This window comes from Coturnix japonica, chromosome 3, assembly GCF_001577835.2.
Source record: "Coturnix japonica isolate 7356 chromosome 3, Coturnix japonica 2.1, whole genome shotgun sequence".
Taxonomy (NCBI): Eukaryota; Metazoa; Chordata; class Aves; order Galliformes; family Phasianidae; genus Coturnix; species Coturnix japonica.
In genome coordinates this window covers 1,599,591-1,743,366 of record NC_029518.1, presented here as the reverse complement: position 1 = coordinate 1,743,366, position 143,776 = coordinate 1,599,591, and the positions used below count along the sequence as shown (strand labels likewise).

At 44.7% G+C, this 143,776-nt stretch overlaps 2 protein-coding genes and 1 long non-coding RNA gene across 8 annotated transcripts in view; 1 reads left to right on the top strand and 2 right to left on the bottom strand.

Moving 5' to 3' along the window:
- LOC107310674 overlaps window positions 1–1,674 on the bottom strand; it is a 21,800-nt gene extending 20,126 nt beyond the window's left edge. Inside the window, exons 1-2 of one of the 2 annotated variants that reach the window (XR_001553675.2) lie at window positions 1,096–1,674; window positions 716–786 (exon numbers count right to left, since the gene is read on the bottom strand). This is a non-coding gene — a long non-coding RNA (uncharacterized LOC107310674). The remainder of the gene's footprint in view (window positions 1–715; window positions 787–1,095) is intronic. The other variant, XR_001553674.2, reaches the window with a different exon arrangement.
- Window positions 1,675–1,777: 103 nt separating this feature from the next.
- On the top strand, window positions 1,778–47,246 carry AFTPH (aftiphilin). 4 transcript variants are annotated; one of them, XM_015856518.2, is made up of 10 exons: window positions 1,779–1,922; window positions 12,334–14,137; window positions 26,932–27,083; window positions 27,604–27,730; window positions 28,048–28,104; window positions 30,252–30,374; window positions 35,146–35,206; window positions 36,805–36,888; window positions 40,703–40,826; window positions 46,034–47,246. In XM_015856518.2, the coding sequence occupies exons 2-10, from the start codon at window positions 12,365–12,367 to the stop codon at window positions 46,176–46,178; spliced, it is 2,646 nt and encodes an 881-aa protein (XP_015712004.1). In that variant the 5' UTR covers window positions 1,779–1,922; window positions 12,334–12,364; the 3' UTR covers window positions 46,179–47,246. The 4 variants fall into 4 exon arrangements, with proteins under 4 accessions (XP_015712008.1, XP_015712004.1, XP_015712007.1 ...); XM_015856520.2 differs by lacking the exon at window positions 1,779–1,922 and adding an exon at window positions 8,832–8,851; XM_015856521.2 differs by lacking the exon at window positions 36,805–36,888.
- Window positions 47,247–55,068: 7,822 nt separating this feature from the next.
- On the bottom strand, window positions 55,069–127,257 carry SERTAD2 (SERTA domain containing 2). 2 transcript variants are annotated; one of them, XM_015856524.2, is made up of 2 exons: window positions 126,910–127,257; window positions 55,069–59,720 (listed from the first exon to the last, which is right to left on the bottom strand). In XM_015856524.2, the coding sequence occupies exons 1-2, from the start codon at window positions 127,197–127,199 to the stop codon at window positions 58,766–58,768; spliced, it is 1,245 nt and encodes a 414-aa protein (XP_015712010.1). In that variant the 5' UTR covers window positions 127,200–127,257; the 3' UTR covers window positions 55,069–58,765. The 2 variants fall into 2 exon arrangements, with proteins under 2 accessions (XP_015712010.1, XP_015712011.1); XM_015856525.2 differs by lacking the exon at window positions 126,910–127,257 and adding an exon at window positions 73,491–73,739.
- Window positions 127,258–143,776: the final 16,519 nt, after the last annotated feature.

Below are 143,776 nucleotides of genomic sequence, written 5' to 3'. Positions count from 1 at the left end.
TCACTTAGAACGCTTACCTCTCATCTGATCCTGCATTCAAGTTAAATGAACTGTACAGATGCAAAACTACATACCTGTTAAAGCTTCTGATCCTAGGAACTACTAAATACCACCAAGAAACAGAAGGAAGTATCCCTCTGGTCAAACTGGCAAAGAGCATTTGGACAGAATTTCTGCCTTAGGATATGACTCACTTCCTCAAATCATCTGGGAATTTTACTTGTCCATTTTCCTTCTATTCTAGGACCTCATTTACTGACACTGCCAATCTTTCTAGCTCTCTTCCTGTCACATACAATAAGGCCTGTGGGTTTGGATTTTTCCACAAAAGGCTTTTACATTTGTTTTAGGGTGCTGGGGCTTAGTTTGCTGCTTGGGATTTTACAAGGCATGGTGTTTATCCACTATATTCATTCACAACGGTTGTAGAAGATAAGTTAATTTTATAATTAACTCCTCTTAATTATGTTATTTACAATGTTGCTGTAAAGGTAATGAACACTCTCAGGCAACGGCCATTAACCAAACACAACTGGCACGGGAAGCTGAAATATATTTTGGGTCCTTGCAGCTTAAAGCCTGTTACCAGATATGGGAAGAACTGACAGTCCAGCTGGTGCTTAACAAGCATTCTTCTTTTACAGATCCTTCTCTGTAAACCACAGTGCTATACACTGGGTGAAGGTCAAAGTTCTTTGACTGCTAAACCGCTCACCTTCCAGCTCCCTTGTTGCTTCTCCTGTCCCGCCAGGTCAGCACAGACGTCACACTGTTTTGGATGCTAAGCTGAAAAAGCAGCCACCAGGTGGCAAAATATAAGTCATACAGCCTCATTAATAGTCACCTATGATTGTTTCCAGCTACTGTACCAAGATTCCTATCTTATATAGGAATATAATACTCTATATAATACTTATATAATACTCTATTAACTCTATTAACAATATAGTTCTCCTATGCTTCCTACAGGACTCATGTGGCTTATTAGAGAAAGCCAGTTCAGCTAAAACCCCATTTGGCTGATGTTGCACATACCCCAACCACGAGATGGACGCGCTTCAGAATCTCATTTTCCAGTAACAAACTTGTACCAACCTCCTCTTTGAAGGAGGGAGCTCTGGCAGATCCTGGTGCTTAAAGCCGAGGTTCCAGCTGGATGCAGACAGGCCCTGGGGGCTGCCAGGTTTGCAGCCTCTGAAGCTGGAGACGCTCACCCTGTGGCCACACAGATGTGAAAGGTGGAACGGAGATTGCCCCGTCTGCTCCAGGGATGGATTTGAAAACAGGATTGTGGGATTATAGATACAGGATCAGGCCGCTACCCTGCAAACTTCAAAAGCGCAAAAACTCACAATAAACAATTTCTTATGCAAGGAAATGTCCCTCGAGCCCCCAGGAATTAGAACGTAAACCACCTCACGAGGCAGCGCCGCCAAGATCTCATTGCGCTGCCCTCACTCAACGTGGCGGCCACGGCGTCACCTCGCAGCCAGCCGCCTCGTCCAAGATGGCCGACCCACAATGAGTGAGGCAGTTTGCCAGCACTCAAGATGGCGGCGGCGCAGCGGTCCGGCCGCTTCCTGTAACGGGGCGGCCATTCCCACAGCGGCGCTCCTCGCTTATTAATTCCTTCACGTTCTCGCGGCCGTTGCTGGGAGTGACGCCGGTTCCAAGGGCGGCGGCAGCGCTGGGGCCGACGGGAGGAGCGGGGCCAAGTGGGCGGTGGCGGCGGGGCAGGAGGCGGTGGCCGCCGGGAGGGGGCCGGGCCGGGCCGCCGCGACGCGGTTTCTGTGGCCGTGACATGGGTTCCCCCTCGATGGCGGCTGCCGCGGGAGGCCTCAGGTAACCGGCCAAGTCCCCGCGCCTCTTCCTCGCCGCCGCCATGCCCACCCGGGCCCCGCCGCCCGCTGCGCAGCCCTCAGGTAGGACGGAAGGCCGCCACCGCGCTTTGCGAATCGCCGCGCTGGAGCGGCTCGCTTCCTCCGGGCCTGGCCGGGGAAGGTTCCCCCTGCCCCGCGGAAGCGAACGGGGTTTTTCCTGGAGCCGAGCGCGCTGGGCGCGGGCCCCGTGAGGACATCGCCGCTCCGACCTTCTGTCCCGCGACCGGGAGGGAGACGAGGAGAAAATCTCCCCGTCCTTCGCTCCCCTCAGGGGACGGGACCGCTTCGGAGCAGGCGGCCGGCTCAGGGCTGTGCCCTTCGGTGAGCCCAGCGGGCCGGGCCCGGCGTGAGGTGGCTCCCAGCCGTGTGGGGCAGGTATCTGGGGGCCGGGGACCTGCCTTCAGCCACTAAGGTCGCTTTTCAGAGTGTCAGTCGCTGAAGATGATGTGTTGGAGAAAAGTTATCTCATAAGATTTGGGGTTTTTTTGTGTTTTTTTTTTTTTAATTTTTCTTAGTGGTGGTGTACTGAAATGGGGACAAAATTGGTAAAGTGCCAGTGCTGGTGCTTCAGTTTGCTGCTGTAAGTGGCTGCCTGACGGACCACAGCATTCTTCTGATAGGAGATGATTCCTTAAATCAGGGATTACACCTTAAGTGTTCCTTCAGGATGTCACCGAGTTGGTGTCCCGATGGTTGCAGCCCTCAGCACTCTGTGTAGGAACTGAAACTTTGGCAAGTTTAATGCTCCTTGTGAAGTGAACCTCTGCTCATAAGGTAGTAGGAGGTGCTTCAACAACAAGAGCTGTGCTGTGGTGGTCGTGTAAGTTCTGCTTTCATGCATGGCTTACAGCCTCATCAGAGCAGATTTCTTCAGCTGTTTGTGGCAAAGTGAGTGTGGTGGATGTTGCTTTGTTAACTGGGATGGTCCTTAGAGGTTGAGCATAATTAAAAATATTTCCATCTTGGTTTGTTCTCTGGACGTATCAACCAGACTCGGAAAGCCAATTAGCCTACTTTAAGCCTGAAAACATTGTGTTGTCAGTGCACCCGGCAGTCTGTGTGCACAGTCCTATGCCAAACACTGTTGGAGGCATATCTGGAGGAATGTAAAGCTAGATGGGAGAGCTGGGAGAAGGAATGAAGTACCTTTGGCTGCTAAGCACAAATTTGAGAGTAGGGGAACTTAAACATAAATTTACTATGTAAAAAATAGACTTCAGAAAACGTAATGTGCTACCTTGGTTCCATTTCATGATGTTTTTATTAAGTAGGTGCTACGTGACCTTCTAAGGTCATGTGAAAGTATGACCCCTTCTCTCGACTTCATTTAGGAATTCCATTCATATAAGGAAGCAGCTAAAGGACCTCAGCCTGCAGGTTCATGCTGTCCAGTTCTTTTCTTTTGATTTTATTGTTGCTGTGATTGTGGTTTCATTTAGCAAAGGATTCTGCAAACCTATAAGACTTCAAATAATTCACAGGGAATTGATATTTGTGGTATGTGTTTCTGTTGATTAAAGCAGGGTATGATTTTATGTTTGTTAAGTAGAAGTCAAAAATTGCTTCACTAGCTTAAGTTAATGTCAGCATTTTGCGCCTTAGTTACATCAAAATAACTCTTTCTGAAGCTCTTAGGTACTTTCAAAAGACTTGTCTTTCAGAGCAGAAATAACAAACCAGCTTCGACAGACTTCAGTCAACTCTTTGCCCTTTCCTTTTGAAATATTCATAGAGCTGTCCTTGCAGAAAGGTAGAGGTATCAGCTGGAAAACCTGTGGTAAAGAAACCGATGCTAGGTCTGGTTTTCTCTATGCTCTGCAGCATAATCATCTTTCAGATACTTATTATCTTTTCCTATGAAATGCTCATTTCTTTCTGTGCTATTGTATTATCTGACAACTTAAACTATGTCTTTGCGAATGTTTCACTGTGATGGCGTGCTAACCTTTTCACAGGGATCCAAAATACTCATTTATGACTTCTCTGGATAGTCCTCTTTGGAGAAATGCCTTTTCTCAGATTCTACTTATCAGGTTTCTTGCTACTTTGTCCGTCCATTTTATTTTTCCTTCTTATAGAAAACACAATGCAAGCTGCTCCTTATGCACAAATATCAATAAATAAAATCTTGAAATGTGCCTTGTGTGAAAATTGATGGTCTTGTTTGCAGTAGACTTTTTCCAGTAGTCTCTCTTCTATGCTTATGTCTTCAGCAATGAAAGCTTTGGATTCACTTCCAAACATCTCTGTGATGTCACTGGTTGCAAGGTCACTTCTGTATGGCAAATAATTTATTTATTTTTTCTAAGTCCAAGAGTCCTGTTCTGGAAGAACCACATGACAAATCCTCTTTTCTCTTTGTTATGGTACAAGCTTATGGGGAAAGGAAACGTGAAACCTTAAGTTCATTTATCTGTTGAAAGATGATGGAAAATAGACCTTATACTTTTGGAGTATTAGATATCCTACATGTGTTGTGCTTATAGTGTGCCATAATATCTGTGGGTGAAATGAATGGCCAATGATGTCCTTCATAAGTGTGTTTAACTTTTTTTGCCTTGTTCTTCTCACCTACTTGTTCCTTCAGTGTCAAAGGAAACAAGCAAAAGTTTGCAGTGATGGAGGGCAGAACTGTGGCTGATCTGCTTGTGCTGACATGTTTCCACTACTGAGCTTTCTGAGACCCCTTTCTAAGAGTGCACTTCTGGGCTGCAGCAATCTGCTCTTTATTGTAGTATCAATGAAGTGTGAAGGTTTTAGATGTACCGGAGAACATACTGCTCTGTAAATAAATCTCTAGGAAGAGTTGAGCTTAGGTAATTTACTTTTAATACTTCTTAATCCAGAATCTTTTGATCTTGATTTGGAACAGGTTCCTAAATAACACGTTGCAGAGTAACATCCAGAAACACATTTTCTCACAGAGTTGAACGCTGTTGTTAAATGTATTTGAGAAATGATAAGAATGAAAACATCCCAGTTATGTGTGACTTAAGCAATCTGTCTCACTTTACACATTGTATGGATGTGTACAGTACACTGTGCACAAGTGCAATGTTCCCATGGCACCGGATCTTAAACCTGATTGACTTTCCCAGCCAGGCATGTTTGCTTACATGAGTTGAAAATATGCCTGTTCTTAGAACATCTTCCCCAACGTGTGTTTGCAGATTTAGATTTTGACAGTGTCTGTATCTGCAGCTGTTGAAGCAAAATCATTTGATCCATCAGTTGATTTTGAGTGGTAACATTACATGGTTTTCTTGTGTGTTGTAACTTTGTAATTAGTAACCTGGTCTCTTTGTTTTGGAGAAACAATGCTCTTCATGGTTAAGAGAAGCATCGTGGACCAACTCAGTGTCCATACTTAAGTCTAGATGGAATAAGGAGAAGTGAAACAGCACAGCTAGTGAAATCTAGTTTTTCATCACTTCTTAATAAGGAAGATATTGCAGACTTCATATTTGTATCATCTTCCCTGCTCTTATCATTTGTAATGGGGAAGAGGAGCAGTGGCAAAGAGGTTTGATTCTGAAATAGGTTGAACTGTCTGAGGATGCCTTGTTTTCACTGCCTGCTTGGGGAAGGCAAGAGGTCAGGAAGATTGAGATAAGTGCCTGGATCCTGATGGAAGTCTCCTGAGTTTTGCTGCTTCGCTGTTTTTCTTACAGTGCTTTCTAATAGAAGGTGTCTGGCATATTCAGTGTTTGTTGAAACCGCAGTAATGCTCAGTGGTATTGATTAATTCCAAATGTTGGGTGATGAGAAATAAGGCTTATATTTAGATACCACGGATGTATTGGAGTTAGAGAACGTTGTTTTCCTCAACTTATAAATGTCCAAGCAAAAACAGTGTCCTGAAACTCCTGTGCTGGATAATGGACCTTCTGGCTGTAACAACATCAGATTCAAAATCGAAAGCATTGATTTCTGGAGGCTTTATGAAGTAAACATTTTCCTTCTGTATGTTATTTGCTGGGAAGTTATTCCAAAAAGAAAAGTGAACTTAATAAACCAATTTAGGACCATATTGACTGCTGCTTGGAGAATGACTCTTTCTAGATTGGATTGTGTTTGTAGGAATGTTAGTTTAACAGATTTCCCTCATTTACAGCTGCCCTTCTAGAAATGAGCTCTCAGGTGCAGTACAGAAAGACTGGAAATCCATTTCCCATTGTTAATAAGGCAATGAAAAGGCAAAGGTAGAAAAGTAGACATCTTTTCCTCCTGCAGAGCAACGTTTTGCAAAGTCTAAATCTTTACCGAGATAGTTTTGATGTTTGTTTGAGGAATTCCCTTGCAGAGAAGAGCTGAATGTACTTGGAAAGAACGGATTCTAGCAGCTGATGACTTGAACCCACCTCCTTGGCACTGCAAGCTTTTTACTGCCAGGCATTTCAGGGACGTTGTTTCGGTCATGGGGATCTTGCTCATGTCATCCCTCTTTATTTTATGTTTCTTTATGGGTTTTGATGGGTTGCTTAACTCAGCTTTGCTTTCAGACTAAACCACAATTGAGTGGTTATTCATTGTGTTGCTAATGTTCCCCTTAAGTTCAGGGAAACATTCTAATCCATGATGAGTTTACTTAAGTTTTACGAATCTCGGTTATTTCTTTACTTAGCAATATTCTTAGTAGCCTCCCTTTTAAATTTAACTTGATTTCTTTTTAGGTTTTATATAAGAACAAAACATGTCTTAGAAAGTACACAGACAATGAGCTATTTAAACCTGCTTTGGTGTATTGTATTTACGTTGTGCTTTTTGCTGCTGTGTCTTTGTTAGACTCTCCTTTACCCTGCAAAAAGGTAATGAACAGTGATGTGGTTCAGTGTGAGGAAAGCAGATATTGTTCCCTATTTCCTACAAGAAAATAATGGGACACCTTGGCTTGATAGCATTTGGAAAACAGAATTAATGACTTGAGGTAAAAGTAGCGTGTGAATTTGGTTCTTATAAATCCTTGCATTATCAAAGCTTAAATCATCTACTGCTGTAATCTTTTCCAGCTTCACAGTGTTCTCTTTTCTCCCTTCTATTGGCTTGTTTTAAGTTAAGTCAAATTACGTGCTGAAATGCTCGTGTACTTAAGAAAAACAGATTTAATTCAAGAGCTGCTAAAACAGAATTTAATCTGACCAAGTTGATGAGCATTGTGGTTTTTTTTTTAAAGAAAATGTTGATATGTAATTATAAGTATATTGATAAATGACACTGACAGCACAACTTTAACAGTGAAATACTGAAATGTGTGAAATTCCTTCATCATGAATAATCAAGATATGAAGAAACACATGTTTCAAACAGTAGAAATATAGCTGCTGTGGTCTGTGCAGGTGAAGGCTGTTACAGTTTCCCTCAAGGAAGTATCGTTACTATGTAGTATGTTGGAAACATTGGTGTATCCATTCAGGTAAATGCTAAAGTGCACTTGAACTTCTTAACTGACTTTTAAGTTTCAGAAATAGGGGGAAAATAACTAATGTGTCACAGTCGTGATATATATATCTATATATATCTATATATATATCTATATATAGATATATATCTATATATATCTATATATATCTATATATATATTGCCATTGTTGTTTCAAGTTCTGCTTCTTGAGTAAAACACACTTTGCAAGTGAAAGGGTTTATCACTTGAAATACTGGTTTTGCAAAATGCTACAGCCCAACAGCATGACTGATAGAATATGTCTGAGTTGGGTGTAGAGTTCTGTGCTATAAAAGATGAAGCCACAGTTCCATCTCTTAGCCCTCATTTGAGATGCCAGTCAAAGCAGGGATTAACTAAGAGAATTAAGGAATAAAATCATTGTTCTATCAGACCTGTGGTTTATCACTAAGTTGACGTTTGCGTGAATGGTAATTTATTGTGTTCAACATTTTGTGGTTGGCAGGTGGAACACTTCAGTCTAGTCGAGAAAGGGGATCATAATTAAATGCTTTCTGAAGGAAACAACATCAAGTCTAAAAATGCCTATGCTGCTTTTTATGTTGTGTCGAGATTTGGGAATATACCCCATTTAAAAAACATCATCAGTAATTAGTCAGCCTGAGGGTGGGGGAAGGCTGGTATGACGCTCCTTCCTTCTGATAAGCACTTAGTTTGATAGTAGGTTGGGTGCTGTAAATAACAATTAAATTGTAGTAACGTAACCTTATGCTCGTGTATAGTGCAGATTCACACAAACTCTTGATCATGAACTTTTAGAATGCATCCGTAGCATCTTGGGAAATAGTTGGCTTTCAAAAAGAATTTGATAAGCCCATAGAAGTGATTATGCATTTGGCTCATATGGGTTAAACCGATGGAACTAAGAGAAAATGTAGATTTGAAAATCCGATCAGAGCTTTGATGGTTAACTAGCATTAACACTCCTTGCAGATCCTGTTTTGGCAACTGTTCCTGAAATGTGTGGAGCAGAGTACTGTGCAGTGAGACTGCTGCTGTGTAAATGATGCCTGGGATGTTTTCAAAGTGCTTTAAAATGAAAAATTGAAGGAAGTGTCTTCTGTGTGGCAGAAGGGAAAATGTTTGGGTGATCGGAAGTCTTCCTTCAAGTTTAATTGGGCTCTGGCAGTTTGCTTCAGCCCTGGGTGACCTCAGCTGCGCTTTCTCTTCTTTGTCATTTTAACTTCTGAACTTTCTATGTCTTGTAGGTAAATTCCTGTCAGTGATGGTATTTGTTGCCCCCATGTCACTCATTTTGTTTTCTGAATGTTGACTAGTTGTTTTTTGTTTGTTTTTTCTTCTTAAAGATTATCCTCTTCCCTTTGAATTTTCTGACCTCTTTTATTGTTTATTTCCAGGTGAGGTGAAGAGAATAGTAAAGTAAACCATCAACAAAAGAACACGGGTAGAGCTGTTACAATAGATAATGTATGGAATTAGTTCCAGAGCTTGTGATGTCAGGTGGTGGAGCACTAAGTAAGGCAGGGTTGACCATGATATTTTGAATAACGTAAGTGACAAACAACTTGTATGTGCCTATATTTATAAAAAGGCTTCAAGAGACATGCTTACATTGATGCAAATTCTGATACCTTCTCTTTTTAATGGGGAAGCTCCAAAGTAGTTTTTCAAGGTCTCTGACTCACTGTGTTATGGTATAACTTTAAGCTTCAGTTGTGCAAGCTTCATCCTTTACACCCCTAAGTCTTGAGTTATGATTAGTGCAGTTTAAAAAGAAATACATGGGCCAATATTTAGATGCATAATTTAGGAGGTTTCTCAGCATCTTGCCCATCTAATTCGTATACATCAAGCTGCAGTAATCTGAGTGAGCCACTGAGCTACTGACATCTCTTAGCTGAGCAGATGAGCTGTAGCTGAACCAGCTCCCTTCCAAGATTTTTGAAATCTTTAAGCCATAACAATACAATGTGAATTTATTTTATTACTGAACCAACACAACTGTCCATTGACGTCACTGTCTACGTGCAGAGCTGTAAATGCATGTATGTGCTAGCTGGAAGCAAATTCCTTTTTCTATTGCATGCTTTCTCCTGCCCTTCTTGTGACCTCTCATCAGTAAAAATAAGAGCTCTGGCACTGGGGAAGCTGGCCTGCCTGGGTTTATGTCCTTTTAACTTAAATATAACTGCTCACGTGACTTAATTATTCTAAAACTGCTTCAGAAGAAGGAAAGTCTGAGATTGTATCCATTTGGAGTTTTCTTGATGTGTATGATGGTTTGGTTACACTTCGTCTTTATTGCTCCTACCACACTGAGAACTTCAAGATTGGGTCTTGCAGACTTCAGAAATCTGGTTTCTAAATCAAGTGAGTTATCTTTCAGACTTTAGCTCGTGTTAACATGCGCATTTGGCTTCTTAAAACACATTATGTTTTATGGACTACCTGTCTGAGAGTACTTGAGACATCTAGGGATTTTGTTTGGGTTTCTGCTTGAATTCCTATGGACTTAGTTGCATACATAAATTTTTATTTCCAGTATAAATCAGTGATCCGTAGAACGCTCATCTTCTGCTTTAAAATCTGTTCTCTCTTAAAAATGACTTTCTAGAGATGTCTTTTGGAGGGCTTGTGAATCTCTGCCTAATAAAGAATAAAACATGTAATGATGTGATAAAATTTAATGTTGGGATTGCATTGACTTCAGTGACACTAATTGGCCTTGGACATTGAGCAGGGATTGACTGCTTGGATATTTGCCAAGAATAAATGCTGTTATGGTATTTAGTGGATGGAAAACCCAGAAGCTTTGAAAGTAAGAGGGTTGGAGCAATCTCAATCTGAACTCAAACACACTCCATGGACATCTTGGATGAATCTTTATGCTCACATGTGACACTGAGCAGGAACTGCTAAACCTTTATGTAAAGCAAAGAGTGCTTTTGGCTGCTGAAGTCTCTGAGATGTGAGAGTGAAGTTCCTCACAAATACCTTGTTGAGCAGCTGGTGCTGAGTAAGCCTGTGTGGGAGCTGGTTGACAACTTTAGCTTTATTCTAAACAACGCTTCTCTGCAGTCTTCAGTTTCCATGTTATGTTACAAATCACTTCTTGGTTTCATTTTGATAAGCAGGCTATTTTGTAACTGCAGAATACCCCTTAAAATAGAAAAACAGAACACAAAGAGAGGTTAGTTCCCTTAAAGTTATCAGGCTTCCTTGGCAAATGCACAGAATTGTTGGACTGAAGTGCTGTGGTTTGTGGTACTTTAAAAGAGCTACAGAGCTTTGTTTGTTGTTGTTATGCCCTTGGTGTGCTGTTGTTTAGGTTCTGTGCTAAGTATGGAAAGTAACCAGTTGCAGATCTCCCTCTATGGGCACTATGTTATAAACCAATGAAATGGTATGTACAGTTGTGAGTGTGTAGATTCATGAATCACTAAGTAGCACTATCATATGCAGTAGTGAAATATGTCTAGCCCTATTTTGGGGGAAAACAGTTCATACCTTGACTGTGTCTGCAGTAGGACACAGGAATGCTTTCATGCTACTTTTACTTTTGTGTTTAAATATTTTGTGGGTAATCTTGCTCCATTCTGCTTTTGAGAATAAGCTTTGTTGGAGAAGTTAGCTTTGCTCTAGGCTTGGAAGGTGCTTATTGTGGTGTTTCCCAACTGGCGGTTAGTAGGGCAAAAGCAGGCAGGCAACAGTAGTTGGGGGGCAGCATGCTTTGGCTTGGAGTTATGAAATCCAAAGAACCTGATAGAAACCCATGAGCAGGTAGAGACTTAAACATTCAGACAGCAGATCACAGCTACAATATATACACATATATACACATATATACATATATATATATATACACACACATATATATGTATACACAATATATACCACAGTTATAATGGTAGCTTCTCTCAGCGTTCCTAAATGAGGAGGCTCAGGGGAGACCTTATAGCTCTCTATAACTTCCTGAAGGGGGGTTGTAGTGAGCTGGGGGTTGGCCTCTTCTCTCGTGTAATCAGTGACAGAACTAGAGGGAATGGTTTTAAGCTGCGTCAGGGGAGATTCAGGCTGGACATCAGGAAGTATTACTTTTCAGAAAGAGTAGTCAGGCATTGGAATGCACTGCCCAGGGAGGTGGTGGAGTCACCGACCATGGGAGTGTTTGAGAAACGCTTGGATGTGGTGCTGAGGAATATGATTTAGCCTGGAAGTATTGGTAATGGTTGGACTAGATGATCTTCTAGGTCTTTTCCAACCTTGATAATTCTGTGATTCCGTGAATGGTTTCGAAGCTTGTGGAAGCAGCTTCAGGAATCTTTGAAGCTACTGTCTGAAGGTATCTTAAGTATGTGACTGTTGGCTGTCCATCAAGTAGTTTAATTATTGTCACACAGTCAACTGAGGGCACAACTGCGTGTGGGAGAAGGCAGACCAGGGTAAGTGGCTATTTCATGAATTGCTGGTGACAGCAAGTTGGCAACTGGTGGATTAAAACTCAATTTAGTTGCGTTATTATGCTGCACAACAGCTGAAGATATATTTTATGTTATTTTATTTTTAATATATTTTATGTTATGGTGTTTCAGTGCTGTCTGCTGAGAAATGTAATCATGTAGTTGTTTACAAGAGTCTTGAAACATCTTTAGTAGTTTCCTTGTGACTTCTAAAACAGGAAAATTGATTAAAAATGAGTCTGAGGTCTTGGCACCACCTTTATAATGTGCTTTATGTATCCTGCAGAACTGCTACTGGTAGATAGTTGTCTTAGGCTTGAGCTGAGGCTGCCATCTTTTTTCACCTGTCTTCTGATGTAAGCCTTGCTTGGCTTCTTTGTAGAGAAAGAAAAGCAGTATCTTTAAATACTGAGAGTTACAGGTAAATGTTCTGCAGACATTTTACATAGTGGTATCTTATCTTTCTTTTCAAATATGAATGATATTTACCTACACTTAAACTTCTAAAATGTGAAACAAACAAACAAATCAGAATTCCAATAAACTTTTTTTTTTTTCTTTTCTTTTACAGAAATATATTAACTTTGAAGTGGAACTAAACAATGGAACCAGATATTATTCGAATGTACTCCTCATCCCCTCCACCGCTAGACAACGGAGCTGATGATGATGATGAAGATGAATTTGGAGAATTTGGAGGATTTTCTGGTGTGAGCACTGCTGGTGTAGCTTTTGCCGATTTTGATGCAGCAGAATACAGCCATGCAAAGGAGGAATTTATACCCACAAATCATTTTATACCCCTTCATGATTATTCTGACAATGTAGCTAGCATTGCAACTTTCACATCTGTTAAAAATGTTAAAGACTGCATTGCAGAGCTTCCTACTTCTCCTAAGGAACTTTCCGATACGTTAGCTACTAGTACCAGCAAAGAAAAATCTACGTGTAGAACTTCAGGTACTGCTTTTGATGTAAGTTTAGAAGATGTAAACAAGAGAGAGGAACAAAGAGAAAACACTGGGAAATCAGAGGGGTTTTCTTCTGATGTTAGAACTGATATAGTAGTTGAAAGCCAGGATGAGCAAATAGATGCTTGTAATGGTGAAAGACTTCCATGTCTAGAGATTCTAACAAATGGATTTGCAGCATTGGACCCTGTAAATCCTCAGGGAACAGAAGATCTAGACAACATCAGTGATTCAAAGGGACTAAAAACTGTTAGCAGCCATAGTGCTGAGCTAAGTTTGAACTCAATTCCTAGCTCAGGTGAAGGCTTTGCAGATTTTGCTACATTCTCAAACAGAAAAACAATCAACGTAGAGGGAACAGGGCCTACAATATGCACCATTCTTAGTGAAAGAGACTCTCTGAACATTCAGGAAAACAACAGAATAAACAGAGCAATTCATACTGAAGAAGAGACTTGTGTTGCAGAAGTTAGCTGTGAACAGGATTCCTCAGCACTGGAAGTGAATGAATTTACTATTTCTAGTACATTTCAAACAACTGGAAGTTCAATATGCACTACTGAAAATGGAGAAAACAATGGAAGGAGAAAACAACATGATGGGGAAAATGGCAGAGATTTTTCTCAGCTTGATGGTTTTTCAGGAACAGGGAACATCAAAACTGATGAGGTGGAAAGCTTAAGCGCTGATCTCAAAGGAGAAAATGTGGATGATTCTGAAGAAGTTAAGAGTGGTGGAAGTAGTACTGAAGTTGTAGATCGTCACATCTCACATGATGATGACTTCGGTGATTTTGGTTCAGTCAGTGCATCTTCTGCTTTCGTTAATGCTCAAGAATCAATAAATGCTTCAGCTTTAGAGGGAACTTCCAAACAGCCTGCACATGTTAGCAAATGTAATGATGCATTTGGTGAATTCAGGGACACGAATACTGTTTCTCAGCTGCCAACAACGTTGGATCAAGCTAAACTAAATCAGACTGCTGACACTTTAGAATGTGATGCTACCAGTAAAACCTCTGGCTTAGACTTCCAGAATACTACTGAGGTAGAAAATGGTGGTGATAGTGAATTTGGAGACTTTGATTCAGTGCCAAAATCTCAAGATGAGAGCATTGATTTTCAGGACTCTGACGACTTCGCGGACTTCAGTTCAGCAGGTTGTAACCAGGCTACGGATTGGAACGCTTTTGAAGATGAAGAAAAGGATGACTGTTCTTGGGCTGCCTTTGGAGATGAACAAGCTGGTGAATCTCATCACAGAAAAGAAACGTGGCAGTCACATAGGACAGATACATCTGCAAGGATTGATGGTCCAGCATTACACAAGACTGACAGTTTTGCTTCAGCGTCTTTCCAGGGAACTACTAGTAAGCAATCTCAAGAACCAGCACCTTCAGTTCAGGTAAGGGTGTTCCTGATTTTGCTTGCTCAGAATTATTCTGCTTTTCTTCATAAAGCTCTTCCTAGTTCCTGCTTCTGTGTATAACAGATGTTTGGATAGTCCTTGTTTGTCTTGTGGGAGAGATTTAATTTGGTTGGTGAGAAAGACTGGTATTAAATAGTATGCTGCATTTACTTCTTTCATCTTCTGCACTATTCCTTCCTGCAGAAAAAAAGAGCCTGGTCTATTGAAATTTGTATGCATTTGTTCTGAGAATTATATGTAGTCCTTATATAAAGTGATCAAAGTAATTAGCCACCGTAAGCATTTCAGAGCCTGTGTTAGTTCTTCCTTTGCTTTGTAGTTTATGGCTTTTTGGGGAGCTCTCTGATGTTTCCTTCTCATTAATCAGGCATAAAATAAGTGTCAGAAAGCTGGGGCAACTAGTTCCCAACTTTTTTCCAGCACCATTCTGTATTGTGTTTTCAAACATCTGATTAAAAATGAGGATTCAATTTGTTAACATTGTGTTCATTTGCTTGGAGAGCACCATAAAAAGGTATCTGACTTTGCAGGCAGGCACTGTTGCTATTCATTTCAAAGTACTGATGTGATTGTAAAATATGACCTCTTGAGTTCTGTCCCTAATATTCCAACTTCTGGGAGTCTCTGTTATGTCAGTTATGGTAAGCTTCACATCATAACAACATTACAAATAATGGATCAATAACTTCTTGAAGATGCTGGTGTATCCAGGAGTAAAGTAGGGTCACTTCTTAGCTCCTAAGTTTTCTCCCTTAGCTGCTGAATGTGTATTAATTCATTCTTAGGTCTTTTTGCATGTCCTATTTGAGATCCCTGCCTGTTCATTCATAGATACATTCTTATAAGGATTTAATACTGTCTTATGCAAAATTTAAAGCATTTTGGCTGTAAAATTCTGATTCTTGATTCTTTTTAATTAAGTCAATCCAGGTGAGTAGTTTAGAATATGTTTTCTTTCTGAAAAGAGTAGCAGCACCAGCAGGAAAGGGTTGGTGATAATAAGTATCTAAAAGTTTTGGAACTTTTCTGACAGCAGAAGAAAAGGAGGTAAGTCTCTTGCAGGATCTCCTGTAGACTTGGTGACAGCCTACTCTCTTAACATTTCTTACCAATGACAGACAAAATAGATTTTCAGAGGAATGCTGTGACAGCCAGAGTGTTGCAAACATAAGCAAATAAAACAAAGCTTTTAGGGCTTATCCTCCAGTTCTTGTCACTTTAAAAGGTATGAGCCACAGTTCCTGACACTTCCTGCTTCCTGTTTTGTTCAGTGACTAGTGCTCTAAATTTCAGACTGAGTTCGAGAGACTAAAAAAGGGTCTCAAATGAGCCTGCACATGGATTTTTGTGTCTGTGCAAAACCTTCCTCATTGCAGAGGGCTACCTGAGTGAGGAGGTCCTGTTCTCCAGCACAAGCACAAACCTATTGTTACCTTCTCTGTTGTTCATTTGTAGAGTGCTTGCGTCATTAGTGCAATTAATCTAACTTGTTTCTGTTTCCACTTGAAATAAGTCATTCAGAATCTGAAAGGGGGTTGGGGGGGGAAGAGGTTATTCTAGAGTCATGCTTTCAAGAACTAATCAGAAAGTTTCCATCATTTATTTTTGCTTACTGTTTCCCATGATATGGTAGAGTTTCAGCTGAAAACACTTCTGAATGTTGATGCTTATAGAAGAGGAACCTTTAGAGATTCTGTAATTTTTTTTTCCCTTCCCCACATCTATGTTAGCACCCGACAGGCTGAGCTGTATGACAGTGGGCTGTCAAAAGTCTTAAAGGAGTTTGGTTAGATTGTAAACCAACTAAAGATTTTTTTCATTCTTCCCCTGGGCAGCCTGGTCTAGTGGTTGGCGGGGTCTGCCCACAGCAAGGAGGTTGCAAGTAGATGATCTTTAAAGTCTTGTTCAACCCAGGCCATTCTGTGATTTATCCTTTGGTCAGTGGAGACTATCTGGTTATAATGTGATTCTGTCCTTCCTGCAAGTGAGGAAGTACAACCCAGAGCTTATGGACTTGCTCCAGCAAAAGCTGCAGGGGAAGTTGAGCCAGGCGAGTTTTCTGTGGTGCAACAGTTACCTCAGCCTTGCAACAAAGTTTAGTTGCTACATTGTTTATCCATTAACTCTTAAAAACAATAGTTGTACATTTTGAAAGCTTGTTTTGTGTTCTGCAAGCACCTTAGGTTTTCAAAAGACTTTTCCAAATCTGCCTGTGTTAACAAACATTGTGTTTCTACTCCAAGGAGCTGTAGTTTGATGCTTTGCAACTAGAAATGCTGTCTTGTGTGTTCTAGGTATTGGGATTAATTGAGTCAACATGAGCCAACAAATAGCCCCAGTGCTTGGAGCGCAGAATACTAGAAAAGTGATCAAAATCTGAGTTTAATTTTTCTTACTTATGATTAGAAGATGTTACTGAGGTCAAACCACCAAACAGAGCTATTCTGAAGTACTTGCTAAGAGGGAGAAATAGTGCATGTGCTGGACACTTGAGATAGATGTGAAAATTGAAACTTTGGCATAGGCTGAAGGTGTGCTGGGATCATTTACAAGATACTGTATACTTCATCTGTAATGCTGAGGCTTAAAGGCTGGCTGTGGTGTGGTAGTGTAACAATGTTAAACAGTGTATAAAACAGAACGACATAGTTCTTTGCAAAAGCAGGAAACTGAGAAGTATACTTAATCAGCAACATTACTGTATATGTATGTAGTGTGCTGAGCTCTTTTTTTCCATAGTGTTAGATAGTGGTAGGAAAAGGTAATGGTATAGAATCATAGAATGGCTTGGCTTGGAGTTCCAGTTCTCCTTCTGCAGGCAGGGTTGTCAAGCTACTAGATCAAGTACTATGTCAATTTTGTTAGGACTCTGTCCAACCTGACCTTAAACACCTCCAGTTATGGGGTATCCACCATCTCTCTGGACAAATGGGTTTATCATGTTCAGTTAGAATTACAGAAATTATATATAATCCATTAGATTCCAGCTTCTGTGGCTGGAGAACACAGATATTACAGACTGTTGTTTGAACACATCTTAATACTACTGTGTACCTTAATCATGTAATGTTTTTCTTCATCTGAAGATAGACAGTAGTTTGTTTCAGTTAGGCTGCAGGTTTGAGTTTAGGGTAGGCCTGCCTTTGAGTTCACTAAAACTGATTTAGGGTGTAGTTGTGGGTGAACTGGTTGATCTAACAGATTTTGAGCAAACCTATACTGTACTTTATGCATTAATCTCCTTTATATGCCCATGTAGCATTTGTTTACAAGGAACATAAAGCTCGCAGTGCAGCCTCTTGCATGAGATAGTGCTGATCATTAGTCAGCCGAGGGGGTTATTCTGCAGTACTGTGTTAATAGTATATATAGGATTAAGCAAAGCACAGGAACAGTTTTTACCTACAGTAGTCACGGGGGTGGTTGAAATGACTGCACAGCTATGTTCAAGGAGTGTAAACATTTCTAGAGGAGGAGGAGATGAGCAATGGTTTGGTTGGAAGACTGAATGTCTTCCCTGATTCAGCTGAGAGTTAATAAATCTGAAAGAGAGAGAAGGAAACAGCCCTTAAAGTGAGGCTTGAGAGCTTGTGTGCTGGACCTCTTCCTCTTCAGATTGACCAGGGTGGTTGATGTATAGTTACTAAGCCACAAGTGTACTTCAAGGCAAAGTAAACTTTGGATTGCTGTCATGTTGAGATTACTTTGTGTTGACCAGTGAGTGAAGAGTCATCCTCTAGGAAAAAAGTAACTTCAGGGCAATTCCAAGCCTGGTTGAAAAATTAGTACATTGCCACTGGATCGGAATAGCAGGGCTGACTGAAATAAGGAGCAAGTTTTATGAAGTCTAGTGAGAGAACCATTAAACTTTTTTCTACATTCGTTGAAAATGCAGGACTCGCTACATTCCTCAGCTGAGGGAGAGGGCAAGTCTTTTGGCCAGAGAAGGGAGATAGATTGACATATCTGCACTTAGTTTCCCCATGGTTTCCTTTGGATCAAACAGGGAAAGAGCCCAGAAGTCTTATTCTACCTAAGGCCTACTAAAATTTCAGATTGCTTTGCAGCAAGGCTAGGGGCTTTGTAGTTACTGATTAAACATGTTTTTGGGGGGGTTATTTAGAACTGCCACTCTTATAACTCTTATTATAGTAACAATTTAATCTGTTGTTGGTGAGTTTTGAGAGTGTTTTGTTTGTTTGTTTAGCTCTTGTGGCAATATTACTTAGTTATTCAATCAAGTATGTTCCCATGCTGGCTTCTAAATCTTATGAAAGTAATTCCTTTTGGTTTTTACCTTTTAAGAAATTTCTCTCACTGTCTTAAGCATGAGTGCTTTTCAAGGGTATGAGAGAATAGCCACCTCCTTGGAATCACGAGAAGTTAAGCTAGTGTTCTCTGTAAGCTCTGCTTCTCTTGGCTCAGGACTTGTTATGCCTGCAGCTCTTCTCCCACTGTTCTGTGAAGGTGCTCTGTTTGCTAAGCAGATGCTGCGTGTTTGCTTCAGAGACCAGCTTCAAGCAGGTAAAACTGCACTGGGGTAAATCTGAACTGAAGTGAAGAAAAACGTCCAGAAAAGCTCTTTTTTTAGAGGTTTTTTGGAGCCAGCAGCAGTGCTGTGCCTGGGCTAGCAGCTGGCAGCTTGTGGGAGGGCTCCTGACTCACCAGGGGCGGAGCTGACACTGCCTGCTCTTTATCACTGGTAATTGACCTTGACCTATTTGCTGTGTGGATAAAGAGAGATCAGGGAGATCACACAACACAGAAGGTGTGAAAAGCTGTTCTGAGCACCTAGTTTGGAGGTAGTCAGTGTTTGAGGGCTGCCTGCACTGCCCACTCAATAAGGCAGCAGTGGGAGTGGAGGCTGTGTCTTGTGTGAGCACAGGTGAGTGCTCTTGTCTTTTTTTCAGGTAACTTGCTCTTCTGTTGACAGGACCTATCGCTAATGCTTCAAACATGGTCCTCACCAGGAAACGGGCTTCCCGTGCAAAGACTGTGGCAACCCAAACAGAGGGTCTGCTCCAAGATGCGGCAGTTCAGGTCTCTGGCTGCCAGGAGTGCCTCAACCTGCTGCTGCCAGGAGAGGATGGGAAGGATGCAACTTGTGTGCGGTGTGAGCAGCTAGATGAGCTGCTCAACCTTGTGGTGGAACTTAGGGAGGAGGTAGTTAGGCTGCAGACAATCAGAGAATGCGAACGGGAGATTGATTGGTGGAGTGACTCTCTGCGAGAAAGGTGCAGATTGCACTTCGCAGACTGAGGGAGTAATGGACCCTCTCTCTCACCATAGTCAAGCAGGGAGAGACAGCTTGAGAGGAGAGGAGGAATGGCAGCGGGTCTCAGCCCGGCGTCGCAGGCGACCCCCACCCCGACCTTCCTCGGTTCCCCTGGTCCCTCTCTGTAACAGATACGAAGCCCTGAAACCAGAGGGAGAGGTGAGTGATGATGACGTGGCAGTGCTGCCGCCAAGCTTGCCCAAGGTGAGGCGGTCGGCTCCACGTTTGAAGACTGCCTCCTCCAAGAAAGAAAGGAGGGTGATAGTCATAGGTGACTCTCTTCTGAGAGGAACTGAGGGCCCAATATGTCGGCCTGACCCTACCCATAGGGAGGTGTGCTGCCTCCCTGGGGCCCGGGTCAGGGATATTTCTAGAAAACTCCCCAGCCTTATCCACCTTTCTGATTATCCTTTATTGATAGTTCAGGCTGGCAGTGATGAGGTCACTGACAGAAGCCTGAGGACTATAAAACATGATTTTAGGGGACTGGGGAGGTTAGTTGATGGAGCAGGCATACAAGTAGTATACAAATAGTGTTTGACAGTATTCCTTTTGTGGCAGGGACAAACACTGAGATAACCAGGAAAAGCCATCTTATAAATGCATGGCTGAGAGGCTGGTGCAAACGCAAGAATTTTGGATTCTTTGATCATGGGGCAGTCTACTCGGCACCTGGCCTGAGGTCTGCTGATGGGAATTGCCTGTCTCCAAAAGGGAAACGGATACTTGCCCAGGAGCTGGCAGGACTTGTAGAGAGGGCTTTAAACTAGATATGAAGGGGGAAGGGGATAAAGCCAGGCCTGCTAGAGATCGGCCTGGGGAAGTGGTATTGGGACTAGGAGAAAGACGAGGGGCTCAGCTGAGGTGCGTCTACACTAATGCACGTAGCATGGGCAACAAGCAAGAAGAGTTGGAAGCCATAGTGCAGCAGGCAAACTATGACCTAATTGCCATAACAGAAACATGGTGGGGTTGCTCCTATGACTGGAGCGCTGCAATGGATGGCTACAAACTCTTCAGGAAGGATAGGCAAGGAAGGAGGGGTGGTGGTGTGGCTCTCTACGTTAGGGAATTCTTTTATGCTACCGAGATTGTTACTGGGGATGATAACATTGAATCTCTATGGGTAAAGATCAGAGGGAGGGCTGACAAGGCAGACATTCTGGTGGGCGTCTGTTATAGACCGCCAAACCAGGATGAAGAGACAGATGAGGTATTCTACAAGCAGCTGGCATGAGCTGCACGGTCGTCAGCCCTTGTCCTCATTGGGGACTTCAACTTCCCTGACATATGCTGGGAGTATAGCACGGCACAGAAGAAGCAGTCTAGGAGGTTTCTGGAGTGCATAGAGGATGCCTTCCTGATGCAGCTGGTCAGAGAGCCCACAAGAGGAAATGCCCCGCTAGACCTGCTGTTTGCAAACAGGGAAGGTCTGGTGGGAGATGTGGAGGTTGGGGGCTGCCTTGGACAGAGTGACCATGAAATGATAAATTTCTCAATTCATGGTGAAGCTTGGAGGGGGAATAGTAAAACTGCTGCCTTGGACTTCTGGAGGGCAGACTTTTAATTGTTCAAGAGACTAGTAGGGGCAGTCCCCTGGCATTCGGTCTTAGCGAACAAAGGGGTCCAAGAGAGCTGGTTGCTCTTCAAGAAGGAAGTCTTAAGGGCACAGGAGCAGGCAGTCCCCCTGAGCCGCAAAATGAGCCGGTGGGGAAGAAGACCGGCGTGGATGAATAGGGAGCTGTTCTTAAGGTTGTAGGAGAAGAGAATCTACTGCCTGTGGAAGGAGGGAAGAGCAGCTCAGAATGACTTCAAAGAGGCTGTTAAGATGTGTAGAGGGAAAATCAGAGAGGCAAAAGCCCAGTTTGAATCTAAGCTGGCCGCTGGGGTAAAAACAAACAAGAAACCCTTTTACAAGTACATCAACTGTAAGAGGAGGACAAAGGGGAGTCTCCATTCTTTACTGGACGAGGCTGGGAATGTGATCACAGAGGATAAGGAAAAGGCAGAGGTTCTGAATGCCTTCTTTACATCTGCCTTTAAAAGTCACCTCAGTTATTCCCAGGGCTCCCCACGCTCTGACCTGGTAGTCTCGGCTGGGGAGCAGACTGAACCCCCTGTGATTCTAGAAGAAGCAGTCAGGGAATTACTACCCCAACTGGACTGCCACAAGTCCATGGGTCCGGATGAGATTCACCCGAGAGTGCTGAAGGAACTGGCGGAGGTGATCACTGAGCCGCTTTCCGTTATCATTCAGCGCTCCCTGTTAACAGGTGAGGTCCCGGAAAACTGGAGGCTTGCCAACGTGGCTCCCATTTACAAGAAAGGTTGTAAGGAGGATCCGGGGAACTACAGGCCTGTTAGCCTGACCTCAGTGCCAGGGAAGGTAATGGAACGAATTGTCTTGAGGGAGATCACGAGGCAGGTGTGGGATGACCAGGAGATCAGGCCTAGCCAGCATGGGTTCGTGAAGGGCAGGTCCTGCTTGACCAATCTGATCTCCTTCTACGATCCTGTGACCCGTCTAATAGATGAAGGAAAGGCTGTTGATGTGGTCTACTTAGACCTCAGCAAAGCCTTTGACACTGTCTCCCATGCTGTTCTCCTACAAAAGCTGGCAGCCTGTGGCTTGGATGAGTACACTCTCGGCTGGGTAAGGAGCTGGCTGGAGGGCCAGGCCCAGAGAGTGGTGGTAAATGGAGTTAAATCCAGTTGGAGACCAGTCATGAGTGGTGTTCCCCAGGGGTCGGTTCTGGGACCTGTCCTCTTCAACATCTTTATTGATGACTTGGATGAGGGCATTGAGTGCACCCTCAGTAAGTTCGCGGTTGACACCAAATTGGCAGGGAGTTTTGATCTGCCTGAGGGTAGGGAGACCCTGCAGAGGGATCTGGATAGGCTGGAGAACTGGGCCGAAGCCAACAGGATGAGGTTCAACAAGACCAAATGCTGGGTTCTGCACTTTGGCCACAACAACCCTGGGCAGCGCTACAGGCTTGGGGCAGAGTGGCTAGAGGATTGTGTTGAGGAAACAGACCTGGGGGTACTGATTGATGCTTGGCTGAACATGAGCCGACAGTGTGCCCGGGTGGCCAAGAAGGCCAACGGCATCCTGGCTTGCATCAAAAACAGTGTTACTAGCAGGAACAGGGAGGTAATTGTCCCCCTGTACTCAGCATTGGTGCGGCCACACCTTGAGTACTGTGTTCAGTTTTGGGCCCCTCACTGCAAGAAAGACATTGAGGCCCTGGAATGTGTTCAGAGGAGGGCTACAAAGCTGGTGAGGGGTCTGGAGCACAGGCCTTATGAGGAGCGGCTGAGGGAGCTGGGATTGTTCAGCCTGGAGAAGAGGAGGCTCAGGGGAGACCTTATAGCTCTCTATAACTTCCAGAAGGGGGGTTGTAGTGAGCTGGGGGTTGGCCTCTTCTCTCGTGTAATCAGTGATAGAACTAGAAGGAATGGTTTTAAGCTGCGTCAGGGAAGATTCAGGCTGGACATCAGGAAGTATTACTTTTCAGAAAGAGTAGTCAGGCATTGGAATGCACTGCCCAGGGAGGTGGTGGAGTCACCGACCATGGGAGTGTTCAAGAAATGCTTGGATGTGGCACTGAGGAATATGATTTATCCTGGAAGTATTGGTAATGGTTGGACTAGATGATCTTCTAGGTCTTTTCCAACCTTGATAATTCTGTGATTCTGTGTTAGGGAAATAAACATGACACTTCACCTGGAGAAGTACCCAAGTAGTTTTGCAGTGAAAGCTTTGATTCATATTGACTGTTTGCCTAGCATAACCCAAATATGTTGTCTTTACAGAAAGCTGCAGCATCTCTTCTTTGCACAGCTCTGAAGAACGTCAGTGAGCTGTCATCACTGCTGAGTTCATGTACAGAGGGCTGGGGGAGATATAGGCTGCTCTGTTTCCAAGGTAGCCTTAGCATGTGGAAGGAACACATTGGTTCTGTAGTCTTGTGATAGAGAAGAAAAACAAATTCTGTAAACCATGTACTTTGGTCTTCCAGCTCAGAGGTCTGGATCTTATTTCTTCTGTTTACACAGCATAGCAGATAAGTTCTAACCCTGTGGCTATGGCTCTCACTTGAAAGTCTGTTACATCTGTTGTATTCTGATTGTTTCAGGTGTTGACTACCAAATATCTTACATCTTTCTCAAGAACTTTCATGCAGCCACAGGAATTATGGAGTTTTGAATTTGCCACTGGAGAATCACAGTTAATTTTTAGAATGGCAGATCTGCCCTTCATTTACACCTTTAGTAGATGCCTGTAAGAATGATTCCTGTCAAACTGGATTTTTCTCACTGAAAGTCCTGCTCCTACTGTACATGACACCAGTAATATTCTTAAGTTTGCTTTGTACAAACAATAGAATGAGGTTTGTTAAGAGAAATGTTTAAATTAATTTCAAGATCTTTCTAATGCTGTCTGTACCTGGGCACTGTCAGTGCAGTATTTCCTTAACAATTAGAAGAAAAACTTCCTTGAAGGACACTACCACTGCTGGAGATATGTGCGTACGTACACCTTTCCCTCTGTCTATTTGCACACATAGAAGTAATTATTCTAGTTTGCTATGGAAACAGTTCTTCTTTACTATATATAAGTAAGGGCTGAGTACTTCTAGAGACTTAGAAAAGATGAAGGGAAGTGCAGAGAATGCTATAATTAAACTGTGCTTGAAATTTTGGTACAATTTTAGAGCTCAAATTTGAAACTGAGTTCGGAGTTGGTTCATAGAGACTTTCTCTTAATTCTTTCATTATCTAAATGTGTTCTTGGTCACTTATGTTCTCAAATATCCAGCCTGTTCAAGAAACCTGATGCCTTGCTGTTGTCATGATACAGTGCCTTTCTTCTGACTCTTCCCTGTCTCTAGGAATATGTGTTTCTGCTGTATTATTAAATGAAAGGAACTTCACCCATTCATGTACGTTCTAATAGCAACTGACGCATTGAAGACAGCTATTTTTTATAACTTAAGTAGAGCATGCTTTTGTATGCTGAAGCATTGAGTTAGAATCCAGAATGATGTTCAGTTATACTAAATTAGTGTCTTTGTTTTGACCGATAAATGCATAACAGTCCACAGCTATTGTAACAGGTAATGTGACTTGTACTGTATGGCCAAAGTGGATGGGCATTAAGGCGTGATTAAACTTAAAAGGAAAATGCTGCACTGTGGAACGTGACTCACTACAGTCAGATAATACCAGTGGGATAATGAAGAGGAGGGGAAAAAAATGAGTCAGGAATGCTGTGTAATTCAGATCATTTGATAATATGTTAATAGTGGCATTTTGATATAATGCATTGCAAATGTCTTATAACTGATCTGCTGGCTGTCCCTGTCTGTCAGGCATATAAATATATGTATAGTACAAAAACTAGTGATGTGATAAGCAAGTTAACTGTCATGCTTTCTGTGGTTAGGAGCTGGACAGGGAGAATGAATTCTTGAGTCCTCATCTTACTGCAGCACAAAGAATCACCATGTTCTGATTGTTTAATCTTTGCATCTGTATTATTTGTTGCTATATGTGGTCAGTGGTTTGCTGAATTGAGACAAGAGATGAGGCAAAGAAAGTAAATATTCTGATGGGAAATGCTGGGGATAGTCACTATGAAGCCGATGTTCTGTGTGCCTAAAGATGTGTCCCGGCTGTATTGGTTGGTCTAGTTATAATACATAATTTCCTCCTGCAACCCTTCCATCTCTGAACCTTAAATAAGCTCAGTTGTAAGAGAAAAACTCAGTCTGAGGTTTGTACTTGTGAATGTAGCACTGCTGCTGGAATATGCTGCATCTCCACGGGAGGGCTCTGCAGGCACAGCTCTGCTGGCACGTGCTGAAGGATGGGTGGGCATGGGATTGCTGCCTCCTTTGCTTCTCTTCCACATCCCCAGCAGAACAGCAGGCATTGGAGCTGCTGGGTGCTGCCCCCTATACAGGGCAGCAGATTATCACAGAGGTACCTGCTGAGGAGCACCAGGTGAGCGTGAACAAGAGAGAGATGCTAAGCTTGCATCCTAGCTAGAAGAGAGATTCATGTTTCTCTGTTAAAAATAAGTATGTTAAAGAAAAGGCATAGGGTTCACTTGGGGAGCATATGTTGCAATTGGTACATTTTCTTAAATGATAAGTAATTACTGGTTACCTGTTTCTAACTGGTAGAACAGGGCTGGAAAAAACATGTGCTGTTTTAGTGCTCCATCTGCAGTCTGAGACAGTTCACACAGCTGTAATGAAGTTGAAATTCTGTGGCTATGTCAGAAATCAACTGAGAAGGGAGAAATTTAAGAGAAGAATTTAAAAAGAAATAAAGCTTACTATGCTGGCCAAAAAAGGGGGGCATTTTAATTGTATTTTATTGGGAGATTTTTTTTTGTTTTGTGATAAAGGATAATAAAAAAGGCTTTAAAAGTATGTTAACAGTAAAAGGAAGACTAGGGAGAATGTGGGTCCCCTGCTAAGTGAGGGGGGTGTTCTGGTAACAGGAGGTGCTGAGATGGTGGAGATACTGAATGCCATCTTCGCTTCTGTCTTCAGAGGAAAGCTCTCCCTCAGGAATCCCAGACCCTGGTGGTTAATGAGAGGGTCTGGGGAATGGAAGACTTCTCTTTAGTCAGGGAAGAGGTGGTCCATGAGTGCCTAAGCAACACCAATGTTCATAAATCCATGGGACCCGATGGGGTGCATCCACGGGTGCTGAGGGAGCTGGAGGAGGTGATTGCTGAACTGTTCTTTATCATCTTTGTTAGTGTCATTGATACTAATAGATTTTTAGGAAGTGTGCAGTCTTTGCATTATTTATGTTCTCGGTCATTATTTTCGAGCTAAATTTAGTGAGGCTTTTGACTTCGTACTTCTTATAACAAGTGAGACTGTCTTCTGAATCCACATTACATATCAAGTTTGGATGGAAGGGCACTGATCTGAAATGACCAAAAATGTGTTCAGTAAAATTCTTAGAGCTCATAAAATTGTTGACTTTCATGTATTTTAAGTAAATAATAGATTAATACTTTTTGTATGTATGTGTATATGCACACATGCACACATACACTTTTATTTTATTTTTGCTAATTTATAACAAAGATTAGTAAGATCTGTTCTGAACTTTTCTGTAAGAGCTCATCATAGAGAGGATAAGACCCTTTCTCAGTAGCTAACAGCCTTTTATTTGGTGGTAACAAAGTCACGTGGTTCACTGGCAGCTCTGTAGCTTGAGGTAAGTGAATCTTAGAATCATAGAATTACCCAGGTTGGAAAAGACCTCGAAGATCATCAAGTCCAACCACAGCCTAATCATAGTACCGTAACTCTAACTCTGCAAAATCATATCCTTGAGCACCACATCCAAAGTGAAGCTTTGCATCAGCCAGCAATAGTTCTCTGTTGTAAGTTTATAATCACAGACTAGTTTTCTTAAGAACAGTTAACAAAAGTCCATGTAAATATCTTTCTCTTTGATATAGACAACGTTGTTATGTCGTCTGGAACGAATATTTGAAGTCTGTTTTCCTTCCATGCCTGTTGTTGAAATTGAAAAAGAGATAATTTCCTTGAATGATTTGCTGGAAGCAGGTGAGAAGCAGGCAGCAACTGAGGAGACCTTAGCAAATACTGGGTAAGAAACTGCTAACACAACTTATTTGAAATGAATTAGAAATATATCTTCTGTGGGAACTTAAAACATACAGTAGTAATTCAAAGTGAGTTGTTTCCATTGATTATTTCAAAATAGTTTTGAGTAAGATTAGCCATCCAGCAGAATGGCTCTTTTCTGTGATTACACCATGCCAGCAGTATTTTACTTAGCAGCATCTCTTCTAGCTGATGTCTCAGTGTTAATCAGAAGATATCTTATTAGTTACACTTGCTGTAAATTGCTACATTTATTTGTATGATGGTGAAATCTAAGTAGGCCTTGTTCTGCCAGCTGTGGACGTCGTTTTCCAATTAAAAGTCTGAAATATAATTGTTTTCAGAACACTGTGCAGCTTTGGTTCCCCAGAGTGTTGTACTTGGGTATAAGTTTAATTGGGATGTACATTAAGATGTACTTGTATTAAAAACGAGAATCCAAGTTGAAAGCTGGTGAAGTGCTATTCCTATTGGTGACGTTCAATTTATGATGGGTTGTGTAGGGAACTGACGGATGTGTGGACAGAGCTGCAGGATATCCACGATGCATATGGACTGCGGTACCAGTGGGGTGGCTCCCACAGCAACAAAAAGCTTTTGTGTTCCTTGGGAATCGACACAAGAAATATTGTGAGTCTGTCAATAAAGCTTTCGAAATAACAGACCTGCTTTGAATGTAGTATTAAATTGAAGTGGTTCTTTATGAGTACTTGCCTCTTAATTGTATAGCTGCACTAAACATGGCTTTTCAAGGCATACTGTCTTACGACTTAGTTTTTATGCTTCCTGTTAATATTAAAAGCTTTATTTACTTTAACTATTGTGTTTAATGTAATATCTGTTCTTTTATACTAGTCTTATATAAGTTTGAAGCAACATTGAAACAAAATTATAATCACTAAAACGGCATGGGAAAACCTCTTAAGAAAATTTTCTTGTTTTATCAGCTGTTTACAGGCAACAAGAAACAACCTGTCATAGTACCCATGTATGCAGCAGGACTGGTAAGCTTTCTTGGTGTTTTGCTTTTTTTATAGTTGCCATATCACTGTATAGTCAAATACATTAAATAGCACTAAGCACAAAGTATGGTGGAAGATGTCTGGAAGTTCAGTTATGGTTTAGGCATCAGTTGAAATTGTACAGAAGAATTAATTAAATACACAATTTTTGTGATGCATGCAAGCACGTATTTTAATATTTTAAATGGTAAAAAGTATTGATTAACTCATTTCATAAAGCAAACTATCTAACACAGTGGGGTAGCTAGTCTAAGCATTTTATTAAAAGAAAAATTGATCAAAGTATAATAACGTGTAAATGACAATGGAAAGTTCTTATTGATTTTAACTATTAAATACAAGATAGAGATGTAAAAATGTCAGTTGAAACTTTATGCAGGAATCTAGATGACTAGACACTCTCTACAGATGGTTAAATAGTAGTTAGAGATTATGAATGAACATGACAATAAATCAAGATGTCAATTCAGAGCAGCAGTTGCAGGAAGCCCTGGCATATGACCAGATGCTTTAAAGAAAGGTTAAGAATGGGTAGCTACAATATTCCATTTTATGTGTGTAGGAAATTTTCCCAACTCTCTGAAGCATTCCTCTTCATGCAGCTGTTTCTCTGTGAGACCATTAATTACTTGATTGCATCTTAATGTCCCTAGATCAATAGAGAAGCATAATAATGCTTTGCAGTGTTACTGGCATATTAATAAAGGACCCACATACATGTCAATAGGGGATCCACATATGGATGTGTATATAAAATAAAAATAATTCTGCATGGTTGGAGTTTGCAGTTCCTAATAATTCCAATTTTTCGGAAATATGTTTTTCTTCTTTTTCTACTTTTTCCACTTCTTCCCTTTTCTCTTTTCTTCCTGCCTCTAGACTCTGCTCCCAAGCCAATAGACTGTTTAGGCATAGAAGACATATGGGAAGTGATGTTGTATTGCCTCTAATGTTACGTAAAAATAGCAAGTGTAATTTACATTTGTGTAGACCGTGAAGGAAAGCCAAGTAACCTGCTATAGTAGGATCAGCTGTTTTCACTTAAGTCAATACTCTGCAGTTCTTGCTTTGCAGTTCAGTAACAGTAAAATTATTCAGAAGATAAGATTTGCCTTTTTTGCTAGTTTGTGTAGTACTGCCTGTGTATTTTATATATGTATGTTTGTGTAGCTTTTCAGGGAAAAAAAAAAGTGTGTGTTCTTTTGGTCATTCACAAATTGAATATAAGAGGAGTAGTTTTCATTGGCCTAGTATAATTTAATCCGTAGGTTAATTTCCTAGAGTGACTTCTGTAGTTAATTCCTAGAGCAGTTGTTTTCTGACGTATCAAGGTCAGTTCAGGCACTGCTTTGGATGTAAGCATGGTATTCTGTTAAACCAGGAGATAACACATCTCAGAGCAACTGCTGTTTTCTTCGTGTAACTGTTTGCATGTGACATGCAACTATATATATTTTTTGCAATGGATTGTTGTAGCTGATAAATTATCTTCTGAGTTGTTTGTATATTTTAAGCACATAAGTTGGGTAAAGGTGATGCTGCAAGTAAAGTGGCTTGATTCTTTGTCTTACTACACTACTATAAATGTGTCTGTACTTTTCGGGAGTTGGTTGTTGGTGATGTTCCAGCCTCCACTAACATGCTATAGAAATGTTTGTGAGACTACTGATCTTGATAGCTGACTTCCTGAAATTATTTAAAATATGCTAGTAACAAATGCAGTGGTTTTATTTTCTCATGCTTCCATGTTCAGATGTGCTTTGCCTATCCAGGGGTGGACTTTTGTCTGTCTATAGACCTTTTTTGCCCTTGCTTTCATTCAGGAAGATCGAAGATCAGTCATCATCTGTTTTGCTCTTCTTTAGCTTCTGAACAAAAACCTGAAGTGTGAACCATTTAAAACAAACAAAAAAAGTTGTATTTGTTTATTAATGCTTTTTAAGGCATTTTTTTTTTCTATGTCAATAATTACAGCTCTTAGGGTCATTCTACAAGCTGGTAGTATGACTGGTTTCTTCTGAATTAGTTAACCGTCAAAACAGAATGAATACACACCTTTCCAGTGTCTGCAGTTCCTGGAATCTATGTATTTGTGCATGCAGGGACGTGATTTTCTATTTTATTTTTAGGGTATGCTTGAGCCTACCAAGGAACCTTTGAAACCAATATCTGCAGCAGAAAAGATAGCTTCCATAGGACAGACACCTCCTGTATCACCAGAGATGAACCCGTGTGCATCTGATCAGTTCCAGGTAAAAAACAGAGAGAGGGAGAGATAGAAAGAGTGAATGGGGGGAATAATGGAATGCCTTACCTCTCCTTCATGTTTTAGTTAAGTTTTCAAAGGCACCTGTATCAAAGGCAGGTGGTCCTTGTGTCAGATTGAAGACATACTGTTGGATCTACTCTTCATGTGTGACTGGACGGGAGTCTCCATGATTAGGACTACAGCAGTTGGTGGCCAAAATTTAAGAGTCCTGATGATATCTACTGGTATATAGCAAGTTAGTTTAAAAGTCCTTTCTCTGCCTGGTGTTCTGTCTTTCCTTTATCTAAAGCTTATCATATTTTGATAGTGCTTGTTTTTTTATTTCCTTTTTTTTTTTTTTTCTTAAATTATCATATTTGCAGGTATACTGTTTATGCTGTTTCTTTTTCCTTTTCCTTTCTTTTTCAGAGTAACATAAAAAGCAGCCCAGATGTCGGGAAAAGGGATTCTGGGTACAATCATTACAAGCATGAGTACCTGATTATTTTTTTTTCACTATCTGAGTTCTGTGTCAGATTTTTTTGAGTAATTATCCATTGAACAGCTCAAAGTCACTTCTTTGGTTTCTGTTGTCTGAGCCTTATAGAGTTCAGAGAAGCTTAGGAGTGAGCTTTTGAATCCTCTGAAAGTTGTGGGTATTTTTTTTTTGTTGTTGTTGTTTTTCCAGTATTCTGACACTAGAATGTGGTGTATTGTGGTGTGCCTGGTTGGCAGCTAGCTACCAAGATATGCAGAGACATTTTCCATGTTGCTACAATGATGCTTGGCACGTATTCAGAGAAATTCAGCTGTGTCTCTCCTTAGCACAGGGTTTGTTTAATCTGCCCAGCATTTGGTTACTTGCTGTGCTTGTGACTTCTCTGAGCTGAAGAAATCATGTCTAACTTCTATATTTGAATGGATTTAGAAAATTACACTGGCTCTTTACAAAGTTTTTACCAGGAAAGCATAGATTAAACCCTTGCTCTGTTCTGTAGACTTGTTCTGTTTTGTATCTGAAGGTAATGTCTAGACTTTTATTTTGTCTCTTGTTTATCGAGACTTTTGGGCTTGCATTTCTCTGTTAGTCAGTGCTGTAAGCTGGTGAACAGAATGTGAAATAATGCCCTGACTGCTTTTACCTGTGTCTGAGAGCATGGTGTCCTACATACCTTGCTGGTCCTATTAAGGCACAAGTGTAAGGAAAAGACTGCTCAAAAAGGCAGGCGTTGACTGTGAAAGCCCACAGACAGGTGCCCTTCTATTCTGTATCACAGCATCTGCTGAAGTGGCCTTCTAGGCCATAACTGTCTTCTGTCAGTGCAAAGAAGTCAAATAAGTTGTTATCTGGGCTCAATGTTGTCTGATTTCTCTTGGTTTGATATTGTTCTCTGGTTAACCACCTTCTCTGGGCTTTCTTCCAAAAAGCTATATCAGTATTTTTGCTCTTTTTCTATTGTTTCAAAATATCCTCTTTTCTGTTTGTAAATACCTATCTTTAGTGCTCAGCTCTACCAATACAGGATAACTGTGGTTTATTACCTGCTTAGTTTTGCTTATTAATCTGAATATTGAAATAGAAATCTAGAGTGACTTCTTTTTCTAGAAGAAAATTGTCAGTAATTCTTTTCTGCAGGTGCCTATTACAGCACATCTGCACGCATACAACACGATCTCTAATTCAGAAGCTTATAACAGAGTATGTATCTTACACTTGCTGGGTATTAGGGATTTAAACTTAATTAAACCTCATGGGGTGACAGTCTTTAAAAACACTTCTAATTACATAAGGGACCATCAGGACTTCTAATAATGATAGATGCAAACTGTCATATAATGGCCACCAGCCAAAGGCTCCATCATGGAACTGTTCTCCAGTTACACATGCGAGAAAGATCCAAGAATGTATGTAGCTCTGACAGAGTAAAAGAAGAAAAAATCTGCAGGTAAGAGATAATATATGACTAAATATTCTATTAGATGCAAATAAGTTGCTTAAAGGTGGTGTCTGAGGAAAGATGCATTTCAGAGCACTTGTAGCCATTGGCACAATTACATACAACAAAATTTATGAATTATGTCTGTGTAAACCTTTTTCTGAAAGTCATGTTTGTGGTACTCATTTAAGGATCTATTTAAAGACTGATCGTACATTTGTATTACAAATCTTCCTTCAGCTTTAGGACAGCAAAGTACTTCCCTTTAGAGTGGGGAAAGGGGCAAGGGAGGAGTAAGTTTTCCTGGCTAATCACTGACGTGGAAACAAATACATTTTAGATTTTGAATGTTAAAAACATCTTACTTAATACCATTCTAAAATTACTTTGTGAAAACATCTCTTCCTTTTATCCAAATGAAATATGATGCAGTAAAAAGAGCAGGTATTTTAGTTTTCCTTACTTTCTTAACATTCAAAGTAATTCTCTGGCAGATTATAATATACTTTTTCTGTACTATGTCCTGTAATCTGAGATGGAGGGAGGAGCGAGAGCAGTTTTCTTTGAATCTCAATATTCTTCTAGATTGGGTGCCTTTCTTTAAAGTGTGCTATTAAAATATTGGTTGTAAATACAGTAGTCTAGCAACCTTGCAGACTCTGTTTGCAGGGCATGTTTCCTTTGTTTGAGTTCAGGTGCTTCAGAATAGTTAGTTTTATTAGGGCCAAGGACATTAGAAACAGAAACCTTTCTGGTTTATTGGCTTTTGTTTCTGTCCTCTACTTCTGCTTTACCTGCTGATGCGTGGACCACAGCTTGCCAACATCCTGTATAGATGAGGTCTGATTTACTTGGCGCTCTCTTTTTTGTGAGCAATTGAATTCAGTGGAGTGGCTTCATCCCACAAAACAGAATAGCTAGTATATGCAGTATACTGACTGATTTGGAGTCATATATCCTTTTCATCCATTTTATCAAGAATTCATTGTATCCTTTGCCCTCTCCTTATCAAGTCTGACAATCATGTAATCAAAGTGAAAAGCTGAGCTAGCCATTGGTATCACCTTTTCCATGCAACACTGTAGTGGTCTCATCAGGACTCATCAATCCTTACTCTGTCTTTTGATAGGAAATCTACTGGGTGTTCCTCAGTAACTGTGAATTGGTAGGAAGCTACTTTGTTTCACTTTGAGTTCATTTTGTTCACACCAGAAGACTACTAAATTATATTGGATCCGTTTCTTTCGTGATATGATTAAAGAAAAGAAAAAAAAAAAAGAAAAAGTAACCTCTTTTTAGTGCTAGTATATTTTAGTTGCAACAAACTTTATACATGCTGCTGATCATTGAGATCATGACTTAATCTCACGTATAGCTTCTACACTGGTAACGTGATTTCTCCATCCAAATCATTTCAATGCCAGTAATTTCATTGCCAGAGCAAAGAAAAAAGTAAAAATAAAAATGTAGCATCAGCTCCTTTAGGTTCCTTGGAATGGTTGTTGTTCTAGTTGTGTTCCACAGTATTGGAAATAATTCCAAGTGATTAAGTAGGAAAGGCTTTTCTAGGCAAGGTTTTACTCTAAGTAAATGCGGAAGTCTTCGGTTCCCTTTTATTTCTGTAATCACCTATCTCCTAGCAAAAACCTTTTATAATTAGTTTAATTGTACAAAGCTAGCACAGGTTGCTGCAGTCTTGATTCTTGAATCTGAATATGATATCAATATTGAATAATTTAAGTTTTGAAAAGAAAATAGATAGTCCAACTTTCTACAGGAGGCACATCTGTGCCACTGGAAGCTTGGCAGCTAGTGATGCATTCCCAGTAATGTTGTGAATGTTCAATTGCTTTTCTTCCACAAGTGTTATTTTTCTGTTAGTTGTATTAAACTTGTGAAGTTGAATCCAATGGGGAGAGAATGGAAATGAAATGGGCAAAAAGGTGCAATAAAAGGAAGATCTACTTTTTCAGTAATTTATGATGCTGCCTATTGGTCTGTGTTCTGAGAATACAGGAGGACAGCACTTGCAAGTTGCTAAACATGCCTTCCATGTAAAATGTGGTACTGCTTGTTTAATTCACGTGTGTGTTTGCACGTGCAAAAAGACTGAACAAGAGGAAATGGAATGGTGAGGATAGACTCACAGAAGGAGCCAGGTTCCATGTTCCTCTCTTTCATCTTACCACTGGTCTGTTTAAATATTGAAATGGTTTTATCAGAAAGGGATAATAAATCACAGGGCGATGTGGTTGTTCTCGCATGAGGGTTTTCTTGGGTATTTTCTCCTTCATTTTTAAGGTTTCTGTATTAAAACTCAAAAACAAAACAAAACAAAACAAAAAAAAAAATAAAAATACCCCAACCAACCCACCAGAAACAATCACATGCTATTTTATAGTAAATAACTGGATTTGTCTACAATTGGGTCAAAGCAGGGATATAGACAGCTTTCACTTATAACCCTTTTCTGAAATTGTCCTCTAAATTGCATATACATGATTCTATGCAAAATGCTTTGTCTTTTGTGAAAGTACTATTAATTTAATGTTCAACTATGCCTTAATAGTTATTTAATTCGTACGTATAATTTGAAAAATCCTGTTTGAGTGACCTAATCTGTACTGTTGAGAATTTACTGAGGCTTCCTATAGAAGAACAAATCTTCTTTGGATGTTTAGCATGTATTATGAGAATACACCCCTTGCAAAAGCTGGGGCTTCCTCGTTCAGTTGTCTTTTTAGTATTTAGATGCCAAAGAATCTGTTGTTTGAACTGCTTTGCATTGTTGTAACATGAACTGACTATAAAATCTGATTTCTGACTTTTCAACTCTAGGAATCTCTACCACCTGTCCAGTTTGACTGGAGTAGCAGTGGCCTTACTAACCCTTTAGATGGTACGTCTCTCCGTAGAGCCTCTAGCGCCAGAGCTAGAGATAAGAAAACTACAAAGTTCAGACAAACATCTATCTGCTGATTATTTTTTTTAAATATATACACACACATATACATATATAAATATATATATTATTTATTTCTTATTCCTAACTTTGGAAATTCAGGCTTTCTTTCTGATTAACTGTGCTGCTATGTGAAAAATTATGTAGTCTGAAAAATACAAAGTGAAGTATTCTTTTAGATTTGTGCCATATGCTAATGACACAGTGGCAATATTAACATTTCATTATAAATAACTGCTGATTATAACAAAACCCAGAATAAATGAGCATTTTAGGATGACGAGTTTTCCTTTGTAAAAGTATTTTTCACCGATGAACTCTCTCCTTAAACGTCCTTTGAATGACAAACTTGTATATAATGGCTACTTCAAAGCACAATATTTTAACTGCAAACTATTTGTGAAAGATGCACCTCTTGACCTGAAAGTTTTCAGAATTACAGATAATTTTTTATCTTTCAAAAATGTGACATCATCTGTTTTGCTTGCACTCAGTAGTTAATTAGACCGAATATATTGAACAGGTAGCTACAAAGTTATTTCGATCTATAAATGTATATAATTATTACTTAGAACCCTTCACCTATGTCTGTTTTAATAGCAAAAAACTTTGTGCTGCCACCTCCAGTCTCATAAATGCAAGTTTATGCAAAGGAAATAAATTTTGGAAATTTGTTTGAACGATAGACTAGAGATCTTGAAAGAAAACAATACCTATAAGAGGAGCCTGCTAACAATGGTTAATTTATAACGTATAAGTTGTTCAAAAGCAGGCTGAAAGAAATTGCATCTCTTGCTGCTTTGGTGTTGCCTCAAGTTTCAGAATATGTAGGTTGTACCAGTTTGGATAGCAATATCATGGTGCTGAAGGAAAGCCTGGATGGACCCTCTTACTGTTGTCTAGTGTCTTATTACTTCAGTCAGATCATCATGCTTTCTTTTTAACAAGTAACTTCTTTAAAATGTATCTTGATTTAATTTCTGTTTCAGTACTAAAGGGGAACAGTATAATTCACCAGTGAGGAACTGGGTGTAAGAGTGGCATTTATTATCATATGTTTACATTGTTTTTAAGATAATCATAATCAATTGCTTGGTTCTCTGCTATCTGGGGACCTGCTAAGTCTCCTTGATGAAAGAATGGCTATCAATGTCATTGAAGGGAGAAGAAACTCAGTATTTCCTATCAATTGATGCATATATTGTTTCCCTTTAATTGATCACATCTTTCTCTCTGGGTCTTGCTGGTTCTCTTTCATTTTTAGATTGAAATAAATGGTTCTATTTTTAACTAGTGTTGATTTCCTTGCTGCATTGTACATGAGGAAATGTGCACTGAAATTAAGTTGTTAACATTTTAGAAGGTACAAATTAATACTGTAAGCATTGTTTTCATGTCAATTTTTAAATTGTGTACTGAGTACTAATTATAACTTGCATGTTCAAGTGTGTGTCTTACCCCCTTTTTACACATAAACCCCTCCCTTGGCTTACCTTCTATATGGCTGCCTACCAACACGGTCACTGAATTTCAAGCTAGTGGAGGTTCTACTCTTCTGAACCTTGATTTCTTTGGGCCCGTGGATGACAGTAGCTCTAACAGCACCACCACAATCCCAGGTCAGCAGAGTGTTAAAACCACAACTGTAGTATAACAACTTACTAAAAGCATGAGCACATCACTTGACTTTCCTATAAACAAGGAGAAATTTTACTTTACGTTTCTCTAAAATGTCTCTCTACTGCATTTTTCCTTTAATCTGTGTTCTATTTTCTGATGTTTGGTGTCAAGTGCGAGGTATTTAAAAGGTACTGTCAGCTCTGTATTGTCACAATGGAGGAATGAATGGCTCTTTTGCTCTTGCAGTTCAGATGTTAAAACACTTGTTTCAAATGAGAAATTTTGAAAGTGAAATTTTCCAAGTACTTAAGAATAACTGAAAAATGTGACTATTAAAACATAAAATAAAATTAGGCTTGTTTCCTCTTCTAAACGAATGTCTCCAAATTACAGAATTGTATTGTTAATTGGAAGTCATTGAGTGTAAAGGTGTAGGGCTTAATGAATCACAATCCAGGTGGTATTGTCTTCTACCTGGAGACTAAATTTTTGTCCTGTCTGTAGTACTAGTGTTAATGATTGGAGGAGAAAAAAGTGTTTTAACAGCATTCATAATAGAAAAATAAGGATATTTGCATGTTTATGGGGTGTTAGAACTTCATGAATGCTAATTATAAAACTAAAGCTCTTCATCTGCAACTTAAGGAGTAGATGAAAATATCATTTTATCATTTGAATAAAATGCGAAAGTAATTAATTTTTCGGATGGTTATGACATGCTTTCAGTATTTTATGTGAGCTTGTGAAAACCTGCACTTGGAATACATTTCTTCAGGAACTTAAGGGAACCCTCTGGAGTTTTCTCTGGGTGTGTAGTCAGAGCAGATAAGGCAAACGCTCTTTCAATCCAATGCCTGTCAGATGTTGGGAAGCCATAATAACCAAAGTTCTCATAGGAATGGATTGTTAGTTATATTTCTATTTTTAGGGTTTTTTGTTTGTTTTATTCTGTCTCAGTGTTTTTAATTTTAAGAAACTAATTTTTCAAACCAATTTTGAGGCTGTCCAGTATTTTTTAGAAGTGCTTATAATTATAGTTATAATTTCTGTTTTTAAAGAACTGCTTTCTTGCTTTTGCAATTTGGTCACGGAAGACAGTTTTATGGCATCCCATTCCAAATGTGGTCTTGTTTCACTCTTGAGAAATGTTCTTACCAGGTGGAAGATAGCGGCAGGTTTGTCACGAAAGTGACAGGTAGCAAGTTTAAGATTCTTGGGTTTCATAGATTCTTTTATAAGTGCGTGCAATTCTATCAACACGTCATTCATCAGTACCTAGTACACGTGCTGCTTGTGCAGTCACATATGTCCCTCTATCCTGCTGCTGCTGTGCACACCTGAAATCATTACTGGAGGAATACCATATCAGCCTTTTATTGCACTCATTTATTTATTTCTTTAGTCTGTTGTTGTTTCATCAGTTGCGGGTATAATCACCTTCCCTGGTATGCCCTATAGTGCCTGTTTTTAGTTTTTCCTTTTCTTTCCTCCTGACTTGTTTCTGGGAAAGTCATTTGTTTCTTGGCTTGCAGCTCATGTGTTTGTGTGTGTGTGTTTAGGAGCTTTGTGTGGGGTTTGGTTGGCTAACTTTCCTTCAATATCTCATTAAGGTTTTGCAGTGCTCTCCTTAGCTATTCTCTGATTGTTTGAATAAAATGGAGAATATGCAACTCTTAATAAAAAATAAAAAAAAATTAAAAGAAATTAAGAAGTTATATAAAAATCAAAAGACAAATTGTTCTGTCTTTTAGTTTAAAAATAACCTTTTTATCAGTACTAGAAGTTTGTTATATCTCTGAAGACCTTAGTTCTACTTTTACTAGAGCTATACTGTATTCTTTTCAGTCTGATCTAACCAGTAGCCAAAATGACACTTCATAACAATTTGCATTCTATGTCATGATCTAGAAGTCATTCATTTCTCGTATGTTCCCACAAACTTACTGTGTTGTTTTATTTTTCACGCTGAAAGTTTAACGTAAATGTAGCAGAGTAAAAGGTGTGTAATGGAATAGCAAATTGAGCAGTGGCATCACGTTGCAATGAGAGTAAATTCAGGACTGTAAATGTCTGAATGATATAATTCATAAGGTTACATTTAATGCCTGTTTCAGAGTTGCATGTCAAAGAATTCCTCATTTCATTTGGTTTTACAATTTGTACCTTAATGGGATTTCGCAGGCTTCTGCAAGTCAAATGTATATCTTCAAGTCTTCCTCTCCCTGTTTGAAATTGGATATTTTATGGAATAGTTGGGCCTGTTCCTTTTTCCATGTTCTGTAAACATCTGATAATACTTAAAGTCCTGGTATCCTGGTCTCAGTACATTACATCTTTTGGTGTTTCACATGAAACTGGTTGAAATTTAGTTTGCAAATCCAGACCTGAAACATGTAGGTTGAAGGGAGAGCTGATTATTTTCTCATAAACTGACATTAAATGGACCAAATCCTTCCCCCTGCCTTCACCTCCTCAGCTTATCCAGATTATTTTCTTAATTCTCCTTTTTATTTGGCTTGGTTTTCTCACAATTAAGCACAGGGGTATTTAACCTTATGTTTGCAACCACCGTGCTGCGTTTATTGAATGGAAAAGGAAGGACACTAGGCAGAGAATTTTTTGTTACTCAGTCAGCTCTAAATATTTTGGGAGTACTTCTAAATATGTCTTGATCCTGAGCACCATCACTTGATCTGTCACCATGATACCAAGCTATACATACTCGTTTTATGTTAGGTATCTGTTTGTGACTGTCATTATCCAAGGGTTTGCAATGTTTGTTCTGCAGGAGTATAGAATGCTTCTGTGTTGTCCAAACCAATACCAGCATTATACACTTCTAGAATGCACGTGTCTACAAAACAAGATGTTTCTGTCCAAATTTTACACTGTTTTTTAAAGTTATTTGTAATTGAGGATGATGCATACATGCACTTCATTTAAGACCACAAAGCACAAAATAGCTGCAAATGCAACTAGAGGAATATCAACAATTTTAAGTACTCCCAAGTACCAAGTTGTGGTGGAATAGTCTTGAAATATGTTAGTAATTTCAGTTGTTGATGTCTGCTGACTTAATAATAATACTATATTTTTAATTGAAATGTATTTGCAACATATGTAATGCCAAAATTCAGTATCTGATCTAAGACAGCTGAAACTAGGAAATCCAGGCTGAAGTGTCTGGATATGTGATTCTTTATAAATAAATGAAAGATGAAAAGAGAGCACAGACAAACAGTTTTGGTAGCTGTATAAATGTGGTTGTGTAACTTTTAAAAAATGCCATTCCACTTGTGTGCATCATAAAAGCTGTTTTTCCTTGCTTAAAAAAAATGAAATAGATTTATCACATCCTCCTGTAAAAAGCAATACACTGAAGTTGCTGTAATGCGTGCCAGTGTTGTGCAATCTGTCACTAAACAGCTGGTCACTGTTAACCCTCAGCATTCTTTTAATAGCTGCAGTTGAGCTGAAGTAATTGAAACAAACCCTTTTAACACAGCTGGCGTTTTGCAGGTATTTCGCTATAAAAGTAAATTAAATTAGTTTTACTCTTAGACTGAGACCTTGTATACCAGGCTTGATCCAAGGTGTGTGTACTGCATAATATAGCTTTGAAAGCTACTGAAAAGTGTGGGGAGAGAAGATGCTGCTTTAGATACAGACGTGTTCTGTCATGTTCTTTTTGTGTATCTTGAAATTTTAAACGATTCAGATGTTTACAGAAAACAGTCTCTAGCAAGCTGCTCTGTGGCTAGTTATGTCTGTCCTTGTCTCCAACCATCACTGACTATCATTTTATACTATAAGGTGTGGATCCTGAGTTGTATGAATTGACAACCTCAAAACTGGAAACTTCCAATGCAAGCAGCAGAGTGACAGATGCATTTGCAAGACTCATGTCCACGGTAGAGAAGGCGAGCACGTCCACAAGGTAAATAACATCAGTCATGCTTTTCCCTTTTCTTTCTTTTTTTTTCCCCCGAGGAGTGAATGTGTGTGACATTTGCGAAGGAACAAAATGTTTAAGATGTAAGCCAAGGTTACATGTTACAAACGTCAAATCTGTACTACTGTAGTTTAAATTTTGTTTTATCATAAAGCTCTAAAACAAAATGGGAAACAGTTTGTGAGCTGACAGAAGTCACCACGTTCAATGTCAAAAGCTAGAACCAAAGGCTTAATTGGAGGATAAGACTTGCTGAATAACAGAAGTGATTCCTAAGAGTGGAAGGGTAAATTGAAGCTCCCAGTTCAGGCTGTTAGGACTTTAACAGATGGCTTTTCTAGGTCTTTGATATAGCTGTTAAACACTTATACGGTTCCAGCACCAGTAAAATTTTTGGTGACCAAACATCAGATTTATTTTGCTGTTGCAAGTTATTTTTTAGGAGCTAACACACATAGCTCGTGTGGCTGGTTCATTATATCCTTTCTGCTTCATGGAGCTCATGCAAAATTTTTCTGGACTTAGCTCTGTTTGTAGAGTATATGAAGGTTTTAGGTGTCAAATGTCTTCCTTGACATCTGGCCTGGTAAATAGGTAGTCTTTCACTTCTTAAGCTTGAATACTTTGAGTTTAGTTGTTTAATGTCCATCTTAGCAGCTCTGGACTGTCTTAATGTATAGATAACGATTGTGCACATTAGAGAGACACTGAGTGATTCTAAGCAGTAAAATGCTTTTACTATTGAGGAGGTACATGTCTATTTCATAGACATGTATTTAATAGTTGCTTTGCAACTAATAGCAGGATGTCTTCTCTCTGAGCTTCAGCTCTCTAAAACTAAATAAATAAGTTTCTGTGCAGCATAGCACTTAAAGCACATGGGTATAGGTGAATAGAACTGCAGCATGTGTAAGGAATTCTAATGGTTGGAGCAGCCTCGTGTAAAATAAGTAACACTAAAAATTTCACAGCTCTTTTAGAACATGTTCTTTCATTGAGAAAACAGTCTTGATAGTTTTCCCGCAGTGAAAATGTTCAAGGTGAATGCTGAATAAAAGACCAATGCTCTATGGCATTTCAAGAGCGAACCAGTAGAGGGAACTCCATACCTCAGTGCTCCACTTTTGGATTGCCTGTTTCTATGCATGGAGGACATATACTTCTTGTGAACATAACGTAGCGGGAAAGTCTGAATTTAGCTAATTAGCAAAGGTAGAAATAGTTGGAAGTATTTTTGTAGTATGTCCAAAGTCTAATGTAAAAATAATCATAAATTTGCAGCAGGGTATGTCCACTCCAAATATTGTTATTTATTCTCTTTATGTCTGTTCTTAGATTTCTGTCTGCTTGCTTGACAGACCTTTAAGATATCTATTTGCTTTTATTTACAAATAAGCAGTGCAGTCTGCTTTGCTTATGAATCCTGACCTTCATTTTTCTATATTATTTTCTCTGGGGGTGAGTTTTTTGTTTAAGTGCTTCCACAGAACACTTAAAGCTTTTAGTTGCTGTGTTGAAGCTCGATGATTACATATCAAAGCTCTTCCTTAGTTCTGGAGAGCATTGCTTGGTAACAAGAAAAGGTTCTAGACTGGTGCTATTGAAATACAGCTGTCTGTAGGAAAGGGTTGGAGGCCTCAAATGTGCCAGTTATGTTCAGATACATGCAGATGAGCTGCTTTAAAGCAGCTGTTTTCAGCGATAAACAAGTTTCGTATGTTTTTGTCTGCTCTGAAGCTTGTTTTTCTGTCTTTTCATATATTCTGAAAAAACACCAGTATCTTGAAAAACTTAAATGTCAGAGATAAAGTCTTATCTCAGCAGTATGCTAGGTATGTTGTAGGGTGTAGCTTTATCCAGCAAAAATTGCATTTCTTTTGGATTTTTTATTCATCATGGCCCTAGAGTCCTGGTGGCTGGGTAAAGCCAGCTCAGCAAAGGTGGCCCATGTGCACTAAAATGGAAACAGATTTAACCATTCACAGTAAATCAGGGGAAGATGTGAAGAAGTGACTAAGCACTGCTGCAGCACCAACTTCGGTTGAGCTAAGATTACCCCACATCTGTCTGTAAATTGTCTGAATTCAGGATCTTTGAGGTTAAAGTTTAGAGGGAGGTATCATTTCAGCTATAATAAGCCACTTTTCTTTGAAATAGCTCCATCTTTTCCTTTTGATCACCTGAAGTTGGAAAATTAGTTTCTCAAAAGGAAAGAGCTGGGAGATGTACAATTGACAGGTAAACAGAGGCTAAACAAGATGTTTTGTATGAAGGATTATCGTGATAGAAAGATAATCTACGATGAATGGAAAATGCTCACTGTTGTCGGAGGCTCTCAGTAAGCTCCACAAAGGAGCGATCTCCAGAGAAAGAGATCCTGCCTTAGTGGTAGTCAGTCCTTAAATGAGATCTGGGAGGGGTGGAGCCAAGATTCCGGTAGCACAGCCAAATTACCTTCACCTGTGCTCCAGCAGTTGATTCGTTGCTTGACTAAGTTGGTCAATCAGAGGTTCAGGCTGTGATCAACAGTTTCACACATAGGAGAGGAGGGGGAACTTTGCAATTCTGTTGAATTGGCAGAGATCAAAAGTTTTTCTGCTGACTTCTGGAAGGAAAGCATTTCCAAGAAATGGCTGAAACCCTCATTTAAACTGCAAACACTCCATGGTGGACTGTTGGATGTAGTAAACTAACTCTTAAGAGTGATTTTTAAAGTTTCTAATCGCCTCATTGTTGCTATTAGAGCCTGGCCTTTTTGGTGATATCCTCAAAGCCTTTTGCAAATGCAAGTGATCACTTAAATCCTGAAAGACTGAATGCTGCAGGAAGGAGTTAGAATGTAAGCTGGAACAGTTGGTTATGAGTGACACATCAGCAAAGCATTACGTATGTCTTGAATCTTCTTCCAGTGGCTTTTGTGCCTGTCAGTCTGGCTAATTTTTTGCAGTTCAGTGTTAATGTGCTATTAAAAAAAGAAAACAAACTAACAACAAAAGCTTCATGCCAGCAGGTAGAAGAACAGGTATAATTGCTTGGGGAAAGGTATTCCCTCAGTTCCCTGTCTTGGGAAGAAATGTAACCTGATGTAAGAGAAGAGGTGGAGAGGGCAAAGTGTTTTCTAGAAGGTAGTTTTAAAACCTTAATGATGTTAATGTAAAACTAGTCAGCAGTGATGATAGTACTTTAACTCTCTATAAACTTAAGATAATGAGTAATTGTTTAGGGTCGCCCTGCGAGTCTTGCTACTGAAGGTGTTGACTAGTCTGTTACCCAGAGAGGGTAATTGCAGTGTCCAGTCTTACTGTCTTCTAGAGGAGCCTGAGCCAAATAAAATGCAGCGCTGCCTCCGAGACCTCGCAGTGCAGTTTCTTAGTATGACACAGTTGCGCAGAGGAGGAAGAGGCATATAAATAGCAAGGAGTGTGTGAGCTCCATCTTGGTGCCTGATTACAATTGCAGGAACTCCTTTTAATGCAGATCTCTGAGTCAGCCCTCTTCCTTTGGCTTCCTCTGTCAAATACTCCTTTGTTAGCTGTAAGTCCTTGATCACCAGGAGTTTGTACCTTTAAAAGGCTTGTGGTAAGTGATAACTAATAGTGGCACCAGATACTGATAACACAGCGGTGGGTGACAAACACGTTTCAGCAGCTCAGAGATAGTCCTTAGAGCACACACAGCACTGACAGTGAAGCTGTTAGAGAAGGCTGCACATATTGGCTCTCTGCTTCTTCCGTTGGTAAATCCAGCACACAGCTTTGTTTATCCTCCATAATTTGGTAATCTGCCTAGTCAGTGGCTCATGAAATTCCACTGCAGCAGAGAAAAGAAAGTATTGCTATTCTAGCAATGAAAAATCAGATTTAGTATCTATAATGTCTCATCTTGAGATCTTCCATCAAGTAGAGGTTTCAAGTAGCAAACAGAACTGGTAACTCAGTGTCAACACAGTGATCAGTGATGTCAAGGATGAGTTTAACTCCAGATTATTTTCTTGTTCCTTTAGCCAAGAAATTCTGAGACTGCTGCTGAAGGAAACACATAGCTCCTGACTTCTTCTGATCTCTGATCAGCTCAGGGAATGATCCTGATGGGTGCTGACAAAACAGATACATGACTATATGTTGCTTTGTGACTGGAGCAGTGATTTCCTTCTCGTAGACACAGCTGAAAGTTTATAGCTGTGGATAAGATATGGAAAGCAAATTTCTGAATTGCTCTACATAAAGGCAGTTTGTTTCTGGCCTTTTGTCTCAGCTTTTCACTCCATGGCAGAGGAGCTTCCTTAGCAAGGATTTCCAGTGTCATTGTAGGGTAAGGCTAGTGCATTTCTGTGAATATTTGGTTTTCTAGTAATAACCAGGATTCTTCAAGATGAAGCATCATGTATGGGAGTGTGGGCAGTGGATGGGATCTTCTGTGGCTGTTTGAGCCATTAGGAAATGTTTCTTGCGTAACAGTGAGAACCAAGCAGCATGGGTTTTCAGATTCTTTATTCATTTCTGCTCAGAAGTTCTGCTGAATAATGCAAATGGCAAAGTAAACACCAGTGGTTCCCCCAACTGCTGGGTGCATCCTTATGGGCTACACATGCCACTGCACTTCAAAGCAAGTTAGCAGCAAGTTGTGAGCTACTATTTGCTGATGATGAGACCCTGCAGGGGGAAAAGAGGCTGTTGATCATGTTATAGAGAAGTACAGTATGTAGTCCGAGTGCAGTTGTGTTAAAAACACATCTTAAGTACATTTCTATTACTTCTTATTTTTAAAGGAACTTCTTAACGACCTTTCTAGTTTTCCATTTTGTAACTGAAAGATTATGCTGAACTTAGGCAGTTTAATGCTTACGTTCCTTTTGTCTTAGCTCTAGAATATGAGTATGGCAGTTTCTTCAAGTGAATAGTCCCAGAATGGCACACTGGAACTTGCCTCCCCCCCAGATAAATTAGCATCTGAATAGGGAATAATTTCTCCTTATTGCAACAGTATTCAGGAACATTTTGCTGACTTCCCATTGAATGTTCTGTTGGCAGGCAGGTATGTATTATAACATTAGCCTAGCTTCAAATAGCTTACAGAAGTGCCTTTCTGTGGGAGACAAACTGACAGAACATTGCTTCCATCGGTGATTCTTTCAGTGATCTGTTGGATTGCAGGTACCAGATTAATGCACTTTTTTCTTTTCTTCCCAACAGGAAGCCTAAAAAGGAAGAACATCTCAGTGAAGAGGCTGCCAAGGTGATTTCTAGCCTTCCTGACTTAACTTTCATGCATGCCAAGGTGTTGATGTTCCCAGCCACATTAACACCTTCAACAAGCTGCCAAGAAAAGGTAGACTAAAGTGATGTGAATTGGACGTTTTCTATTGATTTTCTTTTTCTTCCCTCTATGGGTCATTAAAAGCAATCTTGCTTTAATTAAAACAAACAAACAAAAAAATCAAGTTCAGATGATTTGTTGGTAAGCAGCACTAGAAAGGTATACATAGTTATGTATATTTATTTACATACCGAAGACCTAAATTTATATTAGAGAAAAAATGTAAATAACTGGGGGTAAAATCTTTTTGAAGATCTATTCTTTTTGTTGTGCTGGGGTGTATACATTTATGTCTTTGTGAAATACACTGGTGATGTCCTTCTTACAAAACTTTAAAAAGTTTAAATATATATATATATATCCTAGAAACACATGATGGAAAAACTTCAATCTTCACAATGCGTGAAGTCCCCTTTAAAAGTTTTCAGATTGCATTGAGTGTCTTTTTCTTTCCTGCATATATTGAAATACTTTTTGATGGGAAAACAGAAGGTTACATCGAGGGGTTTCAGTTGTTGTTATTTAAAACTCGCTATTTTCTCTTCTGTTATAACGAGCTTAGGATGTGTTCTTCCTTTTCTCCTCCCCCTTTCCTCCCCTGGTCGATTGGTTGGCTGATCAATTTTTGTTCTTAAACTTCAGTGGTATGGTTCTGTCGCTATGTAGCCTTTTGAAAGGTATGCTGGTAGTAACTTCTCGCTCCAGTTATGGATCCTTGCCTAAACACTTGATTTTTGGGTCGTTATGAGGCTGTCTGCTTTTAATCAGTTTGAATTGGAAAAGAAGGACCAAAACTATATGAATGTCTTACAATGAAATTTATCTGTTAAAAATTCTTATGTTCTGTTGTACCACTATTTCTGTTTGATTTTGCACAGTGTAAAATGACATAATCATAGATTGCTATGGTTTTAGGCTGTATATACAGTAAAAACTATGGGTTGTAAATGTTTGGGGAAATTCCTATGGAAAAAAGAGAGCTATGTAGAAGAACCTCTAAAAAGGTCAATGTGCATGCCCAAGGTCTTTTGAGATTTAAGTGTGTAAATTTCCTTTTAGCTTACACAAAATAAAATAATTTAAAAGATATATATGTATATGGTCTGTTTTCTTTTTATCCAGAATGTATACGTTATTCTTCTTTCAGTTGATGCTAAAATTGATGTGCTGCATTAACTGTAGAACCTTTTAATTTTCATTGTGCAGTCCCACAATGCACATCTGTCCTGCAGAAGAAGCAGCAGACTTCTCTTCAGCTGTCCTGTCTCTTTGAATATATAACAGTGTAGTCTTTTATTTCTGCCTCTGACTTACAAGGTGCTGTGGCTCAAGACATGTTGGTATTTGAGATTAAAGACTTATTCAAAATAATAGGCAGTGCTGAACTGCAAGAAACACACATTCAGGTGATGTGGGAAGGAACACAAGTTTTGCCTGTTTCCCAGCTCTTCAGAGGATATTAGTGAACTATTTGGAATAGAGTCTGCAGGTAAGGCATGCTCTGGGTGCAGATGTTCTTTGAGGGGGCTTTGTGTGGGCAGAGTGACTAGCATCTAACCTTTCCTATGCACACAGCTCTTTAAGTGGTAGTCACCAGCACTTCATCAGCTGACAAGTGGTTCTGACAAACCTCCAATGCACTTCTCACCTCTTTGAATTCTCTGTCCTCTGACAGCACTTGGATCAGAAAAGGTAAAGTTAAAGTTTGATGTTACTAACAGATAAGCTGAAATGTTGTCCTTGCAGACTTTTCTCTTGTAGGAGTCCCTTGGATTAGTACTGGATGGAGCTCTACCTTTGTGAGCTCAGGAGTTTCAGTGAGTGGTGGCTGGTCAGAAATGAAAGAGCAGCTTGTGTAGTTGTGATAAAGGCTAAACTGACTCTTTTGCCTTCCAGTCAGTGATGCAGTGTGCAGTGCTATAGTAACAAACAAAAAAAAGAAAGAAGAAACCTGCACCCTTTTGTAGTCGAAAAGATTTATGCAAAAGCCAGCTGCTTTACCGTATACATCCAAAAAGCTTATGTTAGCTTTAGCACATTTTCACTGCAGCGCTGACTTCATGCCTGTTTCACCTCAAAATTGGCTTTGCTGTTCTCACAGGTTTAGCGTAGTGTTCTTTAATGCCTGCTTATTTTATTGTTCATTTCTGTTTGGCTGCTGTAGGTTAAAAATGGCCCTTTTGTTCTTGTAGCTGTAGTGCGTCCCTTGGAGCTGGAGCAGTGGTATAGCTGCAGCAGAGAGCTATGGCTATTGTTCCAAGGAGAATATGTTTAGGAGCTGACTCATGATCCTTGTCTGGCAGCGAATTGACTGAAGTATTAAGGAGAGGTGGGGGGTGGAAGTGCCAGCTGCAAGTTGATCTTTAGTCTCCTCACAATTGCCTCTAGAGGCAGCTGCCCATTTGTCTTAGCAGTCCTCAAGTGCGGTCCTAGTGGCCTGCCATAAATGGGGGGAGGGAAGGAAATGGCAGGGGAAGGGATTTCTGCTTTGAGTGATAAACCAATCTGACGCTCTGTGAAACCTGGTGCTACCCACAGCATGTTTATGGGGGTTTTATGTTGTTTCTGCCAAAAATGAAAAATAAGAGATTACCTCTCACAGACCTACTCTGCTGAAAAACATAAATCTTCCATCTAAATTCAGCCTTTTGAGATGGATGCTGCTTGCCTTAAAAAGCAGTGTTGCTTTTCAGCTGCTTGTTTAATCTAACCCCTTCTTCCTTGTCAGTTATGGGATGGACAAACGCATTATTCTACCTCTCTCCTGTCTTTTAAAGGCAGTTTTGTCTACCACATGCAGTCTACATGGAGGTACCCTTCTCTGCTGTTCCTGAAACTCCATGGTTCAGTGCTGCCTTACCATGAGCTTTGCCACCTGCTGCACTGCCTGCAGTCCTTGAGGCTCTACGTCTTCCACAGAATACTATTAGTTTGACAGGTTCATTTTGAGATCCCAAAAATGAAGCTTATGAATAATGTACATAAATTCCCTCCTGTACAATTATTGTGTGCAGGGGCTAACTTTTATCATGCTGGATTGCTGAACACAGTTTTACGTGGTAGTGTGATTGCTGTTGGACTGCAGGACCACTGCTCTTCCAGCTGGATCTCCAGGAATCTGCATAGGATGCAAGAGAGGCTTAACTCAGTGTGTATATGATGGATCAGCCCTGGTGCAACTGCTTACCTCCAGGTACAACTCTTCTGTTCCACTTCTGTTCCTCTGTATAATTACCTTTTAGATTTCAGAGCAGTCTGAAAGCAGGATGCCTAGTTGCAAAATACACTTGAATATAATTTATAATAGCATACAGCAGCTTCTAGGAGTGTCCGCTTAGAAAAGCACAGTAGTTGGTTCATAATCAGGCCCCTGTGCTGAACAGGTGATAAAGGCAGCAGGCAGCCTGGTGTGCTCCCTTAGGTGAACCTGGAACATGAAAGTAGGGGAAAAGAAGTGCCTTATTTGCTCATTTGTTGTACTTTTAGGATTCAGCAACATCAGGAGTTAGGTGCATGTGCTAAGTAGCTGGAACTGCTGGAGCTCTTGTTTTTAATCTTGTCATCTCAAACTTGTAAGATGTGTTGTTATCCCTGCATTACGGCAGGGCTGCAGAGACCAGCTCTGTTTGATGTGCCCTGATCAGCTTTGAAGTTTGCCAGTGATGTCTGGGAAACACTCAACTGATAAAGGTGTCAAAAATACCTCACAGGCATAGTGGATGCTCACTGTCTTCCATCTGAATTCACTATATGGTCACCCAAGAGATTTATTCCTGTATTAAGGGGGTTCTGAATCTTCTTCTGTGGATCCACTGTTGTTTGTTTTTTTATTTGGACTCTACTCACCTAATTTTAGGGCAAATATCCCCCAGAGGTTCATAACAATACATGTAGGAGTTAGGCTGTGTGCCTTAAATAAGTCTTGGGACTACTTGTAGAATGTGGAGGGGCAAAAAGAATACTTCTCTTCCAACTGAAACAGGCCATGGTCCTGCAGAAGGTAAAATAATGAGTAACCAAGGACTAACACAAAGGAGAGTCAGGTACTGTAGATATTTTGAACGTTTGGTTAAATAGACTTAGTGGTCCTTTTTGTGTAGTTTTCCCTGTGCTTAATGATACTTTTACTGTGATTTTGTGTGTTTGGAATACGTATGCACACATGCAGAAAACCAATCTTCATTCAAACATTCTGTTTCCTTCAGACAGTGAAGAACTGCAGTGAGCGCAGCTACTGAAACCAGGTGTGGTTTTAAAGATGGCCTTAATCTTATAAATGGCAGGAAGTATTGTCTCATCTGAGCTTGTCTTCAGCACTTGGAAGGCATTAAACAAAGGGAGAAAAGCAAGTGCTTTGGATCAGACCTTAATCTTTGACTGGCCTTCAGCTGCTCGGGAGGATGATGCCTCTTAGGAAATGCTGTCCACATACCTCAGGTAACTGCGGCCTCATGCTGTAATGCAGAGAGCATGGCAAACCTCACTGTGAGGCACACAAGGTAGATGGCAATAGGACAAGGGGGAATGGTTTTAATCTACAGGAGCGGAGATTTAGATTAGCTGTCAGAGGGGAGTTTCTTACTGGAAGAGTAGTTGCATTGCTGACTGCCTTACTCCTGTAGATGCACCAGTTTAAGGGCTATACAGAAAATGAGGCAAGAAGTTTTGCTGGATCACTCCCAATGTCCCTTCATCTCTTCACTCAGCTCCAGGGCAGAGTGCTGGGAACAGAGTATTATTATTTTTGTTGCCCTCTCTTTCCTTGTCCACCTACGTGAAGCTCATTCTGGCAACTTTCCACCTCTTTTGGCCGGGGAGGAGGAAGCAGGGTGGAAAGGGAGGAACTAACAGCTGTCCTTTAGGTTTCTAATCAATGCAGCTCCTTAGCAGGATGGCAGTGTGAGCTCAGTCATTAGGAAAGCTGCTCTTTCATTCAGGAGGCAGCCTGAGCCAACTCTCCCCAGTCCGGGACCGAAGAGGTAAGGAGTTCAGGCTTTTCCAGCTTGTAGGCCCATCGCAGCTGGCACGGGCTCCTTTTCTTCCCAGTGTTTCATTTCTGCAGCCTGCTGGAGAACCTGCTGGCACCGGAGATGAGTCTGTCTGGGGAAACCAGCAGCATTTTGCACTGGGTGTGACTGAGTTTTTCTCCTCGTCATGAAAGCCTCCTTCATTTGAGATTGGAGTGGATGCAGGATGGGGATCAGGACTTAACTGTTAAGAAAGCTCAGAGTTGAATGGATTTTTGAGAAAACAAGCTGGATGGGTGCTAAACACTCCAGGTGCTCTTAGCACCGTAGTTGTCCTTGGCCTTCATGAGCAATGCTGCCTATAGGGGTAGGGTCCATTTATGGACCAGTAGGGTCTCCTCAGTCTTTAGTCTGCCTTGTTCTCTTATTTGCTGCCTGCATTGCTTATTTCCGTCTACCTGAGTGCTTCTCACAGGAGTTCTTAGCTCATTTGTGTTTTAATCCTCCTGATTTGTCTGCAGCCCTGGTTGCTGTAATCTCTGCGGGTCACTGTGCAGTCTGCGTGTTTCTTACTCCACGGCTGTTTGCTGCCATCAGCACGTTTGATCATGGTTGAATTTACATCAAAGAATCACCTGACAAAGAAGCAGGCCTGATAATAGGCTCTGGTTTCTTCTCGGCAACCCAAACAGGTAGATGCAAACAAGGGAGCTCTGCTGGGATTGCAGGGGAGTTTGTGCTCTACTTTCAGCACTGCTTGCTTTGCTCTCCTGCCTGGTGGAGCCTGCCTCCCCCAGATAGAGCTGCCACTGGAAAAGGGGGAAGCAATGCAAAGAAAGGCCTCCTGTAAAACCAATTCACACATGGGAAATCCTCATTAGCTGGAGAGAGGGGGGAGGAAAAGATGCTCCGGCTGTTGCTATTGTAGCTGCAGAAGTGCAGCTCACACATTACAGCTGCAGCCGTGGTGTGATTGTTCCCTGCTTCTTCAGGGTTGCTCGAAGAATAGGCTGATAAATTCAAGAGCAGCTTCTCTAGCAGAACACTTCAGCTTAAGTGTCTAAATAGGGTTTTTGCATTTGCTTTTGTTTGTATAGTTTATGCTCCCCAGACCGTTTTCCCTGTCTAGAGCTGGCTGCGATGGTCACACATAGTTATATGTGATTATAGACAGATACCAAATGATGGGTACGTAACAATGTCTGCCTTCTATTCTGGGATTCTTTGAGACACTGGATGCCCTTCATATGCTTTACCTCTTCGGAGGACCCGTGTGCTTTAGGAAGAGGTGTTGGCTAGGAGCTAACATTGCACAGCTGGGCTCGGCCTGCTCGGTGGGGTTATCTGCATTGCTACAGGCTGGTGTAGTCATCAAGTTGAGATCAAGTCCCTGATTTCTGGGTTAACCACAGTCAAAAACCACACTTAAAATACTCTTTTCCTATGGTTGTTCTGGGTGATAAACTCAATATAAGATGAAGCTCTTGAAAACAGATTGCTTTAATCTGTTACAGCAGGGTGTTCCTTGGTACAAAAAGTTACCTGTGGGTGGCACAGGGTGTCCTGGGCTGACCTGACCGTACCAGGTTGCCTGTTCACTGCCTCCCTGCTCTGTGGCCAGGTCTGTTTCCCCCCCCCATCCCTCCCTGAGCACACAGCAGCTCAGCCGGCCCTGCTCCCCTCTAACCCTTCAGCCCTGCTCCCCACGGGGACCTGCTGAGGTTCCCATTGCGCCCGTGGGTTCCAGCCTCTGCCGCAGGGAGCGGCGGTGAGGCAGGAGGTCACGGCAGGAGCACGGGGCGTGGGAGGGGAGGCGGGCTCAGGGCTGTGGCAGCAGGCTGCGACTCGCTGCCTCTCAGAGCTCATCCCCAGGGCCGCACTGAGGAGCCGTCCCTCCTGCCTGGCGCGTTTCACTCCCGTTCTCCCCCACCCCTTTGCCTTGGATTGCACAGCGCTGCGGTGTCTGCTCTCGGGTGTGGGACTGAAAACTGGTCGGACCGACCCGCAGCATATGATTCACCGGCCGCATTTCGGCCCTCGCTTTGTTCCCATGGTGTCTGTCTGCAGCTGGCACAGCCGTGCTCTCGTTGTCGTCCTGCGTGGTGCTGAGCCAGGAGCCCCCACCGGACAGCAGGGACTCAGTGCAGTCACCCTCCTTTGTGCAGGGGGTCCCGGTGACCTCTGATCTGTGATGTCCAACCTTTTGGGAGCACAGTTTGAGGGCAGAGGAGATTTATCATTGTTGTATTAGAGTTACCCTGAACAAATGTGGCTGGTTTGAAAGCACTGTGGTGCCGGAGCAATAGGTTTAGCTGAGAGAAGTAGGATGTTCTGGTTCCATGCAGAGCTGCAGGGCTGGTGTCCTCCAACAGAGGAAAGGTGCCCTCAGCCCTGAGCTCAGAGCTCACTCCCAAGCCCTGCTGACGGCTGTGCTGAGAAATGACCATCCCAATGTCGGTACCATCTCTTCGCAAGCTTGCAGGGTTTCATGGCATTTTATTCCCTAGCAAATGCAGGGCTTGGCACGGGCACAAAATCCGTGTCATCCCCGCTCACAGCAGGAAGGGAGGCAGAAAGGCAGCGTGGAGCGAGGGCTGTGTGCCAAGCTGCAGGAGAGGGGAGGAGCGGGGGAGGAAGCCCAGAGAATGGGGGGAAAAGGAGAGGAAGTGCCAGGGGAAATGGTCGGGGGGAAGCTGCACGAGGTGGGCAGCGGTGGCGGGGAAGAATGGAAGGAAATCCTTGCAGTAATGAGCAATTTAACTCCTGCTACTGCGGCTGGTGATATGCCTCCCCCTGGCAGCTGCTCCAGGTCCTGGGAGGAGTCGGTGGGATTTTGGCAGCAGTGTGCTGGGACCAGGAAGATGGGCAGAAAGGCCTCCCTGCCTGCGGCTGGAGATGTGACCTGGCTGCTTCTCACCTGCTTTGTAAAGGGGTGGAAGAGCCCCACAGTCCAGTGGCTGAGGCAGTTACAGAAGGAGAGGAGATGCAGGGTGTGCACAGGGATGAGGAGGGGAGGCTGCAGCCCTCAGCCCTGGAGGCAGAGGAGCACCATGAAGCGCTGCATGTGGCTTTAGTCCCCTGCGTGGTGTCTGGGCAGTGCGAGGTTCCAGGGCAGCCGGGCTGTGCTGCAGGGACACATCCTCCGGGCCCGGGGAGCGTTACGGGCAGCAGGAGCGTGGTGAGATGGGGCGGCCTTCTGCTCTGCTGTCCTTGCCCCACTGCTGCTTTGCCGGCTGTTTCAGCCCCGTCGGTGCATCCCTGTGCCGGCTCCGTGAGCTCCTTAAACGCGTGGGAACCCGTTCGCTTCCAAAGGCTGGGCCGGGCTCCGTGCCTCGGCCATGGCGCTCGGTGCCGGAGGCAGCTCTGCATCTGCCGAAGCAGCCCCAGGGAAGGCAGGTGGTGATGACGCCGTGCCGGCAGGCGCTGCAGCAGCAGGCGGCCGGAGTGTTCGCGCTGCAGTCTCGGGCGTGCATCGGCCGTGCCTTGCGGGCAGAGATGCGATCTGCTCTCAGTCCCTCCCGCTTCACGTGCCCGCTGTCCCGCGGCTGGTTGCAGTGTCAGCCGGGCCGAGCTGCTGTCGGGCCGAGCTGCTTTTGGTTCTCTGCACGCTCAGAACGCTTCCGTGGGCGGTGGAGGCCGAGCGGTGCGTGCCGAGGGAGGAGAGGGGGGATGGGGGGAAGGGCGGGGTCTGATGGAGCGCGCTGCCTCCAGCACGGACACACGAAGGGCTGAGAGCTCCCGGCTGCGGCCACCTGCGGGGCTGCACGGCCGGGGCACCGCGGGCAGCATTAACGGCGGCGGTTGTTTCCTGCTGGGATTTTAACGCCCTCAACCACAGCGCACGCTGTGCGTTAAACGCAGCCTGATCCCCATCCCTGCCCGCTGCCCTGCTCCGCCCGGCCCTGCCTCTTTCTCTTTGCAGACTGAAACACAGCCATCCGTTGTTTTATTTTAATCGTTTATTGTATAATATAAAACTACAAAAGTAAGACTGCTCATTTCCATGTACATTTGTCCAATTGTTTTCGATTACAGCCCATACCTACATGTGAATACAGTAATCTGGTTTCATATGTATATGTCTGTAATATTGCATAGAAAAGGCACAGCTCTAAGGTCTGGGGGAGGGGAAACGGGGAAGTTCAGCCTTTTTTTTTCTCTTTTTTTTTTCTTCTTTTTTTTTTTTTTTGTTTGTTTGTTTGTTTTTCGACAAGAACAAGCCCTGTTCAAACAGCCATGCACTGAAACATGTCACACTATTTACACCTATTCCAGAATCTTGGCCTTTACGGATGCCTGTATGCAATGACACGAGGTGGGAGTTGAAGGTGGGTTCTATCAGCAATTGGATCGTAAAGAGGATCCGGAATCGCATCAGGTTCAGGAAAAGAAAAAGTGCTTAGAAAGAAACAACCCCCCCCCCCAAAAATATATATATATTTTATATATATATATATATATATATATATATATATATATATATATATGAAACCCGAACGTATTGGTCTTGTTAATGAACAGAAGCACTGAAAGCAACTTGCACAGCAGAAACCCAAAACCTTGAGGGGGGGGGGGGGAACCCAAGCAGCTGCCCCAGCGCAGCTCACTGTGTGCCAGGGCAGCGAATGCCTGTCGGATGGGCCAGGGCTGCTCGCTCTGTGTAACTGTCGTAACAGTCACTGTGCCTTCATCACGTTGGTGCTAAACAACCCAGGCTGTTATCACTCAGCAGTGGGGGGGGGGGAATGGGATAAAAAAATACCTCAGGTCCAAATTGATTCTTACCGTGATTTTTTTCTTTGCAGGTTTCCAGCAACCGGACCCGTATTAGAAAGAGGGAGGGGGAGGGAAAAAACAGCCTGTGACCCATCCCTGTTCTGCCTGGAACTCGACTGGTTTGCTCTAAGTCTGGCTCCCATACCCTTGTTCATACAGATTTACATTCCTACGAGAGAATACATTCCTACCATACATTCTGTACATGTTACAATCCAGATGTTGTTAGCTTCACAATAAAATAAATATATTTACAGAAGGAAGAAGGAAAAAAAAAAAAAAAAAGAATAAATAATTTAAGGGAAAAAAAATAATAATAACTTCAAATCCAAAGCTCTTTTATTCTGCTCCCCTCTTGTCACTTCATTGCACATTAATGTCACTCTCCATGCCTGGCATAGGGCTCCTGCTTGTTGGGACCTGGGCTGCAGCACTGCCTTGTGCGTGGGGAGCTGTAATTGGTGCTTGTCCCCTGTTCTGTGAGCACAAAACTGCAGTGAGCTGCGCCTGAGCAGCGGCACAGCGCTCCCAAAATAGCATTGATGTGAACTTCTGCCTAACATATGGCATTTGTTTGACTGTGTAAATAACCCCCAAAAACAAGGGCAGCTCCAGCATGCTCCCAATTGGTTTTTTTCACTGCGGTGATGTGAGCACAGGGCGAGTTACAGTGTGAGATGGCTGATGGTGCAGTGTGCCTCATGGGCACCGCTGCTTTGCCCAGAGAGGGGCTGAGCTGCTATGGGGGGCTGTGGCCGAGCAAGGGCCCTCCTGCTGCCATGGTCCCTGTGCTGTGTGTGGTCAGTGCTTGTGGTGGAAACAGTCACCTACGTGTCAAGTCTGTTGGATTCAGCATCACTGAGTTTGGTTTGGAAATAAAGGAACGAAACCTTCCCCTCCACCCCCCCATTCCTCCTTAGGCCAGCTGCCCCCAGCCCCACTCTGCAGGACAAAGGAATGCAGAAGCAGTTTGTGATTGGAAGTGGTGCCTTTTGTTTCCATCAAGAGTTCCTTCATTGCAAAATGTGTTTGCTTCTGCGCTCCGTCTGCGTGCAGATCTACGTTCCATCTATCTATCTCTACTCTAATAAATACACATGGCCTGGTTTAAAGTGCCAATTCATAGAAAGCTGCCTCCTTCCGAGGCGAGCGAGACCCAATTTCATCCATGACAAGAAGGGAGCAGAGCTGACTGAATATTGCCAAATGACGTACAACATAATTTAAAACTTCTTAAATAAATATAAAAGTTATTCCTAAAGAAGCCATAGGCATGTCAACAATATAGGTTGTAACCGGCGCTCAACAGCTAAAGTACCATCGGGAAGCTAAGATGCCACAGCGACTTCAGCAACAGGCATGATACGTTGCAAACATTTTGTCTTTAAATTAAAGGTACACCACAACAAACTCAAAAAATGCTATCGGTGCCGTAATGAGAAGACTTGTCAGGTGTTAATGGGGAGGGTGTGTGTGTAGGGGGGGGGAGAACCATGCATAGAAAGCTGTGTCTGTATATTTGTTGTAAAACAGGTCTATAAAGTGTAAAGCAGGTAACGCAGTCGATACGAGAAACCAACCCTATACGAGATGCCGAGCGATGTAACACGACTGGCTCCAGTTTCAACAGCAATGGATACAAAAGCAAGTCCATCCAGTGCAGGTAAGAGATGAACTTCACTGCAGTAATACTGAAGTTGCCTTTTTCAGCACTTAGCACAGTGAGGTGGGGGCGAGGGAAGGAGAGATGCTCCAAGAAAGGGCCCCGCGGGTGCTGCCAGGGCTGCTGGCACGGAGCGGCAGCGCCGTCCCCTCTGGAGCCGCGGGGCGAAGGGGAGCAGCGCCGGCACTGCAGGGTGAAGTTCCACAGCTGTTCCCTGCCGAGCGCCCCGTGTACACGTTGGATGAAGACATGGCTCTGAGTTTGGGGATCACAGTAGTGCGCAGTGGGTACAGCAGGGAGCGGACGCTGGCGAGGCTCCCGCAGAAGCGGCTGCCAGCCCTTTCTTAAAGCACTTGGTTTGTTTTGTTTGCATTCAGGGAAACCGACTGCAGGCTTATTTGATCTAATTTTCTCTTTGCACCATACACATATAAAACGTTACAACTCTGTATAAAAGTACAAGTGGTTCTTGTACATCTGAATTATGCAGGAACTATGTGAGCAAATCCTATCAAAATAGCTATTTTTTTTTCCTTTTTTTCTTTTTTTTCCGTGTGTATAAACAGCATTTGTTTTTAGAAAAAACAATATCATAAACTGCAGAATCTGTACAAAAATAGAAAATAAATTTGGGCAGCAGTTTCTGAACAGCCGTGTAAATGCAACGCTGAAAGAGGAGCGGGTTAATGCCTCCAAAAAGGCTGAGTTGCCAAGTCAGCCTCTACAGGGCTAAAATGGTACTGAGATTATCTAAATAATTCTTCTTTTTTTTTAACCTCTCGCGATAAAACTTATAGAAAAAATAGACAAATGTGCACATGCAATTTACAGCTTTCCCCTACATAATCCTTGTGCTTGGCTCGTACAATTTCATTTTGTTTTTCTCTTTGTAACGTTGTCTACAATCCATGTTCTTTCCGATACCGGGATATTCGGTCTTCCTTGAGGAACCACTTGGAAAAAACAAAATACATTAGAAGTGGTTGTACGTGGATGAAGGCACTCCAACTCTGCTTGAAGCAAAAACTAGTGTGATCCTTTTCTCTTCCAAAAAGGCAAGCAAGGACGCATGCACAGTGCTGTGAATTGGGTGGGAGGGACGACGGAAATACTACCGAGTGTATATACTGGTACTTAAAATGAAAGAAATCAAAATAAAGAGAGAGAGAGAGAGAGAGAGAGAGCTGCTCTATTTCTGTACTTTAAGACCCAACAAGCACCTCCATGATGTGATCCAGTTCTGTGAGGTCCATTTTGAAAGGCTGATTTGGAGTTACTGGCTGACTGCTATACGGTGCCAGCGTCTTTAGGAGCTCATCCGCCGAGACGGGCGCCATTTTGGAGGCAGCCCCCGCAGCCGACGTGCAGGGGTCAAAATCGTACATGGACGTATCAATGTCAGCAAACAGAATGTCATCCAGGGTCAAGTCTGTGAGGAAACCTGTGGAAGTCGTGATCTCAAAGTTGCCAGGGAGTGGCTCCATGAGTTTGGATTCGGCCATTCTGCTCTCCGCGACGCCCTCGGGCTTGGGAACGCTGGACTCGCAGGGGTGGGCTTTAGAGTCACCAGCGGCTGATTCGGCTGCTACTGCTACTGCCTCTGCAGAGGTAGGTGCGGGACAGAGCTCCTCGATTTCATCCAAGGCTGAGGAGAAGCTGTCCTTGACTGGCTGGAGAGCAGGAGGTGGTAGTTTTGTCAGACCGTCGTGCTGGACAGTCGGGGAAGTGCAAAAAGTGTCATCCTCGAGCAAAGAGGCTGGGGTGAGGCAGGACTCCAGGGATGTAGTGCTTACCAAGTCAGTGGGGAGCAGGGACGGGGAGGCGAGGTGGCTGAAGGCTGGCTGGGCCTCGCGGAAGTTGTCGCTGAGAGGGTCAGTGGGCTGCGACGCGGTCACAAACACGGGCCTCAAGCTGCCTTCTTGTTTGAGTTCTTCCTGGATTCGCCTCAGCATGTTGTTAATTAAAACTGTCTTTTGCAAGCTTGGCTCGGTTAATGGCCTGTGGTTATAAAGTTTCATAAGGGAAATGTTGAAGATAGTCTGACGCTGTAAGGTGTATGACACCTTAGAGGGACCGTCAGTAGGAGACACCACTTTGCCTTCCAGCCCATCTTCATGCTCGTCAAACTTCCGCTTTCCTCCTTTCCCCAACATATATCTGAAAGGAAGGAGAAGGCACTGATGAAGACAGAGAAGCTGAAATCTGCTCTCCTTTTCCCACCCAAGCAAGTTACCCAGTTGATCCCTATTCCCTGTCCAGGTGTGGGCAGCCCAGATGTCTCGTGCCCCCCTTGTCAGCCCAAGCACTTGGAGCCACCTGAATAAAACTCACACTTTGCTCACAGAGGGGTGATGGAGAAGTAGAAGCAACCTGAACTCCATGCTCTGCTCCATCACTTTTAGGCATGGCTACACTGGCAAATCCTAAGCAGGAACTAGAGCAGCACCTGTAAAACTCAAGCCCCTGTGTAGCTGGTGGCAGGTTTCCCCCTGGCACGTGTGATGAAGTGCATGGTCCCATGTATCTGCAAGCTACAGGCTGCTAAATGCACCTTAGAATTTCCTGACTGCTGCAGGAGCGCCACTAGGCATGAAAACACAACACACTCTTCTTGCAAGTCATTTCCCTTTTTGTTTGGAGCTATGTTCATGGGGGGAAGGGGAACGAGGCTCAAGCAATCATGCACTGAGAGAGTCCTCAGCGAACAGAGAGACCTCAGTGAAGTCTGGGAATTGAGCTCCTTGGACAGGCGCATCTCTGACCTCATGGGTTTATTTAAATGACTGCATATGGCCTACACGACTGGAGCAGGAAACCCAGTTATTTCCCCCATCACAAAATTAGATAAATTACAGACAAAGAAGAAGAGCCACCAGGTCGTTTAGCCTGATGGCCAAGTTAATTCTCTGCACACTCTGCTGCCGCAGTGGGGGCCCCAGACCCAGCCAGCGCAGTGCATGGGGTGTGGGGACATAGGCACCTTCCATCAGAGAGCCCTCCAGGTGCAGGGCAGCCATGGGGCACCCAACTGAGGCACAGCCCCAGCCCCATGCTGAGGACAGGCATGTGGAACAAGGGCTGCATGGCACAGGGCTCAGCGGGCACCGCCTGCTGCAGCGTGGGAGGGCTGTGCTGGTGGGGGCAGGAAATGCTGTCACAGGGCAGCTGAGATCCTCTCCTGGGCCCCTCCCTCACCACCTCCAGCCGGGCTTCCCAGAGCCCCTGGGTGGCTTCTCTTCTCCCAAACCAAGGCGCTTTCCTTGCTCAGAGTGGCGACAGGCACAGCCCTGTGTTGTGCATCTGAGCAGGGCAGACTGGAGAGCCCGAAGTTTCATTATACAGCTGCCTCCCAGCTCTCATACAGAGACACAGCATGCCTTCCTTATTGGAGCACCATTCCCAGTTCCCCCAGCCCACAAAGTGACGGAGCCGGGCGGGTGTGAGGCGTTTGGTCACCGCATGCTGGCCAGACAGACAGCACTGCTTAGGACATGCAGACAGCCGCAGGAACGTCTGCGGAGCACTGAAAAGAGAAGAGCCCTCACAGAATGGGAGAGACAGAAAGGGGCAAAAGAAGACAGGGTTCTGATGGAAAAAAGGAATGAGGTTCAGAAAGCATTTGCTGGATGCAAAATCCCGAATCAGATTGGGTTGAAGTGAGCATTTTCTGGTTAAAAATAAGTCCCAAATCGAGATCGTTTTCTAGCATATTATGCAATTAAAAAAAGCAAGGCGGGGGGAGGGAGCAGCTCAGCAGAGCTGAGGAACAGGCAGGCTGCGATCCAAGCGCCTTGGCCAGCTCCCAGCAGTCCCCGCGCCTGGAATCTCGGGTGAGCAAAACCTCTGAAATGTAGCACTACTGCCGGGCTCTGGTTTTTCTCCTCTCCCTGCTGTCACTTGCATGGACTACTCCGGAGCCACGCACGTGGGCTGGGGATGCTGGGGAGGATCTCCTGTTCAAATATTCACAGCCAACACGCCTCCTGTGACTTCCGACAAATACAGCAAGAACGGGAGCTGGAGGCCAGCACGAATCCCAAGTCCTACCGGGCTCCAGCACGCGCTAAAGGAGCTGTGGGTCACAGGGAGGGCCTGCAGCTTCCCACCCCTTCCTACTCACTCCTCCCCTGAAAAAAGACAGGCTCTGTCCTACAGACATACCGACGTTCCATCCGCAACACTCTATCTATTTAAAGAGAGATCTGTTAATGGCTCAGGGACTGCATGAGTTTTGAAGCTTGTCAGACTCCGAGAGGAATGTACAAAAATATTTGCTGCACAAAGCCAACCTTTTTCCTCAGGATAAAGAAAACACCATCGTGGTGGCCGTGCTTTGCTCCTTACACTGGATGATGAAATGGTATTATCGGGGACATTGGCACACATCTCTAATGAACCCCAATGAGTCGGCTGCTGTCGTACGCGCCCAAGATGGAGGTGCTGGTACTGCTGGACATTTTCTAAGCCAGGCAACAGCGATGGGATCATCATTAGTAAACACAACGATAAGCTCTCCACGTCGTGTTCCAGGAAGCTGAGAATGATTCAAGGTTTCCTGTATGTATGACTGTCATGCTTTCACATCTCGCTCGATCTTCACGTAACTTAGTTCAGAGCTTGTCCTTTGCAAAGACAGAACAGACCAGGAAAACTCAACATTTAACCCCCTAGGTTTTCAGTGTGGCTTCCAGTTCTCCCCAGAAACGCTGTTTGAAAAGCATTTAACTATTAAAGGCACAAAGCAGGACTGCAGCCCAAGCAGGAGTGTTTTATTGCCCCAGATGGGGACTCAAACGAACACTGCTACGCTCCCAGCTGTGTAGGGTTCTACTTTATTCCCTTCTCCTCCAGCATGCAAATGGGAATTGTAAAAACATTTTCCTCCAGTTTCCATAAACCACTTTATTCACTCCAAGAGAAGCAAGGAGGCCGTATCTTTTCAGACCAAGTGATGCTGTTGGTAAGAACAGACACGCTTTGAGTCCCGCAAGGTTTTCTCCAGATCTCTGTAATTGTGCAGTTTCGGACTGCCTGTTTGTTCTTTACAGTTCAAACCACCTCCTCCTACCAGCAGCTTCATGCCTACATTAGAGAGATCCCTTTTGCACATCTTAAGGCATTGCATGCCATAAAGGCAAGCTGCAAGCTCAAACACTTCCAACAAAACCCTCACTGGTAACCTCTCCAGCCAGAGCTCCTGCCAGGAAAACAAAGGCACCGAACTTACAGAGCTGGCTCGGCAAAGACTGAGGGTGAGAGCAGGCTGGCTTTGCACCCTTCCAAGCATGGGAAGATGGAGTCCTATGGAACAGAGACAGAGGTTTGGTATGCAAGTTAGTTTCTGAACGTTACTTAGGTATGTGGAACTAAAAGGCTGAAGAAAGGCCATGGAAAAAAAAAAAAGAATTTATCCAAGGAAGGAGGGTGGGGAATGAGCTGGAGATTTTCCCCAACATTATCCACCAGTTGGCCGCAGAGCTGGAAGATCCAGACCCAGAAGCTGAATCATTGTTGCTGAGAAAGATGCAGTTTGCTTTTATGCCCATTTAGGGTGATTGCACGTGCCTCAGAGCCAGAGAAATGTTAGCATTGTTTGGGAGCTGGCTTCTCTTAATTGAAAAACAAAAGTCATATATATATATTCTTTCTTTGTGTGTCATTTAGTGTCCTTCCATTGGTGCTCTTCAGACTGAGCTGGGGGGAAATACAGTTGGGGCTCAGCAGAAGAGATCATCAGCTTGGACTGACCACACAGGATAAAGTTTATGCAGTGCCTGCCTGTGCCTCCCAGCCTGCCTGGTGGCCAACCCTGGGCTCTGCAGGGAGAGGGACGCACACATCGAGGCAGAGATGCTGGTTTATGCCATTAGTCCTTGTTACTGCTGGGCTATTTCTAAAGAAGTCATTGTTAGTTGGGTGTTTGGCATGGGGAAGCACTGGATATACTGGGGGGGGGGGGGGAACAGACAAGAAGAAAAGAAAAAAAAAAAAAGAGAGGGAAAGGTGATTAATGTTAACTCACAAAGGTTTGTAACAGCTTTGTTTGAAATGCCTCTTGAGGCTGAGGGCTCTTCTTGGAAATCACTCCCACAGCTCACAAGCACCCTGGCTCTCTGGGGCAGATGGGAAGGAAGACAAAGAAAGAAGAACTGGGCACCAAGAGGGACACAGTCTTCAAGAAGTTGCTTTTCCACTCACATTGCTGCTGCCCCATCAGCCAGCCTGGAGGATGAGCAGATGAATCTAGCAAGGCTCGCTATTAGAACCAGCAGCACATTGCTCACAAAGGTGAATGCACCCAACTGCAGAGCATACAGGCAGCCAGTTTCCCCACATCTGGAGCATGGAGCATTATTTCCCTCTCCTCCATCCCTTGCTCCTCATCCTTGAGGGCTGTGTTGGCTGTATCCGGGCCCCACAGTAGTCAATGAGAGTTTTGTTACGGCCTTCAGCAGGATCAGGGTTTGGCACCAAGAGCTGCAGGACCGAAATAAAAAGGTCTTTTCTGCCAACTGTGTTGGACTGGCAAGATGAGGGCCAGCTCCTCAGCGCTAGCAGAGGTGTGCACACCCCACAGGTATCATTGAGCTGCCCAGCCCAGCTTGAGGGGTCACCTGAACCCACAGCCAGCTCCCATGGCTTCCAAGGATCCATCCCTGAGAGCTGGGGAGGCAGAGAGGTACCTCTAACCCCCCCACAGTTTCAATTGTGGTCTTTAAATCCTGGTACGACAGCATCCCAGGGAGCTGTACAGCACGTACTATGCAGCAGCGCACAGCTACATTCAGCATGCTGCAGCTGGCTCACACGTTGTGAACTGACAGGGCTTTGGTGTGGGTGGTTTTTTGTGTGTTTTTTTGTTTGTTTTGCAAGGCTGCTTCTCAGGATCTGATGCAGATTTTACTTGTTTGAGTTGAATGCGCCTGCGCCGGCTGGTTGAAGGGAGGGCTGCTGATGAGTGCTGCTGGGTAAGGATCTGCTCTAGCAGCAGAGGTGAGCAGGAGACACAAAGGCCAACCCAATGAGAGGGGTGGTGTGGAGAGAGCTGTGCTGGGCTTTGTGCCCCTCCAGAACCATGCTCTCTCATTTACGAGGGTTGTTTTCCCCGACACTTACATTTTACATTAATTCTGGATGGGTTTTTGTTTTGTTTTTTTAAACGGAGTGAGGTTTAATAAGCGCTTACAAAACTCTCCTTCAGAGCTGTATTAAAAAATTGGCCTCCTGGGTAGCTGTGTGCTTCCAGAGAGCACAGGGAATTGCTTTCATGTTTGCAAGCCTTCAGCACACGGCCGCCGGTGCCAGCAGTAGCTGTCAGTGGCAGCTATTTCTCCCCTCTCCCTGCAGGCTCAGCATCAGCACCCACCCACCCACCCTGGAAGGCTGCAAGAGGCCTTTCCAGGCTCAGGCTGAACTGGAAATAAAGGCAGCCATGGTGGGCAATGCTCAGTGGTTGGCCTAAGAACCATTTAGCACAAGGAAAGCTGGCACAGGGCAGCAGAAGCTTGGATGCTCGTGTTTCTGGAGTGCAGCCCCCTCTGTGGTTTGACTTCAGTGCTGGTAGCCCAGAGCCCCCCAGGCCCCAAAGGAACGTCCACGTTCATCAGAAAGTAGAGTGAAGCCTTCCCCAGCAAATAAGCAATGCAATTATAAAGGCAGTCAATAGCGTAACGCCAGCAAACGTGTTCCAGCGATATTTTGAAACTGTAATCTGATCCTACTGTTTCCATCCTCGTGCCTTGCCTGCTCTCCCTTGTTGCATACTGTACTATTTGAGGCCCAGAGGGCAGAGCAAGCTCTGGCTGTTTGTTAATGATCAGAAACTGCGTTTTGAGCACAGCTCTCCATGCGCCGCCCACACGACTTTCTTGATAGTTTGTGAAGCTCTCAGCCTGCCCAGGCCCTGTTAGAAGGCTCTCTGGGAAACAAAAGCGAGCAAAACAACCAGAAACACAACTTGCAAGCACCACTTCTGCCTTCGCTTTCCAGCTCGTTCCTAGCAGCGCTAAAAAAAATAAGAAGGCAAAGCTGCAGTCTAAGGCAATCTCCAACTCTGCAATGTGTTAAGCCTTGCAGGAAACATATGCTTCTATTAAATTGGAAACAGTTTCTAATGCTGTCAGTTTGCTAAATGTAACTTGTTCTCTTGGAAGGAGCCGAGCGGTTCTCATGTTTTTGACTAACTGCACGCACCGAGCAGAGCGCGTCCGATAAAGCTGCAATAAATATAAGGCTCCAATAAATATAGCTTAGGATAAATTACTGCCTCATTAAGTAATTATTTGGAAAAAAGGAGAGCAGGTTTTCTAGATTATAGCCATGTTATTAAGGGTGTTTATAATATTAAGAATTCTATCGGGGTAGCAGAACTTAATACAAGTTTAAATCAGACGGGCACTTGTTAGCTCGTTAAGCCATTAAAATCTGCCCTGGCAGAAGCAGGAGGTGAACAAGACAACACAGGTTAGCTGGGAGCACTGCAGCCCAGCTATGAGCAATGAGGACGGCTCGTTTCAGCACAGGAAGCAGGTAGAGCTGCTAGGCAGCATTCTGAGGCTAGAAAAACAGCTCTTATTCTCATACAAGGTAGTGGTATTTACTACAAAAAAAAAGGGATTGCTCAGCAGAAGACATGTCTGCTGCAAATGTCTTGTAGCAGCTTGATGTGGGCCTTGGTGGCAGACTGCCACTGGGAGCCATGACCCAGGTGATCACAGGGCATGATGCCCTCCTCTGTACAGACACCTCCATTCAGCCCCCCACCCCAGGACAGGCCTTGCTGCAGCCCCACATTTTGCAGAGCTGCTCCACTGAGCCCGGCTAAGGTTCTTCTCAAATTCAGGCTCCACGTGGCAGCCCTAAGGAAGCCACCAGGCCTGCCAAGCACAAATCAAGTCATACAGCACTGGGTGCACGCAGGCTGAGAGGCTCTGGCTGCTGCCAGTGTCAAAAGCTGAAGGATTAGGATCTGCATAACACACTTGGGCATCAGTAGTAGGAAATGAGAGCCACAGTAAATAAAACCAGGCACTATGTTAGGCCAGCTTCTCAGGCTCTACTACAGGATGAGCTGATGACTCAGTAGACTCTGCTTGCAGTCACCTGAAAAGCACTCCAGTACTTCCACACACTGGCTCCCCTGCTCCGTGCTGCTCCTGGCACTGGGGCCCCTCGCCCAGCAGCTGCCAGTCCCACTGGCACACCAAGGTCTGGATGTGGAGAGAAGCAGGGCCGGCATCTCATGGAGCAGCAGAGCAATAGCAATGAAGATGGCTGTATGCCACTCCAGGGCCTGGCTCAGCCACAAGTCAGCTACTTTCCCCCTCTTCCCACTCCAGAGCCTGTGGGGCAAAGCGAGAACATGGCTGGGAAGAGGATCCTTGTAAATCATATTTGAAACAACCTGAAAGTGCCACTGCGGCCACCAGAAAGTAACCCGGATTACCAAACGTACGCTCCCTTTTCCCTGCTAAGATCACACAATGCGATGCAACCAGTCAGTCTCTAAGGGAGAAGGATGAAACAGCACAACCAACACATCCTTCCTCCTCAGCAGCACCACTCGAAGCAATAGATCACGGTGACGCTCTGCTGTACACCACGAGACATCTCTATTGGCACACACATGTCATGGGCTAGCTGGTATTTTTAGTGTGCGCAGGGATGGAACACTGCAGACCCATCTCTGCTGGCTGCGTAAGATTCCCATAAAGGTTAATGGGAGCTGTGCACGCATCCAAGAGGGACCAGACCCCTTTGTGGATAATAAGTTTTCTGCCTGTATTTATAATTGCTTGGTTAGAGCCCTTGCTTTCGAGCATATCACAGCGCCTTTTCCCCACAGATAGCTTGTTTTTCCCCCTTGTCCTTGGCCCTTCATCATTGCATGGGGGGAAAAAATACCCACACTGCTGCAGAAAGAACTGAATGGTTTGCCAAAAAGTAGGTTATTGCTCTGAAAACAGTGCTGAATAAATTATCACAGTCAAACTGAAAAGCAGAAAACCGGGGGGAGGGAGGGGAAGAGCAAAAACCTCCAAAGAAACGTGTGCTGCAAAATGCAAAGCACATCCCAGCAATGACAAGTCATTTTAGTTGCCGGCCTGCAGGTTTCATTTGTTAACTCGTTTCTTGCTACTGAAAGTTAAAAGAGGTAAAAAAACAAAGATTAGAAGAGGAGGCATTTCCTTGGCACTCCATAAAGCTGCTACACTGCACTCGAGTTGCTTTCAACGCTGTTGCTTCAATAAAGGAACGCAGCCCTGCAAACAGGGATATTCAGTGAAAAGCGCTCGCTGGCCCCCAGTTCTCTTGCAGGGAGGCAGTAAAACTGCAGGATGTTTCTCCACCAATGAGAACAACAACAACAAAGTTAAAGTTTGACACGAAAGTTTGCTAAGACAGCGTCCAGTGATGTTATCACGTTGTCTTACCGGTGGCCTTTCAGCCTGGCGCGCTGCAGCGCTCGCGTTTGTTGAAACATTTTCATGTCCGCCCAAGGAACCCTCAGAGAACTGATAAAGGGAACTTTGGCCAGCCTTGAACTGCTCTCAATGCACAGCAGCCAGAGGCAGAGAGGAAAGAGATTTCGTTTTTCACAGCACCTGTTGGACTGTGTGATGAAAACGACTGTACCAAAGCGGTGCCATTCCAAACAGCCTCCGCACGATCCGAAATGTTTGAAGGAATGCAGAAGTTTTCAAGTAAATCATCTCAGCTCATACAGGGATGCTTTTCTAACAGCATATTGTAACAGCGTATGTACTCAATCCATACTTTGAAGTGTACTTCCCATAGGTCACTCAGTGCCGAATGAAAAGTCAATTCCCATTCTGGGAATGGAAAATACAGGAGATGGGGAAACTGAAACTGAGAGTCCTGAACATCATTTTGTATTCGAGCAGAGCAGCCCATTCACCTCCCCCAAGACATTATGATGCTAGTTTTCCCCACAATTAAACGAACAGACAAAGACACACACACACACCACACAGATGTATGACGTGAGCAGCACTGGCAGTGGGGAGAAGCGGGGCAGCAAGAGGAAGCTCAGTGCTGTGTGACACAGGCACGAATGCCAGCAACTTGGTAGTGCCTCTGTTCCTTTGCGAGGCGTTTTGTAATGCCTCAATTAGGGGAGGAGAAGGGAAGGGCTGCTCCAAAGAGCCAGATGGAGCAGGAGGGTGAAAGAGAGCATGTGCTCCAGCACAGGAGGGGAACCTAAGCAAGCTATTGGGCCCCTGGGACAGCCAGCATGAGAGCTGCCCAGGTCAAAATCCTTCCTCCGGCAGCACAGTGCAGCATAGAAGCGTTAGTCACTGCTCCTGCACGGGGATGGGCACATGGAGCACCTGGCAGCACATCGTGCCACGGGAAGTGCTCACATGCAGACAGTTCTCTCTCACTGGTACACACGTACACTCACACGCAGAGATAAAGCAAAGCGTTACCACTAGCTGAAAAAACACTGTGGTTTGTGCATGCACGCCCGCCTCCTATCTTGATGAAATGTGTCTTTTAAAAATATGCAAATGATATGCATGCACGTGTACCTATTAAAGCACTTTCTTCCCCAAGTGAAAGGCTGCATGTAAAAACACACCAAGAGTAAAAGGTTTGTGGAGGCGCTGGAAGATGATGGCGTATTTCTGAATTAGGTTTTAAAACTTCATTTTGCAGCTACCTGAAGTGAAGACAAAGCTGCCTTTAGGCACGTGAAACTAGTCAGACCTGCTGTAGCAGTTGTACGGTTTGCTTCAAATATGCCCTCCACGGTCCTTTCAACCTCCACCCCAATATATATCCGCATAGTTTACCTCCAATCATGGGCGGTTCTTTCTATAGCACAGCTTGCTCACCCTCACCGCCCGCCTGGCACGACAGAAGGTTTTAAAGGACTGAAGTTACAGGCTGCTCTGCAGGGAACCTCAGGGACTGCTGAGGAAGGAGCTGATAATTGTTGTATTTCCATCAGAGGGAGCAAGGCTCCAGAGACACAGAGCTTCTGGGGGAGATCAGGGAGTGAGACAGCAGCTTGACTCATGGCACATCACCCAAGCCAGCTTCTGGGCCACTTTATGTCCTCACAACAAGTCAGAGTTCCTTTGAAAAAGGAACTTTCTTCTGCTACTTCCATACAGCGCCCAGTTTTAAAAAGTAACATGGAAGAAAACAACCCACATTTGCACTTTACTTTTTTTGTGTTCTTAACATACTGGAAGGCTTTTGTATTCAAACTTCCCTGGAAGCAGAAGCTGTCAGATGAAATCTTACTGGTGTGAAAGCGAAGTAAACGAGCTTTGGCTCCTAATAATCACACAAACTTGTGCCATTCAACACCACTTCAAACTCAGTTCCGATGTAATTTTAATGAGAAATTCCTCATTAAGCCCACCACTTGTCAAGACACAGACCAGGTTATATGGGTTAGCAACTTCAGATGTCATAGCATCGTAGAATGGTTTGGGCTGAATGGGACCCCAAGGATCATCAAGTTCCAACCTCCCTGCCACAGGAAGGGCCATCAAGCTCCAGATCTGGTACTAAACCAGATTGCCCAGGGCCCTGTCCAACCTGGCCTTGAACACCTCCAGGGACAGAGCATGCACAGCCAATTCATTGAGAGCAGCACTGCAGAGGGTTCTGGTGGTTGAAAAGCACAATATTGTATGGCAAGACCAGCCATTCTGTACCATGCAGGGCAGAGGAGTGAGCGTGGCCCTTCACTGGGGGATAACAGTGCAATGCACCTAACACAGGGTCACATAATGCACAGCTCCTTGTACACACTAAGCTGCTGTCTCCCTCATGCTAGCCAAGCTCTGGCCGCAGTGAAGGGACAAGTGGGATGCAAAAACTTGCTCTCTGGTGGCTTTGTTGCTCCTCCAGGCCTCTCCAGCACCTTGCTCCTCAGCACTGCTTCCAGCCACTCCTAGTAGTCTAGTAGACCCAGTAGGACTACCCACACTGTACCATGGTGGAGGCCATCCCAGCTCTCCCTGGGAAATGCCCTCAAAGCAGCTCTTCCCCAGGCAGGAGATCCCCTTTGAGCTGGAGGAATCTCCCAGCCATGGGTCGAGTGCACCTTCACAGCTCCTCCCACCCTCCTCGTGGTGCCAGAGCATCTGACACACTCACGACAGCCAGTGTCTCCGCATGGTTTCTATTCCACACAGTGGCAGCAGGGAGGGCACAGCCCCTGCCACACATCTGCTTTCAGCTTTCTGCTCCACTCCAGGGCACCCACCGGCACAGTCAGCGCCGCATTTACAAGGTTTGCTTTTCCTGCTTGTGTTCAACACTCAGCTTTGTTGTTTTATTCTTTTTCTTTTTTAGTGTTTGTACTGGTGATGCTGAACAAACCAAAAAAACAACAACCAACCTGAAGCCTCCACTCCAGCAAACACAAGGACTGAGTTTGTTTGTAAAAGAATTAAAGAACTACCACGTGTCGGAGGGTCCCTCTCCACATACAGAAAGCAGGCACTTCTTCAAGGCAGTACAGCCCTATAGACAGAAACCAAAAGTGCCAATGGGCACTGCCAGGCCCAGAAGGAAGTCAGTGCTGTTCTCAGCTTGTCCAATTCCACCTGCTCCACGCGGTTCATGAGCAGGGGTTGACCCACACTGAAGGTCTGTGCCACCAGCCTGCCTCCATTTGAACTGGACCTTGCTCCCTCCTTTGGTGCGCTCCTGATCTTTGGACCTGGGAGCTGGAAGCCGCCGTTGCTGGCACTGATTGGTGCGTGTGCGTGCTGAGGAGCTGCTGCAACCGGAGCCGGCTCCTCCTGAGCCGCCTGCGCACAGCCAGCTTGGGAGAAGGTGCATCTCTGCTGCCTTACAAAAAGCAGATCACCAGCAAACTACTTACACTTCCAAAGCGCCGCCTCCTCCCCGCTTGACAGGTTACATTTTAAGATGTTACATAAAAGCAGAAATAGTCACAAGTATTTTGGATCACCTCTCTGGTGCGAGAGTTCATGGAGAAGAACTGTGCCAGGAGTGTTTTACATCAGCATGAAAGAAGAGTTCCTGAATGTATCGAATTTGAGGGCTTCCTTGGTAGTAATACATGGCCTTAAACTCCTCGGTGCCTCTCAGGCAGAGGACTAGAATGTTTAGATTATTGAGGCTATCACTTCCACCAAAACACTGAGAAATGGTGGCATCATTTCATCTTTTCCATAGAAATACAGCAGGTGTATAAAGGAATACAATCACACTTCTGAATAAATCAGCACCTACAGACGTGATTAATGCTCTTTGAGACTACTTCAGTCAAAACCTGAAGCACTTATGGCCAGCAAGTTTCTTGTTTGTTTTTAATCAGCTTCAGTGAAAAAGAAATGAGCCCAATACAAAAACTCAAAGTCAGGTTTTATATGCACAAAGCCTGGCTTCATTTGTTAGCAGCCCAATCCAGATCCTGCCCAGAAGGAGTGGGCGGCTTTTACTACCAACTGAAATGGAAGTAGGAGCAGTCACGAAAGGAGGAAGATCTCCAGCTGTTATGTTAGATGCTGCAGTACTTGCCTGGACAATGGAAGAACTCCTCAGGATGTGCTCCAATATACCTATCTGGCAGCACAAATTGCTCATCCTCCCCCTATCTCCAACACCACCACGAGCTCATTACGTTAAATCAGATTCAAAAGATACCAGCTTCTTATGTGGAAAGGCGTGCATTTCAACTTCAGGCAGAAAAGGCAACTTGTAACTCACCCTGCCTAACCAACTGCTTCATTTCTAAGGCGATATATGGAATATCCAACACTTCCCCTGCTCACAGGGGCACCTCCAACGCATTTGGAGGGAGTATTTTATGCAGGTGAGCCCCTACAAGTGGGATTAGAAAGGCAGGAACTGCCTTTTCAACTCACACCGATAGGAAGCGTTCGCTCGAGACGCAGCAGAAAGCTGATGTTAGGGGGCAGCCGAGCCCTCTACCACCATTGTTCGAGCAATGGCACGTCCTGCAGCGGCCAAATCCAGCACCCGGCGACGGCACAGAGAGCTGCCGTGTTGCCCCCGGGCACCGGCTGGGGAAGCCTGCGCTTCCCTAAGCAGGGAGTTTGCACTTATCTGAGCACGGGCTGCCACGGAGAGCCGTGACATGCTGTGCCCCGAGTCGGGTGAGGGGGCCAGCAGGTGAAACGGGCACGTTCGTTTCACGTTCCAGCCGTCTCACCGCCAATTAGCCAGAGAGGGGCTTAAAGGACAGCGCGTGAACCTCCCCACGGATTTCCAACACAAGTGTCCCGGAGTTTTCCAGATGAGCTTGAGAAAACGCAAAGAAATAACAGCAGGTAACTGCACTCCCATTTCTGTGCTTAAAGACAGCTCGTCCTTCCACACCCGACACACCGACACGAGCGAGACAGCGAACACCCTGAACGAGAGGGGCACCAAAAGAAAGATCGCGCTCCAAGAGCCGCCCCCCCGCAGGAAGCCACAATGAACGCACCGCTTTCTAAAGCCGAACAACCGCTGTCCACAACCTCCCCCCACCTCCCGCTCCTCCCGGCTGAGCTATCAGGGAGCGTGGGGGGAAGCCCCGCTAATCCCTGCCCTACCGCAGCCCAGTCGGGATGCAGGCATGCCCGGCCATATGGCAGCCTCGCTTCGGTGCGACAGAAGCTCCCCCGTCCCCCGGCTCGCCCGCCGCCACCCCGCGGTGCCCCCAGCGCCCCGCTCTCCCCGCTGGCTCCCGGCGAGGCTGCACCCTCCGGCCGTTCGGACGCGCAGCGGGATGCGGCGCACTTTGTATCGATTAAAAGTGCACGGAGCCTCGCGCACCTGCCCCACGCCTCTCTCCGGCCGGAGAGCGGCTCTCGGCTCCGCACGGCCCGGCTCCGAGGGGCTGCAGCGCGGACACGCCGCCGGCAGCACGCAGCCCCAGGGGCCGCCCCCAGACCCCTCCTCGCTCACCACATGCGGCTCCAGCCGGCAACTCGAGCACGCGGGGCGCCGGCTCTCGCCCCTCACAGCAGCTCCATATGGCGCTCCCGCGCTGCGCCGGGGTGCAGAGGAGGAGGAAGAGGAGGAGGAGGACTTAAGCCTCCGCTCGGCGATCACGCAGCATTATACAATGGAGGAGGGGGAGGAGGGAGGAGGCGGGAGCAGCCCCGTCTCCAGCCCTTGCCGCCAGCGCTGACGCCAGGGGCGGCTCCGGCGAGCTCCTCGCCCTCCGGCCCGCGTCACGGCCCCGCCTCACCCCGGCCTTCCTCCCCCGCCTCCCGCCCTCCTCCTTCTCCTCCTCCTCGTCCTCCCCCACGCGTGCCCGTGCCCGACCCGCAGCCTCGGCGGCACCGCTCCAGCGCTCGGACTCGGGGCCGATAGAACTGGAAGAGCCGCCGTAAAGACGATGCGTAGTCCTTCCTATGGCTTAGGCATTAGGCTCTGAAGGTCCCGTAACGATTTGGGATCAATTGAGCTGAAGGCCAACCTAGAGACAGAGTTCCATTTCCAAGCGGAAGACTGAAAAGAACGGTGCTTGCACACACAAAAATAATCACTTTAACCTGTATTATGCCCTTAAAATGACAACTGAAGGAACCCCGTGCAGCCGGGGTTTAAAGCACTGAGGCTGCTATTTCCTACCGCTGACGCCATGAGCGTGGCCCCATCTCACCTATTCTCAGAGTTCTGTCCCTCTAAGCAACTCGAACAGCAGGCAGCAGAAATTAAAGGCAGGATTTCCCCTGGCTGGATCCCCCCCAGCAGACAGGTGCGGAAATTCAGCAAGCAGGACCTCCAAAACTATCGTCAGCATTACCAAAAGTCACTAAATGAAAGGAAAAGCTTCGTTTTCTTTAGGACTCCAGTGGCACCTGCCCAGCAAGCTGCAGCCTTTCAAAAGACAGCCAGAACAATCCAACACGTTCATCAGTTTGGTGGTTTGTTTTTTTTTGGAAGCCAGATGTCAGGGTCGCGTTCTGCACCCTTCACACTGTGCTGGGGGGGCAACTGCAGTGATGGCTCTGAGCTCTCCCTGCCAGATTTAAGAGCAGAATTAAACCTTCTGTAGTTACAGCCACGTAAATCCTGACCCCTTTGCTCATCCATTACAGTGCTACGTTTTTCCCCACTCCCCTGAGTGCAGCCAGCAGAGGCAGTGAGTTCTGATAAGGGCTGTATGGATCTTCCCCCACTTGTTCTGGGAGTTGCTCTGGACGTGTACCACAGTGGGATCTGGCTGCATGTAACAGTGCTGGGGACGCATCCAGCCGAGCAGCGCCTGCCTTCTGGAGCTCAAAGTCCACAGCAGGCTTATGGCTGCTGTGCCTGGGTGTGTGCAGGCTATCACCAGGACTGTAGGCATAACCACAAACATTTGCTAAATAAGCAGCTGGGCTCCACTCTGACATGCAAGGCCTCAGTCTTGCCATATAATACTTGGCAGCAAAAGGCCCAAGCCTTTACCCAAGTGTGAGCACTTGTGACTTTGCTAGGTTGCTCCAATTTTATGCTAGTCTAAGAGAAAACTCACCGCCCCTTCTGTTTCCTACTGTAACTCCCCTGGGCCTTTGTTGGCAGGAGTTGATAGTCACACTGTAACTCAGATCATTCCTCCCAACACAACGAGTACAACCTGCAACCACGCTCAGCAGCACACTCAGATGAGCATAGGTCACAACACGGATCGATCCAAGCGGAGTTCCTGCCTACGCTTTGCTGCATCCTCCTCCAGGATGAGGTAAGGCAACACACAGTGAACAATCCTATTGCTGACTGCAGCTCCCCATGGCCTGCAGTGGGGTTTCAGGAGACCTTCCTGGCTGGGAAGCTCAGCTTCGCAGCAATCTGGTCAGGAGGTGTCTGCAAGGCCCAGCAATTTGCCCAAACATGTCAGCGAGCATGGAAACAGCCTGTGTCTGAGCCATGAAATGTTGGGCAGGGAAGTGAGTTGGCGGAGACTCTCAGAAACCACAGGAGCTGGGGGAAAAGTGTCCATGCCTGCAAGGGGCAGACCATTGAGCTGCTCACACAAGAGGGTACAAACTACAAGAGAAGGAACCAAATTGTGTTTCTCTGCTGGGTTCTGACCTGACACGGGCCACAGGCACAGCCCAAACATAGGGATGTGTTTGAGAACTGACAGTCAAAGTCTGCCTGAATGAGGCCGGGTCTCCTTCAGATCATTCAAATCCATCCTGTACTAAGCATAAATCAATTAACAGACAAATCAAAGATTGGGAGGGGATAACAGACACCAGACTTCCTAGAGCAATTCATTAGAAATATTACAGATGGCCAGGTAATCTCTGGCTATCAACGAGTGCAATTAGGAAACAGGCAATCGTCAGCATCCCTTAAGTTTAAAAATAAAAAAAGAAAAAAAAGAAAAAAAGAAAAAAAAAAGAAAAAAGAAAGACAGTGAACTGTTTCCTCGGTTTCTAATTGCATCCCAGGCCTTTCTAATTGCAGTGCATGTTAATGCTACAAGGGTTTCACAAGGTAATTGTGAGAACAAAACAGCTTAACTCCCTCCCTGGATGCTTTGGCATTAGTGCACACAGGGGTGACAGAGAAGCACCTAACACTGCTCCCCAGCAGGCAACTTCTTGCAAAGACCCTACCAGCCCCAATAACTTGGGAAAACCATACCTAGGGGCCTGCCTACAGCCAAAGGTGCTTGTCCCACTGGTGCAGTGCTGTCCATTGTGCAGTACAGGTCCCACATGGAAGAACCACTCAGAGGGTGGTGACGCACCGGAACAGGTTGCCCAAGGAGGCTGTGGATGCCCCATCCCTGAAGACATTCAAGGCCAGGATGTGGCTCTGGGCAGCCTGGTCTGCTGGTTGGTGCCCCTGCACACAGCAGGGGGGTTGAAACTGGATGATCATTGTGGTCCTTTTCAACCCAGGCCATCCTCTGCTTCCACGATTCTAAGCAAAGGTGTGAATTAAACATCATTAACCATCACAAAGCCTCAAGACATCCCCATTGAGGCCAGCTTAGGGTCAACTGTGGCCTTCTGGAGGGAGCCATAGGCAGGCGATGACAGCAACAACAGCACTGGAGCAGGAGGGAGAGATGCTCAGCAGCAGCACCAAAACTGAAGCACTAATTGTTTTCTTAAGCAAGGGTCAGCTGCAAATAAAAGCTATCAACTCAGAAAATAAATAAGAGAAATTAGAGTGCTGCATTACTGCAGTCACACATCACCAGGGAGCTGAGCTGCACCTGTGGAAAGCCATGTTGCTTTGCTTTAGATTTCAGTTGGCTTCTGTTTTTTTTTTTCCCTGCTGGTGCAAGTCATCCACTGTAACAAGGCTGCCACGCACATCCCAAGGCACAGAGTTGAAACAGAAGGAAGGAATGCTCCCCCTTCGCACTCCAATTTTAGCTTTTTCTTTTTTATTTCTTCTTAAGATTTTCTGTTTTAGTTCCTGTTTTTCTCCTCTAATGTTCCCGTGGCAGGAGGAGAAACACCGTTCCCTAGAATGCATAATATGCTTAATTATCATTCTCTGTTAGTTCTCTAGGAAAAAAAAAACCCACCACAACTACAGGAGAAATCGGTTTAATTAATGAGTGTGACCAAACACAGCCTTAGTTCTAATGCAGTATCATATGTTACATGTCTAACTGGGCAGTTGGTCTTACTTAGGTAAAATGAACAGAGATGCGAAAACCATGGAGCTCATGAATCAATGTTGTGAGCACAACTAACCTCCTCCACGTGCTTATTCTAAGACTTGCTGCAGATTTCGATGCCAATGTCTGTTCCCAAAATCTGCTTGTGGCTTCGAGCGGCACAGGATCAGGCCTTTAGAGTCTACTATTGTAAAGCTGGGGCTTGGCAGGACCAAGGGCTGTGCCACATGGTGAGTTCATAGAGGAATTAAAATAAAAGCAACAAACAAGATGTTAAGTGAAGTAACTGTACCTGGTAAAAATCCCCAGAGCATTTCAAGGACAAGAAGGGCAAGGTTTTGTCTGAAAGTGAGACTTTGTGATTTGAACGCCTTGCAAAAGGGCTGCTACTCTTCACATATTAAATTATTAAGGAAATATTATGGAACTGGATTATCAGGAAAGAAAAAAAAAAACAAAAAAAAAAACCAACCAGCAACGTGCATTAGCTGGCCTAGTCAGAGGAGGTTTTGCTGCATTCCTCGTGCACTGAGATGACTCCCTCCCTCTGTAATTCCCTGTGCACTCCCAGTGCTCTGGAGGCTGCTGGTCTGCATCATCATCGCTCCAGCTGAAAAGCTCCATCCCCTGACAAAGTGTGCACTGCCTGCCTGCCATCACCGGGTACTCACATATCTTTCTGCCTTCTCACAGACATCCTTGTTCTCTCCTATATTCCATTCAGGCTGAATCTCTGGTGAGACGTGCTTCACTGTGGAGCCAGGCCGTGCTGTTCACACCAAAGCTGTACAGCACACAGGACCCTCAGTCAGTCCCTGCTCTGCACTCAAGCTTCTGGAGATGCAGTGGACTGTGCTTCACATTGTGTTAAGTTTTAAACAATCTGGGACTGTGAAATGCTGCATTTTTATTTCTCCTTTCAGTGCTCACTCTGCAGCCCCTCTCCAAGGCACATGCCATTCTCTTCTGGAACACTTAGTCACATCTTTGAAGAGAGGCTAGGTTGATACTCTGATTCTCATTTAATACTGGGGGCCAGTACATTAAGAGAAAAAAATCTACGGATAGAACCAAAGGCTCTGTTTTACAACCACGAGGGAATACTTTAAATAAAGGAAAACAACAACAACAACACAGAAGCAGAGGGGAAAAACACAGAGAGATGGCCGGTCTTTGGGTTTAATTAACCACTGATGTGAACAGATGTCACTGAAATCAAGCCAGAAGCCTTAGGCCACCCACTAGACTCCTGCACAATCCCAACCTGATCCTGAAAACCTGCACAACACAGGGCTGTCAAACATGAGAGCCACACGTGTGCCTCATTAGCACAAAGGGTGCCACCACGTCTGTTATGCTGATGGACGCTCTGCTCCCCATTGCTCACAGGACAGCAACTCTTCCAACCTGGATTAGCACATGGCAGCTCCTTTTCAGAAGCAGAGCTCTGCATGGAGTCGTGCATCTCTGGAGTGCAGACATACCCCACTGTCTTCTTAAACACACCTGGAATGTGGCAGAAGCCTGTCTGCATAGGCACGCTGGAATATGTTTAGCACTACTCGAGCTTGCTGCAATGCTGAAGGCTCAACAGACCAAATGGGGCCACCAGCAGGTGATGAGTCTTACAGACATGAATGTTCCTGCTCAGATGTGTGGCATTAAAGAGCAGTGCAGCAGTATTGGAGTGTCTGAGGCTGAGATGGCACAAGCTAAATGGTGTCATAGCTACAGTGTTGATGCAGGATGATGCAGTGCTGCAAACCTTACACAGCACTTAAAACCACATCACTAGAGAATGATATGCTCGTGCTCAGATGCATTACCGAGGGAAAAAAAGAAAAATACATTTCAGCCCTTACTTATATGAAAACACAAGGCAGTACACTGACATCCAATCAAATGCACCTATTCTCCAGCAGCTTCTGCTGGCAGGATGGGCACAGCACATTAAGCTCCTACACCACTTGGAAGGCTTGGGCATGTTGTTTCCAATTGGCTTTGTAGAACCACTAGACTCAGCAATGTTAACCAAGTGAGATACGGGGATTTTCAGTGTGATCCCAATTTGCAACAATAAATCCTTCCTCCCACTGTCCCAGGTGCAAAATCCTTCACGGACGATGATAATCTGAACTCCTTTCAGACAGATGGCCTTCGAGGGGTCTAATTTTAGGCAGTGAGTGACCTACACAACTTGTTCTAGAAAAACCCCAAACCCCAATAAAACAGTTGAATCTGCAGAGCCAAATTTAGGTGAGAAGAAAAAGCCAGTAAAATAAAAACAAACAACAACCAATAACTATCACAAGAACATCAAATGTAGCATAAACTCCCACTGCTGTTGTGTTCCACTCTGAATAAACGAAGACCATCTAGAACTGAACTCATTGAGTCAATGCAATTAATGCACAAATTTTTCTGTTTTAACCCTTCACAGAATGTGTGAATTCATTAATCACGTGCAAAAAACAAAGTTGTAAGAAGAGGGAATGGGCATATCGGATGCTTGTACTGACCATGGCTGTGGAAATGATTCATTTGAGCTCTCTGCATTCCCTCAGTTCCCTTACCAGCAAATCCCATATTGTATGCACACATAAACAGAGCGTGGGTGAAGCCTGAACTTCTCATCCTTGCCTAAAGCCATCCCTGCAATGGGCAGATGTTAGCTTGTTAAAGAACAAGGGAACAGCACAGGTTCATTTATGTTCTCTCCAAACCTTTTTTACACTCTTACTTTGAAGGAAGCTCTTCATGTAGTGACCATCAGCTAAAGGCTAAGAGAGGTCGCACCTACTCCATATTCCTAAGCAAAGATAGATGAAAGCTTTGCAAACCCTACCCTGTTCTCCTGGTATGTCACCAGGACAAAGAAAAAAGCCAAAGATCCACTGTTTATTACTACCTTGTTCATCTTCTCACAGCTCCTACTTGCTCTCGCCCTCTTCCCAAAGAGACTTCAGGGAGCCAACGTTCTCAAGTCTGGCTCTGGGAGAAGGGTGAGGCACCTCTCCTGCCTGCTTACCCCCATCTCTCTCCTCCCACAGCATCTGATAGCATTTGAAGGAATAAAGAAGCTGTGCTACAGGCAGGATGGCAGAGAGCTAGGAAAGCTGGTGCTGCATGGGCCATGCTGCTCCCTAAAGTCCACAACAGCTGAGACAGCCACTTCCTCTCCCAGCCAGGACAAGGGGATGGGCAGAAGGCTCCCAAAGTCCTTTCCTTCAGAGAGATTCCCTTTCCTGCAGAGCCCCAGCTTTTCTAGCCAGCTTCCATCGGTTTTATTTGCAGGAGGAAAGACGTGAACTGCTGTCAGGGTGCAAGCAGCCATTGCTCCTGTCCCACAACCTGTGTGCAGAAGCAGGAGCTGCCTGTTGTTTCCAAGGAAGGCACCAGCCTGCTTGCAAGAGCCAAACAGAAGTCAAAACCTGGGAGAGATCCCCAGCCTGGTCCAGCAGGGGTGACAGTCCATCTGCTATCTCATGCCCCAGGGCATTTGCTAACCATCCACACCCAGGGGACATTCCTAGCATGATTTCTGCTAAACAAAAAGTCAGTGACCTCAGCCACTTTGCTTGCATATCCACATTTACAGCCCAGTATTGTTAACCTTTAGGTTAAAACTTCTTTTTCAACCTGTTCTTCTGCTCACTTTCCTTAGCTGAACCCATGCCACGGGAGCAAAAGAAGAAGTGAAATGTATGTCAGAACGCTGATAATTTGACTCGACACACATACACAAATGGCGTTCCCATGCAGGTCAGCAGCCAAAAACCTCTTCTTTCTGACAGCACTCAGCAAAGGAAACCTTTTCTCATCAGAATAGCTGGGAACATGCAAGTGCTTGTTGCACTCCTGCCCTAACAGTGGGGTCCATCAGGAGTGGCCCCTTCAAAATGCCACATCGTTACTCATGGCAGGGAGGAAGGAGACCAGGAGTTTGGTGGCTTTGTTTTGGATTTCAAACCACAACAAGCCACATCTGTTACTGAAACACCATCTTCCATGAGACTTTCAGGGGAAAGCCCTCAGCCCCACAGCACGATTTTGTTAGCAGTCCTGGCTGATAATGAGTGGAAAACGCACTTGTTTTTCTGAACTTTTATCTAGCGAAGGTCCACCACAAGTTAATGTAAGTGAGAAGATGTCCAAATGTGCCTTAGAAAGTTTTAATCACACTTCTTCTCTTTGCGAGCCAGCCATCATTCAGTAGCTAGGTGGTTCTAAATAAAGAACTCTAGTCAACAACAGGAAATAACTCCCACAGAAAAAAAAAAAAAAAGAAAAAAAAAGAGAGAGAGAGAAGGGCAGAATACAAACTCTCAGCAACTCTTGTACATAGCACACAACGGCCTTTTGTTCCATGCACATGAAGTCTCAAATCTTTACTCTTTGGAACATGTTCTTGCTATAAGTAAATAAAACCTTTTTCTTGTAGCAAACATGGATCCCTTTCCTGTGTTTCTCCCAAAGCGGTCGCATCAAGGAGTCAGAAAATCACAGGCTACTCCCATTCTGTTCAGTTCATAAGGACATTCTAGGGATGCCGCACAATGATCGGGATTTTCAAGAGTTACTGATGGTGTTTTTTCTTTCTTTCTCTTCTTATTTACTGCATTGGTGCAGAGGGAAGTGCAGCACTGTGTCCTCAGCTGGAGACAGCTTACGTGCTTCTTAACGTTCAGAAACCACTGCGTTCAGAAAGTACAGAGCACCTGGTCTGTGGGGAGGGGGATAAAGGAGAAGCCACACATCTCTAGCTGCTTATTTTTAAACTCCTGCTAGTGTCTACAGTCATCAGCTTTTAACCATACCAGATGTCACAGGCCAGTCCCTGTAAACATTACTGGCAAAGACCACCTGCCTTCTTCTGCACACAGTCTTCCTAAATCCAGCAGAAGAGCCTGGCACTAGGATCCAAATGTGCCACAAAACAAGTGCCACAGGCGTCAGGCAGCACAGGCTGTGCTTCAGAGAAAGCACTTTCAGCCATCACTTCAGGATTTCTGCAGCTCACATTAACTCATCTGGGCTGATGGGTTGCTCCTGCCTCCAGTGCACATGTCAGACAGACAGGACAATGGGTTTCCCAATGAAAGAAGAACTCCTATCCAGTGAAGATTTAGACAGAAGGGTGACTAGGATAAAAAGTCTATAGGAGACACTGGAAAGTAGGCTGGGGACTAAACAGCATGGAGCAGCTTGGAAGAGAACAAACCTCCAGTCAACAAGAAATGTAGCCATACTAGCACTGGATGGATGAGAAACTAAGAGCACATAAACAGGAGAAGAGGAAAAAAACAATAATTAAAAAAACAAACACAAGTTTGTTCTTGTTAAACTTCAGGCTGCGAAGTAGCGACTTTGCTTTCAATGGAGCCTGTCTAGTCTGCGGTGCCCACAGTACCTACTACACAAATAGCTTTATAGGCTTATAACAGGGCAGTGAGGGAAACCTTTAAAAATCTGTTGTTTTGCTTATGTTTGTTTGGTGTTTCGTTGTTATTTTTTTAATTCCTTAAAGTTTTCATTAGTGGTCTGGTGCTGTCAACAACCAACCTCTTCCATGAGGTGTCGTTTGAGAAACGCATCTCCATCTTCCCATAGATTCTGGCTCACCCTGAGCAAAGATGATCTCAGGCTTCAAGAAAGCGGATCAATTCCCCTTTCCATCCTCAGAGAGATTTGAACTGCAGCATTTCCTAGGAAGGTAAGATTGCTCCCTTTGTGGAGGAGAACAACTTCCAAACATGCATAATGCACACTGCAGACTTGAGCCAGGTTCTCCCACCTGTATGAGTGCTCAGCACATCAGAACCAGAAGAAACAAAAGAGTCTGAATACAGAACTGGCAGGATCAGACCAGAGGACAGAAGCACCCAGCAATCTGATCCATCACCCATCAATGTATTCATTTGCTGTACTGGAGAAGGAAGAGGGAAAGAAAGGGCTGCAGGACTAGGCACAACATACAGAAATGCAAAGCCAAAACCTGTGAAGGAATACACTGATTTACTCCTTCTGGCTTCAAACGAGTGTTTGGGTGTCCAAGAAGGGAATTTTAAGATGATGATTGTTTACTAGCTGGCACAGATAGGGCCCTGCAGAAAGCACGAATGCATCTTGAGGAACATTGCTATCATTTGTGTTAAGCATCTACTGGAGTAAAAACACACATAGCAGATTTTAGAAGTCAGCTGATCCCAGTAGCTTTCCATTCGAGTCACCTGCCATAGCCCTTTTCCTATATGGCCTAACTGCAAAACCAGTTTCCACTTTGGAGATGAGCCCTTTTCAAATTACACAGGTGCAAGAGTTGAGATTACAGATCCAGAATGGAGATTTTTACTTTTTTTTTTTTAAACTGGAATATGGAAAAATAACTTGACATGCACATGGGTGTGCCAGTGTGTTTGTGTGCGCGTGCACTGTCAAAAGTCTACAGGAAGAGCACACATCAAATCTGCTTCCTAATGCAAAATGTACTCTCAGGCTGAAGCAACTTCACATTCAAATCTCACCCCAAAATAAATCTTGGTGGTTGTATTACAAACTCAAAAGCAGGTACAAATCTGAACTTGCAGTTGTAGCATTTTCTGGTTTAGAAAAGAACTTCGGATGCCACTTTTTAGAGGTCCAGACTCCTGCTGAATGTTCAGAAAGGAAGAAAAGTCAATGTGGCAACACATCCTACAGAAGCTGTCCCACCACTTCCCTGATATCACCCATTAGATTAAATACTACTTATACTTCAGTGGGACCAGCACACTTTAAAAGATTCAGTCTCTCCCTCTGTCTTTTTCTCCCTCTCACTGAACGATATTTCTGCCCACATGCACTGACACATACAGCGTCTAACAAGGCTGTGATTCATTTTCAGTTCTAGTCATGCTCACAAGTGATGTAGCACACTTGCTGTGCCTTCAGGATCTGCGTAATTTAGCTTCATTTTCTCTGCCCCCATCCTGCATTAAGTGAAGTTCCAACAAAGCCAAGTCATCTCCCAGCAAACCACCCTCCCACCTCCTTGGGGGATGTGTACAGCAGGAGTTTGAATAATAATAATAATAAAATTAACAAATATATATAAGAAAGAGAAGGGGATGGGAGCTTGAGAGATACCATGCATTGTTAGAAAGCTGTCTAACATCCACAAGGAGTGAATAATAATAGGACGTACACTACCCAATCGTTGCAGTAGCTGTATCAGTCCTGAATCATCTCACCTAACCTGTTAAAAGCAGCAGTGTCTTACACCAGGAATATCGTGCACATTCATGCTTAAAAGATGACTGGCATGTTAAGCTATAATTACTGGTTTGTGAGGGCTAGTGCCTCCTCAGCCTGCTCCACAGTGACCACTCACTGCCCTGTGTCCTGATGCAGCCATCTGAGCACACTGACAAGTCCGTGGAGATGCAACGTGTCCCACTGCCATCCTTCAGGAATTACACTGGCTGGTTCTGTGATACAAAATACAAGCTGCTCCTGAGCTAAGTTCCGTGTATTTGAGGCATTAGGCCAAGCCTGAACAAAGTGAAACTCGGGCTTTTTATATGATAAATCTCACCGGCATTCAAATTGAATCTCAGAAACTGAGATGCAGTAGTTGTCTGAAGAGAATAGGTCTCTGTTTTCAGTGTTTTAACAAACAAATTAAAAGTGTTAGCATTGCCCTCAGTTCTCACCTTCAGCGTGGAACTAAGTTGTGATGGAAAAGAAAACTCAGAAGAAAAACAAGTCAACTGTGCTTCTCCTCTTGCAGAAGTCCCCAGTCAGAAGTGAGTCACTGCAGACTCCTCCTAGCAGATCTTGGTGATCTGCATGACTTCCTTAATCCCCAGGCAATGACACCAGGAAAGGAGAATCAGCAGCAAAAGCTAGAAGGCTCTTCAACATTGGAAATACAACCACTGATAGGGCTGCTGTCACCACAGAGCTTCACTGTAAGCTACAAGGAAATGTCCAGCCCCTCCTTGTCACCACAAAATACCTGGGAAGCTCCCCAGCATGCAGAAACCACTAGCTAGGCAGACTCTGGTTGCTGACCCCCTCAGTCATGACCATGATGAGCAAGCCAGAACAGAAAGTAAATTCCCCGCCTACCCAAGGAGATGGCTTAGTCTCCTCCTTGCTCACTGACTGCTGGCTGGGCCACAACAGGGAGGATCTGGGTCATCCGCTGGGCTGCTGCTATGGCTCTGGGTGCTCTGAATGAGGAGGGCAGCTCCTGGGGCTGTGGTAACGGTCAGGCAAAGCAAGCAATGGACTGTCATTTCAGCAGACAGCACCGTCTCATTTCACAAATTGAAGAAACGCAGCACAGGGAACCCGTTGTATGGCTAGTAGAAGCTTATTGTGGAAATGAAAGTCAAATCCAAGTGTTTTGGTTTTCAGAGCGCTCAAGACAGGTCCAGCTTCCTCCATCCACGAGTCACACTGTCCTCAGGGCAGGGCTTGAACCTCTCATTTGCTTTACGTCTGCGGCTTTCAGTCTTTCCTCGTTTGCAGATCCCTTCATGCTCTCCAATAGGGCTGTGCATTTACATGTGCTGACAACAGGTTGGCTTTCCCCAGCTTCCCTGCACATCCTACACGTAGCCTGTGGATCCCTGAGAGCTAAGAACAATGATCTGATCCCCACGGCCCTCACTACAAACTCCCATGCGTCCTCCTCTTCCCAACAGAGCCAACACAGTATGAGAGTCAGGCATGGGCAGTTGCAAAGTAGCTCACACACATTCTGGTTGCCCTAATCCAAGACAAAGCACAGAGTTGCCCTCGCATTTCAGCATTTCCCGTCTCAAGGTATGAAAATGCATTATGCTGTCAGCCCAGCCTAAGGGCTGTTATTTAATTTACTTGAGGAGGTAAGTGAAAGCCCCTTCATGCAAATGCTTACAATGTGATCTGGAAAACAGCAGGCGTAATTAGATAAAATGGCAGCAAAGCCCACCAGGGAAATAATGTTAATTCGTGAGGATTTTCCTCTTCACCTTCCTCCCAGCAAATTTTGAAGCCGAAGCAGGGCGAGGGGGAGGGAATAAAATCGGAGTGTACCTCAAAATATACATCAGCCGGGAAAGTAGAAAAACAGGACAGCAACCAGTGGGGTCATCTAAAAGCTGCCTCAGCATGGTACCTCCATAGCAGGATTAGCAGTCAGTGCTCCTTAGGAATGGAGCGCTGAAAGCAAAAACTGTTCCATCACTGTCATAAGCTATTCCTAGTAGAGACATAATAGGCAGCATCTCTAAACTTCACACCATCTCCTCACCATGGCCTAACCAGGCAATGCAGAAGACCCGTCACATGATAAAGCCATCACTGAGCCCCCCGCCTCCAGTAACAATAAAAAAAAATCAGCTATTTCACAATGCTTGAGAGCAGGTCTGGCATTTCCAACCCACACACAAATTCCTTCCTCCAAAAGCATCCAGGAAGGGGGGGTATGGCCAAACCCTGTCACTGCATCACTGGGGCACACAGGGGTCACTGCAGGACTCCTGAGTGGCAGCAATGCTCTTGCAGCGGCCCCAGGAAGTCGTGGCTCTGAATTTCAGCTTCTCCCTCCCACCTAGAAGCCAGCCAGAAAGTCACCTCCTGATTGCTGACCTGCCACCACCAAAATGGATTCCAATTAGCCAACTCACTCCCAGCTATTAGGAAAGAGGCATTTTTTGTTGTTGAGTAATTACTCCTCATGAAATGGCTCACATCTCTAGTTGATTAGGTCACAACACAATGTGAACAAACTGATGTAACAGAGATATCTTTAACCTGCTAAATTAAGGCATACTTTCTCAATATAGAAAGCTTAATTGAAGCCATGCATGGGGTGCTTACTGAAGGCATCTAGACACAGAATTGTTACATTCACAAACAAACTGTGGTTGAGACAGAAAGGCAACCTGTCTGTATTCAGCTTGCATATTAATTGGAAAAAAGCTGTTTTGTCTGCTTACTTGGATAGGAAACGACTCAAAATGATTGCAGCAGCTTGACACCAGCAGTTAAATATGGAATGGCAATGTTTAGATGACATCTCTGGGAGGAAAGAGGAGATTTTTTTGTTTGCTTGTTCCTTTATGCACATCCCTAACAGAGGGAAGGCCTCCTCTGGTCAGGAGCACACTGGTTAGAGCAATCAGAAACACCCACGGCTGGCTTTGGATGTAAAGCCACACCTGCCATATGCAGGGCCCCCAAAGGCAGCCCATCGGGCCCCTAAGGACCCTTTAAGCACAGCCAGCCTGGCTCACGCTGGAAATCAGTTTGGTACCATTTTCTCTTCCTCCCCCTGTGTAAATCTCCAGCTGCCTGGAAAAGATCCATTCCACCACCATTTCCATTGAGTTACCCACCCTAGTACGCTGATTTATTTAAAAATCAAACCAAATTCTTCAATATACATACCAATGGCTTCCTGATTTTGGGTCAAGCCCTTCTATTAGAAAGGAAAGCATTTGCTTCAGGGACCATGGCCCTAAATCTCTCAAAGAGTTACGCCTGTGCATCGCAGGAGTGTGTGAGCACTTCAATCCAATGTAAGCATTTGTCCAAGCGAGGGCAATATTTCCTGCTGCAGTTAAAAACACATTATACGACTACGATGGAAAAACATGACTGCAACACAAAACCTACCCTTCCCTTCCCATTTTGGGCTTGGGGGGTGTGGGGAGGGGGAAGCACTCGCAGTATAAACGTATGTGACCAGGGCCTGGATAGAGCGAGTGCCATTAGCAGCTTTATACCACGTTGGCTTTTGAAGTCGGGAAGCCGACTGGGTGTCATTTAATCTCCCAGATTAAAATCACTTAGCGAATATTGCATTGTTTCACTGCTCTCGCTGGCGTTTCAGTGTTCAGGGCCTTGACGGAGCTCTGCTGCTGGCTAACACACCACTAATGAAACCTCGCGCGGGAGCAGCTGCCGGAATCTGTGTCAAACTGCATCTGGCACCCATCTATCTTCCAGCCATCTAAATTCACCTCTGAAATCATACAAAAGCAGCCGCAGAGCTCCCTGCAGCCACTCCAACACACCAGTCTTTGTCTCATCAAGCCTGTTAAGCAATTTAAAGCAATTTCTTTCTTTCTTTTTTTTTTTTTTTAATTCGCCTTGTATTTTACAGTGGCAGCTTGTTCAAAAGGAGCAAATAAGTTAAGAAAAAATTGGGGGGGGAGGGGAGAGGGGAAAAAAAGGCACTTTTTTTTTCCCTTTTTTTTTTTATATATATATATAAAAGCCTGTCAAGCTCACAGTAGACTATCATTAAACCAGTTTTGGCTGAAACTGTGTGTTTAGGGGTTTTCCAATGGAGACACTCTGGTGCCTGCAACACTCAGACAGGGAGGGGAGGCTGCTATACAATTGTTGAATTGTTGTCATGGCTGTTAAATACGCTGTAGCACAAATACCCAACAGGGCTGAAGGTCTGCAGTGCTTTGGCTCTGGAAAGGTATCAAAAATACTGCTATTAACTAGCAGATAACTGAGTTACATGAATAGCGAAGAAAAGATTAAGTCAAAAGTTGAAAAAGGTTTATTAATTTCACTCCATCCCCTCCCCCCCCCTCCTTTCTCCCCCTCACACCCTGCTCAGAGCTTAAAGTGCCCTGTAAATTTTAAATATTTGACATTTACTGGAGTGCTCATTTGACTGCATCTCCTCTCCCGTTTGGGGCAGAACCACCTCTTCTCCCTTTGTGCTTTCTGCAGGACAGGGGTTTTGTTCCCCTGTCTCTCGTTAGGCTCATGAGAGCAGGCAGCACGGTACAGCCAGGACTTGCTGACTAAAACAGGTTAATGAAAAACAGGCTACTGACTGAAATTGAAACTCCTCATTTCTCTCAAGAAAAGGGTGTATTGTCAAAATAGAGCTTAATGTGTCTATTTAGCAGCTTTCACAGAAGTGCTGCTCAAAACAGTAACACTGCAAGCTTTGCCAAGCAAGAGGAGGGGACCCAGCGCCCACAGTGGCCAGGAGGGATGCATGTCCTCACAGAGGACACTAACAAAGCTGGTGTGTGCAGGGCACGGGCTCAGAACCATCCATCCACATATGGCAGACAGGGCTACAGGCGAGTGTGCCAGGCTGAATGTAAGAGCACTGCAGGAGGTGTTTCCTAGACGTACCTTGAATGCTGCAAACTACCTAAGGAGCAAGAGAAACAGGATCTGTCAACCAGCCTAATTAGAGTGCATTTTCCCTGCACAGAACTCATATGCGTCTCTCCAGGCTACAGGGCCCTCATTTCTTGACTCAGCCCAAAAGAAACTGAACGTATTTCACATTTCCATGACAATTTGTTCTCAGCGCTTCTCAGGAAGGAGAAACACAGCGTATGCGTCCTAAGAAAACATTCATATGCTTAGATACCTGTCTCAGCTGTTAAACCCCATGTGCCCATCTCCTTTGCAGTGCGTCTGTTTCAGCAGCCAGCCCTGCTTCACCATGCTCCTTCCTAACCTCATTTTAACAGTCTGAAACCTTGCTCCTCTCCTGCAAGCTTCCAAAAACAACCACGTAGATGAGAAATTATGTTGAGCAAAGGCTACAAGTCTAGCTGCTGGCATTGCTGATCTTCTACTTATTAAGTGAAAAGCGTTTGTTTATGCCTTACGTAGGGACACATTACAAGGATCTCTAAAATGAAATAACCAGCGTGAGAGGCTGAGTGAACATCCCAGGTGGGCCCCCTCAGCCCCCGGGTGAGCTCTGCAAATGGCCTGACAGTGAGCAGAGCAGCCCTGCTAGTACAGCCACGAGCAAAAGCACCAGAGATCAACAACTCATTTTTTACAGGCCAGCGGGCTGACCTCTGGGCAGCATTGGAACGAGTCAGCATAAAGGTGACACAGCTCCACACATCATTATAAATCACCCAAACCAACCAGCAGAAAACTCGTGTGCTGATGGAGTTAGCTTATAGCTTGTATTTTTTCCTCCCCCTTTTGTCTTTATTACAAGAGCTCTCCCCCATCCTCTTCCTGTGCCCATATGGCAGGTATCATGAGGGGCGAGCGGAACGTTCCGGTTCCACTAACTGAGCTCCCGCATAGTGTGCATTGCTGGATGTCACGTTGGCAGATGACGCAAGCGCTGCCTGTTGTCCAGGGAGTGGGTGCAGGTGGTGGTGTGTGACCTACTTCTGGGCTACTTCACTTGGGGTGGTGAGGAATGTGTAATCCAGTGTTGGAAGAAAGAGAAAGGAATCGTTAGCAAAGTCAGGAGCGAATCCTATTTATTGGTGCTGTGTTTTCCAAAAGGAAGTAAGGCCATAACAGCAGTGTAGTATCTCTGCTTCCAGGTCTTAGTGTGAGGAGTTCACATGAGAAAAGGCTGCAAGATAGGAATTGAGAAGCTTGGATAAGGCAGAAGGAAACCCAATTGCCAAAGATTAGCTGTGTAAGCTACAAAGAAAGGAGTATCGTAAGTTTAAAGTGCATAACCTCATAGAATGGCCTGGGTTGAAAAGGACCACAATGATCATCCAGTTCCAACCCCCTGCTATGTGCAGGGGCACCAGCCATCAGACCAGGCTACCCAGAGCCACATCCAGCCTGGCCTTGATTGTCTCCAGGGATGGGGCATCCACCATCCACAGCCTCCTTGGGCAACCTGTTCCAGTGCATCACCACCCTCTATGTGAAAACTTCCTCCTAATATCTAACCTAAGCCACCCTCTCCTCCCCCCATCCCCCCCCCCTCGTACCGTTCAAAACCATTCCCCTGGTCCTAATACTATCAACCCTCAGAAACAGCCACTGCCCCTTCTGTTTGTACACTCCTTTCAGTACTGGAAAGCCACAATGAGGCTTCTACCCAGAAGCTTCTCTTCTCCAAGCTAAGCAATCCCAGTTCCCTCAACCTTTCTTCATAGGAGAGGTGTTCCAGCCCTCTGTCATCTTAGTGTGAAAGTCCACTACAGCAGGGCACAGAGCCATCCTCAAACCAAGCTGGAAGCCAGTTTTGGATGGTGATGTCCTGTTAGCTCTCAACCACTGCAATCCATGGTTCATCACCTCTGCACTCAGGAAAACAGAGGTGTGAGTTTGGCCAGACTCCTGGTACAACCAGACTCCTCACCATCAGCCTGCAGTGGAAGTAGAGAGAAAACACCCCACAGTAGAAAATGGAAACCTTTGCTGCTTCTAATGTTCCCCAAGACTGGTTTTCTTAACAGCATAGGACAAACAGGAATTTCCTCATCCTCACTGCCTTCCAGCAAGCCCATTCACTCCATTAAGTAAAAAATCTGCTTCCCCACCTGACCATTAACAGTCACTGCTGCCAGGTGTCTCAGGTTTTATGCATGTGTAACTGTCCTGTAACTGGGGCAAATGTATCATCTGTTCATTCACCAGGGTAAGTATTTCTTTAATTATTCCTCCTTCACACGATACACGCAACAAAATGAGCTCCGTAGCAACAGGGTAAATTTTCACAGCTGACTCTCCCACTTGTAGGATTTTCTTTGGCACAGGTTCACACATCCTTGGTTTTCTCGTCACTTGAAGATTTGGCCATATTTTAGAGTAACTCCTTCATCCCTAAAGGAGACCAGCACTGTCCTACACATACAAACAATATCTCAAATTTATACCCTTGCCCTCCAGTCAAAATCCAGAGGGATTCCACACAGATGGTACACAAAAGGAAATCAGAAGCGATTGATTTGCACAAGGCATAACACTCCTTTAGTTAAAGGAGACTCTCAGCTGGTCTGCATGTATTTTCTTGAAGTCTTTAGGTCTTCTATCACCCCCACACTATGGATCTCCCCAGCTATAGGGACATCTCTGCAGAACCCCAAAGGTGTGTTGTTCTGTCACTTAGTCTGCACACAAAACCTCTACTGAGCTGCAGCTGGTTATGCTATATAGCATGTACCCACACAGGGTGCCATCCAAAGGGACCTGGACAGATTTGAGAAGTGGGCCCTCATGAACCTAATGAGGCTCAAGAAAGTCAAGTGCAAAAAGTTGCACATGGACTGAGGCAATCCCAGATATGCGTACAGATCAGGAGAACTAATTGAGAGTAGTCCAGCCAAGAAGGACTTGGGGGTTCTGGTGGATAAGAAAGCTAAACTTGAGCCAGCAGTGTGTGCTTATGGCCCAGAAGGGAAGGAGACCAGCACACTGCAAACTGTTGCAAGGGAAAGCTTCAAAACAAGGAGGTAGGGATGGAAAGGCAAAGGGAAGATGGGGGATCCAGACCTTACTGTAGAAACAGGAAACTAGTTTGGGACTTTTTGGACTTCCTCTCCCCCCATTCTATCTTAATAAAAATAATTAGGACTGAGGTTTGAGTCCAGTGAGTCAAGGATGGGGATGTTTGCTAAACCAGAAGTGAAAGATGATCCACTTTGAGCAAGAGGTTTAAACAGGGAAATCAAGAGGAGAGAAGGAAGTGCGGAAACCTGTGTAGAAAAGATAACAGCAGGATTTAGCAACCATAAGGAATGGGAAGAGAGATGAGCAAAGAGAGAGGAGTTGAACCAAGCACTACAATCTGTTTCATAGCTCTAAGTTAGCAAAGAAACAGACTGACACGGATGTAAGCAAAAGACTATCCATTAAGGGCCTCATTCCCCACAGCCAAGCAAACTATTGTCTAGAAGTTTTAAATCCTTGACGCGCGCATGTGCTAAATTACAGAAAACGTGAAACATCAGCTAATCAACAACTTGCCTTAGAAGCACTGCCCTCAAACAGTTACTGCGCTCAGTAGGCTCTTCTGACCATCTGTCAATATGTGTGGGAAAATAAATGATAAGGACCCCAACACAGCAGCTTTGTAAAGGTCTGGAAGTAAAAACCACTCTGCCAACATTGGAACAACACACATTATGTTTGTGAGGCTTAAATTCTGCTCCTGACAGCTCCCATCCATCCGTCTCTCATATTGAAAGTAAGGTGGCTGTTTCTTGTGCCCCAACAGATGGTTGCAACACCACCAAGGATCTTTGCATGGCCTCCCAAAGCCATGCCCTACCTGCCTTCACAGCATCTTGAGCACTGCTGATCCATCTCCAGAGCTCCATATTTTGCTTTCACACCACCTAATATGCCTGGACCAAAGGGAACAAAAGCTGGACTGCAGAGCCCGCCCTATTGGGGCTGCTGAAGCCAGGCTCTAAGTTAGGGAAAACTGCAGCTATTCTTTGGCAGCTAACAGGTGTGCCGGGCAGCTGACATTTGCTAAGTAGCTAGGATCAGGCCTTTAGCTTGTAAGCTAGGCAATACGAGTGCAGAAATCAAGAGACTGCACAGAGGAAATCCAATGGTGCTCTTCCCTTTTAGCTGTTAGGAAGCAAAGATCATGCACCTTCAGGATTAATGCAAGCAACATCAGCCAGCCTGCAGTTTATGCACAGCTTTGCTGCACTCAATACAGTAAAGAGCAGGCAGTGACTAACAGCACAGGTAGATGAGCTCTGCTGAGGCTTTTTAGGGTGTTTCAACCCTCTACCTTGCAACAGGAGCCTTCTACACTAACAGAACGAGTCTCACACTACCCATCTGCCATAGCAGCTGAACCACGTTTCAACTACATTTTCAACTGCAGAAGCTAAACATGCCTGTTGCCTCCTGGTGCCTACCTTATGCTAACTGGTGGCTCAGTTAGCTGGATGAAGTTTGACATCTGTATTTGCCCATCTGAACTCCGTTGGTTAAAGCCCTCTCCTAATATCCTTTCATAGGCACCAGGGTGGAGGGCAGGGCACACTGGTACCACCCACATACCCTCCTCTTGCTCTCAGTGGTGACCTGGCTCTTCACAGGCTACCGTGGCACAGGCACTCACCATCCCTGATCCACAGCCCCTTGGAGTGAAGGGTCTTATGCTTCCAAGCAAAGGACTAACAGCTGTGTTAGGCAATTGTAAGACAAGATGGAAGAAGAGGCAGGAACCTCAGGCTTGCCTTTTCCTCACCTAAACGTAGGCACCTGCATAAAGGACCTTTCATAGCTTGTCCTTCCTGTATTCATGGGCAAAGGCTCAAAGGACCTATCTAGTCTGCGGTCCTGCAGAGCTCTGGCTGCACAGCCTCATTTGGTGTCTCTCATGTCTGGCAGGATATGATCTGTCTTTCAGGAATACAGCCAGTCTGTCTGTAGGACTGCAGTGAAACACTCTCAACAAGAGGCCAACTCATGGCATTTCTTTTTGCTCAGCTTCAAAGTTATACTGGTTCAGTGCCTCTGCTCCATGTTACACCATATCACACCTACAATTACACAGATACAGAAAAACTTGGACTCAATTTGAGGGTTTCACTCAGCTTCTCCAAACTTTGACCTCTTGTACTGAAGGTCTGGAGGACAGAGGGAACAGATAAGACTTCTTAGTTCTGGGCGTATGGGTAGCAGCAAAGCACCTAGTTCTGTTTCGTCTGTTATCCAGAAGTTCTGTGTGTTTCTTTGAGCCCCAGAAGCATACAAGACACACAGCCCACACAGGGAAAAAAAAAATGCTGTCCTAAAAGTGGCAGGAGGAGGGAAAGAGCTCGACAGTTTTCATTTATTTTGTGCCTAATATTGCATTGGTGCCTTTTGTTCATGTTACATAGCATGTGAGCGGCACACAGAACAAATCACTGTATGCTACCCTAGAACAAGCAAAAACATATACACCAAAAATATGCAGATTCAACTTTGCTGCCCTCACTCCTTCAAGTGTGCTTTTATATATTTGGTTCACATTTAGAGTTCAGGTAGTTCAGAGAGTATCCCAATACAGCAATTATGCACTGATAACTATTGTGGTTTAGGGACATTTTCACAGCCGCCACATGAGCAGCTGAAAGCAAAAGGGGGTTGTGTACAACATAAATTTCCCTTTTTGGCTTGCTGAAAAGCCCCTGTGTTGGTTGTAAGAAGGCCTTCGGGGGCTGTAGGAGACCAGCTTCAGAGCTTCTGCGGCTCTAAGCATTTTTCTTTTAACCTGAGCCTCTAATGCGAATGATTGTGAAAGAATTTCTGCCTCTTTTCATGGTGGAGATAGCCACTGCAGCATGAACTGAAGGCAGGGTAGAAAAACTGAGGAAGAGCAGAGAGACGGAGTTGTAGTTCACATGTGGTATCCAACAGATGGAGAACAGTCACACTCAAATAAGGAAATCGAATGTCAGTCCACTGCTACCCTTTCCAAAATGAATCTGTCTGCTGACTCCCAGGAATATCCAGCTTCAAAGGCTGAGTACCTGCTCGCAGGAACAGGCAGACAGGAGAACATACAGGGAAATAACTTGAGTTTGCTCTCCTCCTCTACCAGAGAAAGTCCTCTCCATCAAGTATTTTTCACAGAACTGTACAGGAGAGGAGCAGGAGAGGAAGGAGGAGGTGGGAGGAGGGAAAGGGGAAATACGGCATTTCCCATCCGCTCTATGGGAGGAAAGGCACAGTGGGAAGCAGCAAAAGAGCTGGGTGCACATCTTCCGCTTGGACAAGTGCAACTCAGGAACAAGTAACTCATGGAGACCAGGGGAAGAAAAATACATACATATTACATATTTGCTCAAGCTCCTGTCCAGCCTGAAGAAGGGAGTACTCTCAATGTGAGCAGAAGACATCCCAGTTTGAATCTGCCACTCCATAAGGTATATTCTGCCAGCACCTCTAGTCAGCCTTCTCTCACAACAGACGACATGCCAAATATCTGAAGTCAACTCGTTTTGAAAGCTAAAACAGTACCGGTAATAGTAACAATTCCTGGCTGAGTCACACCTTCATTTGGAGCTGCACACATTGCCCGTTCAAAGGGTTTCATTTGAAAATTGTTATTGTTGAAGCCTCTTAGCCTTTTTTTTTTTTTTTTTTTTTTTTTCAGTAGTTCAGATGAGTAGGATCAAAATTTCCTGCTTTATGGATGAGATGCTTTTTAGAACATTACAGGGTTTTTCCTTCCTCCTCATCCCAGCCCTCACACACCTCTATTGGTGGGAACTTTCCTTGCAGACTCTGTGCTTCCCAAGGACAGACTTGGAGAAAAGACGAACTATTTCCCTGACATCATTTTAACATTGGCTCGGAGGCTGATGAAAACGGTTGCATGGGTGTACTGTGTGAGCAGATGAGGCTGCAACCACATGTCTTCACTCCTTCTCTTGTAATCTGATACCTGGCTTTAGTGATCCCTCCAGCTCTTGAATTAGGAATGGAAAATATGAGAGCTCTGTTTCACAGCAAAGGTTTAGACACACACACACACACACACACACACACACACACACACACACGCACGCACACGGACATCCCTGGGCTACTTGCAAATGGTATTTGCTTTACATTGGACTTTAACACCTGACAGGAACAGCACACACAGGCTGTGTACGCATGTGTACCCACTCCTAAGGTGCACAGCACTGCTCAGAGTGGGTGGTCTGAAGACCAAAACGGAGTCAGGCCTGAGGCCTAATTCTTAAAGCCAGCTCCGTTACGTTGTACCTCACAGCTCCAGCTGCCAAGGGTGCAAATAATGGCATTTGGAAGCAAACAGCTACCATTAGCTGCAAAGGAATGAGACATTAAAAAAGCCTGTGTAACTGCCGTTTGTTGCAACAGTACAACAGGATGCTGGGCTAAAGGCTGTATAGAAACATTCTCCCTAATCATCATGCCCATCTTCCAAGTCCTTTGAAAAACATTTCCAAAGCATCTCCCCGGCTATTTATCTTATTACATGCTCTTTGTCACACAACCAGCAAATTCCAAATCCCAAAGCAGAGAGCAAGAAGCCCCCTGCAAACACAGCTCTCGTTGCAGCATGCAGTGTAAGTGGCATTCCCAGGCTGCCCTCGTGCTCCAGTAAGGGCTGCAGCACATTCACATGCTCACAAGGCAAAGCCTCCTTACTGCGCGCTGCGTCTCAGCCACTACGGTGACACAATTACAGCATTTGCCAAGTAGCTTGCATCATGTAACACGCTGTGAAGCTTTTCACAGCAACATGACTCACCAGCTTCCCTTTGGGGGCCCTATCCCAAAAGCCATGCTGCAACTCCTGACACCCGTGAGCTTCCCCACCTCTGTGTGAACAGTAGCAGGAATCCTGGACCTCCCTTGCTCCCTTCTGCAAGCAGCTCTGCCCTGCCAAGCTCCGCATAATGCTGGCTCTCAGTGTTTACAGTGCAAGGGAACTATCACCCTTCACAACACCACCGAGTCCTTTTCCCATTAAAGTGTTGATGTGAATCAGGTACCAAAGTGATGGGGAACCAGCAAAAATACTGCTGCTCCTCCCTCAGGAACATGAGTTTGTGGTGCTGCTGATTGTTTGAGAGAGGCCCCATTTCAGTTCATGTGGGATTAAATTCTGTCATTTGAGCCATCCAATGATACTGGCAGGTAATGATGAAGATCCACATGGAAACAAAGCTTAATTTTGCCTTCCTCCACTATAGCGTAAGAACACTCATTTTTACTGACTGGCAACAAGGTTTCTAGAATGATTTGCTCCAGCTCTGAAATGGCATGCATCATTAAAGGTGTAGCTTTTTGGTGGAATGGTGAGAAACAAACAAGCAGTGTGCAGTGCAAATTAAGCAATGTAAAAAACACACCAAATTAAGCATTACTCTGTCTTAGGCTGCTGGTTCCTGAGCTGAAGTTTGAAGAGATCTGGTGAGCTGCAGGATATTGGCTCTCCATCTTGCCTCCAGCTGCTTCTACAGATGTCCGGGCTCCTCATTGCCAAGAAGAGCTAGGAGGCTAGTGAAAACAGCTGGAAGAGAAGGAGGTGGAGGAGGAGTCAGGCTTGCAGCCTCAGGGGAGGGCATGAAGGGGAGGAGAAGGAAACAGGCACTGCCCACAAGTGCTCCACAACTTTGGCTGGAAGGTGCTGACCACTAGGAAAATGCATACTGAATGGGGAGAGAGAATGAGGCACTGGGCAGTTTAAGGGGATCCCCTCCACACTTTTTTTTTAAGGGAAGGAAGCCAGGAGAGTGACTCAGTTCACTCTGTGAGAAGCTGGGAGCAAATAGGGCAGTCTAAACAAAGAACTGATTGGGAGGAAGAAAGATAGCAATAAGGTGATCAAATACTAGCGGTGTATGTGAGAGCAAGAGACTCACTTAGCAGATGGGAGGAGAGAAGAAAAAATGATTAATAGAGAATGTGAGGCCCTTCCCCCTCCCTCAAGCAGCACTAATCACGTGGAAGACAGCTAAAATGTTACTTCCTAATATTGCTTTGCTGCAGCAGTTGCCGCATGACAGAGGAGAACAAGCCTGTCCCTACGACAGTCTTGCTAGAACATGGAGTCGAACCCCTGCAGCAATGCAACCACCACCTTTTGACTGCTGGTGCTGAAGGGCTGCCTGTCAGGATGCATCTGTCTCATCTGTCATATCCTGAGAGCTTCTGTGTGCTCCTGTCACCAAGTCCTGCAGCAAGTCAAAAGCAGCATTCTTGCTTTCACCCTGGTCACCTCCCAGAGAAAAATGTCTGGTCGTCTTGTGCAAGCCAAGTCTGACTGTTAAACTCCCCTGAACCAGGAGCCAAAAATCTACTCACCTGCTGTCAGAACATACCTCTGACCAAGCATTCATGCAGCCACACCTGGATACTAATCCCCTGCTTTTCAACACTGGCAGGCTCTGCTGCTGCACTCACTGACCAAAGGCACAGGTCAGCTCTGCAGCTGGCCCACTCCCCTGGCTTGCAAGACGAAGCACAGACCTCCCTTTGCACTGCACCCTTCTCATGCTGGCCTGCTGCAAAATGGAAAAGAAAGAAGGCACATACCCACCGAAATAAATACATTAACTAAAAAAAAGAGAGAGTCCCCTGTGGATTTCTGGTGAATGCTTGCCATCAGGACTGCTGTGCATTTGGCTACCATGGACAACAGATAGAGTCCCCTTCCCAAGGAACAAGCTGAGCAGCTTATTCCCTCCTACATTTTGCAGGTGTGACCATGCCCATCCATCTCCTCAGTTTTCTCTTTTACAGAAGAAACAACCTCAGCACCTTCATTTTCCCCTCACAGTCATGTCTGCCAAATCACTGATCCTTCATGCCATTTCCCTCTAGATTTCTTTTTTTTTTTTCTATTAAAAACAAACAAACCTGGCCTGTGTAAGTTGTTTTGCTGTTTCTGAAAGCTGCAAGCACAAAAAAACCACTTCAAGGCCCCAGAGGAGACTTCGCCAAGCTCGGATAGGTGGAAGGATCTGTACACCTTCCTTGCTTACAAATCCCAGCTTGCCTTTAGCACAGCTGTACAAGCCTGGTGACTTGCGCCAGCCCAGGGGCCACCATCAGCTCCAGCCCCTTTCTGCACAACCACCTCCCATGCAGTATCCAGGCTGCTTGTTCTTCTCACTAAGAGTACAACTTTGTGCCTGTCCTTTACCAAACTGCTTCTTATTTCCCCCAGGTGGCTTTTCAAAGTTGTCTAAGTTTTGCATCTTAACCCTATTCTCCAGAAAGTTCAGCGCTTCTTCTACATCTGTATCATTTGCAAGTGTAATGAGGTTTCACAGCAGAAATATCTCCACTGTGCACCACTCCTGGGGAGGACACACAGGAACTGACCACTGAGGACAGTGTGTTTGTGATGTTGTGCCCTACAATAGCTGATGCCTGGAATTTCCCCTGGAAGGAACCCAAGAGCCACAACGCAGTGCGCAGGATGAGGGTGGTGAGAGTATCATGCAAACGTGCTCCCTGCCAAAAAAACATGCAGGGTCCCTTCTGTAGGACCTGTATCCTTGAAGCTTTCCACCTCCTCTCACCAGTAAACAAGAAGCAAAGCCTGCTGAATCCATACAAGACATCTCATACCAGATACTTTCTCCCCAACATTCTAAGGTTATGCTACAATGGCAGGTAACCATAGACAGGTACAAGGTAAGCAAAAATTAAGCCATGGCTAAAGGCAAGGAGACAGAAGTAGACAAAGAGCTGTCTGCATTTCTATCAGACAACTGAGCTGGGAGGACCTGAAAGCATTTCACAGACAAGTTACCCCTTCAGCCTCTTCTCTTCTCCCACGTGAACGAGCACCATGCCCTGGGCTGTAGCAGCACCTGGTCACCATACATAGCTCATGGGTAATATGGCAAAAGGGCTCTTTGATCTCAGGCAGTGTTTCAGGGCAGCAAATCGTAGGTGTCCTATGGGACAATGTTTGTTAAACCCACAGCACATAGTACTGGGCTATAAATTCCATCAATTGCCCACTGTTATATAAATTAGTTTTCTTAATAAGAGGAGCATGCTGTGACCAGATACAAACACATTTGACTAAGATCCATCCAGTCTCTCTCCTTACTCACACAGCTGCAAAGACTTTGACTTTATGCTGGGAAAAAAAACAACAAAACACTCAGAATTTGGGGTGTTCTTTTACACCCAGCTCCCATGCTTAACAGAGAAGCAGAAGACAAAATCCAGCCTAACTTCTGTGACTCAAAGCAGCAGGCACAGGGACAAAACCAAATGCCAGGGAAGTAAGGAAAACCAAGTTCACTGTCTTGTTGGGATTTCCAGCAGAAGAGTAGCTGGTCCTAACACCAGTAGGGAATCCAGAATCCAGCTTTGTCTTTATGAATAAGAAAGCTGAGAGAGCATGGTGTATGCCAACAAGATTGCCAAGAGATCATCATAATCATCAGCAGCACAAACCTTGCCGCTGCCTTGGGCAGTTTTGGCCTCAGAATGACCAACTCCTACATCTGAAGGCAGCCAGAGTCCAAATGAAGGTGGTCTATAACATGGGAAGGTGATGACGTAGTCTACAAAAGCACTGTGAGCAGACCGCTTAAAGCAATGTGTTTTATCTGCTTCTTAACACCAAAGCTTTAAAAAAAAAAAAAGTATCACTGTAGGAGACTGCAGAAGAGAAATGAAGATTTTTGTTTGTTTGTTTCTAAGCACTGCAGAGCTTTGTAGTTTTCCTAACTCTGTACATCACACAAGTCCCCCGATCAGCAAGATTTACAGCATTCGGAAGTACTGGGTGGAGTGCTCCAGCAGAACTGGACCACTACTACAGAAGGATTTAAAATAAAAGTGATGTCAGGAAATGGGTGGGGGCAGGGAAGGGGAGTATAGCGAATGACATAGCCCACAATGAGGAAACTCACTTGGCAAGATTTGTGGAAAACCAGAGGTATACAGGAATAAAGCCCCGTGAAGCAGCACCCCGGCTGCTCCCAACGCTAATCTGTTCCCGTTATTGAAGATCAAAGAAAAGAGGACAGTTGCCAGCTCTGGAGAATTGGGAGCAATGCCAGCTGACGACACGCTGTGATAGGCAGCCACTTGGGCCTGGGTGAGGCCTGCTATCATGTGATGTGTGCTTGATATGGAGGGAGCAGGGGAGGGAAACGCCAACTGCAAAAAGCACCTACTGTATGCTTACTCGAGAAAGGTAAGAGGGATGTAGCAGGAAGAAAGAAAAAGCATCCTGCATCCATAAATCAGATCCAGCAGATTGTTGTCAAGGAGGTTTTTACCTTTTCTGGGCAAAACCCAGGAGGCTTTCACAGCAGCAAGCACATTAGGCAATGCCACAATTAACCAGATGTGGCTGCAGCACTATGCTGCTTTCGGGGGAAATCTGTCAAGGCAGAATTGAAGTAGCAAAATGTTTTTACATCTGCAGACAGGCCAGCAGATCTCCAAAACCTCACCAGAAAAGGGGTGTCAGCAGTCACCCTGGTGGGCCTGATTAATGGAGCTAGGATGGATACAGCCAGGATGGATGCAAGAAAATGCTTCTGGATGTCTGTGCTGATTCAACTTGCTGAGGAGCATGGACTCCTTGCAGGCACTGAGGAGTTACCTAGTGATGATCTGCCTCAAATACAGGAGCTCCTAGGATGAGAGATCACAACAGCTCCGGAATGATGATGCTGACCTCTGTCCTCCACCCTGAGCTGGGAGATTTCTGTGTCCTGCTCCACACATCCATTCACATCTGGATGCACAGTTCTGTACAACAAACCACAAAAGTTAAACAGATACGTTGGAGGGATAGGATAAGGAAACGCCATCACCAGGAATTCAACAGAGTTAAGGATATGGCAAATGCACTACAGCAATGGGAATGTTGAAGGGCTTGAACTCAGGTCACCTGCATCCCACTGCCCCATCCTGCACAGCCTCTGCTCTCCTCTCTTCTATGGCAGCCTGGGAATTAGGGAATTCTTTTAAAAATGAATCTGCAGAGCACCTATGCTACTGGGTAGTTTAGGTCTTAATGAAAAAGGAATTCCCCTCCAAAGAAACCACCAAATACAAAACAATGCAGGCCAGCTTTGAAAGCCAGAAAATGCACTAACATAGCATATTCGTGACAAATTTGGAGCAGCAGAGAAAAGCTGAAGTACATAAAACATGGGAGAGAGTTAAAGGAAACACATCTGCAAAGAAGATAATTCAGAGGGATAAAGCCTCTCAAGTTACCAATAGCCTCGCAACAGTTTGTGGTTGTAAAACATCAGGTACCAAAACAATAAAAATTAGGTGTTTCATTTGAGAGCCTCAGCTTGGAAAGATATTTCTGTTGGCACTGCTTTTTCAATCCAAGAAGTGAGGGCCCAGTTAGCACTTAGCTGCACACCCTTGTTGATAAGGCTGAGAAGTCTCCCTTCTGAGCCAGCCGTCCTCGGCAGCCATCCAGCATGCTCACAGGACAGCCTGTTTCTGCACGCGCGGGGCAGACAGCGCTGTGTTTTGGCAACCTGATGTCGATTTAACACCATTTATCTGACTTTCCAAGAGACAGAAAATACTTGGATATGCTTCGTAAAAAATGCGGCTAATGTGGGGATTGCATTCTTTTTAAGACTACTTAATTAGGCCGTGAGTCACACATGATACAACTACTCACAGGGTAGTTTGGGGAAGAACCAGGCCTGAGACGCGGCTGCCAGATACTGGGTTTGGTCCCTTGGCCTAGAGGGACCTGTTCTTCCCACTGATCAAAAGGAGTCAAAATTAGAGGAGCAGAATCAATCAGTTGTGGCTGTCTGAGTGGTGCTAAGAAAGCTACTGCTGGCACTACAGCGTAACACTCCCTGTGTACACTCTCTGCTGTGTGAAACCAGTAGAGTCACTACCTGAAACTAGAATCACCAGTTTGTTTTAATTCTGTACGTCTAGCTATTGGTAATTCTCTCTCTTTAGGTGTCTGTGCTCCTCCTTAATTATCCCAAGTCTCTGCCTCTGGGCAGTGACAACAGTCACACACCCGTATCTCCAGCAGCATGAAGGAAAACACCTATCCCCCCCACACACTGAGCCTGAACCCTTTTAAGAGGGTCTGCGTGTCATCCTGACTCCATTGCAGCCAGAGAGAGCTGGATTTCCAGAGCCTCAGCTTCATAACAACTGTTCAATTCACATCCCAAAACACCATCATCTCATTGGAGTAATAAGCAGATTTTAACAGCCAGCGGTTTCATGAGCAGTGCTTGCTTTAACAGTATCAGAAGTACCAGACTTGCTTTTTTCTTTGCCTCACCATTTGATACATCTCCAAAACTGAAAGCAAAGCTTGTCTGGTTTTGCTTCATTCACTTTTAAAATCACACCTGGATACTCAACTTGGTGACATTTACGCTTACCTTCTATCTCAAGCTCATTTAAACCATTGCAAAGTTTACCCAGTTTGCTGTAGGAAACATGAAGGTAATGGAAATATTCTTGAAAAAGAAAATGAGGAGACAAACAGATCTTGACCAGTTTCTGGAACACAAAAGTGTTCTTGAGTACTCTTCTCTTATTTTCTTGGTACACACAATCATACAAAACCAACGCTTCAGGAACACTCACTTCAACTAGAAACAAATGTCACTACAAATACTTCTGTGATCATGTCTACCTACACACAAAAGACAACATGATACTTGGAACTGCACCCAAAACATACTCCTACTAAAACCACCAGCATCGTCTGATGATAAATAAGGGGGAAAATTGACTCGTTATGCAAAATCTAATAAACTAAAAAAGCTCAAATGTAAACTTGCCGTCAGAATAGCAGCTCAAAGGGATCAGGCTGAAATTACATAGAACAGTAAAAAGTGAAATAACCAATATGTAAAGACTAATATCCTCTGCCCACCCACCTCCAGTCCTGCTACAAGCATAAAAATCACCATGGCAGGAAAAGAAAAAAATCCAAGCCCAAGTTCCTTGCACCCCTTCGGAATGAGGCCACTTCAGTTTAAGGTTGAATGATACTGTCAGAAGAGCACGAGGGTATTCTGACTGTGTTCATGTCTGTCCTGAATAAGGAACTTTGGAAACTGTTCACCACAGCTTACCACTGCACCTCATAGATTCTCACCCTTCCTGACCCAGTGCCTCCTGTGCTATCCTGCTGTCAGACAGTTCTGTGTTCCACCCAGAACCAGGCTGTGTACCAGGAGAGAGGAACAGTTCCTGCATGCAAGCACACATTGTTTGCAAAGTGCGTTAGGATCTTTTGTGATTAACTCTTACAAGTAGGACCTGCTGAGTTACTTTTGTTAGTGTTATGAATGTGCTATATTATGAATGTAGTTCACATCATGGGTAGAAAAAAGCTGTCTGAAAAGCACAGAATGCAGATAAAGTTCTAAAGTTCAGATTTTCATTTTTATCAGTTGATGTTTTTAATTTCTCAGTCCACTGAGTTGTTTGTTTTTTCTTTTTCTGTCTGTTTGTTTTAAGAACAGTGCCTGTGACAGCGTGCAATGCAAAAAAACCAAAGGAATTAACAAAAGTCCCAAAACTCTGCACGGTTTCACTTTCCACTGATACTGCAGTGAGCAGTCCATCAGAAGCAGCCTACTAACAGCCATATATGACAGAGGGGACAGGAAGAGAAAGCAAAAGCAAGCCAAGCCATGGAAGTCCTTTTCTGCTGCAGCCACACGCAGACTCCTGAATCATCCCCGCACACACTGCATATTTAGAAGGAAGAAACAACTGCATTATTGTATAAGGCTGATTTGAGTTAAACATGGGATAGCACAATTTTGGGCTGTATCTTGTTGTAGGTAGTAGAAAATCTCCAGACAAAGAGTCTTTAAAAGTTCTCACATCAGGAAATCACACACAAAAGAAAATGAACTCTCTCCATCTCCCCCTAGAACTGAAGCTGCAGCACTACCTGTTTATCTTCTGTATATCACAGGCACTACAGAACCTGAAAGCAAGCCCAAAGACCACTACTACAAGTCCAACATAAATTTTTCCCTTTAAATGCACACTAGTTTTTTACATTGACTTCATATGCGACGTGACAGAATCTCCACATCTTCCTTCTGCTTGTTGCTCTTTTATTTTTTTTTTTTTTTCATCTGAATGTGGCTCTGGGCAGCCTGGTTTGGTGGTTGGTGACCCTGCACACAGCAGGGGGGTTAAAACGAGATGATCTTTGAGGTCCTTTTCAACCCAGACCACTCTGGGATTCTGTGAAATGTAACCAACCAGCCCGTCTTAAAAGGCAGCTAAGAAACTTATGCCTTACTCTAAGAAAGCAAAGCAAAGTGAATTTTGTTCCTTCCACCAATGGGAAGCCTACCCAATTGTGGAGCAGACAAGGGCAGAATAAATAAAGCATGGTTTGCATCAGCTTTCACAGACTCCTCATTTCCTTATGCTTTTACAGATGCTATGTCCCTCTTAAAATATATGGGGATATACTTCCCAGTTACTGTCACCATCAAGGAAGCCTGATAGTGTAAAGAAAGAAATCACTAATGACTCACAAGACATTGCTGAAACACAGAGAGGAGTTAGAGAATGGACTGTGAAAGAACAGTGCTCTCCATAACATCTGTCACTTACAGTAACTTTCTAAGCTAAAGCTAATAGAAAATGTTTTCAGATCCACATGTTGAGCCGCTTATCCCCCCAGGCTGTTTTGTTTAAAATAACATTCATTATTCAAAAAGAGTAAAAAGAAAACACCAACAAAAAAGTAAAAAACCAAAACCACCAGCCCTGCCACTTGTGAGTGTTAGGGCCTAACCTAACGGGAGATAAGCAGAGCTCTGCCAGTCACATCCAGCTGTGCTGCCGCTATTGCAACCACTGTGCTGCTGGAAGCCTTGGTTGGCCAAGCCACACTGGTTCTTGGCACAGCACGCCTGTGGCTCCTGGCTCTGCTGCACAGCCCTGCCAGAGACCAGTGCTGCTGGAGGAAGCAAGCCCGGGCCACCAGATGTTACTAACACTTACTCCTGTCACCAGCAGAAAGGACAAGAAAAATCTTGAAGAGGCAGCAACTTGTTTTCTTCATCTGGAATTGGGAGATGGGGCTGGGGGAAGGGAGCGGGATGGCACCCCTCAGAACTGCTCGTTCAAAGCAGTCTTTGTTGCCGTGCCACTGCTCGAGTGTTACTGCTACCAAAAAGAAATAAATTCAGTGTAATTAAAGAAGGTTTTCAGCCACTTCAATTCAACACGCTAGAGTATTGCTGAGGAAACTAAGGTCATTTTTTAGCATTGAAACACACATGTCAGTTAAGAAATTTTTTTTGTTGTTCACTTTTAACCACACTGTTTTAATCAGGTATAATAATAATAAAGGTATTTGTAAGGGCAAAGCCAGGAGGACTCAGCAAGTAGAAGTTCTACCATGCAACTGAACACAGGGCTTTGCATTTCTCACCAGATCTCCGCTGTACTTTGCACAGGACCATGAGAGCCCAATTCCATGAGTTTACCCCATTCCCTACTTCAGTTCTTTTCATTTCTCCCTCTCTGTTGAGTTTTCATGGCACTGCCAACAAAAATATCAGTAAATTTCCTATGCTTGATGATATCTTTGAAAGGGTGTGACAAGAAGAGCCTTTCCAGGCTGAGGAAAAAGCTACAGAGAACTTCAGAGCAAGTCCTCTGTTGAGTGAGACATGAGAAAGGGAGCAGATACAGAGGCACCACTCGCTCCATAAAGCACTGTGCCCACTGGGGAGAAGTAATAAAACCAAAGAAGGAGTAGGCTATGGTAGCTATCTATGCTGTGAAACAGATTGGAGTGCCGTGGCTCCCTTCCTTTTTGCTTGTTGATTTCCTTCAGCTGGGGGCCCACCTTTGTGCCGAAAGCTGTGAGAAACCAGCCAAGCTGAGAAACCAGACTTGGGGAGTGCACTTGATTTTTTTAAGTTTGGATGGAGCTGATCAGAGATGCTGGGTTGTTATTCTGCTCCTTCACTTGCAGGAGCATCTTAGAACAAACGAAGAAGTCCCCAGCAACTACTGGGGACTGTCCTCCACCTCATTAATCTTGGTAATGCTCATGTTGTAACAGACACAGAACAGGCCAAGGAATAGCTCTTACCTTCTAAAGCAGCACAGCTCCCAAGGTAAACACTGGTTAAGAAACCTTTCCTCCATTCAGTCCTGCCCAGAGCTGTCTGAGCACTCTGCGCCCATCTAACACCGCTATCAAACATGGAAGAGACCATCCTTATGATGGTGCTGTACTGTTCAGTAAAGATATAACCCTTTTAGAAGGATGTGATGGCAGGAGCACGCAGTGTTACCACATACTGCAACCACACCAAAATTCAGACAGGATCTGAAGTGGCTTTTTGGCGGGTACCTGAGCCAAATGATTCAGTGAGAACTTCAGTTTCACTCCTTTGCTTCATAGAAGTACTGAAAATATCAATGAGCACGACGCAAAAATAATGAGAGTGCAAAAAGAAATATCCAGCATCAGTTCTTAAGAAGCCTGACCACATCACTTTGAATGGGCTGACCACAGGATTTTTCTGAATCCTTGAGGAAGGATAGTTCTTTTTAAGACTCATGATCGAATTGTACCAAAATTACACCTTGATAACAGATCAACTTATCTTCATAAATGAAAGCTTTCTTTTTTTCTTTAAGCTTTTTATCTTTAGCCAGCTAAGACTCCATATTATTGGATCTCTAGCCACATTAAAGCTAGATTTGAAACACTGCTCAACACAAAGTGAACCATGGCCTCCACAGACACCCAGGAAGCTTCATTGCATGCAGAACAGAGCAGAGGAGGGCTAACTACACAAAAGACCATTCTGTAGGTTCCCAGTAAGGGAAAACATGCTCCAGTGCCTCTCTGACTGTGGTTTAGGAGAAGGTTAGCACGAGCAGTTCTGGCTAACTCTTATGTTGGGCAACAAATGCAAGTCACCCACTGGGAGGTGGAGGCAAAATGCACAGGCCTTTCCCACCAGCTTATCTTCTTCTTTGAGCAGCAGCAGACTGGCTGGACAAGATGAGAGACAATGCAGAAAGGAGAAGAAAAAAGCAAAAAACACAGAAACAGAAAAACACTACCATAATTTTCCTACTGCTCATCTCCTCCCCGTCTTGGGGCAACAGATCTCCAGTGAGGCTGCAGCTGAGAGATTAAATGCCTTTGCTAGCTGCCCATATAGTTTTTGTAGGGGGAAGTTCTGCTGGGGTTGTGACAAGCCTCACACAACACTGCTGAACAACCTGGCCTTGCCTGGCAAGAGCAATCTAGGAGCCCTGCCTTTCTCCTGCATGCTGTGGTTACATGTGATGTTTGCACGGGGCAATCCTCATGCTTTGCAAGCTCTCAGCCACCAGCTGGCTGAAGGCTGGATGCTAGTGTCCTCTATGACTGATGGGGGCTCTTCTCAGAAATGACAAATGGCCAGGCCCTGCCATATGCCAGCCCCGACATCAAGCAGCCACGCCAGACTTCAAGGACAGTCAGACTCACTGCACATCAGGACCTTCCTGGTTTTGAAAGAGCTGCTATTCACCCTTTCCTTCCCCTCTGCAAGATCAGCAGTCCCACTTGGATCACTCTCTCCTGGTGAGACATGCAGCTCTGCTCCACACTTGCTTCGGCTCCCTGTGAGTTTGCTGAGAAGTAAGAGCCCACATAGACCCCTGTCTTCCTGCCTGCCTCTATAGAAGTTGAAAACCTTTGAGACTTGTTCACTGCTGTCACATTTGGTCAAAAGCTATTAATGGGACAAACACCAGACTGAAAAAACGGGCTTTTTTCTTTGCCTCCCTTGCTCTTGTCCCTCCTCACTTTGAGGCCTTCTGCTATTAACCCAGTCTGAATACACCCTGAAAGCAAGTATAAAGTTTGTGCACTAGCAAGTGTTAATACCAGCAGCTATTCACATGCCCTTCCAAGATTTCACAGAGTCTGTAAACTCCTCACGACAGGGCCTACATGGAACATGAACTCACTGCCATCTTCGCAGCGCTACGAGAAACAAAGCAGAAGCTGATACACTGTTCTTTATAGTTTTGAAATGTTTGCTTAGAAGTGTCATTAATTCAAGAATAACCCATCAAGTAGTTGTTCTGGTAGGGTTATCAACTTCATCACTGTAATATTCCAATTTTCTGTCACACAACACAGCCATTTTCATGTTTGTTTTGTCCTGTTACCAGAGCAAGCCATTCATTTTTAACTGTTGGTTTTGGCATAGGAATACTGTAAGTTCATAATGGAAACGTGTTTTCAGTGGTAGTGCTGAACAACAGAGAAGTCTCTTTCAACTGTCGGGCTACGAGGAGAACCATCTGTTATTAAATTTAAGTCACAGCCACTCTGCTTCAGAAATGCCATGGAAGCTTTACTAACTTTGCCATTGACACATTAGGAGCACTACAGGAAAACTGCTGCTTTCCTAGGGATGTTCTCTGAATCCAGCATCACAAAAGGGTGCCTTTATTCCAGCCTAATCTGACAATGAGAAATTAAAGCTGTTCAAGTAAATATTTCCTGGGCATTGTGGACAAGTTTTGGGGCCTCAACAGTTTATGTGCTTATATCCCAATAGTATAAATGGAATACACAGAACCAAGTAAAAAGCTTGGTGTCACACCTGGCTGTTCTTTGAACTATATGTACACCAAATAAAGCAACCATTGGGAATTAAAATCATGATGAAAGCGCTTTATTCAGCACAACAGAAAAGTCAAATTTCATCATCTGCTTGATTGACTGTTACACAGCACTTTAATCATTCTCCAACTTGCAATACAGTGCTAACATGAATGCTATCAAGCAGCCAGGATTTCAGAACCTGGAAATAACAACGGGGAGAACGACTGCAGCTGGCAAGATAGGAATCCAAATATCCTTCAGTGTGAGCCTTAAAAACCACCTCTCCACTCTTGCAAAGTTATCAGGAATTGCTCTATTATTTCTGTCATTAACCAGCCATTCCTACCCCCACCTTTGCACAGATTCCTCTCAAGTGCAGCCAGAGATTATCAAACCCAGCGATAGCCTTTCAACAGCCCGGCCAGCTGAAAAATCTCTCAAGTTATACTGCTATCACCACTGCATGAGTTGACGTCAGGCCGTTGTTTACTGGAGATGGGCTGGTGCCAATTTCCACTGAGCTGAAGACAGCAGTGTCCGGCCTCTTTTGGCCGTACACAAGCAAGAACAAACTCCTTGTGTGCCTGCCTGCATGCGCACATGTGGGAGATCGAGTACGCGTGTCTATTTGTGGGCACAAGCAGATGTCAGAGAGGATACTTACTTTTATTTTCCACTCTGCTACCAGAAGTAAAAAAGCAACAACAAAAAAAGGAACACTTGCCTCTGAGAACCAGCAAAGCAAAAAGAAAGTACTGTCTGCTTTGTTCCATTTTCAAACACAACTTTCATACATTACAAATAATAATCTCAATAGGTGTAAGGATGCATTTGGATTTGAATTACACTGACAATTCTGCTGGGAAAAAAAAAAAAAAAAAGGACAACATATTTGAATTTTAGGACCACAGAATTCAATTATTTGTATCTCAAGTGAAGCTTCCAGTATCCAGATCCACACACAGATCACCACCACGTGAGTACAAGAAGTCAGTACACTGAAGATTCTTGGTTTCACTTGGGCATTCTACCCCTTCATCACCAAAATATTTCCTCCTCTGCCTTCTTCCCACAAGTGCAGCACAAAAGCACCTTCATGTGTGCACCAACTCGTTCTCCTGACAATTATAACTCCACCACATCCCATCTCACAAAACTCCTCTTTCTCAAGATCCTATTGAGCCAACCGTACAAAGAGGTTCTAGAGACCATTAAAACTGCTCTGTAAGCTAACCACAACCAATGATTGCTTTCCTTCTTGTTTAGGGAACTACTGAGTTTGAGATCCCCCTTCCCCCCAGCATGCACAAAATAAGCAAAACTGGGAAAAATTTGTTTGAACTGGTGAATTTAAACTCACTAACTTTTCTTCTCCTTGGGTCCAATGCTCTATATGTATATTTAAGCTCTTCAAGATACCTAGGGGAAAAAAAAAAAAAAAAAAAAAAAAAAAAAAAAAGCCAGGAACCAGCAAACACATCCCAGATCCCAATATAGCTAAAACATGGAAATAGTAAAAACACTGAATGTTTAACAAAGTGCTGATTCACATCAGCTACAGCATGCAAGTTAGTCAAGATCTTTCGGATTGCTTTTACAAGGCTTCTCATTGCTGCAGAAAGTGGTACAAAATTGATGCCTTATCAGACAATAAAATATATAATAACAGCTTCCTAATCTGCAACAATTCTTAAGGGTTGGTGATCATTTTCCATATGAATATTAGGGATCTTGTACTGTGAAATGATGCATTTCCTTCTTTCAGTCAATTATTTCTCCTCCACATAGGCACAAAGATACCAGACAGCGTACAACTACCAAAATTGAGAATTGGCATTTTGAAGTCTAGACATGATTTCCTCTTTTGGAAGTCTTCTCATCTCTGTACCTTCTTCACGTAACCACAGTGTGGTAAAGAGTTCTCAAGGTGGCCTCATTTAGACCTCCAATCTAAAGACTACTATTCAAAATAGCTTTTATTTCTTTACAGCAGCAGCCGTATCCTCATCATTTGGTTGATGGCTGCATTGATTCAGCAGTGCTGCTTCTTAATGCTTTCACTTTGGTTCATGTTTTGGGGACAAGGGGAACACAGTACAGATCATACTCACAGTTGCTGATGAAAGTCTTGCACACCATCTTGTATAGCTTCCTTAAACCTCCTTGTATGCACTGAACATGGATTTTAAAGAATACATCTGTAAAACTGCATTGGCAGAGTATTTCTAAGCAGGCTCTTGACACTTTCCTCCACACCAAAGCTGTACTGCACAGAATCCAGCTTCACACAGACACACCAACATGAGCTTTGCCATATGAGCTGACCTTAAGCCCAGCAAGAGAATCTGAGGGGGAATAGCCTTTGCTTGGGTAAGGCTGGCACCAATCCTTTCTGCATTCATGTGCTGGAAATCTCACTGCACCTAGCCTGAGCACCTAGTTAGAAATTCACTTTCTGTGTATTTGCTTGCCAGTGTGTTGCAGAGCTTTAAAGAGTTGCTGTAAACAAAGCAACTCCTAAGGAACACCATTTCTATGGTGATCTTGGTATTCTGTTTTCCAGCTACAGCTTTCTGAACTTGCGTGCATTCTGCGCTTTGCAATTTGTTCTGATGACAGGCTTTCAGAATGTATCACAACATATTTACATCCATTTTATTTATATACACACACACATTTATTATCTATGCATGATAATATTCCATGGCCTGGCCCACCTACATTTTATACTACACTGGTCTCTGTACATATTTTAAGTAATCTACATTCTGTCTACACAGTGTGACCTTTGTTTAGCTGTGCTCTTTAGCTCTTTTACTGCTTCTTCATTAGGGAATCGTTTTCACTCACTCTGCACTTACACACTGCTCTTTGGAAAGAAAAAACCTCTATTTCTCACCCTGAATGACTACTGGTTTTACCTGTTATAGATGCCAGGAAGTTTTTGGTCAGGATAATTGTTTCAAGAGTGTACTCAGCACTGCTTTGAATAAGGGAGCTCAACAGTTGTGATCACACTTCCATCACATAAGAGAGATCCTAGCTGCCAGTGAGCAGCAGAGAACAAGCACTCCCCTCCCCTCTGCAGGTGAATCCATCCCATACTACATTAAGTAAACTGTGCTTTCTCATGTTTCATTTGAAGCCAACCCCCATTTTTGGTTCAGCCACAAAATTAAAAACACCACAGTTAATCGCAATTCTAACTGCTTATATCACCACTGCCCAGTTTGTTAACTATTCAAAAACGAGAACCTCATGACTGAGTGTTACACTACTATCTAATGCCATATCAAATGGTCTCAGCTGATTTCCTGATCCTTCTAACAGAGGAATATCCTCTTCCTGAGCAGTATTCCTCACAAGACCATGCAGCATTCTGAAAGTATTCAGAGACTTTTCAGACATCTACATCTCTCCCACTGGATCCTCTGGTAAATCTCTGCTACCAAATCTGTCAGACTTAGAACCAACGGTGGATTTCTTCTTCAACTCCCCAGCTCAGCACTGCTCACTTGGTCCAGGAAGACATGCAGTACTGCAGCCAGCCTCTCTGCTGCCAGGCTGTGTTCCACACACTTAACAACCTGAGCAGCTTCATTTCCCTCCCCCCCCCGCTCTAAGATGTGTCTTACTCCCAACTCTAGGCACAGAACATCAGTCACTGAAATGCATGGGTGTTTCCTGCCTTGTCACCTGGTGCTATTCCTTCCTCTCTGTGCACTCACAAAACTGAAAAGAAACCTAAGAGCAAGCAAAAACACTTCACTACAACATGTGGATGTTACAGCAGCTCAGAGCCAACTACTGCAGGAGTAATCATACGCTCGAGCCAATTTGGTTACAGGTTTTCAGCATATCTTTTTTTGTCTTATTCCAATGAAGCCAACTCACATTGTTTACTTTAAATATATATGTTCTTGTCAGAGGCAGGCAAACTTCAGTGCAAGAAAAGGAATCCAGCCCCTATTCCCCAGAATCCTGGAAGACATGGATTCCTGTGATCTCTGTGTCAGAGGGCCTACAGGCTGCCAAAGATACAATTTCCCTACTCAGGCTTCTTCACAAGTTCTTGAGACTCGGAGGTTTCTTTTCATTTCTTCTGACAGAACATACTTGACAATGGCTCCTGGCAATACCAGTAAGACAAAAGAAATCCCTTTGGAGAGTGAGCACACCAGCTGTATCCACTGATACACAGTCAGCATACAAAAGCATGGGGCCCTTACCATAGGTGAGAACAGTACCAAGTCTATACCACTGCCCCAAGCAGAGAAGAAAAAACTGGTTGTGGAAAGAACTAGAGAAGGGAATCCTTAAATCTCAGCCATGGACTTCTGATTTCAGCCAGCTCCAGTGAAGGACTGGAGTCTACTCTGATATCAAGAAAATCTCTTCTGAAAGCAGGAGGAAAAGCCCACTGCCATGCTGCACCCCCCAGACTGTACACAGCCTTGGTGATTTTTCAGTTAAAGAACGTTTTGGGTTTCTTGCTTGTTTGTTTTCTGACAGTCAGCAACATAAGCCAGAAAAAGATTCCCACTACCAACTTCTTTCCACAGGTATCAAAACATTGAAGTGACCCTGTGGACTTGTTGACTATTTAGCCAGAAGCTTGTCAGGGCTTCCAGAAACAGGGAAGGACACAAGAGGCTTCGCATTTGCAGCAGCTCTTGGTTAGGTCAAAAACGTGTGTCACAAGCTCACCATAGAGGAGTTACAAAAATCAATATAAATGCTGCACAGAGCATCCAGTCTCCTGCTACCACACCCCCTTCTGAAACAAATAGGGTGAGAAAACTCAATTCAACTCTCTCAGGAATCTCTCAGGTGTTTGGTTCTCTGTCAAGAAGGACAAGCTTTCTTGCCACTGGTATCTTCAGGGACAAGAGATTCAAGGTTATTGCAAGCATCAAGGCCTTAAGCCAGAAGGGAGCAGCTTGGTTTCCAGTGGGCCAGCCTACTTTGTGCTCTGTGGTCACCTCAGAAGGAGGCGCAGCAAGAGCACGGCTGTCATCAGTGTATTTGGCACTCACATGATGCTGGCCCCACACAGCTTCTGCTGTCTATGCTTGTAAAGGTGCCAGGGCTGGATACAGTAAGATACCGCAGGGTGAGGGAAAAACCCCAGTGAATTTCAAGCCGCAGCTGCTACACCATGCGTATGGTGTAGAAAAGCCATAGCGAGTAGAGAAGCACGAAAGGAGCTGGCAAAGGCTTGAAAGCTTTTCCTTTCCTAAGCAGTGGAAGATAATTCTACTGTGGAGTCCCAGGTGTTCTGAACAACAGCAGTGGAGCCGGTCACTGTTTTGGTGGAAGAGAAGAAACTGAGCTTTCTGGGAAGAGACAGAGACGAGTCGAGCCAGTTCTAGATCACCATTTTCCCTACTGGCTCATTCTGCCCAAATCACAAGCTAGAAAAACTGGAAAGGTAAGCAGTCCAAAGTAATAGGGACATCAAGTGAACTGGTTTGTGTATTGGTTTAACTGGAACAAGAAACAGAATCCCAGCTTTGGACACTGACTTTGTAGACATTCCCCCCATTTGCATTCTATCCGAGAAAGCCATGTGCTGGCCTGAATTATTCTTGTTTTTCCTTCCAACACATCCCAGTCCTCCACAGCTTCATGCTTGCATGACACCCATGACCACAGCTTTTATTCACCAGCTGGCAATACTCATATCCTACCAGCTCATCCCTCCAACTCCATGTAATTAGGAAGAAGAAAAACAACAAATCAGAAACACCACAGAACAGGAAGCTGGTTTTTTCCCCCCCCTTCACTGCTCCTTCTGCATTATTGCTTCTGCACCATACCCACAGAACGACATCTGCTTACTGAGCTGACACTTCTCATGTAGGGTAGAAAAAGTAGAGGGTGGGTTTTTTGTTGTTTTTTCTTTGTTGTTGTTGTTGTTGTTTAACTAAACAATGAGTCCCACAACTGGTAGGAAATAATCAGTTTAAGGCTAATGATCAAAAAATCCTCATTTATATACTTATAGTAAATTTCTGCCATAGAACAGACTTCTCCAAATGCTCCACTGCATTTTATTCTTAAGAGTAAACAAAGGCTCCTGCAGATGAGATGTTTCCACAGGAACTGCTGCAGATGGGCAGATTGCAGTGTCCTGCTAACTAGCACTGAGACCACAGCAATAGGAAGTTTATACTTCCTAAAAGCAAAGCACTGTCAGCGCTGTACATTATTCCTCTTAAAACTCTTTACATATTGTAGGATGGAGCCATATTCTTGGGATGAGGAAACTCAAATGTAGTGGCTTTGCCACAAAACTCAGTGATGGGGATGGTCTTTCCCACACCTAATCCATATTATCTGCAAACATGGAAAGCAGCTTCTTCTCTGTTCACATCGACAATTCAAACCTTCTTGCACAGCTTGAAGTCAACACCTGTCAAATACAGCTCTGTTGTCTACTGCTGCCTTCTAAGGACAAGTGCCACTCCTTGTAAAGCTGTCCAATAATAAGGCACTAATTTCCCTTCCAGGACTAGAAATCAAGTATCATTGCTTACTTGGTATCAGACGGTATTATATCCCACAGTTATGCTGGCTCATGCAAAAATCAAAGTCTCAGACACCCTCTGCACACAGAGATTTGCTCAGTATACTAAAAATTTCCACTCTAGATTTCTGGCTTTTCCAATTACATTTACAGACAAAAAAAAAGTCTTCTTTTCTTTTAATGACATTGCTATTTATTGCAATGCTATGATGAGTGTCCTTATCTCATTTCAGTGCCCCGTGATAACTCATTCATTGAACTTCACTTTTTGATGTACAAGAAATGGCAACATGCATTAATAGCTCCATTTAAACTGGCCCTATAGTTGAAACAAATTCCATGAGTGGTACTGCATCATGGGCAAAACTCCTCAAAAGCTTCAGATATAACATTCTTTGATATGCACAGAGCTTAATATCTTCAAACACAAATTACTCCAGCTGACGCATCTCTCATTATCATCAAGCCCAAGTTTTTCTAAATGAGGAGAGGATGGTAATCAGAGATTACCAGGGCATATATAGTGAGAGATCAGATTCTTAATTACCATAAACAAGCCCCCAAAGGCTCAGTTTGCAATGTACTCTATAGACAAGTGCATTAGGAACACAGCAAAGCACCTTCAGAGCTCAAGCATCAACACCTGGCGCATCTGCTGCTGAAAGGTAACAAAGCGTTACCCAGTTCTTCCAGGCCACAACTGCAACATAAGTTCCAAACTTTAAAGGAAGGAGGAAAACAAACAAACACAACAAAAAAAGGGGGAAAAAAACAAAACACAACACCAATGCAATAATTAAAAAGTAGTTTCCAACACGATCATAGCATGCTGACATCACAAGAGAGGAGGAGCCAGATTACACACCCTAAACTGCATGCACGTCCCTGTATCTTTTATTTCCTTCCAGCTGGCTCCTGGCCTTCCAGCACAGAGCTAAGGAGGAATTTAGGCCATGAGATTCTGCTTTTCAGTCTCTCAAGCAAGTGGCAGCACACATAGCTGACTCAGGCTGGAAGACACTGAGCACACTACAGAAGAAAAATGTAATTGCTCAGTATACTGAGCAAGGACACATGCAAAGCCAGTTCTTTTGCCTTGGGAATCCCCAGATTTTAAGCCCAGAATCAGATCTGCATACATTCAGCATGCTGCAACTGGACACACAATGCAGGTGAAGTGTGCAATGAGAGCAGCCTTTACCTTCTGACTCTGCTCTGCATGATCTGGAAGACAGTTTTTAAAGAAACACAATGTAGTTTACCCTCTTTTCACTATCGCTGCACTGTTTTTCCAACTCAAAGCTGCTGCAATGTTTCCAAGAGCACTGGGAGCGTTATTGCCTTTCTTAGCTCTTCTGTATCAAAATAAAATCCTAAGCAGATAGTATCTCAGACACTGGTAAGAAAGACAGAGTTAATGTATCCAAATCTTTTTCACACACAAGCACACACCCTCAAACAAGCCAGAAATGCTAACTGCGTTTTATCACACTCCAGTATAAACAGCACTCACTAAGCTAAAGAAAGGAACAAAGTAACTCTGCCTGAAGGGTCTTCAGTAGGATATAATGTATCAGCTAAAGATAAGAGCAGATGCTTGGGACACAGTAAGAGAAAAGCCCTCCAAAGATACCAAGTACAAAACAGCAGCAGTGTGCAGAAGTGCTTCCTTCTGAAAGGCCAGGCTTTCCAGGACACCCCAGCTCCACAGTGTTCTGCCTAAAGCCCTTTGGAAGGAAGCAGACAGATCAAGTCCCTCTTTAGCAGTACAGAACTTCACAGTCCCAGCTGACTGCCACAGCGGCTCTGAAGGAAGTGAGCACAACCATCCTCAGCTCAGAGCAGGAACTCTGTAACAGACAGCCTGCAACCCTACCAGCCATCTCCCTTCTCTCTCAAAACAAAAATACGTCAGGGAATAAACCAGTACTCCACTGACCTCAGTGCGTCACTGTCCAGAGTCAGCTAAGAGACAACAGGAACAGGGCTGCACCTCACATCCATCCATTCATCCATCACAAAGAAGCAGAAAGGAGTTATTAAGAAGAGAAGGTAGGCAATATAATCTCAACATCACAGAACACTTGAAATTAATTGAGCCAGGGCCTTGGTCTTCTTGCAGATCAAGTGGAGGGTAGAATATACACAATGTAGCCAGCTTACATGAGCAAATTCCACAATATTTTTAAAACCAGTCACTCCATACTTCTAAATTTTACCTTGTATGCCCTGTGCAGAACAAGGTTAGAAACAAAACAAGCTCTCCTGCCACACCTGATGCTTTATTTACTGTCTGTGCTAGGACACCTTGCTGCTCATCTTCCCACACCAGAAGACACTCCACAAGTACCCTACTGTTCTCATCCACTTCATGTTGCACTCTACTAAGGAAAAACAGTCCACTGCATTCAGTCCCACTTCCCATTCTCGAGCCACTAAGGAGGCACCACAGGCAAAAGCAAATCGCATGCAACTGCTCCGTTACACATCCTGGGGACTGGCTCCCCACGGCAGTGCCTGAAGAACAAGCACACTGCAAAGCATTATGTTTCCAGTGGCAAGATGGATGGGAAGGATGCCAGCCACTAGCTGCAACTCTTTTGTCATGCCAATTGCTGGCTGCTACTAGGTTTTGCATTAGATACCTCCTTAGAAAAGAGCTCTGCATCCTATCCTTCCAGATGGAGGAGGAAGGATTCACAATCACATAAGCAATGCCAGAATAACTGAAAAGAAAACATTTTCTTTTTGTTTTCAGGGGCATTAACAGCAGCAAAAGCTGAATGTAGGATAACAACACTTCCTGCAATACATGCACAATAGCCCCCAAAAGTCTTCTTGCTGGCCTTGTCTAGTCTCCTCTTCTACACTCACCTCATGTGCCTCAACCCACTGCTTTCTCATTTTCATAGCATTTCTTCATGCAGATGATGACCAAAGGACTCCACTTACACAGCCATCATACCATGCAGGAGAAAGTGTCCACGAGATGGATCAAATGTCAGGAGTTCTGAACTGACCAGGGGTTGACTTGCAATGCAGAAGCAAAGCAAAGGATCTCTTTTCTTTCTAGACATACCAGGAAGCAAAACACACCGATTTACTAGGCCTAGCTGGCTGATAAAGGCAAACTGGACTGAAAGTTTAGCAGTTAGAACACTCAGTTGCATGGTGCCCACCTCTTTCATGGAGCCCTTTGCATGTATCCATCTCACTCCATCTGCACGTATTTGCCACTCACTCATATTCCTCTCAAGGGTCCTTTCAATCTTGTTCTGCATCTCAGCAATCTGAGAATTCCCACCTATGTACCTTCTGGCCTGCCTTTGACTTGTGAAGCACTGGAAATAGGGATTATCCATCTGCATCTGAGAAGTGCCTGGAATATCCTGAGTCCAGCTCAAAGTAAACAGTAAGGCAAAAGCATGCAACATGTATTTAGCCAAGCACATAGCAGTCATCTCTGATGGCATACCTGAGGATGGTACTAACTTCTTACAGATAGCAGAAGAGAAATCTATGCTTTAGGGTACGTTCACTGAACAGAAATATATATCAGATTTGGCCTCCCTGCCTCCAATTCCCTGCTTCCCCAATCATAGTATCTATTTCTGAAATCCATACCCCCCTTTTTATTATAAATTATTCTAATCAGTTCTGTGGCATGGCAGAAATCCAGCATAACCATCAAAAATACACATACACACGCAGGGTATACACAGACTTCTTCATCTCACAGGAACCTTTGATGACAGATCTGGCAGCTCTTCTTAACAGCACTCCAGCCGTGGTGACCCCTTCCTAAAGATACATTCACCTATACTACTTTATCTCCATAAACAAAAGACTTTACCCTAATACATCATTAAAGCAAAGAAAAAGCATTCAAACAGGATTTTCTCCTCTGGTTGAAGAAATTCAACTTGACAATGGCCAAAGGGGCTAGAGAGAATATTTCCAGTGCAACACTGACCTTTCCCCACTCCCTGAATGGAAAGATGTAAAATAGAAAGGGTAGTTGTTCCAGGCCCCTTAGGATTGGAGTATAGGTGAGGAAGAAGGGATGAACAGGGAAAGAAAACAGAACAAATCCAAAAAAGGCAGAAAATGGTTTTTAACTTTTCTTGGGTAAGTAGCACAGGCTACTTCTATAGATCCTGAAAGAAGACCTGCACGCTTAGCTCATTCATACTGCAACAGCTCTAGGAAGAAACCAGCTCTGTGGCTCTCCCATAAAACAGATGGGGAGGTCTGAATCCTGAACAAAGGAAAGAAAGAAAAAAAGAAAAAAGCAACAAGCAATTTAAACTCAGAACACTATCCCCTTGTTAAATTACATGTTAAAAGCTCATCTGCAAGTCCGCCTTGGCCAATGAGTGGCATAACTCAGGAAGATACAGTAATACACACTAGCATGCAATTAGTCACTGTTGTTAAGCACTTTAGTTTGGATTTCTTGGATTATAAGATTTCAAACCCTGTTGTTTTATAGGAGCAATATGATAGCTGCCCAAGCAACACAATCAAATCATGCTACCAGGACATTTGGGCAATGTATTATCACAGCAAAGGAAATGAATTACCACAGTTCTTATTCTGAACAAGGGAAGATTATGTCATTTTGAATGCGGGAGGAAGAAGAAGTAGAATATACCCAAGAGATATTTTTTCTTCTTTTGAACTTTCCAAGGTAGAAAAGCCACAGAAATTTGCAAGTCTGAAAAGACAAACTGCCTTTCCCTAAAATCTGCTCTGAAATATCTGAAAATAGATAAAAACAAATCAAAATATTCAAAAACCAAAGGCAGCTGGGGAGCCTTCTAGTTTTGTCAGAATGCTGGAAGGATGCTTCACTACTGAGCACTTTCCTATTGCGGTTCTAGCTGTGACCTCTCATTTTGGCTCTTGATATCAGACAACTACCATCACCAGCCTTAGAGACTGAGCTCTGGACCACAAACTTCACTAACAAGTACGTTCCCTCCTATAGGAAGAAGAGCTTTCCAAACTCCCTAAGTCAGCAGGTTCAGCAGAGGACCAGCATGTTCCTTTAAAAAGGTTTAATAGTTGAAAGATTCTCTTAAAAAGGCTTCACCTTTTACTTCTACATCACAGGAAACCTACCTCGCTTTACAGCTTAGTTCTTGTGTTGCATCACAAGCCAAACGTTACCTTTTTTTTTTTTTTTTTTTTAAGTTCACTAATCTTGTTTGCTTGTTCTTATAGGGTACTTGACTACCTTCAACATATACATTTTGTGTGTGATACTCAGGGGGCCACGATTCTGACCTCAACTTCTTTGGCAAGGGCCAGATATTTCAGCATGAGGTAAGGGAAAACCCACCAATGCCTAATAACATCCCTGGCACACAGTCTAGGAGGTATATATAGTGAATATACCTCCTAGATATAATGTATTAGGAATGAAAAAGGACTAAAACAGAGAAGACAGACAAATAAATATAAACAGAATTACAAGAAAAAAAATAGCAAGCTTTGTAAAGGCAAAAAAACCCTGCTTTGGTAACAGTACAGGACATGTGTCTGAAGGTGATGAAGCCTGGGTATTATTCCTGGATCTCTCCCTGACTCCTGGATAACTGCAGCAAGTCATGCCACACCTCCAATAGGCTCCACCTTCATGTTTTCCTTTTGGAATAAGAGTCAGTAGTGGCCAACCTTTTTCTTGCCCAGTGTAGAGCACACCGGCATCCCACACCTCAACACGCACCTTAATGCTGCATGACAGCGGTGCAACCGCTCTCCACAGCAAAACATGAAGTGCATGCCATGAAAAACAGGAGCTGCATGCCAGTCCCCCACATTTCACATTCACACTAAAAGCTTTTTAAAGAAGGAATCACTGCTGTTTATTACTAATCTGCATGGAGCAGCGTTATTCAGTTACTTGTGTGATTCTATAAGCAAACAGCAGTTGCCCTTGCAGCAAATATATGTATCTAGAAAGCTAGGTTTTAAAGAGGAAGAATCCAAGATCTCAGCACCCTTGTTCTCAGAACTAATGCTTTAACCACATTACTAACAGTTCTCATAAAGACAGCACAACAACTGCAATTTCTTCTCTATCTTGAAGCCACTCTGTTGGAGCCACTGTTACTACTGTAGTTTTATGGTTACAAAAAGCAGTGCCTTTAGTGTTTCTTGGAATCCCTATTTCACATAGCAGGAGCCAACAAAGCTCTGATCAGGTTTAGACGAGATCTCTTTTTCCCTGTTTTATTTGTTTCTGTGTTCTTCAGCCGTCCTTAACTGGATACCCATGGAAATGCCAAAGATAGGAAATGCTGTAGAATATAACTCAGGCAAATATTTTTCCTGCTCATAGTCACTAGAAAGAATAACACCATTTCTGAACCACAGCTGAGCATGAGGAGCACCACACCAGCTCTATTTTACTAGAGATGTGCAGGAACAACTAAGCCCAGGGAGACATGCTATAAACTTAATTTTGCCAGTTGGTCTGTAAAAAGGTTTGGATGTGGAAAGAGATAAGGGGAAGGCTGTCTATTCTATCTGTGTGGCTGGTCTCACCAGTTTGCATTTGCTGTAACCACACCCCCATCAGAATTCCCTCTGAAATGTCAATACGATGCATAATACTAATTTTTCAAGTCGCTGACCTTTAGTGTCACCTGAATCATACATCTGTCATTTTGAAGGGTATCTGTTCATACACAAACGTGCTTTGTACACCTCACCATGCCTGAGCTCCATACATACACCACTGACAAGTCACAAGAAGGATTCTCACTGCATGAACCTTCTGAGATCTATGAAGCCTGTGGTTATCAATGCTCACGCTATCCACTGCTAAACCAGCCAGGTTCCCCAGGCTCCCTCAGAGCCCTCAGTGTATCAAAAAACCCCCACCATAAAGCTCTTGAATTAGTGCTGTTGCTCCCAATTAAGATACTTTATGCAGATCATCAGAGCTACATGCATCGTACATGTTACACAGTGCTCAACATGAGAGTGTCGATTTGTCATTTCTGTCTTTCTCTCTCTCAGTGCTCAGTGTGATGAATGATCTGGTTGCTTGCCTTCCTAGTATAAAAACAGGAGAAGCTTTGAGACAAAGAAATAAAAGCCAATGCACATTACAGATCTTACAGTGATTAATATCAGTCCTTCTGACTCACATCTCTGACAACAGCTAAGGTTGCTATTTCTCTTTTATTTCTGCTGTGGGTTACAATGCTTTTCACCAGAACCCTCCAAACCGTCGACTTAATTTAATTTAAAGCAGAAACAGGAATGTAAGGAACGTGTAGCATTTGAGCTACAACAAACACTGTCACACTAGCATGTCATAATAAGTCACCTTCACTCTCTCTTCTGCTGGCAAACAGACACGCTTGAAGGTTTTTGCAGGCCAGGATGTTAGTGTGATTTCTAGAAGATCGTCTGATGAAACAAAATGTAAAGGAGATGTTTAAAGTAAATATATATGTGCAACTTATGTCCTGACCCACAAAACCTGTCCTTGCAAGCCAACTACCTTTCGGCAAGCCTACACGAGAAGCAGACAAACAAACAGCATCTTTCCCTCCTAGCATGGAATCTGCAATAAGAAAGAGAAACCAGCATTTTTTTGATTTCCATAATACCATCTCTACAGCTTAAACTCACTCAGCTGCTAATGCTAATTCACTGATGCTAGGGAGCCTTCCTATATAATTATACACCCTTGACTTCGCTGAGCCGCAGGGCTCTGTTTCTAACTTTCCAGAGGACCACTGCACCAAAAGGAGAAATAGAAAAAAAACACCAAACCCTTTCATTACCCAAAGCAGGCTGCAAACCCAATTTTGCTATTTAAATGGGAAATGAGAGAAACTTAATTTTTAAGACAGGGAATAATCTGCCAGCCTGCACACACTTTCAGATTTGATATCGTGATGACGAGTTCTCATTTAAACTCTTCTCCCCACCCCTCACGCTTTCTTTTTGTTCCTTCCTGAGAGTAGACAACAATATCACATATAAATATTGCAACAATTGGGATTTCTAGGGAGACATCTTGCTCAGAAGGGTTTCAATGGGGTGATTCAGAATCAGACAAAGACTCTTGTGAGTGCCACTATAATTAACATCCGAAAGTGCATTTTAAAGTGTTACCTCTGCTATAGGGAATATTTTATACATAAATATTAGTCACCTTTTTTTTAAACAGGTTTTTATTTAATAAAAAATTCAAGCATTCTTTAAATACAAAAACATGGTGGATGATACCCAAGTCTAAAATCCAACATGTCCTAAGCAATTAATGAAGAAAGCTCTGTTGCTTTTGTATATTTCTTGAAGCAATTCAGCAGCCCATAGCCAAGCAGACAGCTCCAGTATACTTCAGTGAGAGTTTTGCTCAATTAGGAGCAGCAGAATTTGGCCCAATTAATCCAGTACTATTGGGAATGAACACAGCGGAGGTCTGCGGGGTGAACACCCCCCCCCCCAGATGGCTGCAAGGAGTCCCCATTCCTACAACCCCTGTTCAGCCCACCTTGATGTTTCAGATCCAAGTTTATTTCCCACCTCTATCAGGATTTAACATGCTTTACTTAAACGAGCTTAGTTTTGCAGTGGGTTTGTGTGTATTAATTTGGAACGGATCGATCTACTTCCTCTCAGAAGGGTGAAAACGTGTGGATTTTTGTTGAACAGACAAACAAGTTGACAGTATCAATACAGAGTTGGAGAGCCTCTAAAAACAATCTAGTTTGCATAATTAATGTTAATGACAATAACATCTCAATCAGTGACACAATAGCTCAGCAATGAACGCTGTCATACAAGGAACTGAGAACGTGAAATAAACACGAAAGAACTGTGCCTCGCTCTGAGAGTATAAACTGTTCTTTCAAGAGATTCATAAACAAGAATGTAAAGGCAGAAGACAGTTCTGCTTTGTCTGACATTTTTTCCCTCTACAGACTGTGCGGAGCTTTCTTCTGAGATTGCACCAAGACAGTGGATGCAAGACACTCCAGATAAACATTATCTCCCCGTAACATCACATCCAAGCCACTACCACCACCGCCTTGAAGGGAAACAACCAAGGTTCTGGTTCTGCTGGCAGTGATTTCAAACACTCAGATGAGGTGGTGTGAATTTTGGGGGGCTCTTTTGAAGAGGGGAGGAAAGAAAAGCAAGAACAAAATCATGCAGCCTGAAGACCTGGTGTAGGTACGGATTCCCTCAGGCACAGTGGAATTTCAGGACGAGATAACGACTTTTGCAACAACATTTTTTTCCCTTTTTTGCTTTCCATAGCAATGAGGGAAAGCTGAACACACAGAAAACTTACTTGCTTGTTTCATCAGTATCACAGAGGTCTTCAGCGGTTATTTTTGGTACAGTCACTTCACAGAGCAGCATCACACGAAACCCTCAGAAATTCCCTTCACAGCCCAAGAGAAAGACCTACCCAATAGCCTTCTGTCTTTTTTTTCTTTAGGGGAAGGAAAAAAGCTTAAAGAAACAACCCACAACAACACCCCAGCTGCCACTCCAGTCACCGTGTTGGTGCGCAGCACACAAGCAGTCACACCAGTGTGACAGGGAGGACTTGTGCAGTGACGTACCACGCAGCCTGACTATAGCTGGCATCAGTGGGACCGGAGAGAGAAAGAAGAGAGAGAAAGAAGGAGTGAGGAGGTCTGATGGAGGGGCTCACTGAACGCACAGGTTTCTTGATTACATCTCACATCAACGCAAACCCACCCCATGAAAGTTAATGGTGCTGAAGCGGTGCCGGGTGAGGAGCAGGCCTGCTCCATGCAGATGTAAGGACCGCAGCTGCCAGATACATCAGAAGGTGTAGGAGTTTTGGGCAGGGTGCTGCCTGGCACCTGAGCTTGGGCCGGCTTCCCATGCAGCGCTCCTACCACCTCAGAGGGGATTTCTGTTCAGGATACAAGCAAGCCGAGATCTGTTTAAAACTTCATTTCCTCCGTGAAATCACCGACCTGTCACTCCAGAAGCTGATGAGTGAAGCCGAGCTTTGCTTCCCCTTACTTAAAAAAGCAAAGAAAATTCACTCGCAGGACCCTCGAAATGCTGCCGGCCCCTCTAACACAACTTCAGTGGGTACTGCCGTGTCTCGCAGCTCACCGAGGTGCGGGGAGAACCGAGCTCAGCGCCCGGTCTGGCCGTGACACCCCACCTCTCCGTTTTATTGCAGAGATCACAAGGCGCACGGCGTCCACCTTTCTAAAAATACACCCGGATCGATCGATCAGAAGCAATGGGGATTTTTATCGCTCGGAGGAAAGTCAGCCCCAGAGCAGCCCCGCGGGATGGACAGCGCCCGGCCCGCCCCGCACACACACACACACACACACACACACACACACCGCCCCGCACTCACCCGCTCCGGGGACTGTGCCGCTCGTGCCGCTGCGGAGCGCTGTGGGCACCGAGGGGCTTTTCCAGCGGGGACACCAGAGGGGCTCGTGGGGAACGCTCGAGCTTAGAGATCAGCGCGCCGCGGTCGAGGAGGCTTCGCTCTATCCCATGCCGCTCCGGGGGCGGCGGAGCTGGGGGGGAGGATGTGACACGGTGACAGGCGCGGCCCGCCGGCCGCGTACCGCGGGATGGGATGGGAGCGGGGCGGCTCGGGGAGCGATGGAAGCGGCGCCGTCCGTCAGCGCACGGCATTGAACGGCGTGACGGGCCGCGCCGTGACTCACACACCGGAGTTAGTCACAGGGCGGGCCGCCCCGCCCCGCCTCCGCCCCGCCCCTCCAGCCAATGGGGAGCCACAACCCCGCTGATGGACGCGGCGGCAGTCCAATGGGAGCGCGGCTCGGCCCCCGCTCCGGAGCGGCCCCTTCGGCCCAATGAGTCTTCTGAGGACACTGCCGCCAAGTGCGGGGAGGGACGGGGAGAGCCTCGCGGGGGCGGGAGCTGCCTCTCGGCCTGTCGTATCGACCAATCAGCGCAGAGAGACGCTTTTACTGACAGGCTGGCGCGGTCCAATCGGGTGGAAGCGGAGGAGCTGGTCACGCAGGGCGGGGGAGGGAGCATGACTAGGGGCGGGGGGGGGCGAGCGGGACCGGGTCACCCTGCGGGGGGAAGCGGAGGAGGAGGAGGAGGAGGAGGAGGAACAGGCCGGGGCGGGGTAGCCCCGCTGTGAGCTGCGGGGGCCGGCAGGTGTCCCGGCTCTGGGGCCGGTGTTCTGTGCGGAGCTGGCGGGTCGCAGCGATGCCGTAAGCGGTTCATAGCAGAGGAATCTGGTTTAGAAGCGGATCCCGAGCTCTGGGTTTTACAGCAGGAAGCATCAAGTGGCTGATGGACTCGGAGCAGATCGCAGGATAACGCTGTCCGAGCAGCGCACCGACAGATCCGATCCAGCTGATCATTGCGATTGATAACGCAGAGCTGTGTGTCCTCAAAGAGCTGGAATTTGGGGGTGTTTGGTCTTTTGGCAGCTGTGTGTGTTCTTGAACGTGAACCATCTAACAAAACTGAGGCAGAAACTGAGCGGGTTGGTTCGGACACGATGCCTAGAGGGTGCGGTCTATAAGCGACCATCCTGCTCTGCTGCTTTGCAAGTGTGCTTCCAGAGAAAGCAACCGAGGTGCGATTTCATATCATTGCAGTGCTGCAGCTCTCCCGGTGTGCTGCCATCTTTCCTCAGGGCCAGCACTATAACCAGTCATATAAGCTGAGATGTTATACGAACAACTCAGCTTTTCCTTTTAACATCTCACTGTTACAGACAAAACTTCAAACGCAGAGTTTCACAGGCTCACACCTTGCTGCTCCTGTTGGAGGTGCTTTGGCCGTTTGTTTGAGTTGTGTAGGGCCCATGGTTTGAAAGCAGACTTGCTTCAGCTCACCGAGCCGACAGAGTTACAATAAGTTAGCAGGTATGCCCATGTGTGTCCTCTGAGACCCTTAGGTAGACAGATAGCTCCATGCAAAGACCACAGTGCCCAGTGCTCCTACTGCTCCACAGCTGGTTACAAAAGAAGTTTATTTACTCACCACTGACCTCAGGGAATACCTCTAAAAACCTGCAAATACTCACTTAGATATGACTAAAAGCAGTGAATTTCCTTCAGCTGTGTTTGCTTTTTGAATACATTCCAGCCTGTTAGATTAGCGGCTAGAAATGTTTATGGAAAGAATTTTAAGCCCATTTTAGAGGGTGTTCGTGGAAGGCAAAATTTAATCTCGTGAACACAGTCATCTTACCGGGTGTTAATTTATGTTCATTGACTCGGGGGATGTAAAGCAGCGTTTTGTGAGTGATTGGTTCAAGTCACGTATCTCCTGTTTCTCGTCTCTTTGGCTGCCGTGCTGCTTCCTATTCCTCTGCTGTGCCAGGGATGGAAAATTTCTCCTTTTATTTGTTCACTTTGCACCTTCTGCATTTCCCTCTGAACACAGAGCTCCTTTCTTGAGCAGCAGTGAAAGTAAACCGCTATCACAAAGCAGACCTGGGGCCCTGCAATAGAAAACCACTCCCTGCAATATTTAAATTCCTTTGAAAGCCATCCTCTGCCATATGTCTATAAACACTGTCCAGCTGCAGCAAGATTGTAGATTCTCAGAGTCCGTCTGAATTTAGGGAAGGAATAACAATGCCGCGTACTGAGATGGTGTCGACTGCCAGCCTGAGCATTTTGCTGCACGTCAAGCACTTCTTTCCTCCTCTGTAGATAGTTGGAAGTGGGAATAGAGGTATAGCGGTGTAATATGCTTGCTTCTCTTAAATGAGGCTTTATTGTAGGGCGTACAGTGTAATTGTGTCATTTGAGAGGCAGGGATTTAAGGTTAACATCATTACTGCTGTCACAGAAAGAGGCTAATGTGAGCATTTGAGAGTTTAACATCACATCCAAATCTCTTCATTTAGCAAATGACTGAGAGAGAAGCACCAGAGCTCTCCTGGCATGAAAGCAGACCCTCCTGCAGCCTTTCGCCTCAGTGGAAAAACATCTGCAAGTTTTTATCCCTAGCTGATGGCATTCACACGTGTGTTTGTAAGATGCACCTCCTCCTGACACCCCACACAGTGCTACCAGGCACCACTTTCCCAAGAAATGTGAAAACTCAGTTGTCTTTACTAATGGGAGTACTTCTCCAACACCTCATCACCCGTTTTACAAGCGTTCCTAGTCTGTGTTGCCAGCTGTCACCCAGCCACAGCCACATCTTCTTTTCCTGCTTAGGAGGAGAGCAGCAGAGCTGGGATGCCAGCATAGATGGGATAAGTAGCAACAAGGAACGCAGCTCAACTCCTCTGTTGGATGCCACACATTAAATACTCCTAGCTGTAATGCTTTGGTATGGTCCTTGAAGACAAGATGGAGTTTCGGGAAATAACAAACAAGAAGATTCTGTGCACAGAAGTTCAAGAAAGCTGCAAGCTGCACGTGGACGAGCATGCTAAATTCAAGAGTGACTCATGTGCTGTGTGATGTTTGTTGGGCTCAAGCTGCAGGTCCCTCAAAATCAGGATTTTATCGCATGGAAATGAGCAGGCTTTTATTGTGAGCCGCGACCACCAATTCCTTCCATGTTAGTGCTGGCAGAAAGCAGGTTAGAAATGAAAGGAACAATTTTAGACATATGGCGATCTGGCAAAGCGCTCTGAAATTTTAATTATGCTGCGGAAAGGTCAGGGCTGGATCTGCGCTGGTGGAGGGATAATTTGCTTTTGTAGTTTACGAACGTGCCTCTCCAAAATGAAGGGACTGAGAGCTGAAAAATAAAGCGAACTTTGCCTGTGCAGGCAGTTGATTCTGATCTGCTTTCAGAACAGCTTTGCAGAGGCATCTCAGTATTTCACCATCTTGCCCCACATTTTAGGGGTGAATGTGCAGTTCTCAGGTTAGGGCTATATCCAGGAGGAGAAGAGTAAGAAATGTCCTCCCCTAACCATGTTTTCAGAGGGGTGAGCTTGTAAAGAGTGGGTAACACTCCCTTATTCAAAGGCCAAATATTAAGCAACATCCCTAAATTCAAATGCAGCTCTTGAAATATCCTCATCCTTTTTTCAATAAGCTATTTGTTCACTGGGCGCAGTGGTGCTTCGTGCTAAACATACCCTGGCAGTGGGACACAACCCCAGAGCCTACAAGGATGAGGCAGGCTCAGGAACAGAGAGGTGAAGTGGTTTACTTAAAGATAAGACTCATCTCTTCCCATCCTCCCCCCCCCACCCCCCGCCAGAACCAGCTCCTTGATTGCTTTATCTCTGCACGGTGACCTTGATTTTTCACATCGCTGGAGGGATTCCAAATGGTTTTGATTTGCCATGGGCAGGGCTCCTTCTTTTTGCCTGGCTGCCCACCTACGTGTACCCACTGCAGCAGTGATGGAAAAGGAATCAGAGAATCACCAAATAAACATGGGATGGATGTGGGGGCTGCATGCGAACCAGCACGGATGGCCTGGGGCCTGGAGTGATGTGTGCACAAAACAGGTGATGAATCAGGTGGGATGTAGGGCTATAGTCTGGCTCTGTGGTTATAAGGAGGTCAGAAATTGTAAAGGATGGGTAAAATAGGGAACTGGGTGTTGAAGGAGATAGGGAAGGCTTAGCAGGAGCCAGGGAAATTGGGTCCTGCTCAACAGTGAGGTCCTCCTCTCCATGCCCATGCCAGAAACTGGGAAGTGAAACTGTGTGACAACTGGGGCCAGGGGTGGGGGGGAGGAAAGAAACAAAAAGAGAAAGAAATTCATGCTAAAAGGAAGAAGCAGCAGAAGAAGAAAGCTGGAGAAAAGAACACCAGGCCAAAAAGGCAGTGTGCTGAAATTAATTTGTTGGGACGGAATCTGCCGGCTGATTTCAATAGTAGAGGGGCAGAAATCCCGCTGTGCTAGGGAGTGCCACGCTTGGGCACACCGCTGCTCTCCAGCCCTTCCCCTGCTCTCCACCCCCAGCTAAAGCCAGGCAGGGAGAGAGAGGGAGGGAGGGAGGGAGGGAGGGAAGAACAGCGAGTCCGACAGCTCTCTGCGGTCGGCAGGGCCTATAAATAGCCGCTGAAGTCTTGTAATGCCGATGGGGTGCGTCACAACCGCCCTCTCCACTCCCACCCTACTGCTGGCCCTGCAGCACCCGCAGCCCCAGGGATGAGGATGTAGGGACTCACCCCGACCTTGAGAACTATCCCCCAGGAAGCTCGTTGCTTTTCCCAGGCGTTTCTCCATGCATTGCCACACGAATACATTTCTGAGCACGGTGACCCTGTTTTATTTCTCTGTTCTCGCCCCACTGCCTCGTTCTGTTAGGAGCTGCTTCCACCAATCCATCAGACACAAGCAGGGGAACCCACTGCCGAGTTCATCCGTTCATCCTGTCTGCACCTGCTCGTTCAAAACTTGACCTGTTGCAGGAAGAGATGCCAAGCTACCGTGTGGGATGTGCTCCTTTTCTAGGAACGTGGTAAATAAATGAGTTCATTTTACTTTCTGCTGTGCCAGAGTGCTCACAACATGGGGAAAATTGCCACCATGAGCCATAGTAGGCATCTTTCTCTTTTCGTCTTTGTAGCACCCAAGAGCATGGACATGCACATAAAGGGAGGGACAAATACATGTCTTCTTCTCCCCTAACAGCAATGCCCAACCTGGCAGCAGGTTGATACAAGCCAGGTTCTACTTTTCTGAGCTGAAACCATGAGGATTACTCACATCTTTAAAAATAAGCCCACGTTGCGAATCCCCTGTTGGATTAAGACCTAAACCCTGCAATTGTCACTTTTCCCACCAGAGGAAAGTGCCAGTGACTTAACAAAATACACTGTCCCCAGTGCCCCAGGAAGCTTCCAGCTTGTTTCTCTTTCCCCTTTTACTGGAACTTCTCCAAGTTTCTGCAGGTTTGTTTTACTTTTCGTCTGGTTTGCTTTTTTTTTCACCACTTCAACATCCATCCTTTCTCCGGAGCTCAGTTTGGTCTTCAGTCTTGTCTTTGCCATTTAAACAGTTCCTTTTAGAAAAGCTGCACAGAAAACCCAGAGATGTCCATTGAACCAAAACCATAGCACTGCCAAGAACCTCTGTCTCCACCCCTCATTTAGATGCCATTTCCAGGCACAAGATGAAAGGGGCTACATGGGAATTAGATCCATTCCCTTTGGGTCATGGTGTTAATCCCAAGAGATCTCCCCTTTCTGTCATTTATTTGGCTGAGATGGAGAGATGACAGCTGTGCCTGGGTGATTCCCCAAGAAACCTGTGCTATCAGCTCCAACTATTAGCTTTATACAAAGCAGGTCTTTGTCTTAAGAACCCTTGTGGTTTTTATAGATGAGTTGGTATTCTGGAAGCTTTAGCCAGCACTGTTGCTTACACGTTTTGATAACTGGGTAAATGTGATGTTCTTGCTGACAAACTAAGGTTGGCCCCTGTGCCTCCTTTCCAAAGGTCTCTTCTTTCAGCCACTGTCAATGGCTCCGCTTTCCTGTTATCCCAGCCCAACCAAACACAACAGCCACGAACAGTGTCATTATACACAACTGAATGACTTCTCCACCCTGTGATAAAACTCTACTAGATGCCCTGAGTTTAATGCATGTGAGATATTTATTCATACACAATGAAGATGCTAAGTGTTCTTAGATTGGAATGGCCTTTACACAACACAGGGGGACATTAAGAGAAGCTCTGCTGTTGTTGGGTTGTTGGCCTGTTGTGTGGTCGGGTTTATCCTGCCTCTAACAGGAATTCTCTGTATCCACAAAGTTGGCCATTAATTGGATAGTTCCTTATGGTGCCAAGGAAGCCAGACTTGATCCTTCCCAAAAGAGAAGGTGTTGGAGGTTGGACACCAGCCCAAGGAAAATCACACAACTCCTCACTGATCCAACAGTGTTTTTATCACCCCTGATGCTGCCAGCACAGGGCAGCAAATCAACCAGTTTCTTTCCCAGACTGTAGAAATCAGGACAGAATTCTCTCTTTTATAATCCCTCCTAAGGTCCTACTGTCTGTGTTTACAACGTGCCAGGAGTAAACCATTTTGCCTCTCAGAGCTGCTTTTTGTCCTCTGCCCCCCCCGCCCCACCCACTGCATTGATCAGCACCTCAAAGAAGTCTTAATTTGAGCAGCTTCCTAATGTCTCCCATAACACAACACATGCAAGATTAAGCTTTTTGGGAATTTTCAGGTACAAAAGAAATGTATTTCACAATGAGAAGAATGAGTGCCATTAACTATATCAAAGCATTATGATACCCACTTTGTAGTTACATTCCAAAGGATGCTTTTATTCATATTCCCTCTTTTCAGGAGCTTCCACTTCTGAAATTTCTCTCTGTAGTTAAGTAGCCCAAAGGGATAAGTTGTGTGTGTGTGTGTGTGTGTGTGTGTGTGTGTGTATGCACTGCGAGTTTGGCATAATTCATTCAGGATATTGCACTAATGGGGTTATTCTAAGCATGAAACAAGAAAATTTCCATGCCTTGTGGAAGCCATTCTCCCGTTCACCTAATTTTGGATTGTTTCCCTTTTAGTGAGCTGCTCCTGCCCAGGGTTCTTTGGAAATGATGGTGTTCAGCTCAGTGCTATGAATTAGTAGGATCTCACCAACCACACTTCCGGGGAGGAAAGCAAAGGTGTGTGCCCAACATACCTTCATATCTCACCTAAGCAGGTGCCTGAGGTCTTCAAGACAGCCAAAATATTTATTTGAAACATGAATTAATTGATAAAACTGCTATTTAGTGGGAAACTTGTGTTTCCCTGCCATGCAAATGCCAGTGTGCAAGAAAGGAGCACATCCCACTACTGAAGCATACAGCATAAAACAGCAGAAGCATCCACCTAAATTGTGACGATGACCAGAAGAAAGGGTTTTGTCTCCCTGCCCTTTTTCTTGAACCGAACAGTGCCTAACTGTTTAACTTGTGGTTAAGGATTATTTATGTAGGGCTCTTGTGTAGGTAAAGCGCCATGTCCTTGGCCCTCTGCCCATGTAACACAGCGCAGGATCTCTAGTTACAAATTGCAGCTGTATAACATAACAGGAAACGTGGGGCTTTAAGTTATTCCACTGGAAAGATTAATTATTTGGAAAATAGTTATGCAGCAGCTTTGTGTATTTTTGGAGCAAAGGTGACCAGCACCATCTTAAATTTAAAGAAGCAGAGAATTAAAAAGGGGCACTTTAGAACGTGGGAGTGGGATGGGACCGTTTTTTAATTGTATTTTAATACTGTTGGAATTGTCTCCTCTCCTGGAAGGTGTGGGAGCGCGGTGGTCAGCCCCAGTGGGGTGATGGTGGGAGAAGTGTGGGAAGCCTTTAGGAGCTGCTGGGTTCAGAGGGATCTTCCAGTCCAAAATCCCATCCACCTGCTTGAGAGGAAGGCAGATCCCAGGGGACCAAAGCCTGTGTGTACGCACAGGAATGTGCCCAGTGTTATGTCCATCTGTGTTGCTGACTTGTTGGCAGAGGCAGGAGTGGATTCAGGCAAAGGGAAACGCTGAGCCTTCCGACCAGTTCTGTGACCGGAGTGAAACATCTCACTGGTTGGGATTCCTCTTAGCATCCAAATGTGCTTAAATACCAAAGCCCTCCAGAGGGATGTGGTTTGGACGAAGAAGATGTGGTTATTTTTAGGCAGCACAATGCACTCTTAGTAAAGTTTTTTCCAGTCAGACACGTAACCTGTAGCCATTTTGTGAGAGCAGCTCTTCCGCACCTAGCTTTGTGCTAACTGACTCTCTGAAGGCTTCTGTCTATGGATGCCACAGGGATGGGGCGATGGTCACTCTGTTTTTGAGCCAGAGCTGCCATAAAATAAGCCCCAGAGGAGAAATTCTCATGCATATATATCGCATATATATATATTGCACTGGGATTGTGTGCCTCCGGTGGCGCAGTGGTTAAGGACGCCACTTTGCAGCATTGGAGGCTCGGGTTCGAATCCCCCCTGTGGCGCAAGCGGTAGAAGTGCCGCTCTGCTACACACAGGCTCAAATCCCGGGGGTTGGACTCGATGATCTCTAAGGTCCCTTCCAACCCTCACAAGACTGTGATACTGTGAGACTGTGTGAGGGTCACCCATAAAGGGGTTTGATCCCCTAAACATACCTCAGCTTTAACGTGCTTCCACCAGGGTCTCCTGTGTAGTTAAAACCTGCTCAGAACAGTCAGTTCTGGTGGAGGAGGATGAGAGGGCAGTGGGCATGGCACAGGCTGCCCAGGGCAGTGGGCACAGCCCCAGTGCTGGAGATCAGGAAGCATTGGGACAGTGCTCTCAGCCATATGGGTTGGGTTCGGGTGGTGCTGTGTAGAGCCCGGAGGTGGGGTCGGTGATCCTTATGGGTCCCTTCCAACTGAGAATGCTTCCTACCTAAGTAACAAACCAGAGAAAGCAGCCTCTTAACCTTCCAACCTTTTTATTTCTGCCTCATTTGCTGCTACCTCAGCCTAACCCAAACTCCATGTTTTTCTAATATAAAACAACTATTTTCACAAAACACTTCAAGCCACAGTGGTTTAGTCCTACCACAATAATTCACCACTTCACTGTAGCAAATGTTAATATATGAAAAAATACGTGTGTATTAAAAAAAGATAAGAAAAATTGTTTAATTTAAAGCCCCTGTATTTCAGTGCGTTCAGGCAGAGTTCTATAAAGTGCTGCTGGTGTTGTCACAGCACAAGTGATGATGACACTAAGCTGTCCAAGATGGATCTATGGGCATTCAAGGCTCCATCTCAACTCAGCAGAAAGAGAGACCCTGTAGAGGACAGTCCTACGCAGCTTCTGCTCCTGCTGGGAGTTCTCCACCGTCTGCTGGGCCATTGACTGCAGGAAAGACCAAGGATGACCAAGTGTCTAATTTAGGTTGTTCAGACAACAGCGTTAATTGGGCTGAGGCAAACACAAAGCAGAGAGCTGGAGTAAAGGCCTTCAAGTCTTGGTGTAAACATAGACCTTTTATAAGGAAAAACTAAACTGCTCTAAGTATCAGCATCATGGTTATGTCTGAGGCCAGCAAAAGGTTCATCTGAGAAATGAGAAAAGCATCTGTAAGGTGAGAAGCTGTGGAGGAACCAGGTGTTCTGGGTAAAGCAACAAATCCTTTACATTTAAAAGTCACTTGAAGACAGACGGTGCCTGGAGAGTGAGATCTTACTGCCAGCTCACGAGCAGCCTCATTGTACAACCAACAGCCACCTTGGAGAGGTCCTTCAGCACAGTGGGCTTGCCAAAGAGCCAGATGTTCCTGGCCATGGGGGAATTACCTCCTACACCTTGGCATCTGGCTCCTGTAGCTGCCAGTGAAAGAGTAGGATGGGCTTATTGTGTAGATGGGCAGGAGACACATCACAGAGGTTTTTTCTGATGATTATGAAGGAAAAGTATTGCGACAATTTTGGCTGAAGTGTTACAGATAAACGCTGCCATCAAGCTCTTTGAGTCCAGCTCTGGGAATCACTGAAATTAGCGTTTATCACTTGATATTTCAGGGTAATGGGGCAGAGGATTTCAAGAATGGAGGATTATTTGGCAATAAAGCTGTCTTCCCAGCGCTATAGGCCTCAGCAAGCAGACCAGAAGGTGAGCAGCCAGACAGGCAGGATGCAAGGCTCCATGTGCTAGCTCACACCTACTTGTACCCCAAGGGGTGGACATCACGCTCTTGCTGAACCTCCTGCAAGGCTGGGTATTTCAGAGGTGAATGTAAGCACAAGAAAAGGGCTTGGAGAACACAACAGAAAACCAGCAATTCTATGTGCTCAGTTCAAGGAATGAAAAAGGAGTGTTTTCCTGTTGGGAAAAGCATTATGTTGGGTGAGTATAGAAGCAATGGCTCCCTTTGCTCACGGGAGAGACGGAACTATCGTGGATTCTCATGGTGCAGAAGGTCTGGCAGCCCTGAAGCCAGTGGCCCCCAGCCTTTCCATAGTCTTACATTGACCTTTGTCAATCTCTCTGAGACTAAATAAAAGGAGAAGGTCTTCAGCCTGGAAAATTCTGGAATGCTTCATAAAACCCTGGCTGCTGCGACACCCATCTGCTCAGAGCATACATTAGCGGGTTGTTTCTTCTAAATTAAAAGCTGAGATAAACTCAGCTGCTCTCAGATCTGTCACCATCTTTCCCCTTTGGAGTTAATTTGCTGAGATGAAAGGGTCTATTCCCACCTCTCAGATAACCAATGGCCTAAGGCAGTGTGCTGTGTCCCATCTCAGTCTTTTCCTTAGAAATTCTGGTTTTCCCCCAGCTGCCAGCAGAGCAGGAATGAGCTGAGGAGCCCTATGGGAAGGAGTGGCACCCAGTGACCAACAGCAGCCATTAACCTAATGGGGTTAGGTGAGTAATAAAGAAGCATAGCCTTGCCATGAGTGCAGGCATCCAGAGGTGAACACATAGTTGAGTGGAGAAATGCAAAGTCAACTTCTGCTTTTTGAATTACCATCCATCCATCCATTTATCTATCTATCTGTATCAGCTTGTCTGTCTGTCTGTCTTCTTACAACCCTTATCCTATGGAGCTGAGCCTTAAGGTTTTTGTGTTTTTGACAGAAAATCCATTGGGAAAATGAGGGATAGCCAGATTGATGCTGAAAGCACATGGCAGAGAGGTGGCTGTCCAAAGGGCTGCTGAAGGTTGACCCTGCAAAGAGGGAGCTGCTGACATCATGGCTTCTAAATACAGAGGCTGCTCAGCGTGGTGGGATTACCTGCTGCAGAACCTGCCCCAAAATGGGTTTCGAGTGAGGCTGGGCAGGAAAGATAAAACAATGCCCAAGATAACAGTGCTGGAGAGAACAAAGGGCCAGATGTTTATTGGGGAGTAGCTGCTGGCCGGCTCCAGCCAGGCGGAGAACAGTTTACTCTTCACAAGGCTAAATCTGAGATCAAAAGGAGGATCTCAAACATGACAGGAGCCCAGGGCCGAGCAAAGGCCTAGGGAGGAGGAGGTAGAGACGTTCTGGATATTTTTCTCCGGAGAAGTTTGAGGAGGAGCTGCTCTCCTTGGTGGTGTGAGAACCCAGCAGGCCTCATGCTTGCAGGTCAATATGAGACAGCAGCTTGGAGACGTGACCCTGCAAACAAACTCCATGTTTATGTCCTTGCAATGAGCGCATGCCCTGAGAAATAGTGGAGATATATGTGTTTTGTGGACTTGTCAATCAGAAAAGACCCAGCAGGTTATTGGGTGGGAGAAGATGGGCTGCAGTGTGAAATGGAAGCAACATCTCTCCTTTTAATTTCCCTTGGTGAGCTCTGTTGGGACATGCTCTATCCTGGGAGAATGGCTGCTCAGAGTAGCGTGAGCTTTGGCTGAGCACATAAAGAAACTAGTGACAGGCTGACTTGCATAGACTGGCAGGATGCAACACCTCCAAGAGGTGCTCACATCTCCCCTATGAGCTCCTGAAAGGAAAATAGCAAAGAATTGCCAGGAAAGAAAAATGAGGAACACAAAACCCTGCTGAATATTTTCTTGGGTTAAGGAGCTTTGAGAGGTGTCAGGCAGGATTTCTCAGAAGGGACTTAGAACCTGGGGTTTCCAGACCAGGTGGAGAGTTTCCCCTCTATGAACTTGTTCCCCATTAGGATCCTTAGGCATAGTGAGAGAAGGTGGCTTTTGGCCCACTGATGTGTTTGCTCAGTCCAACTGCAGTGACAAAGTATGCAGAAAAGGACAAAAATGACTGACAATGAAGAGTTTGTGCTGAAGTCTCCTGAAGCCATCAGGGCATGGCTATGAATTCAGCCCCATGGGAACTGAGATGGAAATACCTTATATCCCATCCAGTTTAAGGCACAGGCTCCTCAGGACAGCGGGGTTTTTACATTCCAAGCAGACAGCTTGGTGAGAAGCCTTGAGGTGGGAATGGCAGCCTTTTACTTGTCTGAGCATCCAAGAAATGCAGCAAGGCTGCGGGGAATGTTAATATATTTTATTGGACAAAATGCTAGAGCTGGAAATGGCTTGTCAGCTGCTGGGCACACGAAGGCCTCCAGGATAAAAGCAAAAACCTTAACAGCTTTTAAAAAGGACCCAGAAATACCTCATTCATGCCAACAAATCCTTGAATAAACCATCAGAAGTGGCCAGACACAAACTAGAAATAACCCCATAGAACAAAGAAGTTTGGTACATGTGGATCAGCTTTGGGCAAAGTATTGCTGCTTGGCTTGAAATGCAACATTTTTCCCTACAAAAATTTTCCTAGAGAGTATCCTCAATCATCTTCTATCCTTTTTCTATCAGCGTTAGAAAACTCAAGGAAAAGCTTGATTGAATGTTAGCTTTGACCCGGGTGGATTTCCGCTCCAAGCAGGTTTTCTTCATTTCAGATTGCTATTGCCGGTTGTTCTGTCAGCTGGGAGGATATGAGCAACCCAGGCTTCTGATGGCAGCAGAAATATGGGTATTATGGATAAACCCCAACTGGGGAATTTCAGCTCCAGAACCTCACCCTATTCTATCGCTGATCCCATTCAGAATCCAGGACTAGGCAGATCAAAATTCAGATTTCTACAAGTTTTACTTTGAAACACAAGAGTAAAATCAAGACAAAATAGGGTTAGACTTGCACAGCTGAAAAGTTATTTTAACACTTAGTAGCCAGGGACTTCCTTCATGCTTTCTCTGTCTATAAGGTATTTTATAATTTTTTAGACATTTCCACTTACCTGAGAGCCTGGATATTGCTTTTACATCACCTATTCATATTTGGAATTTGCCTTGCATCATGCTGGGCTGAGCCATGGAGTGTCTCACTGTGTGCCCTCTCAGACCACTTCTTCACTTCTCCAGCTTCTTGAGGTTGGACATTAAGGAACATTTCTTCTCCAAAAGAGCAGTGCTGCAGTGGCACAGGCTGTCCAGGGAGGTGGGGGAGTCACCATCCCTGGGAGTGCTCAAGAACCGTGGAGATGTGGCACTGAGGGATGCGGTTTAGTGGGAGATATTGGTGGCAGGTGGGCAATTGGGCTGAATGATCTTAGAGGTCTTAGTGATTCTGTGATTCTATGATTCCATGCAAAGGACAAGGAAAACATTACCAGAGGAGTCCACAGGGCCATGGTTTCTTTTTGGTTGGACTAGATGATCTTAGGGCTCTTTTCCAATCTGAATGATTCTATGATTCTATTGCTATGCAAAAGCCATTTCAAGTGGGGCTGACATCAAAGCGGCACCGTCAGCACTGAGCACAGCGAGCGCTGAGGAAGGGCTGCCACAATCCATACATCAGGGCAGGCACAGAGGCTGCAGAGCAACGTTTCCCTCTCTCCTTGGTCTCCTTATTGTGGGGAGGTCCTTGTCAGAGCCACAAAACCCAGCCCCTTGGAATATCAGACATTTGTCTCAGTCGTGGTGGCTGCCAGCAGATAATAGCCATCAGTGTAAAATTACAAATCATTCTGCATAATGCTGCACTGATTACCATGAAAGCAGTGTCAGTGTTTGAATTTTACTCCTTTCCCTCCCCCCCCCCCCCCCTTCCTCCCTGCCTGCCTTTGTTGCTGAGCTGAAGAATGCTGTGTGGCAGCTCTTTGTAAGGAGTATCACCAACATTTCTCGGCACTACAGGCCATGAGAGTCAGGGACTCTGCTGTGGGGAGCCAACTGTGTTAGGAGATTAATTAACATAGATGTAGGAACCACGTGTGTTGAGGGGCATAATTACAGAGCAAGGAGCAGAATGAGGGCTGATCTCAGCAGTGGGAAGCTGGGTAGGACAGCCGGGGACAGCTCTGGGGTCTGTTGATGGCACCTGTTCCTGTGGGGTATCTTTGCACATAAGAAAGAGCTGGTTCCTCCCTACCTGCCTGCAGCTGAACTCACTCTCACTTTGCAGTCCCAAGAATTCACTGGAAATCAGGTTGTCCATCTCAGAATCATAGAATCATTAAGGTTGGAAAAGACCTAAGTTCACCAAGTCCAACCACCAACCGATCCCCACCACGTCCCTCGGTGCCACATCTCCACATCCCTTCAACACCTCCAGGGACAGTGACTTCACCACCTCCCTGGGCAGTCCTATCTTCGAATCCATGGCTAATTCTGTTTCTGCTCTTCCTGGCACCACAAGCTCACCATAGGGCTGCTTCAGGGAGAGGAGCAGAGCTCAGCACCCCCAGCTCTGCTGAGGTTGGGACATGCTCAGTGCCATTTTCTGGTGATTCACTCACCAAAAAAAGATTCTGGATGTTTGAGAGATGCACGAAGCCCTCAGTCACTGTGAGTCACTTCTCTGCCAAATGCTAATTTTGCATCAGAAGCATATTTTACTTGTACTTGGAGAAGAGGCTTTTTTTTTTTCCCTAGCTCTGTCATTTGAGGACACAACTCCCCTGAGCTGAGCACCCCAAACCAAGCAAACCTTGGGGGTGACAGAGCCTCTTATGTGGGATCAGGGACCTGATCTTCCCGGGGTGTACATCAGTGCAGACCTCCTCTTTCAGGGGAGGAACTTAGTCCAGTTTGTCATCAGTAGGAGCTGTCTCAGCAGGATGTTCAGAGGGGATAGGGAAGGTGGAGGCTCACGCAGAGTGCTGCCTCCAAGTAGGAGGGTTCCTTGGGGGGTGGTGAGTGGAAGCACATTGCTCTTTCCTCCTCTGGTCTATATGCTGCCCTCTATCAGTCTGTTTGAAAATACCTTCTTCCCCAGTGGAAGCAATGAGGAAGTCTGGTAGATGTCATGGATTTTTCAGGACTTTCTTCCCCATTTGGTGATCTGTACATTCAATCACATTCTTCCCCTTTTCTTTATCTAGATAAACCGTGTGTTGATCAGCTGCTGTGTTTACTACCTGACAGTGATCTGGAACAAGAGGAAATAGAGCAGTTCGTATCACTGCCAGCCCCAGGGGAGGTGGAAAGAAAGAAGAGATCCAGATGACATTCCTTGTCCAGGAGACGGGAGGATGTCATCAGGCACAGGGAAATCTGGTGTGTATCTTGTGTGAGAGATGCCCAAGAGGCATCCTCAGGTCCAGCTTTGAAGGCAGGCTGCTGCATGCAGTGGGTCTCATCATTTATTTACACCTGTGACTGTCTCAGCTTGGTGCTCACCTATCTGTGCTTAGGAGCTGTCTGCTAAGAGGCAGGAAAACCCTTTTGGATCATTAAACCTCTCCCCTGAAGTGCAGGCCACGTGCTCTCCATCTGATAGGAGCCAATAGTGCTGTTTGTCACTGTCAGGAGCTCTGCGAACACTTAGTGGCTGTCTCTTGATCTCACTGTTTCCTTAAAATACTGTGTCCTTGTGCTCTGCTCTCTGAAACACAGAGGGGAAATTGTGCCTCCCCAACCTGATTGTCTTCCGCAAGGAGATGAGTGAGTGGGGAGCAGTGGAGGTGGTTTACCTTGGCACTGGTTTACTTTGGCTTTTGACTTTGTGACATTCTCATAGGCAAGCTGGCAAAACACAGTTGGATAAATGAACGGTGAGAATGGCTGGGTCCAGAAGGCTGTGGCACAAAGCCCACCTGGGGACAAGTAGTGTGCAGGTGGAGTCCATCTACAGTGAATCTGCAGGCAATGCAGAAGAGGGAGGAGTTGCTGATACACCAAATGGTTGTGCTGCCATCCAGAGGGAACTGAGAAGGCCAAAGAGTTGAGCTCTCGTGAGGCTGAGCATGGGGAAGGAAACACAGTGTGCCACCTCCAGTGAGGAACAGCTGCAGGCATTCTGACCAGCTAAGGGCTGACATGCAGAGGGGGGCCCAGAGGTCCTGGTGAACACCGAGCTGAACAAGAGCCAGCAGTTGCACAGAAGCCCAGAAAGCTCAAGGCCTATGACTGGAGAAGTGCTGCCAGCAGGTGGAGGCAGGGGATCCCTCTCTGTTCCTCAGCACCTGCAGTGCTGTGTCCACATCTGGGCAAGAGAAACCTGGGCACACTGGAGAGAGTCCTGCAAAGGGCCATCAAGATGTTGAATGGTTTGGAGCACATCTCCTGTGGGGAGATGCTGAGAGCTGGGGCTATGCAGCCTGCAGGAGGCTCACCAGTGTGTATGCACCCCTGAGCCAGGGCTGTGAAGAACCCAAAGCCAGGCTCTGTTCAGTGGTGCACAGTGAGAAGATGGGAACACAAGCTGGAGCACAACAGGCTCCCCCTGATGCAGGGGGATGCAAAGCCTGTGTTTTGCAGGTGATGGAGCACTGGCACAGGGACCCCAAGATTGTGGGGTCTCATCTTTGCACATCTTCAGCAACCACCTGGACACAAGTCCTGGGCATCCTGCTCCAAGTAGTCCATGTGGAGCAGAGCTAGGCCTGATGGACCCAGAGGTGCCTTTCCA

Excerpts from the sequence above, each read along its gene's own strand:
- AFTPH (XM_015856518.2), top strand. The coding sequence starts at position 12,365 with ATGGAACCAGATATTATTCGAATGTACTCCTCATCCCCTCCACCGCTA. Across the intron at positions 30,375-35,145 it reads GTGCATCTGATCAGTTCCAG|GAATCTCTACCACCTGTCCA; the intron begins GTAAAAAACAGA and ends TTTCAACTCTAG. Across the intron at positions 35,207-36,804 it reads CCTTACTAACCCTTTAGATG|CTAGTGGAGGTTCTACTCTT; the intron begins GTACGTCTCTCC and ends CTGAATTTCAAG.
- SERTAD2 (XM_015856524.2), bottom strand. The coding sequence starts at position 127,199 with ATGCCGTGCGCTGACGGACGGCGCCGCTTCCATCGCTCCCCGAGCCGC. Across the intron at positions 59,721-126,909 it reads CGGCACAGTCCCCGGAGCGG|ATATATGTTGGGGAAAGGAG; the intron begins GTGAGTGCGGGG and ends CCTTCCTTTCAG.